We start from the raw sequence: 105784 nt of genomic DNA, 5'->3' as shown, positions 1-105784 counted from the left end.
AATGGAGCAAAAATGTAAATGTTTTGATTTAACTATAATTTATCTGTGACTAATCTAATTATCTGTCTCAGTAAATCTCGCCAGCCGAGGCTGATGAGAGCACTCTGTCCTTGGCACTGTCGGTTTAGGCATTATTGCACCGCCAGCTCACTTCCAGAACAATTAACCATGTGACACAACAATTAATGTCGGAAAGAGACTTCTTTGCGGTCATTAGGATGACTTTCCAATTTGATAAACACTAATTTATGGCTATTACTTCAGAAACAAGTATACTTCAATTTATTATTTTAATTTCTTTTTATTTTTTATTTTGTTTTACTCCAAGAAGTCAAATTTCTTCAGGAAATGACTCTCAAAGTGCACTTGGCTTTGTTTGGAATAGTGCATACTACTCATTATTTGTTTTAATTGTCAGAGTTTGTTTTGTTTTGTTGCTTTGCTTTTTGTCACAGGTTTACCAGGCACCTGTTCCCCATCAGCACACAGCAGAAGAGCACACGCCGCTCAGTCTCCACCTGAAATGTGTTACCTGATACTCACCTGAACGGTCTCCCAGTGAATTCCCGTCAATCTCCATACTTCCATATACTCACAATCAGTTTCATCTAATTTCATTTAGTTTCACCTAGTTTCAATTAGTCGTGTCAGTTTTGTTTAGTTTTTCATCTGTTGTTTAGTTTTATTCAGCTTTACTTTTGTTTAGTTTAGTCTGTTTTTTTTTTTTTACTTTTGGTTTAGTGCATTTGTTTAACTTTGGTAGGATTTATGTTGTCTAGTTTTGTTTAATCACATTAGTCTAGTTTTGTTTGCTTTTATGTTCATCTGTGTTTGCTTTTGTCTAGTTTTGTTTGCTTTACTTTGTTTAGCTTCGCTTGCTTGCGTTGTTCATTTAGCTCTGTCTAGTTTCGTTTTTTTTCTTCTGTTCAGTTTTGTTTGCTCTTGATTTGCTTTCAGTTAGTTTTGTGTAGTTTTATTACTTGTCAAGTGTCATTTAGTGTTTAGTTTTGTTTAGCTCTGTTTTTGTTTGCTTTTGTTTAGTTTTATCTGGTTTTATTTAGCTTTGCTTAGGTTAATTTAATTTTGTTTGCATTTTTTACAGCTTTATTTGCTTTTGTTTAGCGCTGTCTCATTTCATTTTGTTTGCTTTTGTTCAGCTTTGTTTGCTTTCGTCTAGTTTTGTCTACTTTCATTTGCTTTTATTCAGCTTTGTTTGCTTTTGTTCGTTTTGTCTAGTTTTTATTAATCATTTAGTGTCATTTATTGTTTTTTTTCAGCTTTGTTTGGTTTAGTTTTGTCTAGTTTTTTTTTACTTGCTATTTAGTTTCTTGCTGTTTAGTTAAAGAATTTTTTTGCTTGTCTTTTACTTGCTGTTTAGTTTGGACTTTTCTTGCTGTTTAGTCTTTTGTTTACTTGCTGTTAAGTTTTATGTATTTTCTTTTTTATGTGTGTGTTTTTCATTCTCACTTTTCTGGGGTTTTGATTAGTTTTTATCAACTTGTGTGTGTGAAAACACCCTGGATATTTCGTGAGAGGTGTCATTTCCACTGTCTACCAACAGATGTCAATGTTAATTCTTTCACTTTATGGTAAGCCAGATGCACATTTTATTTATTTATTTTTATTTTTTATTCAGCTTTACAACCAAACAAGGTGCATGCAGCAAAGTCTCTAGTTTTGTTTTTGTTTTTTTCCTACCAGATGTTACTGAACTTAACTTCATTACTGATAATTTTGCTTTAAACTGCACATACCACACACACATTGTCTAAAGCTTTGTGTTTTGCAGCACATTTGACAGATGAATTTGACAGATGAATTAGCACCACAATACTGTTGTTTTCTCCTCTGTTTTGAACATTGTTGTCTTACCAGTGCATGACAGTATTTATTATTTGGGTGTAGCATTGTTTTCCTCCACTGTCCCTGACCCTATCAGAACAGATCTGCAACCCACCAGTTGAAAACCGTGTGAGTTTAGTCTTCACCTGTTTCATACTTCACTTTCCTGCTTATTTTATATATAAAGCAGTGGTGCTGCTATAAAATCTGGTAAACAGCATTATAAATTGATTAGTGGTGTTGTTCTCAGTGTATGTGGATGATTTGATGTAGTGTCCTGTGGTGTTTGTCTTTCTCTCATGTAATGGTTTCTACGGCAGCAAAGCTTTTGATTAGAGATTCCTCGTGGGTGCATCTTTTCTTGTATGGCTGATTGCATTCTGCTTGCCTACAGCTTTTGAGCGTGTGTGTGTGTGTGTGTGTGTGTGTGCGAAAGTGAGAGAATGTGTGAGAGAGCCAGTGTGCCATTTAATGTTAACAGAAACACTAGCAAATTCACACAATGGATTGACATGTCATCTTTTCAGATTAGAACGACATAGCGTGCGTGTGTGTGCGTGTGTCCTACTTCCTGTGTCCTCATAAAACAAAAGTTTAAAAAAAGACTAAATGGTGTTTTTTAAAATTCAAAGATTTTCAGTAGGTTTCTGTGAGGGGTAGGATTAAGGTAAGGAAATAGTTTGTACAGTATAAAAACCATTACACCTAGACAGTACCCAACCACATATGCGAGAGAGTGTGTGTGTGACTTTATGTATTATTGCAGTATTCATTTCTTATTTTGTCTATGCAAATGTGTACTCATTAGGCAATAAATATAAAATTCTAATTGTCACTTAATCACATTCACTCAAGCACTCATATATAACTACACACACTCAGAATAAAACCTATTTAATATTTAATCACCATTAAGATGTGTTTATTTGCATTGTAATTGTTTTCTTGACAAATTAACATTTATTTCCTCATATTCTCATTACTGTGACATAATTGGGCAGTTTAGATTTGATGTATTTTATTTTTATATTTTGTCTTTTTTCTAATTTGGACTAGAAAAATAGTTTCTAGTTTCCATTTTTTATACATAGGATGCAAACTAGAAAAAAATACAATATCTCTGTTATACCATATGCATTATACAAGTAAGAATTTTGTGTGTGTTTTTTGGAGGGGGGGCGTAATTATTAATATCACAATGAAACGCGTTTAATTTGACTTAATATATATCAAAGTGTATAGTATGCATATAATCAATATGAAAATTTGTAATTATTTTAAATGATATTTACATATGATATTTAATATACATGTTAAATATAAATATTTATATATTTAAAATAGGCATTGTTTTCTTTAAGTATAATCTAGAAAATAGTGTGGTTGTTTAAATGTTGCACTATAATGTCATAATGGACTTTACTCAGAGAATAACATCTGTTTTTGCTCATTTCTGTGTCTGAGATGTTTCTAGGATATGGCACGTTCTATCATTTAGTTTGACTCTGTTGTCATTGTCAGGTGGACAATCCCCCTCAACACTGTTCAAAGGACCACATTGTCTCTCAGTGAAATAGGTAACAGATTTCATCTAAACTAAACAAGGAACCCACGCCTTGGGGGAAGTCTAATATTTCCAGTCACACACAACCACATGGACACACACAGTCTGTCATTCAGATGGGCCTCATGCTCTTAACAAAGGCTTTGAATGTATCCATCCCTCTTTTTTTCTAGTTTGCATTATTCTGTACTTTTTTTAATTCAATTTATTTGTAGTACATAAACTAAATTAAAAGGAGAAATGATTTTATTTTGTTTATTAAATATGAATATTTTAAGTAAATGCATTACACAAAAAGCATTGTAATAGCAATAAAAATATGTATTACAATAATATAAACATAATAAAAATACACACACACTATATATATATATATATATTACAATTATACAAATAATTATAATAAAATATATTTTATTTATTAAATGACAAAATATATGAAGATAATTTAAAAGCTTTATAATAAAAATTGTGTGTGTATATATATATATATATATATATATATTACAATAAATATGATAAAATACACTATCTGAAGATATTTTAAATACATTACACAAAAAGCATTACAATAAAGAAAAAACTATTTTTATTAGGTATATTACAATATATAACAAATATAATTATCAACATTAAAAATATATTTATTAAATGTGACCGAGGCACAATGAACGTATTTTAAATAAATACATTACTAAAAAAAAAAAATAATAATAATATTCTTTTATTTTTTTTACTAGGCTATAACTAATGAAAAAATAAATGCTTGCATATTAAACATATTTTATGCCGTTTTAGACGTGTTCTCAATTCGTTTTAGTTTAAAAACTGTCCCAGAATCCCCAGCTCTGGCTCTGCACTGGTTAGTGAGATTCACTATGTAGGCGCCACCTACACAGGTTTACTCCAGCTCAGAGCTCAAAGGGTTAACGTGCTTCTCCCTCGGAGTGAGAAGATACATTACACACACACACGCGCGTGTATTCTCCAGGCTAGTACACAGTGTGTGTGTGGATCCCTCAGCAGCAGAGGCGGTAGTAGCTAGTGCAGATTTGACGCGCACTCATCAGTGCAGCACAGGAAGGGATGGTTACTGTACTTCATTCAGAAAGAAGCTCACGGCGCTAATCAGAGCAGGATGCATTTCACATAAATGATGCCATTACTGCTCCAGCTGCCAGCGAATATGATATGATGGCGATGTCCTCTGGGGGACAGACTGTGGTCCATTAGTCTCGTTAGTGCTCCAGATGTCCAAAAGGACCGCTCTCCGAAAGCTCGTTATCAAGTTCACTCAAGATGAATCTTTTACTCGTTCCTGACCGTAAAAACCGGGCACGTTGACCCTGCTCGCTGAAATCGGAGCGTTTTAATCATTATAAAACGATATTCCGGTTTATTTTTTAACAGTTATCTGCTGTACTTTCCATTAGCCGGGTGTTTGTTTATGTGTCTCGCGCATCGCTTTGTAACGCCCATGATCTTCTCTAACGTTACCTGAGGAGGGAAATGCAAAGGTGGAGAAACTTTTGAACGTCGGCTGTAGGCGTCTGTCACCACGTGGACTCGGATGTGATCGGTGAAGGTTTTTTTTAGACTGACAAGACGAGATGAGCGATGCCATGGATGACTCCGGTATCATCCGCCGGCGGAGGATGCAGGTGAGACGACGTTTTGTATAATTTTAGTTTACAAACTTGATCACGTTAAAGATTTGCATGCGATTACATTTTAACATCCCATGTAAAACGTCTCTCATCAAACCAGATGTTGACTGAAATCGATATTCTGAGAAATCACAGCTGTCTAATCGAGGAGCCAATCAGAAACGCCGTCGGTCTGTCAATCATTTGGCGCGGTCAGGTTTGCTGACATCGGATTGGTTGGCGCGTCTACGGAGGGCGGGGTTCTGGAGAGGGGCGTGTTATTTAAATTGGCAGAAGTTAGCAAAACGGATTAAAATTTATTTTCAGCGCCTTTCCAATGAATAGGGAATAGAGCTTTTTCAGTTTAAAAACGAAGAAGTATCATATATTTGGTCCATATGAGTTATTCCTATATATACAAGGAGTAAAATGGCGGTGTGAATGTAAAGTGCACTAAAAAGACCTGAATCTACTTTCAAGGCTAGGCACAGTGTGAATGCAAATTGAACTAGGTTCTTTTTTTACTTAGTTCACTTTTTAGTGCACTTAAGTAAAACTCCTGTATGAAAACTCACTGAACTTTGATTAAAAATAAATAAATAAACTGGCTGCCGGTATAGTTTAATTTACTAACACTTAAAAACTTTTCTTTGCCCAACAGAATGTAAATGTGAAGTGTTATCTAAACCATAATAGTTAGATTAGATTTGTTTTCATTGTCAGTTACTCACTAGTCCCAGGATACACAGGAGTTCATATTTGCTTTGTGGTTTGGGAGTTATTGTTTTCATCTCCGGTTCTTGCCCAGAGCAACATAAACATAAAAAACAAAACAAAAGAGGTTTTGAGTTGTCGTATTATTGTTGGTACAGTGCGGAAACCATCTGCTCTTGTATGAAGTCAAAACAAAATGTGTGCGTATTACTTTCACTTCCCCTCTTTCATTGCTGAAAATAAACAAGCCATTTTCAAGCTCCAGCTGATCTGGGTTTCCGAGCGCCGCTGCACTCCACCCTAAACAGCTAGACATTTTGCAAAAAGGTCAGCATCTTTCAGCTCCTTTACTGGAAAATTAGAGAGTTTAGTGTTTATACTTTAGCCTGAAGTGCTGGTGAACAGTATTAGCTGCTCATACTGACAGTGACTTTTTATAATCTGTAACTAGCATAACATTACGTATTTCATTATACGCTAAGCGTTATAATGCATTTCAGCGAAAATGGCTCAGTATTGTTATTACTTTTAAAATGAAATGAGTCATTTCAATGAGGAATAAAGCATTCCTTGATCCCTTTTGTGATAATAGAGTTCATTGTATTGTTAAAACATACAGTACCTTTCAAAACTCAAAACTTCCTCCACTGAGAAAAAAAGAGCATTATTGAAACTAAGCTGTAAAACTGGCTTGTTTCATTATATTCTCCTGCAGCTTTTGACATTTTAACACAATGAAGACGTATTTGGTGTTCAGAAACCTGGCCTGTTCAGTCACAGTGTTATTAGCTGTGTGTAGCACCTGACACTCTGCAGATCTTTAAATATAAGTGGCTTGATTTTTTTTTTTTTATTATTTATTTATTTTTTTAATTCTCTAATTATTTTCAATTATTTAATTTTAGTGCATTTTTTTAATTCAAGCTTCACAAAGAGGCTGTTATTGAAAAACTACATTAAACTCGACAGAAAACCTGCAGCAAAAGAGGACATTTACATAGAAGTCTTAAATGCACAGCAGTGTTTAATTCTAAATGTAGGTTGGAAATGGAATGGAAATTGGTCATAGAAAAACTAAATTACTGTTTAGCAATGGTTTGTCATGCAAAAAACACAAAAACTATAATTGGAACACAGGGTAAAATATTATATGATAAAAACATTTAAAAAGTTCTCTTCAGGCCTAATGAAAACATTAACATAATTTCACTCTCATATTTAGGATTGAGGCGCTTATCCAGGTTTGTAGCTCTGCTTTCTGCCAAAAAGCCATCTGGATCTATGAGATGCGAAGTTGCAATGGCTTTCAGCCTGCGAAGCATTATTGGAGATTAAATGTAGACCACAAATTAGTGGTTGCTTTCAGGGATGCCAGGGAGTTTTGAGCAACTTAAAGCTTGGTTTTAGGGAGCACTTCTGAGAAACCTGTCTACTTGGGAATTGACCCCTCAGGAATTCTGGGAAGACAGCTTAATGATTGGATGCAGCTTTATTGTGTAAAGGTGCATCAAAGCTACATAAAAACCACAGTCAGGTAGTAAACGCTCGGCTCGGCGCGTGTGTGTGTGTGCAAACAGGACTCATAGATTTCACTAGCAACCGCTTTGATTCTTATAAATGTTTACCGAGGCATAGGCTTACAGGAAATGCTTACAGAAATAGATACACACACCTCTTCCACACACATTCAAGTCCATACCATCAAGCTATGTGCTGGATATTGAGATGGGCTTTAGGGAGGGTCTGATTTTCCTGGGACAAACACAGATTGCTCTTTAAGCCCCATTAGGAAGTTAATGTGAGCCTTGCAGCTTGCAGCCTTGGGGAATAAATATGTGTATATAAAGTGGGGCTGGGCAATAAAAAATTTGCATTATATTTTTCAGCCTTTTGATGATTTTCAATATATCTCTCAATTTTGATGTTTATATACAGGTGCTGGTCATATAATTAGAATATCATCAAAAAGTTTATTTATTTCACTAATTCCATTCAAAAAGTGAAACTTGTATATTATATTCATTCATTACACACAGACTGATATATTTCAAATGTTTATTTCTTTTAATTTTGATGATTAGAGCTTACAGCTCATGAAAGTCAAAAATCAGTATCTCAAAATATTAGAATATTTACATTTGAGTTTGAATAAATGACCGTCCCTACAGTATAAAGTCTGGGTATCTCTTGTTCTTTGAAACCACAATAATGGGGAAGACTGCTGACTTGGCAATGATCCAGAAGATGAACATTGACACCCTCCACAAAGAGGGTAAGGTCATTACTGAAAGGTGTGGCTGTTTACAGAGTGCTGTATCAAAGCATATTAAATGCAAAGTTGACTGGAAGGAAGAATTTGGGTAGGAAAAGGTGAACAAGCAACAGGGATGACCGCAAGCTTGAGGATACAGTCAAGTAAAGCCGATTCAAACACTTGTGAGAGCTTATTTATTTACGGTAAGAAATTTACAAAATATCTTCATGGAACATGATCTTTACTTAATATCCTAATGATTTTTGGCATAAAATAAAAATGGATAATTTTGACCCATACAATGTATTTTTGGCTATTGCTACAAATATACCCTGTAGCTCAACCTGGCAAAGACTGAGCTTCTTGTCTTTCCCGCTGCTCCAACTCTACAGCATGACATCACGATCCAGTTAGGTTCATCAACAATTACCCCATCAACTTCGGTCAGAAATCTTGGTGTAATCTTTGATGACCAGCTGACCTTCAAAGACCACATTGCAAAGACTGCTCGATCTTGCAGGTTTGCACTACACAACATCAGAAAGATCAGGCCCTTTCTGACGGAGCATGCTGCACAACTTCTTGTCCAGGCCCTTGTCATTTCTAGGCTGGACTACTGCAATGCTCTTCTGGCTGGACTTCCATCAAACACAGTCAAACCTCTACAAATGATTCAGAATGCGGCGGCACGACTGGTCTTCAACGAACCCAAAAGAGCCCATGTTACACCTCTCTTTATCTCATTGCATTGGCTACCAATCGCAGCTCGCATCAAGTTCAAGACACTGATGCTTGCTTATAGAACAACCACAGGCTCAGCACCCGCCTACATGCACTCACTATTAAGAATCTACATCCCCTCCAGAAATCTGAGATCTGCTAGTGAGCGACGCCTCGTGGTACCATCACAAAGAGGCTCAAAATCACTCTCCAGAACATTCTCGTTCACCATTCCTTGCTGGTGGAATGATCTTCCCACCCATATTCGGAGTACTGGATCCCTGTCAATCTTCAAGCAACAGCTGAAAACTCATCTCTTTCGACACTACTTGACTTCACCCTACACATAAAAAAAAAAAAAAAACTCTTTCTCCTTATTTATTCCTTCCCTTGCTAGCTTGTACTTATTTAAACAATGCCTGAGACTTGGTGTTACAAGCACTTTGTTTGTCGGATTGCCTCTTCAAGATGAATCGCTTTATGTATTCCCCAAATTGTAAGTCGCTTTGGATAAAAGCGTCTGCAAAATGACTAAGTGTAAATGTAAATGTAAATATACCCCAGCGACTTAAGACTGGTCCAGGGTCACATATGTGAAATATTATTACAATGTAAAATGACAATTTTCAGTTTTAATTCATTTGAACATTTCAGCATCATTACTCCAGTCTTCAGTGTCACATGACCCTTCAGAAATCATTCTAATAGGCTGATTTGCTGCTCAAGAAACATTTCTTTTTATTATCAATGTTGAAAACAGTTGTGCTGCTGCTTAATATTTTTGTGCAAACAAACAATGATTGTAACGGATGTTAATAAACAGTAGATTATGACCAGTAGTGTAGTTTTACTAAAACACAAAAGTCTCACAAGCAGACTGGGCTCTTTTTAAAAAAAAATGAATCGTTTGGTTAGAGTTTTGAATCAATTAATTGACATTGTGAACTGATTCACTCAAATGAATCATGAGTCATCTAATTATGTAATTATGTATTTTTTAAAAATATTGTCATAAAAGAATAATCAGAAAGTGTCTCATCTTTATATGTAGGTATGTGATATATCTTTTTGTATTATATTCTGGCTACTAGATATTTTGAAAAAGTGATTTTAGTAAATACTCACTGGTGTATATTTATGGAGTAATTTCAGGTGAATCTCTCAAGCTGCCTTTTGATTGACAGCCTAGTCTGGCAGCGTGGCAACTCTGTTATTACCCTCATTCCTCTTTTCTGTCCCTCATTTTATCTCCAGTTGGAAGGATAGGGCTTTCTCTTCTCTGGGCGCGGAGCCCAGTCTGTTTCATTAGTCTCAGCTGAAGGCTGGATGTTATTCATCACCAGTCTGGAAGTTCACAGACTTAATGAGCCCGGTGTTTGTCAATATCGTCTTTTGCCATTATGTCAAGTGCATGCAATGGATATGTTACTTTCTGTGTCTTATATTGATTCAGTTTGTAGCCACTCCATTGGGCATGAGAGCAACACAGCCTTGGGAAGGTGGTTGAATCCCAATATGCATACTTAATTGACTCAAGTATGCACATACAGCAGTACTGGGATGTTATCGCATCATAAAATTGACTGGTTTTTGATATCAGATTTTGCGTTAGTGTTAGCATCTGTTGCAGTTATGCTAGGTCATTTCAAATCGCTGATCAATAGCTATTCAGTACTGCAGCAGATAACTGGAAGATTACTGGTTGAAAGCCACTAGGGATTGGTGTAATTTAAATGTGGGTAGTAATGCCACTTCAGCCTTTGATAAAGACACTGAAACAGTGGGAGAAGGCGGCCTTAGCGAAGATCCCTTTTCAACCCTGACCTTTGACCTAAACATTCAAGCAAGGTGCAGAAAACAGTGTTCTAATGAATGAATAATTAAGACATTGCAGGATCAGCACAGCAGAGAAACTCTTGGCTTTTTTCTCTCACTGTTCCTAGAATAGAGTTCAAAGAGGAGAACGTAACTACATGAAAATGTAAATGAAGTGCGGCTGCAGAGAAAATAACAGCTTCTTTTTCCTGTTCTCTCACTCCCTGCAGAGTGGAGCAGAAAGATGCGAAGAGAATGGCACAACTTTAAGATTTTGTCTAAGAGACAGTGTTGAAATGGAAATCAGAGCCCAGTTTGGAGTGGTTTTCATTATTTTTAGGTCATGTGCACGGTCAGGGGTTTCAGAGAAACTCTAACCCTAATTGTTAACCCTCTGCCATTCCTCACTTGTGATCCTCAGCTGTAGTAGTTTGAAGGGTTTTCATGGTTTTCTAGACAATATCTCTAAATGCCTCTCATGGTAATAGACAACCTCTAAATTATCCACTTTTTTCCTATATAAAATAATACAAATTGTAGAAGAGAAAATCATAATTTTTTTTTTAATAAATACAGTGCAAAGGTATTTAAAAATTCAATGGAAGGCAGATGGGTACCATCTGGTGGGAAAAATAAAGAAAATCACACAGTATGTAATATGTAAGGGACAATCAACGGCTAGCTGTGCATTAAACGATTTGAATGCACGACGTGGAGGCGAAGAACAGCGGAGGGTGGTTGCCTCTGCAAAGTGCATTCAAATCGTTTAATGCACAGCTAGCCTTTGATTATCCCGTTTATGCCATGGTCATTTGCCAGCATTCACATATTAAAGATGTTAATAATATTTGCGCTGCAATATTTGACCAGAACGATAAAAATGACGGTTATTTTCGTCTGTATTACTATTTAACTGTAACTGTATGTTACTATGGTTACCAATGTTTATAGGAAGCGCATTAATATAGAACGTGATTAAACTGACCTGGAACTACCTGTGCGGTTCAACGAATTTAATCAACACCTGCCAGCCAATCAGAATCGAGTATTCAGACAGACCATGGCATAAAATGGTGTGATCAATAGATGCCTGTATAGAGGAGAGATGAGCTATTATTTTTATAAGCAAGAGAATTGAGTTTTCACCTGTGCAGCAGGCGAAAGGTCATGTAGTCTAGGATGGACCTAAGGCAATGTCAAAGGGCAAAAATATCAGACTTGGAGGTGAGCTCTTTGGACTTGGGACAGTAAGCAACCTAGCAACCACCTAGAACACTATAGCAACTGCATAGCAATGCTGTGGCAGCCACCCTCAACTCCCTAGCAAATTTTGCACCGCCATCTCTCACATTTCCTTCAGAAGATTTTAAATCTTGTTAAAATGAAAATAGAGGCTGGTTTAAATAAGCGAGACATCCATCCACAGATGCCTTTGAAGGGTTCAGTCTTTTTTCTTATGTAATGAATTGACCTGCTCTCTAATGCCTTTGCTTCCCCCTCATTGCCTCATTGGCCTCATTTGTCAGCTGCTGCATCCTTTCTATTCATCTTTCTATTTCCTCTTAGTTGTTCTTCCACTATTTACTCTTCTTATCTAGCTATCTATCTATCCATCTATCTAGTTTTTCATCTAATGTTTATATTTTAATTTAATTTCAACCTTATTTCAATTAATGAGGACAGTTTTAGTTTTAGTTAACAATAACAACACTGGTATAAATCTATACTAAACACATTCTGTCAGCTATTGTTTTTTTTATATCATGCTTGTTTGGTACTGCTTTTATATGTTTACACTGGCAGCTAGCTATAATACTTACTGTATAAGTATTATTAGAGTCTTATAGGACTCAAATCTTATTGGTCTTTTTTTTACCATTATGGTTATAAATTAAAAAATTAAAGTGTCTATGAAGTGTAGAACACAGCACACACGCACGCACACACACACACACACACACACACACACACACAGCGGCCACAGACTATTTGTCCACTTAATCCTCCATTAGTTGCTCAGTGGCGCCAGTCATGCTGGCAGGGAAGTCCTTGTCACACACGATGTCATCAAAGTGAGTCACAGTGGGTGAAGTCATTTCCCTCCGACTGAAGCCCTTAGTGTACCATCACATGCACCAGCATGGCCTCTTTCCTGCTATCTAACATGCACGCTCTCACTCGCTCTCGCTCTCGCTCTCTCTCTCTCCAGTGACCTTGTTTGTGTAATTGGCCAGTTTAATGTTTTGGGGATTGTTCTCCCCTAAGTGCTGTCCTCTCTCTCAGAGATCTGAAGAGCATTATTGGTCATAATGAATGTCAGCTGGCATAAGATTATTCCAGTTTGGTTTCATCAAGATATTTATGTCCTGAAGCAAACTGGTATTGAGCAGTTTTTGATGGTATCATTTTACACTCTGTAATATAATCACTCAGTCTATCATTTCTATCTCTCTTTTCCAGAAGGATCTTCCCTTGCCCAGAAAGAGCAGTGGGTGAGTGTACTGTAGCAAATCCACTTTACCTGATTTAATTCTGCATTTGTTTGTCCAAATGTTGTCTGTGGAGTTTTTGTTTTTTTGCTGGGACCTATAATGTGGTACTGAATAAAAGCACTTTTCCCAAACCCAATCTGAATCATTTTTCACTATGCCTGTCAATATTGAAATTACGTGATATGATGAATGAAAGTGACGGGCTAAAGTTGGAAATTTGAGACTGATCTTACATCACTGAAGGTGATATGTAAATGGAGAAAAAAAGTGTTTTTTTGGGGGGTGTTTTGGCAGCATCACATATGCAGGGTCACAGTAATATGTTGCTGCTATGGTGAAGTAGGGCAATATTGTAGATGTAAAGTAATTCAGTAATTCAAGAGTGCAGGAAGTTATACTGTAATGCAGGAATGCAGTAATACTTAAGTGCAGTGATGCTACAGTGCAACAGTGTGGGGTGCAGTAATTGAATTGAATTGAAAATATTTATTGTCCACACATGTGGAAATTTATCTTCAGCCCCACAATAACATATACCACAAATATACTTCACAGTCCAATACAACAAGCATACAAAACATACAGGGACTTCCTGCCCCATGGACTACAGACACATACAGTAGGATATAAATGTATAAATATAGACTAATAACACTAAAACCATAAATAAATAAATAACTAGGTAATATGAATACATTTCTAACAGCAATTAGTTGCATAATATATACGTAGACCAGATTATTGTTCATTTATTTAATAAGATAATGGCAGATGGTATAAAACATTTTTTTTTTTTAATATATTTCTTGTTGCTGTGGGTACCCTGAAGTGAGATTTTCAAATTCATGTTGAAGAGGGTGAGTGGCATCCTGAGCTATTTGTGAGGCTTTCCTCTTGGTCTGATTTGTATATAATTCCACCAGCTGCCTCTGGGGGTCCAATATGATCTTACTGGCTATATTAATGATCTTTGTAAGCTTGCCTTTGCTTTTAGCCCCCAGATTCCCATACCAACAGGTGATATTATAGGAAATAATACTTTCCAGCAGAATACTTCAAGGAATACTTTAGTTCAGCAGGAATACTTTAGTTCAGCAATGCAGGAACACAATGATACATCAGTGCAGCAATGCAGGAATGCAGTGATAAAACAATACGCCTGTGCAGTGATGCAGAGATACAGCAATACACTAGTGCAGCAATGCAGGGATACAGAGATACACAAGTGCAATGATGCAGCGATTCACTAGTGCAGTTATGCAGGGACGCAGTGATACACTAATGCAATGATGCAGGGATGCAGTGATACACTAATGCAATGATACACTAATGCAATGATGCAGGGACGCAGTGATACACTAATGCAATGATACACTAATGCAATGATGCAGGGACGCAGTGATACACTAATGCAATGATGCAGGGACGCAGTGATACAGTAGTACAGTGATACACTAATGCAATGATGCAGGGACGCAGTGATACAGTAGTACAGTGATACACTAATGCAATGATGCAGGGACGCAGTGATACAGTAGTACAGTGATGCAGGGACGCAGTGATACAGTAGTACAGTGATACACTAATGCAATGATGCAGGGACGCAGTGATACACTAATGCAATGATGCAGGGACGCAGTGATAGAGTAGTACAGTGATGCAGGGACGCAGTGATACAGTAGTACAGTGATGCAGGGACGCAGTGATACAGTAGTACAGTGATGCAGGGACGCAGTGATACACTAATGCAATGATACACTAATGCAATGATGCAGGGACGCAGTGATACACTGATGCAGGGACGCAGTGATGCACTACTGCAGTGATGCAGGGACGCAGTGATAAAGTAGTACAGTGATGCAGGGACCCAGTGATACAGTAGTGCAGTGATGCAGGGACGCAGTGATACAGTAGTACAGTGATGCAGGGACGCAGTGATACAGTAGTGCAGTGATGCAGGGACGCAGTGATACAGTAGTCCAGTGATGCAGGGACGCAGTGATACAGTAGTGCAGTGATGCAGGGACGCAGTGATAAAGTAGTACAGTGATGCAGGGACGCAGTGATACAGTAGTGCAGTGATGCAGGGACGCAGTGATAAAGTAGTACAGTGATGCAGGGACGCAGTGATACAGTAGTGCAGTGATGCAGGGACGCAGTGATACAGTAGTGCAGTGATGCAGGGACGCAGTGATACAGTAGTGCAGTGATGCAGGGACGCAGTGATACAGTAGTGCAGTGATGCAGGGACGCAGTGATAAAGTAGTACAGTGATGCAGGGATGCAGTGATACAGTAGTGCAGTGATGCAGGGACGCAGTGATACAGTAGTGCAGTGATGCAAGAAAGCAGTGATACACTAATGCAGTGATGCAAGAAAGCAGTGATACAGTAGTGCAGTAATGCAAGAATGCAGGGATGCAGGGACACAGTGATACACTAATGCAATGATGCAGGGATGTAGTGATACAGTAGTGCAGTGATGCAGCGATACATTAGTGTATCGTAGTGCAGTGATGTGCAGCGATGCAGGAATGCAGAAATTTATCTGAAGGACATTTTTGTTAACTTTTGAACAATATGCCATTTTAGCACTGTGCTGCTGTCCAATGTGAAATCCTGTTCTGAAGCAAAATCAGTTGAGAGCCAGTACTGTAGAGTTTGAGCTGAACAGATAATGAATGAAGCGCTGGCCTTGGTGCTGAACCCTTCTCTGGCGTGAGAGACTCCCTGGATGTGTTTCCTCTGCATCTCTATGCCTGTCCATACTGAACACTTGTTGGTGTGATCTTCTGCCTGTTTATTGCCTATATATAGCACCACAACACCTCCATTTCACACGTTTAGTGTCAAAGAGTGTGTGAGTGTGTGGGTTTTGTTAGCTCCTGTGAGAGTTTTGGCTTTTTGTATGCTGATCAGATCCAAATGGCTGTTGTTTGTAATGGCCTCTATTGTGGACAGTGCCACCACCATTAGTATTCACATACCTGCTATAAAGAGCCTCTCCACCGACTGTCAAATGTGTTTGTATGAATAGAGCTCTCTTGGGAGGTTTGTGAAGAGACAAGGAAATGTGGAAGGGTTTTTGTAGGCAGCTTATGGCAGCTAATAACGGATGGGTCTTTTGTGCTCAGTACGGGTCACGCTGTTTAATTGGGCTGATACAGTAGATTAATCAGCAGACGATCAATATGACATTTCCAGGACTGCTGAACCGCGCCAGCTATAATCAGGATACGGTCTCACCGCTGTCTGGACTGCCATGACTTTCAGAACGTCTTACATCCACAAACCTACACAACCACTCTACCAATGGGTTTAGTTGTCTTTGCTGTCTTTGGATGTTTTTAATAAAATTGCCATTTTTTATTGATTTTTAATTTAATTATTCAATATATAAATATACAAACAAAGAGCTGGATTGATTGCTATCTATCATATTTTAATATGATTTATTACATTTCATCTTTATATATCCCATGTAAGGCAGGAAAAAATATTTGTAATTTTTTTTAAGCTATATTGTCCAGCCCTAGTGTGACGTTTCCATAGTGAGACTGGACAGGTCACACACGTCCTCCCTCCATCTATTATTCCAGGTCATATTTTCCCCTTTGACCCGGTAACTCCTAAAAGCTCATCTGCATCTCTCTCTCTCATCTATATTTCATCTCTCTTTCCACCATCCAGATCATTTATTATTGAAATGAGCAGCTTTTAATGTGTGTCTGGGCCTGTGTGCAGCTGAGTGCGTGTGCTTTGGGAGACGGCGGCCCTCCCAGTCCCAACAGACCCTCCCGACTGTGACATGACGCGATTCAAAGGTTCAGACAAGGTTTATTGTGGTGAGCTATCTAGGGCACAGAGATGATGTCAGTTCTTATATAGCCTGGCATACGGAGAGAGATGGGTGGGGCTTTGTAGCCACATCACAATGAAATCGACCAATCGGATGCAAGCATCCAAGTATAAGCGCCCCAAAACCCTGTGGTGTGATCTCTGCATATGAAGCCAATAATAAAATGTGCTTCTCTCTTCTTTTGAAGAACTCTTCTTTCTTTTTCAAAACTGGAAAGTTCATTTCATCTCAATTCAATTTCACACTGATTAATTTAGCATGTCCTTTCAAAAATGCCCACACATCTTTATCTCTTTGTGGAATTTTTCTTATATTAAAACATTTAATGAAAAATATACATACAGATTCCTGTTAATTATTATATACTACAATACTAATTTTTAAATAATGTCTTAATATATCTTAAAATGAATATGTTTACATATATTCACATTTTTATTATTAAAATAAAATAAGGAATCGACACAATATTATGCAGATTCCTTATTGTAATTTGATCACATGAACTGGATCAACGCAGATGTGAAACATTTGTTACTATATAAATTGGTGCAGGACTTTATATATCTTTATTATAATAAATAAATGTGTAAATAAATGTATTAATATATATTATTCTTTGTATTCCAAATTGTGTAGAAGATGCCTTGATTGTTTAAATGGATTTTTACTGTATTCTTGTAAGAATGTCACATTTGTTCAAAATGAAAAAAAAAATCATTATTAATTATTAATATTAGTACTTTTTTACGAAAAACAATCATCATCATCATTATTAATATTAGTTCTTTATTATGAAAAAAATCATCATCATCATTATTAATATTAGTTCTTTATTATCAAGACAATTTAGACTTTAATTAAAACTCCTTTTAGTGATTCATTTTGCATTATTTTTCAAATATTTTCACAAATCTTTATCTTTTTGTTCAATTTTTCGAATATTAAAATGATTAAAGAAAAATCTAAATAAAGATTTCCTTTATACATTATTATTTCTTATTATACCTATTTTAAATATATTATTTATTAAAATATATATATTTTTATATATATATATATATATATATATATATATATATATTTTTTTTTTACTCTCTCTCTGTTCTAAACGGTGTGCAAAACAAAACGTCCTTATGTTTAATCTGACTTTTACTATATTCACTTGATTTCACTATATTTGGTCAAAATGACGGTGCAGATACATACATTTTAAGATAATAATAACAGGAGAGCAGCAAATCAGCATATTAGAACACTGAAGACTGGAGTAATGATGCTGAAAATTCAGCTTTGCATCACAGGAATAAATTACATTTTAAAATATATTCAAATAGAAAACACTTATTTTAATTGTAATAATATCATTATTATCTATGTATTATTATTTAAGACATTTCAGTTTCAGATATATACATATTAAGATATGTTTAATATCATTAAAAGGCTAAAAATATCTTGTGCAACAATAAAATGGACCAATCCGATCCGAGCGTCCATTTTAAGGGTCCAAATAACCTGTGCTATATTTTATTAACAAGATCAACAATATCCTTTCCTCTCTTTCTTTTTATCCCTCCCATGTGTCATTCAGATTTCCATTACCAGAGGCGCAGTCCTGAGCCCTGAGCCCTGAGCTCTGATAGGCTTTTAGTGGCCACACACACATGCTGACAGCCCTCCTATGAGTCCTCAGTCCTCCCTCCCTCGCTCGCTCTCTCTCTCTCTCTCTCTCGCTCTCGCTGTCTGTACTTCCTGGCTTGGCACATTACCCTTGAGAGCCACCTTCTCTCTCTCTCTCTGTCTCTCTCTCTCTCTGTGTCTCCGTCAGTCAGCCTCACGCACTCAGACGAACCCAGAGCATGTGTGAGGGAGGACGTGATGTGTCATGGCGTAGTCGGCTGCTCTCTGTGAATGCTGTTTAAGTGTGTTGACACACTCGGCTGCCGCTGTCACTCTCATCGCCGCATGTGCGCCTGCCAACCGGCCGTCCTGGATAGCAACATGTTCCGCCGAACCAAGAGGTAAACGAGAGAGAGGGAATTATTTGGCTCTCGCTTGCAATTATGACTCATCAGAATGTGCTGCTTGGGTTTGATTGTTCTGATGATTTTGTTGTTTTTGGTGATGATGATGAAGAGGATGCGCTGTGATTGTTTACACTGATGTCATCGTCTCTCGGCTGGTTCATGGAGGGATGACAGCTTGTGTTTTGGAAGTGTGTTTGCATGTGTGAACTCATGAGGTCTTGTCTTTCTGTTGAAGGAGTGATAGACCGATATATCGGTCAGGCTGATTAACTGGACATTCGTTATATGGCCATTTTGAGATTATCGGTGTTGGCCAATAACCAGGTCCAAAATTGACTTTTTGCCCCACCTGCTAATGGTGGATAAACATTTACGTCACATACATTTTTTTGCATTATTTATTTAATAATAATATTTAAAATATATTTCAAATTAAATAATATCTTATTATATTAAAAAAAAAAATCTGCCACATAATAGAATTGGTTTATTATTAACAGTTTTTTTTTTATTATTGAATATGAGCAGCATAACAGCATCATGTATAGTTTCTTAGACACAAAAATGAAAAATTGAAAATGTATGAAAATACTGTCTTTAATCTACAGTGATTTTTCAAAGAAATAATTTAATTCAGCAAAGATGCATTAAATTGATAAAAAAGTGTCAGTAAAGACATTTATAAAGATTGGATTTCTATTAATTTAAAGAATCCACAAACATATTAAGCAGCAAAACACTGATTATAATAAGAACCGTTATTAATAATTAAACATTAATAATAGAGCAGCAAATCGGCATATTAGAATGATTTCTGAAGGATCATGTGACACTGGAGACTGGAGTAATGATGCTAATGAATTCAGCTTTGCATCACAGAAATAAATTACATTTTTAAATCTATTCAAATAGAAAACAGTTATTTTAAATGGCAAAGATATTTCACAATATTGCTGTTTTTACTGAATTTTTCATCAAACAGATGCAGCTTTGGTGAGAGACTTGCATCATAAAAAATCATATCGGCCCCAAATCTTAGAATAAAGTATATTAGAAGAAAATATATAAAAACTAACACTTCTGTAAATATTCGGATTAGACACAGATATTGCCCAGAACCAAAGATTTTCAAAATTGTGCATTATTGACATCTCAGCCTCGCTTACTGTGTAAAACACAATGTATTGGCCTAACACTAATTATATCGGCCATTGATCACCTTGATCTCTGCATTTTTGGTATTGGAAAACTCATATTGGTTGGTCACTTGTGTAAAACTGCGATTGATTGAATGTATGTAGCTAAACTGCATATACACACACATTTGTATGGCTTGGCATGAAAAGATATAGTAACAGCGACTACATGTGTTTATGTTTTGTGCATATGCTGTGTGTGCTTCTGTTTGTGTGTTTATATGTGTGATGTTGTGTGACAGAAGAGATTAAAGTGGCTTTGAACGTGTGTGTGTGTGTGTGTGTGTGTGTGTTGTTCAACGTCTCTCTTTCTCTCTCTCTCTCTCTCTCTCTTCATCTCTGTCTGTCCCCCACGGTGCACCATTCTGTCTGCACTGACGCTGTCGAGCTCACATTAGTCATATTCTTCTGTGTGTGTGTGTGTGTGTGTGAGCAAGGGCTTATGAATAGTTAAAGTTCAATTATTTTGTTCAGCACTGCAAAAAGATGATTCATTCATTCATTCATCTTTTATTCTACTTTTCAAAAAAAAATATTTTTTAATTTCTCATTTTTTTTAGACCATGAAATGGACTTTTTCTCTGTTTGTCGCGTTTGACATCATAGCTCTGGACAGTTGCTAGTAAAGGGCTTGGGATTGTGCAAAGAATTAAATTTATGTAGCTAGAAGCATTTGTGTTCACATATTTGTGTTCAAATGATGTTTTGGGAAAGTGTGTTTTGATATTTTGTTGTTGTCTCTGTGAGTTTAGTGCTTTGTGTTCCTCTGTGGTTTGGGATGGGCTGCTCTGAGCCTCCAATGCTTTTATGGAAGAAAACAGACGGAGAGGGAATATGAATGAGAGGGAGAGAACAGAAAGTGTGAGCCTGAGGAGATGTCTTGGCCTATATTTGAAAACAGTGAGCGGGTTAACTGAGTTCCTTTCTCTAAAACACCTGCTCTTGAGTATCTCTCTCTTCATCCTGCACTTCACTTTCCAACTGACTCATTACTGTGTTTCATCTGATCATGAAATCTCAGCCGACGCTTATCAAAGAAGAACAAGAAAAAGAGATTGGAACGGCGACTCTTCAAGAACTGAAACATGTTCTGGTCTGAAATGCTCTCCTTGTGTTAACTTTGTTTTCAAAGCTTTCAAACTGTGTTTGTGATGCCTTCGCAAAGTTGCTTCACTTATTTACTTTTTGAATTTACTTGGAAGCAGTATATGATTTTAATTATTAATGTTAAACATTATTTATTTATGTATATGTACACTGTAAAAATGATTGCAAAAATGGTGAAAGACTGTAAAAATGCTACAGTACAAACTTGTTAATTGGTTAACTGAAATAGATCTAACCATATTTAATGTAATTGTACAGTAAAATACTGTTAAATATACAGCTTTTGGAAATGAAAAAGATCATCTTATAATTTACAGTAAAAAAAAAGAAGTAAATTCACATTCTCAGAATTCTGTGTAATACAACCCGAATTTCCGGAAATGTTGGGATGTTTTTTAAATTTGAATAAAATGAAAACTAAAAGAACAACATAGAAACATAGATAACAACAAATGTTTAAACTGAGAAATTTTACAATTTTATGCACAAAATGAGCTCATTTCAAATTTGATGCCTGCTACAGGTCTCAAAATAGTTGGGATGGGGGCATGTTTCCATGGTGTAGCATCTCCTCTTCTTTTCAATTCGGCGGATTGTGTTTACCGACAGTGGTTTCTGGAAGTATTCCTGGGCCCATTTAGTAATGTCAATGACAGAATCATGCCGATGAGTGATGCAGTGGCATCTGAGGGCCTGAAGACCACAGGCATCCAACAAAGGTCTTCGGCCTTGTCCCTTACGCACAGAGATTTCTCCAGTTTCTCTGAATCTTTTGATGATGTTATGCACTGTAGATGATGAGATTTGCAAAGCCTTTGCAATTTGACGTTGAAGAACGTTGTTTTTAAAGTATTCCACAATCTTTTTACGCACTCTTTCACAGATTGGAGAGGCTCTGTCCATCTTTACTTCTGAGAGACTCTGCCTCTCTAAGACATCCCTTTTATAGCTAATCATGTTACAGACCTGATGTCAATTAACTTAATTAGTTGCTAGATGTTCTCCCAGCTGAATCTTTTCAAAATTTCATGCTTTTTCAGCCCTTTGTTGCCCCCGTGCCAACTTTTTTGAGATCTGTACCGGGCATCAAATTTGAAATTAGCTCATTTAGTGGATAAAAGTGTCAAATTTCTCCGTTTAATCATTTGTTATGTTCTCTATGTTCTGTTGTGAAAATAATATTGGCTCATGTGATTTGAAAGTCTTTTAGTTTTAATTTTATTCAAATTTAAAAAACGTCCTAACATTTCCGGAATTCATATTTGATTTATTTTTTTATTTAAATAACTGTTTCTTATTCATTTTTTTTCTTAACAATTATGTTCATTGGGGTTTTATTTTACATCTAATCTGTAAAACCTAAAAATGTTGCTGCCATATTTAATATGGGAAAGTTCTGAAAACCACAGCTGCCATTTTTAAATGTAAATTTAAGTCTTATGTTAAAATGTCTTATTTTTTTTTAATGAATTAGATTTTTTTTTCAGTTTATCTGATCTATCTATCTGTCTGTCTGTCTATCTATTTTAGATTCTTTGTTTTTTTGCATGTTGGAGTATTAATATATAATATATATTTACTATATAGTATGTCATTGAAATACTTGGCAGTAATATGTCATTTTAATAATTATTGACACTAAATTATTTTATTTATTGCCATTTTGGTAGACTTTTTATTTCACTCGGTAGACTTTTCAATGAAATTTAATTTAATTTCAAAATTTTTCATTTTAAAGACTCGACTTTCACAGATCTTGATATTTCCTTACTCGTTTATAAATAAATAAATAAATAAATTATAAATATAATATATATATAACGTGTGTATGTGTGTATATATATATATATATATATATATATATATATATATATATATATATATATATATATATATTTAAGTATGTAACATTAAAAATTGAAAAATTGAAAACCCTCGTATAGCAAAAGCAGTGTCTGAGATGATTGACAGTCGTCTTGAGATCACATAACACTGATAGATGATTCTACACATGATTCCTCGCGGCCTGAAATGACAAACGTCCATGACTCCACAGCCTTATGTAGCAATCAGAGCTCAGGAAATGAAAGCGCAGCAGGAAACATGAAAGCGTGACGTACGAGTGGATGAATGGAGGAATACGGGCTGCTTGCGGTGTAATCTTGTTTGCCTGTGACTCTCAGATAATCTATGAGATTACAGTTGGAGTGGATGCTGATGGTGTGATGCTGGGAGCAGGAGAGCTCAGGAATCACAGAGACGACTTTCATTCATAACCACTGCATTCATTCATAAAGAGTTTGCCAGCATGACAATGGCTGATCTAGTTTGTCCCGTCCACACTGATAAAAAACACAAAAATAGATCCCAGATCTTCTGTGAGCAATATGAATACAATCTTATTTTGTGGTATGAGTCATTTTAATATATTTCACTATATAGTTTTTTTTTTTGCAGGAAATTTCATGAAAAGATGGTTTATATTTGTGGTACTGCCTATTTTTGATAAGGTATTTAGAAAAAAATGTGAAAAAATCATAATTTTACATTTAAGATAAGAGAAAGATGGAACAGTGTCATCACTTTCTTTTGTTTCTAATATATTTTATTCTTTAATGGATTTTATTGTTATTTATTTATTTACTTATTCATTCTGACTATTTATACAGGACTGCCTAAACATTGCACATCGCTGTTTTGTATACACGGACGTCTTTTCTTCTTTGTTGATTATGAGAACCAAAAAACAATACCAAATACTGCTAGGACATTGTGGCTGTTTTTTATTTTACTTTATTTTACTTAATTTTATTTCAAGAATTCAAATTGCCATTATAATGTATACAATCAAATGATCACAATCAAGAGTTTATCAGCATTAGTTTTTATTTCAGATGATTTCAGATCATCAGCTCTGCTGTTGGTAGTGTTTTTGTGGTCGTATACTATATTTTTGAGCTCAATCTGTACAGAGAAATATCTGAAATTGAGTTGACTATTAAAGTCTGTCCATAAACTTAATGTAGCCGATAGATGTTAGGTAATAAATGCGGCTTGCATGCTGAATTAACTGTAGATAATATCACACACTTCAGTGATGCTCAATATGCCAATGCTGTTTTAGAATGAAAGTTTGATGTGAAGCCAGCGTTACTGCTAGGTTGGCTGAGGTTTAAGGATTGCCTGCTTTAGCCTGTAGAAGATCAAAGCATTTTATATTAAAGCAAAGCCCCTCCTGGAGATTTCCTGCAAAATTTAGGGTCACTGATCAAAACACACTTGACCAGCTCAAAGTTCGCCTTCTCTTGCACATTACTTCAAACTATTTCATATGACTGGCTGCAACACTGGCCAAAGCATTGGTAACCTGCATGAGAGAGGCATCAGGTACAGTTGAGAGATGGTGCTCAGAATTTAAACGTTGACCCTATTCCACTAATCTTTAGAATTACAAACAATGGTTAGCAGTTATTTATTTTGTTTTATTATTTTATTTTATTATTTTTAAAATATTGAAATTTCTTTTCTATATAATTCTAGATTTTAGATATTGTATTTATATATTTATATTTATTTTACCTTTTTCTAATGTGTTTTATTCTGTTCAATTTTACTTTATTTTATTGTATTTTATAATGCTTTGTTTTATTGCATTTTATTACAAATATTGCATTTCCCTTTCTATTTATATTCTATTTATATATTTTATTCTATTTATATATTTTATTTGTAAATATTTTCATGTATTTTATTCTATTCTATTTATATTTTATATTTCATTATTTTATTTTATTATTTTTAAAATATTGCAATTTCTTTTCTATTCAAATTCTAGATTTTAGATGTTTATATATTGTATTTATTTATTTATTTTTAATTTATTTTCATTTTATTTTCTTTGAATGTTTTATTCTATTCAGTTTTACTTTATTTCATTCTATTTTGAAATAATGTATTTTGAAATTTATGATGCTTTGCTTTTATATATTTTATTTGTATGTATTTTCTTTTAAAGTATTATATTCTATTTAAAATGTTTAATGTATTTATTTTTTTTTATTTTTATTTTTATTTTTGGTAAAAAATGCACTCCTAATTTGAATGCAGGGACATCTTTTCTGTTTTGCAAGGACACCAGATATTGTCACTAGAGGACATTGGGGACATGATATTTTATTTAAATCAGTAAGAATGAAACTGCCTAACAGCTGAAACTGGGCGATATTTAGACTTTAGTGAAATGTATCGGGACACTAAGAAACACACCTTGTGAAAGCAGGACATCCAGTCACCCTGTTTATCAGTCCTTTTTGTCCTCCTTTCCCTCCACCTATCATGAGCAGAGACAGAAGTGAAGGTCCTCTGTGAGCTTTGCTCTCTCACACTGCCGGCAGAGTCTATATTTATCCCATTCACCTCCATGAGCCTCTCTTTCACCCATTCATCTGCACACTCGTCTATTCTCTTCACCTTTTGCCTTTTCTTCTCTTTCTTGAAACAGTGTGCAAACCAGTATCTGCTGTAGTACCCACATCCTATTGCCTAGCAACCAGAAGTCAGGTGACCTTACATCACCACACCCTTTGCATTATGAATTGAATTTCTACATTTTGTTTAATTTAAAGTTGGTGAGTGTAACAGGTTTCATTTCATTTCATTACTTATCTCATGCAGACAGGGTTATTTGAAGGTTAGATCTTATTTTAGTGACTCCGAAACCTGTTTGTAAGCCTGTGGTTGTTTTAGTGACTCTGTTTGGTGACACTCGGGGCCTAGTGGGACGCCGCACATCTGTATCCAAACACAACATATGCTAGTGACCAGTCATGTTGCTCTCTACAGCAGGAGCAACAGATTAAGCATCAGAGATGGAGCTCTAGAGGCGTATGAAGATGAGAGATGTAACAGGTGTGCAGTAAGGATGATGAAGCATCCCGCCGCGGAGCAGCTCTCTCAGCATAAGTAAATTGACTGCTCTTCTGTAGAGCAAGCAAACGCTGTGCGTGTTGCGTTCAATAAGTCAATCTCCCTGCTGTGTGTCGTTAAACAGGTTTAGTGTATTAGTTGGGTTGTAATATAATGTTAGATTATTAGTCTTTATATGAGTGTGTCCTTTGAGAGTCTGAGCAGCTGTTAATTGGGAGGCTGTCTGGGTCAATCTCCATGGCAACCATTGATTTAACCTCTGACCTTGTGATGAAAGATTTCATCTGACAGATTTTCATCTGGAAAATGAGCTTTCTTTTGTTAGTTTGTGCCTTTTAAAGGTGTCTCTTGTTCAAATCGCACATATTTTTGTGTTCATTCTTCCATCCTCCGTTCTTTTTCTTTTAGTAGATGAAGGTTTTTGGGTGACGTTTTTCTCTCTTAATCCCTGAATATATAAGTAGTGGAACAGACGTCACGGTGTCTTGGTCAGATCTCTTGGTCAGATCTCTTCTTCAGTGCACTCACAATCCTTTAAATCCGACACAAAAGAATCACCAGCATTTACATTTACATCAAAACCAAAGGAAATTCTTATATTTTTAAACATATAAATTGAGATTATTTTTATATATGTTTGTACTATGGACAGGGCTATGATTCGGCCGTAGGTAATCACAGCGTGTCAATATACAGCCATATCTCAAGTCTACGAGTGTGATATTGCATTTATACAACAGTTCGACGACACGAGTGTGTAAAAACATAAGAAACAACAACGGAGTGTCTTTAAAAGCCCTCTTTTATGCAGATCTACTTCCTTCTGCCACGGATTGAAATCTAAAGTTGACGGTTTAACAGCTGAGCCCAAGCCTCAGTTACTAATTCCAAAATGTCACTTTAGAACTAGTAACGAAGGAACGTTGAGTTGCTTCATTAAAAGCTTAATATATTACTGTAGTAAAAGCGGTGCATTATTTATAGTAGACTTTTAGGACTGAGCGAGTGTGATTAAATTACCTGCATCTGATACAGCATTCACTCTTCAGATCAATCTCATATTCACAATAAAACATTAGTTTGAATATCTGATAGGCTCGTACTATCCTTTCATTTGTTAAGGGTGATTTCCGATGACAGCGCTACTTGTTGTTTTTTGTTTTTTGTTGTTGGCTGCGTCTTACAAGCTGTTGTTGAAAGTAAAAATAATTTCCTTGTTTACAACAGCATTTCATTCTCTTTCAGTATAAAAGTCTTTACTGCTGACTCACTCATAAAAACAGTCTCTTGTCGCCATCTGATGGCAGAACAGTGTAACTACACCATCACGAACACACACACACACACACACACACACACACACACACACACACCGTTTCTCAATACTAAACACTATTATTAAATACTACTATTATTTATATAAAATATTATTTATTGAATAATAATATTTAATAAACAACAACAGCCATTATTAAAGTTGCTAGGCAATTCAGTCAAAAGTACAAAGGCAGCGCTCTGATATACAGCATTGAAGTTACAAAATATAACATGATCAGATTTTGCTCTCTGCCAAAATTATTTGCTCTGGAACAAATAATGGATAATGAGACCAAAGACCCGCGAGATTTACCCAAAATGAATTATATCTCATGTTTAACCATTATAGAGACTTCAGAGGCAGAGGATCTGGCCGAGGTGAGGCTGTTCTCGGTGGGTTTATGAGCGCTGAATGACCGCTGACGTCCTGGTGCTCACATCTCCGAAAACGTTGAAGCAAATTTTCAAATAGACATTATCTTAACAAACTGCATATTTGAAGTCTAAAAAACTCTTAAAACTACATTTTGTGACACAAAACAGTATTATTTTTTAAATTATAGTGGATTTGGGTGTCTGCCATAACACTTGCTGTGAAAAATATTACAAGCAAGTGATACAAACAGTGAAACGGTTGGAGTTCTATTATCACTAGAATATGTATACGCATACTTATAGAATACATGTATATATGTGTGTGTATGTGTATATATATATATATATATATATATATATATATATATATGTATATGTGTATGTATGTATGTATGTGTGTAAACTGAAAATGGTAACATCTGAATTAATTGTTTTCAAATGAAAAATATTTTCTGATATAGTTGTATAGCCAAATACATTTATTTATACCAACTATACATATTTACAATTTGATTTTGACAAGCACATTTTCAACATACATGTTCTATTTTTAAGTTTTGTATAAAAAATATATATATATATATATATATATATATATATTATTTATTTTATTATTTTTTTTTTTTTTTAATTTGTTACTGTTTTGCATTTACAATTAGGCCACGTTCACACACCAGCAGAATACGGTTGTCAGTCCTGTATTTGAGTCCTTAATACGGTTACATTCACACACAGTACGGTTATTTACGGGCGTGACAACCACATTCTGTAACCGAACTCACACCTGTACATTTTCAGGACTCACAACCGCATTCTCGGAACACACGCGCTGTGTGAACGGAACAGGACTGGACAACTAGTTGTCTGTCAGGTCATACAGCGCAAGAGAGAGCCGCTCTGCCGCACAAATGCGTGTGTTACATGTTTTCATGTGTGGTTTCAGTCACTTACAGTGACAGAGAAATGAGCGGCGTGTCATCTGAAAGTTTTAGATCCAGTCAGTTTTCCACCGGAGCCGCTCCCTTGTGTTCTGCGCGCGACTCAAATATACTCCGCTCTCTACCCAAATTTAAAAGCTGCTGTCAGTTATTGAAGATTTGATGGATGAACTCGTGACTCGATTGGACATGTCTGAAGTGATGAAACTTTCAGTTTTATGGACGTCGCCATCTTTGATTTTTACTTTGGTCACTGTCGCTATGTGTTGGGGGAAGTTACTTTTAAAAGTAATGCATTACAATATTGTGTTACTCTATTGCGTTACTGCGTTACTTAGTTACTTTTTATGGAAAGTAATGCATTTCGTTACTTTTGCATTACTTTTTGTCACCTGGGCTGGGCTCGCTTATTTTTAATAACAGAGAACCCAAAAGTTATATTTTTGGCAACTGTAAAGGCCCTTTCACACAAAGAGTGAAATTAATAAGCCTCAGGCTGAAGAAAATGCCTCTGTCTCTACACTTACTCCCAGTTTCTCTTAACATGGGGACAGGAAAGGTGTCGGTCAATAAATAGGAAAACAAAGTAACTTGCGTTACTTATTTGAAAAAGTAACTCAGATATTTTCTTGTTAATTTAAAAGTAATGTGTTGTTTACTAGTTACTTGAAAAAAGTAATCTGATTACGTAACTTGCGCTACTTGTTGACCCAACACTGCTGGTAAGGATTACGAGCTTGACTCCCGTTGCACGTTCATACAGACAGAGTTCTAAACACAACTGTAAGCTGCTGTGTGAACGGGACATTTCGAGACTCACACCTGTAAGTAAATGCGGTTGTCAATCCCAAAAACCGACAGTGTGAACGCAGCCTTAGTAATGCAAAAAAATAAAATAAAATCTTCATTCTAAAAATATCAATATTTGCTTGCTTTTTTTTTTCTTCTTCTTCTTTTTTTCTTGCTTTTATTTTGTTTTTGGTGCATTAGGTCCTGGACATGTTGTTGCCGGGTGTGGTGAGATTGTCTTTGGGGTTCACAGGTCATTTTATGCAGACGTTTTGCACATAAACAGTCGCTTTCTCCAGCGGTTGCTATGGTAACGGATGACATTAGCCCAGCACACAGGAGCACTTGTGAATGTTGATTCTCAAGCCTTGTCCACTCATTAAGTGTTAAAGCTTCTGAATATACAGCCTCTTATGCAAAGCATAACATGTGGGTGAAATCGGTGGGATTTTACAGCTTTAAGGATTATTGGTGTTTATAAACAGATGCTTGAGTCTGCATTTGCTAATCCTAGACCTTTATCCCGAGTCACGTGTCTGTCTCCTGATAGCTGGGCATACCAACTTAAGCCTGCGTTCCTCTTAATGGACCATCTCTAGTTCTGATCAGTTACACCTTCATTGAGCTAAACGATAAACTTTAGATTTTGACATTATTTCTGGAGCTTGATATCTTGTGTGTGTGTGTAAAAACATGCAAGTTTGCTAGCATCCCCAAAAATGTGCTAGCTAATCTGCTAGCATAGTCAATGGAGCATTGCATCTCTCAGAAGTACAAAAATAGCTTGACTTGTGATTTGTTGCAGGTTTTATGTAATGAATATGTAATGTGTAACATCTGGAATGCTGAACGGTGATCTCATGAATATTAATTAGAATGTTGACAAATATTTGAAAAGTCTTTACTGTTTTGGAGTAACAAATCAAATCAACTCCAGTGAGTATCACTGATAGATATTATTATAGATAATTATAATTATTAATATTTTGAATTGTTTTTGTTTTTATTTTTTATTTTCATTTAAATTGTAAAGTTTTTGTACTTTTGTTGTATGTTTTGTTGTCATTTTTACTAGCTTTTTAATACTGTGTAGTTTTTATTATTTAAATATTTGAACAGTTTTTTTTTTTTACTGTTTTGGAGTACAAAATTAAATCAGCTCAGTATCACTGATACATATAATTATAGATTTATTAATATTTTTAATTCCTTTTTATTTTTATGTTTTGTTTTCATTTAAATTGCAAAGTTTTTGTACTTTTGCTGTATGATTTTTTTGTCAATTGTATTACTCTTTTTCATTACTGTGTAGTTTTTATTTATTATTTCAAAAAACAAAGTATTTTAGTTTAAGCTATTTTAGTACATAAAGTTAAACTAAATAAAAATGAGAAATTTCCTTGGCAAGCTGAAATCATATAAGTGTGAGGGTTTTTATTTATTTTTACTTTACTTTATTTCAATTTATGAAAATGCGTTTATATGGTTTTAGTTTTAGTTAATTATAATAACTCTGCTCATGGCATATTTTAACAAAAATCCTATATCTAAAATAGTCATTCATGGGTTTATATAAGCATATAATGATTAGTCATTGTTGGTTCTAATACAACTTAAGTCAAATTATGTTTTAATTAACTGCTGTCAAAAATAGCTAAATTGACTTTTAATGCTATACTGTCGCGTTTTCATTTACACATTTGCAGCTTGTTCATCTCTTTTGTATTCAAACTGCATACAGTTGCAGACTTACATTTCCATCTTTATTAATTTTTAATTTTCAGAGCGTATTGTAGTCATATTCTTTGATATGCAGCTTTATACGGCTGTAGTTCCCCTTCAAACCATAAACTGCATGCTTTCATCCAGTCAAACAGCATGAAAATATTTTTGAGCATTTGGATGACCTTCTCCTGATGGCCTGGCAGAGGCCGTAACGGATAAATCAGATGTTTTTCTGCTATTGAAGCGCTTCACAAACATTGAAAAAAGCTCTGTTTGTTTACAGAGAAACACTGAGAGGAGTTAATGAAAGAGAGTTTGCTAAATGGGTCAGTGCCGCTGAATGTCAGTGTTATTGTGGCAGTTGTCTGTGTGTGTGTTTTATTTTTGGCGCTGTATAATGCAGTTGTGATTGGCAGCATCAGAAGAGCATCAGGCGCTGGTGTTTTCTCCACGGGTGGCTGTGTGTGTGTGTGTGTGTGTGCTGCCTCCTGTCAGAGGTGTTTGTGATTTATTGCCCTCTTCGGCTGGAAGTAAGATCCAGCACAGATCAAGCATATGCACCCAGACACACACTTTTCCTCTCCCGACTATTCTGTTACACGCATTAAAGCTCAGAAACTGGGAATATAAGATCCGCCTGTCAGTCATGCTTTGTGTTTCAGAGATATGAACGCATCCTGTCTATAAGATGCTTCCTGTCTCCAGATATATGAAAGAGATACTGCACCATATCCATCCAGACATCCAGCCCTCTCTTCTTTACAGTCCAATGTTTACTTTGTGTTATTCATCCTCCAGTGAGTTCAGATCAGTGCTGTTATCTCAAAAATTTAAACTATTAAAGTGTTTTGAGTAATTGAAATAAAACTGATATCAATTAAGAAAAAAAAATAATATATATATATATATATATATATATATATATATATATATATATATATATATATATATATATATATACGTACTAAAATATCTAAAAAAAAAACATTAAAGAAATATTTAAAAACATGAAAACTAATACAAAATTACATAAGCAAACAACAAAATTACAAAAATGTAAACTAAAATTAAAACAAAAAATTTATATTAATAAAAAAATATTTATAATAAATAATAATAATAATAATAATAAATTCTAGATGATCCCACTCTTACTGGCAAACCTTTCTTGATGTAAAACTACTAAAAAGCTAAAACATAAATATTTAAAATCAAAACTTTTAATACAGATTACATAAGAACATAACAAAATTACAGAAATGTAAAATAAAATCTAAAACAAAATAAAAATATTATTAAAAATATAACTAATTTGCTTGTTGAATTTTCTCTCACTCCTACTGGTCAGCATATGACAAACGTTTCTTAAAGTACTAAAATGACTGAAATAAAAATAAATGAAAGCCAAACAGAAATATAAAAAAATAACATAAGCATATAACAAAAACATAAATTAAAACAAAAACACACAAATCATTACAATATTAATAAAGATATAACTAATTTGCTTGTTGAATTTTCTAGATGATCTCACTCCCACTGATCAGTGTATAAACAGACGTTTCCTGAATGTTTTTTTTGGCATTAATGTGCAGAGAACAGCAGGAAGGCCTTTCTCATGTTTCAGTAAATGATATGTAGAGAAATTCACTGCACAAGATCCAGTATTTGACAAAAGACATTGAACCAAATGATCCAGGAGGTTCATTTCTCAGACATAATTAACAACCTCATCAAGAATCACAGAAAGAGAGGCAAAGAAAGAGTGAAATTGAGAACAAGAGAGAATTTGGGAATTTTATGCACTCTTTATTTATGTACATTTGGGAGGGGGAGGGGGGGGGTATAATAATATGTATTATTATACATCAAATAATACAAATTTAATTTAGGAAATTAATAAGTCAACTATTTAACTATTCATTTAAGACATTTAAAAATGAAGAACTTATTCCAATTACAAAGAGGCAAAGAGATGGAAAGAATTTTGTTTTTCAGTTTTCACATGCTTGCTTTTATTCATAACTGGGGCAAAACAGTAATAAAGAAAACTCAATAAAATAATTACTGAACGCAATCACAAAGACATTTTTAAATAACTAATTCTAATTACAAGAGGCAAAGAGATGGAAGTATTTTGTTTTTTAATTTTCACATGCTTTCATTTAATCACAATTGGGGCAAAACAGTAATAAAACGAAGAAAACTCAATAAAATAATAACTGTGAAAGCATAGTCTAACCCTCCATTTGAGAGAGAGATGGGGAAGAGTGAGAAACAGAGAGAGGTGAGAGGTTTATAAATAAAACTTGTGGCCGCTGGCGGAAGATCATGAAAAGATTTTTATGAATCTTCTCACACTGTCATGTTTTTGTGATCTCTGATAGTCTTAGTGAAGTGAAACCGAGATGCAGAGCGATGACAAGAAGGAAGGTGGAGGACAATTAGCTGTTTTATCTCCGCTGGGCTCCTGTCTCTCACACACACAGGGGGTTTGAACATTACTTACTGCTTCCTGCAGTCTGATGCTAATGCACTTCTGTTAAATATTTCACAATGCACACGCTCTATCTGTCCCGCTACAATGTGATTTCTTGTCACCGCGCGTTAGGCGTTAGTCATGATAAGAGAGAAGCCGAGGAGAGAATCGCATTCTGTCTGACAACTACTGCGATTTTCAGATGTGTATTTTTACTTCCACCGCTTCCTCTCATGTTTTGTCCTATTTTCTTAAGATATTCTCCATTTGAAGTGGATACTGAACATTTAATTGTGGGATTATGTTAAAATTAGACTCAAGACCATCAGTTTTCATTTGAATGCCGAAGCTGTGCATACAGTACTTTAATGTTGCAGAAACAGTGCGATTACTGAATTATGAGAGGAAAACACCAAAATCTAGAGCACTTCTATATACAAAGACTTCCTTACTGAGAGAAATGTAAATGCAAGATGTTATGTAAGCTTCATGGAACTAACTGTTCATGAAAAGCTTCAAACACTGTGTGTGTGTGTGTGTTTGTATGTGTGTTTTAGAGTTTAAAGCATAAAGTGACTACTTTGAAACTAGTAGCAAATGGAGCAGAAAGCAGAGCTCATAAATACTGATCAGATCCCGTCAAACCGAGACTCAAGCGTGGGAGAATCCCACCCAACCTGTCAACAACATGTCCTGGTCATATTTCACCATCACAAGAAAGAAATGGGAAATTTGATGAAAAACATATTCATATTACTTTAGTGCATCAGCATGTTTTACTCATTTTACTCAGTTTCTCATTTTTCTAAACATAAATCTAACTACATCTGATCAGTTTACCTGATATTTTTTGTCACAGCCATGATATAACACAATTTTCAGATAATTAATTTTTTTTAAATGGTAATTAAAGGCGTAACAGAAAATGGAATATTTCCATATGTTAACACTTAATGTACATTATGAAGTATCTATCTATCTATCTATCTATCTATCTATCTATATGATATAGATAGATAGATAGATAACATATATACATACAGTGTGTATGTGTGTGTGTGTGTATGTATGTATATTTATTTATTCACCCAAATTATTCTTCCTTTTTGTCACTTAAAATTAATACATATCAACTGTTACTGTTCAAGTGTTTTATTTTGATTGTTTTTATTTCAAAATGATTTAATTCGTTTAATTTGACATTTTTACGATTTTATCAACTCACAAACCCCCCGCAGTTTATTCATGAACCCTAGTTTGGGAAACCCTGGATTAATGTAATGTTTAATGCACTTCATGATGTTGATAAAGAAAGGAATAGATTTTCTAAGGTCAAAAGTAATCAAAAAGTAATCAGAATACATTACCTATTAATGCGTGTAATCTGATAGATTACAAACATGTAATTACTATTAGTAATCAGTAATGGACTATCGATTTGTAATTTTGACATTGAGAGTATTGGCATGTTTGTCATTGAAAAATACTGTCAGAATGAGAAAAAAAACATTCAAACAAAAAAGCAGTATTTTATTTAAGAAAAATTATATTTCTTATTTCTTTCCTTTGAATCCGGGGATGAAAGCGACCTGGATTCACCATGTATTTTGTGTTGTTTTTTTTTTTTAAGTGTTTTTTCTGTCACACACACACACACACACTTGTAGATGGGAATCTATAGGGCAACATGCAGCCTGAGGAACTACAAGAAACAGATGAAAGCAAAGCAAGAGAACAAGAGAAAGAAAGCATGATCAGATGGGAGGAAAGCAGTGGGGAAAAATGTGAATATTACTCAAGATTTTAATCAGTATGAACACACACACACACATACACGCTTAGATCAGGTGTGATGAGCAAGTTGTTCACTCTATGCAAATAAACTTTCCGATTATTGCATCATGTCATTAAGCGAGCTGTCATCCACAGCTGTGTCTCACGGAGTTTTATTGGACGTGATGAAGTCTTAACCAGCCAATCCCTATGCTGATTTGTCCTGCAGAGGCTGTCGGCGTTGTTGCCGTGGCAGCATGCCATTTCACTTTCTTCTTCATCCCTTGTGTCCTGCCTCACCCGCTGTATTCAGTCACTGAATAACTTTATTCCAGCGGTTATCTGAGCTTAAAAAGTCTGTCTAGGGTTTTATATATATAGAAAGAAAGGATGAAAGAAAGAAAGAAAGAAATGTATGGCAAATGTTTTCAGATAATTCATTTCGTAATAATAGCGGAATAATTTTATATAAATACTATCCATCCATCCATCCATCCATCATTTCACTAATAAAAGAAATGTACAGTATATATTTCTTATATGAAAAATTGTAAAATGAAAGACTGTACAACAAATACTTATGTAACATGATTTAATTACATATACTCTGTGTACACACACACACACACACACACATACATATATATATATATATATATGTGTGTGTGTGTGTGTATGTGTGTGTGTGTGTGTGTGTTACATTAAAACATAATATAATATATAATGTGTATAAATATATACATTATATATTCACATTTATTTACGTTTATGCATTTAGCATGTATGCACAAATAATTGTCATTTTAACTGTAAAATTTAGTAAAAACGCTACGGAAAAAGCTGTTAATAGGTTAACAGTAAGTTCCTGTACTATATACAGGGAAAAACTGTAAAAGATCTAACCAGACATTTCATGTAATTTTACAGTAAAATGCTGTTAATTGTACAGTTTTTAGAAATAAAAAAGAACGAATCAGTATAATTTACAGTCAAAACCTGTAAACATATATTCCCAGAATTCCCTGCGTGACACTCCACATTTGAAAGTATTTTGTTTAAATAATCATGTTTTTTAATAGTTTTTGTTATCAGTTATGTACATTTGGGCTTTGTTACATCTTCTGTTGTTTAATGAAAGTTTATTGCATTATTTAAGTATCATGTGTGTTACCATGATGGTGTTTTGTGTTTGTGTGAATGACTCTGTGCACCTTCTATACATTAGTATATACTTCTGCTTGTAGTGAAGCTACTTGTGATGATCTTTGATTCTTCATGTGGCTTTCTCTTTTACCACCTGCATTATTATGGTGGTTGTCAGTATGTTAAAGGTACAAAACAGATTTTAATAGCAGTGTGCGTTGTTGAATTTACTGGTTTACATTCAAATTTTCTTCTTTGTAAATTACAGTTTTATACTGTAAAATGTACAGGTTTTGGCCGTAAATGTGTTTACAGTTTTTCTGTATTTTTTTTACAAAATTATACTGGCAACCACAGCTGCCAAAATTACTTTTTTGGTATTTAGATACAAGCAAATCATTGGCCATTTTCTTTACGATCTCATCTTGAATGTGTGATTGTTTGTTTGTTTTTCAGTTGCCGCACCAGTAACCGCAAGAGCCTGATCTTGACCAGCACGTCTCCCACTCTTCCCCGGCCTCACTCTCCTCTGCCGGGACACATCGGTGAGCAGAGCACTCCTCACTGATCACATGATCTGCTCCTCTGAGATACAGACACATACTGTATTTAATACTCTCTGTCCGTCCCACAGGAAGCAGTCCGCTGGACAGTCCTAGGACCTTCTCCCCCAGCGCACCGGCCCATTTCTCTTTTGCATCATCCAGAAGGTAAATAAACAAATAACTAAACAACCAAGAAGCTGTTCTCCATTTGTTCAATCAGGCCTTGTTTAAAAATATGATGTTTTTGGCATGTCCGTCTCTCATCTTTTTAGTAATAGTAGTACAATCGTCTCTTTCTTTGTGAGGCTTCATAAGTTTAGTACCACAGTGAAATGGCATGATGGACATCCCAGTTTTCCGTCCTCTCTTTCCACACTGGATGCCACTGTCTCTTGCTGACATGCTTTTGCCAACAACTCACACTGACGACTCTGTCTTAAGAAACAGATCACGAAATCAGATTTCATCACCCTGCGGACAACCAGTCCTAAAGATCAGATTTGAAGAACAAATTGAATTTGTGTGAACAAAGCCTGACTGAAACTGCACATTTTCCCCAGTCAATCTTGGTTTCACTGAAACAGAGCGATTCTGTTCAGCAACAAAAGCGATCTCAAGACTCAAACATGTTTAACATCCAGAGAAAAGCTAAAAATCAATACAGTGCTTTTAGCTAAAAGTTGCTATTTTTCCTTTGCATTTTTGACTAAGCAATGCAAAACTCGTTGCTCTTGTCTCTTATGTTCACTAAGGCTGCATTTATTTGAGCAAAAAAAAAGTAAAATTGTGAAATATTATTACAATTTAAAATAACTGTTTTCTATTTAAATATATTTTAAAATGTAATTGATTGCTGTGATACAAAGCTGAATTTTCAGCATCATTACTCCAGTCTTCAGTGTCACATGATCCTTCAGAAATCACTCTAATGTTATGATTTGCTGCTCAAGAAACAACGTAACTTATTATTGATGTTGAAAACAATTATGCTGCTAATAATATTTTTGTAGAAACCATTATATTTTCCATTGATGAAAAGAAAGTTCACATACACAGCATTTATTTGAAATATAAATCTTTTGTATTATTATGAAAGCCCTTACTGTCAGTTTTGATTAAGTTGATTGTCCTTGCTGAATAAAAGAATCAATTTTAAAAATACTGATGTTTGAGTGGTAGTATACATTTTGAAAACTCTTAAAATATATTTAAATTTTATTTAAATTTTATAAATAAATATCAATGGTGACCCTGGCTGTGAAAACCCAGCTAAAGTCATTTTTTTGTGATTTACTGTTTTCTACATCAAATCATCCTTCATAAGGTAAAGAGCATTCTGTGAAAATTTAACCTTCATATCTTTAATATTGACTGAGTAAGACCATGTCAAAATTGAAATCATAGTGAAATGAATGGTTGAAATCGAACTTTGATGCTTATCTCATAAATTGATTTTGACACTTTAGCCTGGATTTCACAGAGAGGGTCACAATTTCTTGTTTGTTTATCCTGTTTTTTATTTTTTTATTTGTATTTATTTATTCATTCATACCATAAAAATAATTAAAATATTATTATTATTATAAAAGTCTTTACTGTCAATTTTGATTAATTTGATTTGTTCTTGATGAATAATAGTATCATTTAAAAAAAGAAAGAAGAAATCTTACTGATCCCAAATATTTGAATGGTAAAAGTATGAAAATGTTAAAATATATTTTCATTTTCTAAATAAAGATGAATTTTTTGCTTATCTGTTCATTCTTATCATAAACATAATTGGCATAATATTATAATATTTTATTATAATATTTCTTTAATAAAGCTGTTCATTTAGGTCAGAGAGGTTCTTAATTGTGAAGATCAAGTCTGCTTTTGCTCTGGTTCAGAGGTTCGGGGAAGTCAAATGTGTCTGTTTGCAAGCGGCGGCAGCAGCAGCAGCAGGCAGGAGATTCTCCAGACGGCAGACACACACACACACACACACATCTCAGCATCACCATTCCCCAGCGCACAACAGCCCGTCACACAGCCGTTTGTCTGAAAGACGAGATTGAGGGACGAGAGACAGACGATCGATCCGCACGCTCTTTCCCGTCTGACGCGGCCCTGTCCTGCGAGGGCTAATATTGGATTTAGCCAGTATAAATCTGGTGCAGCGAAATGGTTGCACAGCATGTGTCATCAATCCTGTCCAAAGCACAGAGCAGCTGCTCGCAGCAAACACAGGAGCATGAAATATAGTGCTTGACAAAGAAGACACAATCCAGCGCGGAGCAGCAATATATCACAACAAAGTTTGTGTATGCACACCATCAACAAATGGCCCAGGCTCATTGGGTCGTCCCTGCTGAGATGCTCTTTTCATTATGAGGAACCTTTGGTTCTGAGCGCACTGGTTCTGCTTTGACCGTGCTCTCTTCTAATGTGGTGGAATGACAGTTTTAATGACCCCACTGGGAACGCTGCCCGCACAGAAATACACACTAAACAGTGCAGAAATGCAACGGTTGCCTAGTAACCGCACAAGAATGCCGCCACATGAAACGGACTTATAAACTTTGCCCACAAAGAACTGAGATAACTGCACTTACTCGCTCACATTTAATGTTTTACACAAGAAACATCAAACATAGGAGTGTCAAACAGCTAGACGGGAAGCCCCGCCCCCAATGCACACCACTGGTTGAGCTGATGTTTCTGTTTGCTGCTGCTAGTGGCACTGAAATGACACACTTTACCTTTAATTTATAAACAGAAAGAAAGATTTTTTTTTTTTAATGTATATATTTTTGAAGTCTGTTATGCTCATCAAAGCTGCATTAATTTAATTAAAATTTAATTTAAAATATAATTAAAATCTGAATTTTCAGCATCATTACTCCAGTCTTCAGAGTCACATGATCCTTCAGAAATCATTCTAATGTGCTGATTTACTGCTCAAGAAACATTTCTGATTATTATCAATGTTATATATGTTATATCCTTAATATATTTGTGTAAAATGTGACTTTTTCAAGATTTTTTGATGAATAGAAAGTGAAAAAACAGAATTAATTTAAAATAGTAATCTTTCATACCATTATAAATGTCTTTACTTTCATTTTTAATAAATTTAATGGATCTTTGCATTAAAGTATTTAGTATTAATTTCTTTCATCTACAGACTCATTCTGAGCACGCCTACGTTTTCATTTTGCTTTATACTTTTAATTTTAATGTGGGAGGGACAATGAAACATTTAGCTGAACTTTAGTTTTAAAACATGTACTTTGGTTGAAATGAACATTAATGATTTCAGTTTTATTTTTCACTTTGATAAACTATGGTAATTCTGTTCAAAATCTGGTACATTTATGGATTACGAAACTTGTTGTCTCTCTCCGTATAGGGCTGATGGCAGACGCTGGTCTCTGGCCTCTCTTCCCTCCTCTGGATATGGGACCAACACACCCAGCTCAACGGTACAGGACAAACTAACCCATAGAGTGCTGCTGCATTTATATTTTTGACTAAATAGCCACTTAAAGGTGCTGTTAGCCATTTTGCTAAAGTATTGCAGACACTGTTATACTCCTCCACCATAAAACACACATGGATATATTAAACAGGGATGAATCAAATTGGGTGAGAATGATGAATTTACAAAGAATCATAATGGGTGGAATAACAATGGAGAAATTGTCCATTCTGCCCTTTTATTCGTCATTATTTAAAAAAATAATAGTGCATTGTCTAGATCCAGTGCAAGCATGCTGAATTGTTATAATTTATAACAATAAAAGGTCGTATTTTTCATAGATATATTCTGTAATTTAAATTAATGTCTGTTAATTATATAATATTAATTATATTTAGAATATGGGTTTCATTAAAGCAACTTGACATCTTTGAGATCAAATGTGTTTTAAAAATTTGTACATTCTCCCAAACTCCTCAACTGCACATTTCACTTATGAATATGGATAACTGAATGAAGTTACATTAGCATATACTGTATAGTGTGCTTAGAAGTGTGAAGCTACTGGTGAAAATGCTCGTGTTCTGCATTATATATAATACATATATTTATTAGTGCTGTCAAAATTAGCGCATTAATGCAGGCGATTAATTTTTTCAGTATCGAGATGGGGCGGGGTGGGGCCTAGGGTTGGCCACCCCACTCATAACTGCTAATTCTGTCTCTTTTTTTCATGACAAGAAGTGCATTTATTCAGTCGCAGAACAAGCACATCAAACAGGAGACGTCTCAGACGCCAGGCGCGAGTCAAACGAGTGCGGAAACTGTACTGTGCTCGCAGCGCGTGCTCTTCAATACACGCACAAAGGTGCCGGCACGCACATAGCCTGAATCATTTCATATCAACTCGCGAAAGAAACTACGAGCATGCAATGTCGTGGTCAGTTAAGTCATGAAGTTACCAAAAAGGCGTTTAAAGCTGCCATAAAACTGTGCATGCATGTAATATGTTATATATGAGTTACATTAAGAACATGTCTCTGAAATGGTTTTCAGAACTGTCCTGGAGCAGCCCAGCACTGTCTCCCTCATCTAACACACCCGATTCAACTCGTCAGTTCATTAGTAGAGACTGTCTGAAGTGGGTCAGAAAAGGTGATGAGAGTTAGAGAGAAAATACGATGCGTGTCAGATCCGTGTCACGTTCAGCAGCGACAAACAGAAGAAGAAAAAAAAGAAATAGCAGCCAAAACAACCTAATAACCAGCTGCTGTGATGTCTGTTTATCAAGAACAAAAGAAAAAAGAGGTAGTCAGTAACTTCTATAGTTTTAAGGATTTATCTGTATTTAGTTTAGAATTTAGTGTTTGATGACTTTATTCAATTTCTGTATATTTCTGCTGAGGGGCATAGGTAGATAAATATGACATTTATTATAATGGGTTTATGTGAAGATTGTTTTAAGTTCACTTAAATTAGAAGTTATTTTTAAAGTCTAATAAATGTTAAAATTGATAGCTCTTAATTATAATGTAAAGTTGAATGGCTATAGTCAATGGTTAAATATTAGGGGGAAACATTTTTATAGGAAAATCAGTATTAATTGATGTGGCCAGTGATGCTGGCCTTCAGTCATAAAAATAAAGAAGCCATAAAACAAATATTAAAAATATACTATCTTTATGTTGTTTGTACATTAATTTGAAGATTGAATGTGAAATTATTGCAATATAAAAGTATATTTAAAAACTTTAATGTTTAATGAAAAATGTGCGATTAATTAGTTATCGATTGACAGCACTAATATTTATATTTTGCATATATATATATATATAAGTGCTGTCAAACGATTAATCGCGATTAATCGGATTCAAAATTAAAGTTTTTGTTTACATAAAATATGTACTTGTACTGTGTTTATTTATTATGTATATATAAATACACACATGCAGTATATATTTTGAAAATATTTACATGTGTGTATATACATTTATATATTTTATATTTTATATTGTATTATTATTATTATTTTATATTATATTATAATTTCATATATAAACAACATATTTTTCTTAAATATATACATGCATATGTTTGCATTTTTATATACATAATAAATAAAAACTGTACACACTCATATTATGTAAACAATTTTTTTTTCTTTGATTAATTGTTTGACAGCACTATATATATATATATATATTATTTTATTTTATTTTATTTTATTTTATTTTATTTTTTTCCACACGCTCATAAGCAGCTGATTGCCCATAGCAGCACCTGTCAGACAAACACAATGTCAAGTTGAACAGGCCACATTTTGAAGAAAAAACAGCAGCAGTAGCCTTACACATATTATCTTTCATTTCTTGTTTTATTCCATTCGTGCCAATGCAGAAAACAAGTTTGTGTTCATCCAGCCATGTGATGACTGTTTGAGCTGCTCAGTTGTTGGTTGTGACAGTGTCAATGGCTGTCATCTCTAACCCAGTCTGTGTTTGTTGATCAAATGCTTCTCATGGTTGAAATAATGGTTTAAGCGGTCGTTCTTGGAAAGTGTTCTTGGGTTCATCTGTTTTTTTCTCATAAACTCAAGTTGCTTTTGGCCTTTTATTGACTCTAGAGTGACATATATTTGTGATTAAAGCCAAACTCATTCACTCATTAACACGGGGTAACATCGAGTAGGAGTGAAAATCATTGCCGCAGGCCTGTGAGTTTCATTTACAATTCACTCCACTCATTTGGGTTGGTAATCTTCTTTTATAAGTCTATCTTGGATTTGCTGCACAAGACATGTGGAGCATACACAAATAAATGAAGTTAGACAGCTCAAGCACATTATAAACCTCGTAAAATGGCTTTGGCTCTGTATATTGAAGCATGCTGTATATTCAATGAAATGACAAAAGCTATGATTGGAGACATGCGAAAAAGTCGAAAATTTAACATGACTTTATAAAAACATGTAAAATATATAAGCATTTTCTTACAAAATGTGTTTTTCCTCATCATTTTATGTCAACACCAGGATTATTATCATTAGCTAAAACTAAAAATATTTCGAAATAAAAACGCACATAAAATAAAATACAAATACTTAAATAAAAAGCAAAACATTAAATTATGTAATAAATGCGTTATATATATATATATTATGTTGATAATAATTTTTGCATAATTAATAATATATGTATATATAATTAATGTTAATTATCATTTATATATTAGAAATACACAAATCATAAATATAAATAATTACACTTCTTTTATTTCAGCTATTCACCAAGGCAACATTTCTCAATTTCATTTCATTTAAGTTCTAAAATCCTAAAGTACTACAAGAAGTAAAAATAAATTAACTATATAGACATATTTATAATAATCTAATAAAAAAAGAAAAAATACAACAAAATTACTAAAACTAAAATGAAAATAAAGTCTCATTCAAAGTATTAATAAAAACTAGAATACACTGTAAAAAAAAATAATAATAATTTGAGCCAACTTAAAATTTTAAGGCAACCAGCTTCTGCTGATTTTTGAGTTTTCTCAACTTGTCGTTTTAAGTTTATACAACAAAAATAAGTGAGAAAATCTCCCACAAAAATAAGTTGAGCAAACTCAAAAATCTGCTGAAGCTGGTTGCCTTAAAATTTTAAGTTGGCTCAACTTTTTTTTTTTTTACAGTGTAGTTTTTACTAATTATACTAAAATAGCACTAATCAACATGGTCAGATTGATTGATTGACATCCTTCAGGATAAAAAAATGATTGTTATTATCAGATTTTCTAAATGTTTTCATAAATATAAAAACACAGCTGTGAATCCTTAATAAAAGTATATATTTTAGTAGACATAGTAGCAATATTTATTTAAAAGATACCTATTTACAGTATATTTCTGTTTAAGTTAAAAATTTGAATGAGTATGATGTACCAAGATAGGCAGGTGTCATAATTTTGATCAAATAAACAGTAAATCAATCTGTCAGTAGCATTCCCTGATTTGGGCAAATATTGTTATTTTCAAACCTAATGGTAACATTGTGAGACATTTTTTGTCCCATGTAAAGTATAGACATGTGTGTCCTGTATGATGTTATTTCTCACCCGGTTGTGTTGTTTCTTTAGTCTTCCAGCTCGTCCCAGGAGCGGCTGCATCAGTTGCCGTTCCAGCCCACACTGGACGAGCTGCACTTCCTGTCCAAACACTTTGGCAGCACTGAGAGCATCACTGACGACGACGGCCGGAGATCACCGCATGTGCGGCCGCGCTCGCGGAGTCTGAGGTGCACAATCACACACAAAGCACATTTCAACCAATTTATGCAAAATGTCACTTTTATGTTCCCCTCTCTGTTTCTCTGCAGTCCAGGGCGATCACCTTCCTGTTACGACAATGAGATTGTTATGATGAACCATGTTTATAAGGAGCGGTTCCCTAAGGTTAACGAAACACTTCAGACTAATATTACATTGAACTCTAGTTGTTGAAGACGTTATTCAAACACTGGCTATCCCTTACCTTCAGGCCACGGCTCAGATGGAGGAGCGCTTGGCTGAGTTCATCGAGTCGTTTTCGCCTGAGAACGTGCTGCCGCTGGCCGACGGGGTCCTCAGCTTCATCCACCACCAGATTGCAGAGCTGTGCCGAAACTGCCTGACCAAATCTCGTGAAGGAGTCATCACCACCGTCTACTTCTACGAGCTGCAGGAAAACCTGGAGAAGCTGCTGCATGAAGTGAGCATATGTGTGGGCTGGATATGAGGATGTGTGTTTCAGCTAATATTAATTCATATTTCCCTTTACTTGACTGGATTATTAAATTGTTTTATTAGTTACATAATATTTCATTAGCTCAATGTTTGTTTGTTTGTTTAAAGAAATTACCTATTTGATTTCTAGTTAAAGGATAATTTATAATAGACTTTTTATTGCATCTCTGATTCTTTTTTTTTTTAAATACCAGAAATGTCCAGAATTTCTCTATATTGTTAAAATATTTTTCAGTTAAAATACTTTTCACTTTTTCCTCAAAACATTTCAAAAGTATATTGAAAATATATACATTTTTTTAATTCCACATCATCACACATAGCAAAATTCAAATATCAATCCAAAGGTGATGATAGAAAAAATAATGCTTATTAATGCTAAATACAATAGACATTTATTAAAATGTTTAGTATTTGAATAATGATTTTAAATATTTAAGTTATTATTAAGTATTTAAATATGTATTTCAAGATTTATTTAAATATTTAAAACATTTATTTCATTATTTAATTTGGAGTTATTTGGCCCTCCATACTCTACAGCCATGATCACATCTTTTCTTTGAGCTTCAGATTTTGTAAACAGATTTATATTTGTCATTTCAAGCATTCTTAGAAATATAAATTCTAATTCTTGACTGGCTGTTTTATTTTTCCCCTATAAGTTCTTTCAGAGATTTCAGTGGTCAAAAGAATGAAGAATGAAGAATTACTCAAATATTAATCCTTTGTTTTTTTTGTTTTTATTTAATGATCTTGTGTTATCTGTCAGGCCTATGAGCGATCAGAGAGCTCGGAGCTGAACTTCATCACAGAGCTGGTGAAGAAACTCTTCATCATCATCTCCCGCCCTGCCAGACTGCTCGAATGTCTGGTGAGAGTCTCCACACACACACACACACACACACACACACATACACACACACCCTTGACTTGATCTAGCGGTCGCTGGGCTTGGTCGCTGCTTCAGCCTGTGTTGTGTAGTTGCCATGGCAACTGGCTGATGGGGTCACCAGGGGTCAGGAGAAGAAAGTACAATGTGCTGAAAGGCTTGAGTGTAACAAAGCCCCCGACTGGTATTATCAAACAAAAAGGACCCCTGAAAATGTGTCCAGCAGTGCAATCACTGGAAATACGGATCAGTGGATAAATAAATTATATGGATCACCAAATAAAAACATATGTGGACATGCAATACTGAGTTGAGCCGAGAATTATTTTGGTAACACTTTACAATACGGTCCCATCAGTGAGCATTAGGGATGTGCATCTCCATAACTGAGGCTGATGTGATACGCATCTCGATGCAGAGCCAATAATACGATACATTAAAGATGCACATGAAGCAGCTACCGATGTAATACGATTTGATTCACCCCTATTACAATGCAGTGCGATCCAATTTCGATTCAACACAATGCAATTCAATGAAATATGATGCAATGGAAAAAAATATGATGCTGTGCAATTCATTATGGTACAGATGGTTTGCTTTTATTTCTTTGTTTCAGACAGACAGCAAATCATAAATAAATTGACTTCTAACTTCTCGGTCTTCATAGTGTTGTGATATGTCTTATTCACGTAGCAGCAGTGGTGATAAGACCGATATGTTAGAAACGATGCATTGCGATACAAATGCCAACTTGTATCCAATGCAAACTTTTTTTTAATCGATGCATCGTATCGTTAACTTTTATGTTTCATGCATCGATGTCGGAGTATCTTACATTAACTAGCATTAACTAACATTGAGCAATAGTATATTATTAATTGTATATTAACGGTTCATTGCAGTTTATGTTAACTCAGGTCCATTAAATATTGAGATATAATTTTGATTTGAATAATGTATTAGTAAATGGTGAAATCTAAGATTCATGAATTATTTATTAATTAAGTATTTTTCATTGTTTGTTCAAAGTGTTACCATTATTTTATCCGAATACCTAAATAGAGCATTACAGTTTCCACAAAAATATGAAGCAGCAGCTGTTTTCAACATTTATAATAATCAGAAACATTTCTCAAGCAGCAAATCAGAATATTTTCATGATTTCTGAAGGATAATGTGACACTGAAGACTGGAGTAATGATGCTGAAAATTCAGCTTTGATCACAGGAATAAATTACATTTGAAAATATATTCAAATAAAAAGCTTTAAATTCTAATAATGTTTCACAATATTACTGTTTTACTCAAATAAATGCAGCCTTGGTGAGCATAAGAGACTTCTTTCAAAAATATTAAGAATTCTACAAACCCCAAACTTGAAAACAGGCATGTATTTGACTGCAGAATGCAGCAACTGTCCAAACAACAACATTATTTGCGTGTTTTTTCAGGAGTTTAACCCTGAAGAGTTCTACCACCTACTGGAGGCAGCAGAAGACCACGCCAAAGAGGGCCAGCTAATGAAAGCAGACATCCCACGGTACATCATCAGCCAGCTCGGCCTGACCAGAGACCCTCTGGAAGGTGAGAAAGAGACGAACACCACTGAACATCCTCACACAGCGAGCACGTTTGTCTCTGGAGGGAAAGAGCGTAGAAGAAGCCAGAGAGAGGGAGGGAAATGTAGGTCATGCTGAGAGACATTGTTGAGATTATGGAGCAGGTTAAGGTGGCGCACAGGCGGTAGGAAGTTTGTATTCCTGCCAAGAATGCAGGGAAATGTGTAAGCTCCGCTGTGAACCTGGCAAACAGCAGCCCGCTCTGAGTAATGGGGCATTTTATAAAAACATACACTAACTCTCTCTGACTGCACAACTAAACACAACAAAACTCTTTTCAGGCAGAAAATGCACTCTGAATATCTTTGAATGCCGCTCGATCTATTTAGTTAAAGCTGAAGAATGTGTTTTCTCTTCTATCCCAGCTTAATTTACAGATACAGTGCTGCTTGAAAGTTTGTGAACCCTTTAGAATTTTCTATATTTCTGCATAAATATGACATCATCAGATTTTTAATATTTTTTTTGTCATTTATTTATTGAGAAAAATGATCCAGTGTAACATATCTGTGCGTTGCAAAAGTATGTGAATCTTTGCTTTCAGTATCTGGTGTGACCCCCTTTTGCTGCAGTATTGAAGGTAAAGTTTCTTGTAAATGCTGATCAGTCCTGCACAATAACATGTAGGAGTTTTAGACCATTCCTCAGTGCAGAAGCACTTAAACTCTGTGATGTTGGTGGGTTTCCTCCTATGAACTGCTTGCTGAGGTCCTTCCACAACATTTTAATTGGATTAATGTCTGGACTTTGTTTCAGCCGCTCCAAAACATTGACTTTGTTCTTCTTTAACCATTCTTTGGTAGAATGATTTGTGTGCTTGGGGTTGTTGTCTTGCCCACGTTCTCTTGAGACTCTGTTCTTAAACAGATGTCCTGAGGTTTTCCTTTAGAATTTGCTGCTATAATTCAGAATTCATTGTTCCATCAATGATGGCAGGCTGTGCTGGCCAAGACGCAGCAAAACAGGCCCAAGCCATGATACTACCACCACCATGTTTCACAGATGGGATTAGATTCTTAAACTGGAATGCAGTTTGTTCTTTTCTCCGAACATAATAGCTTCTCATTTAAACCAATAAGTTGTATTTTGGTTTCATCCATCCATTAATCCATCCATATATTAAACCTTCCTCCAATAGTCCTCTGGCTTGTCCACATGATCTTTAGCAAGCAATTTTCTTTTTGGAGAACAGTGGCTTTCTTCTTGCAACTCTGCCATGCACACCATGGTTGCTCAATGTTCTTCTGATGGTGGGCTCATGAACATTAACATTAGCCAATGTGAGAAAGGCCTTTAGTTTCTTAAAAGTTACCCTGGAAACTTTTGCAACCTCGCAGACTATTACACGTTCTGCTTTGGAGTGATCTTTGTTGGTCGACCACTTCTCGGGAAGGTAACAGTGGTCTTGAATTTCCTCCATTTGTACACAATCTGTCTGACTGTGAATTTGTGGAGTGCAAACTCTTTAGAGATGGTTTTGTAACCTTTTCTAGACTGATGAGCAACATCAACCCTTTTTCCGAGGTCCTGAGTAATCTCCTTTGTTTGTGACATGATTCACTTCCACAATCATGATCAGACTTTGATAGATCCCTGATCTTTGAATAAAACAGGTCACATGTTGACATTTGATAGTCATTGCACTGACTGAAAACACCTCTGCGCAGATGGACTCTAATTTCACCTTTAAATTAACTGCTAATCCAAGAGATTCACATACTTTTGCCACTCACAGATATGCAATATTGGATCATTTTCCTGAATAAATAAATGACAAAGAAAATATTTTTGTCTCATTTGTTCGATTCGGTTCTCTTTGTCTACTTTCAGGACTTGTGCGAAAATCTGATGATATTTTGGGTCATATTTATGCAGAAATATAGAAAATTCTAAAGGGTTCACAAACTTTCCATCAGCACTGTATATGTAAGACGTTTTTATGTTAATTTCCACCATATAAACAACGTGACTCAATGCTCTGTTTGTTTCAGCATCTCACCAGCCCTAATTAGTAGCATTGGCTCAACCAATAGCGTTGAGTTTAGGCCATTGACTGACCAATGGCAGACTGAGGTAGCATTTGAAAAGCAATCATTATTTTTGCTATTTAGTTTAGTGCATCAAATCAGCATATTAGAATGATTTCTGAAGGATCACGTGACACTGAAGACTGAAGTACTGATGCTGAAAATTCAGCTTTGATCACAGCAATAAATTTCATTTTATAATATATTCAAATAGAAAATAATTATTTTAAATTGTAATAATATTTCATAGTTTTACTGTTTTTACTGTATTTCTGATCAAATTAATGGAGCCTTGGTGAGCAAAAGAGGCTATTTTCAAACACATTAAAAAATCTTAATGACCCCCAAACGTTTGAACAGTAGTGTATATTATTATTAGTATTATTATTATTATATATTTAATTTGATTTGTGGCTATTAATTGTACTAAAAACTTAAAAAAAGAAAATGTCAAATAGTTTCTCAAACTATATAAATATACTTATTTATGTCTCATTTATGTCATTTTATTCCTCGAAGGCCGTTAATTGTATTGCAATTCAGTTTAGTGACACTAATAGCACAGATATTACACTATTTAATTTAAAATATAAACAATGAATTTTAATTGAACATTGAACCTTATTTATTTAACTTAATTTCATTGCATTCAATTAGTATAAAATGTATATCTAATCCTTTTCATTTGGGACTGTATGAATCATTTTCATTGTTGTTTTTATTGAGTATGATTATGTCCTAATGAGATTTCACAGATTTGTCAGATTCAGATGTCATTTATCTGGATGCAGTTGCACTGCTCTGCATGTCATCCAGATTTAGAAACTGAAACCCTGGGAAAACAGATCCCACTCAGGTCACTCAAATCTGGTGTGAAATTGCAAAGACTCGTTTCAGTCCCCTCACTTCATTTTCTGGCTGCACAAGATGAAATGAAGTTTAAAATCCCAGACGTGTTGAAGATGTTATTTTCTATATGGAGGTTTATTGAACTCAGCTAGAGTCTGACAAAGAAAGTGCTGTTTTAATTGCTGCTTTAGAGCTTGTTTGTATTTATTTCAGTGTTCATTATTTATATCACAGTCTTTATTTAGATCAGTGATGCTTCATTTTTCTCTCTAGAAAGGATGGTTGCTGTGGCGACTGGAGGTGTTGTTTTTAGACTCGATTAGGCAATATGCTGATGAATTGCTCATAGACAGGCAGATGGCTAATTATTTATGAATGTTAGATAACTCTTGATTTGTTGAGAGTGATTAATTGTTAAAGTTTTGGGCACATATATATTCCAATGTTTGGGGTCACTAAGATTTTTTTGAAAGAAATTAATACACTGAAAAAAATAAGTTAAATTTACTTCATTTTTATTTTGCAAGTTTTTGCACGCATATTCTTTAAGTAAAACTTAACTACAGAATTAAGTAAAATCTACTTAACTAAGTTATCTAAAATTAGTAAAGGAAATAAGTAAATGTAACGCCAGGTAGAGTTTGATGAGTAATTCCTACTTAATTATTTTAAGTTTACCCTACAATACTCAAGTACATTTCACTTAGTCACAGTTTGTAAACTTTACTCAAACAACATAGCACTGAAAAAAAATGCCTATAAAGCACGTGGTTAAGTTACAAGCATGTATGTTAGCAAATAGACTGCTCGTTGATGCTGAAAATTCAGCTTTGCATCACAAGAATAAATTACATTTTTAAATATATTCAAATAGAAAATAGTTATTTTAAATTGTAATAATATTTCATAATTTTACTGTTTTTTTTGTATTTTTGATCAAATAAATGCAGCCTATAAGAGACTTCTCTGATAAAAAATTTAAATCTTACTGACCACAAACTTTTGAACAGTAGTATATTTTATTATTATTAATATATGCATTACATGTACTGTACATAATTGATTTTGTTTTATTTGACTAGAAACTTCAGGCTATTAATTGGAATAGAAACTTGTCAAACATCTCAAACAACACATTTATGTAATTTTTTTCCTCAATGGCAGTGCAAGTTTATTGCATAGTAAAATTTATTAACCAAACATGATCCTTGCATGCAGAAATGGTGAATTTGGAGAGTTATGACAGCGAGGGACCCCACACACCAGAGACGGACGACTCTGCTGAAGTGAGTGTATTAATATAATCAAGTGTAAATTGTTTCATAATGACCAAAAAAAAAAATTGCAAAGATTGAAACTTTTACCTACTAGTTATTTAAGAGGAAAAATAGGGGCGAAAAGAAAAAAAACAAAAAACAGAAAAAGATGTGTTATATAAGCCTGCAATTTTCTCACTCTTTAACATGGAAACTTATTTTTAATGAAGGACCAAACAAACTCTCGCAGCACAACTGCAGCGGCAGGGATTCAGGATAAAAGTGGCATTGAATTGAAACGGCATAGGGAGTGAAATTATACACCAGTCGATATATTTCCCCTGTACTGAATCTTTTATCTGGCTTTCTCTCAGGGGAAGCTCAAAGCCATCAAACCGCCCTGTGAATCAGACTTCCAAACTATCAAACTCATCAGCAACGGAGCGTATGGGTGAGAATATCGCTATTCACTCTCAAATTACTCTGAAATTATTCAAAACCAATGTGTAAATATCTCTCTCTTGTTTTGAATCGCAGAGCTGTGTATTTAGTCAGACACAGAGAGACGCGGCAGCGCTTTGCTATGAAGAAGATCAACAAACAAAACCTGATCCTGCGGAACCAGATCCAGCAGGCGTTCGTGGAGCGGGACATCCTGACCTTCGCCGAGAACCCCTTTGTGGTCAGCATGTTCTGCTCTTTTGAGACACGCCGTCACCTGTGTATGGTTATGGAGTATGTGGAGGGTAAGGCATGAGACACTCAACTCAACCCAGATTTTAGTCATTTTACAGCCAATTCTTTTTATAATTCAACCACTTTATTTTTTGTTTAGGTGGTGACTGTGCAACCCTGCTGAAAAATATCGGAGCCCTTCCTGTGGAAATGACCCGGATGTACTTTGCTGAAACCGTTTTAGCGCTGGAGTACATTCATAATTATGGCATCGTACACCGAGACCTGAAACCAGACAAGTAAGTCAGAGCCCCCTGCTGGACTGGAGGTCATCTGTCTAGTAGAATAATGAAAGAAGAGGCAGTATAACAACAAAATTTATAAAGCATTTATAAAGTACATTTGAAAACAACATATATTGATCCAAAGTCCTGTACAATATATATATATATAAAAATCTATACTGCAAAAGCAACTTTTAGACATTTCCAAAAGTATAAAGATGTTTCACTCATTATAATTCCACCAGACATGTAACCCACAAATATCTTACGTAGAGTTTACTATATAGAGTGCGATAGTGCTCGTCTAGTCCTTCAGCAACATTGGTATTTTTCTCGTTTATTTTTCTCATGAGGATCTATAGTCTTTGTTTAAGAGTGTTTAAGCATCGAGATATCATTACAAACTTTGATTTTAGACAAAAACGTATTTGAAAATCGGACAAACAGACAAAAATGTAAGACCTGGGTACGTATGTGAAAGAACCACTGCATTTTGAATTACATACTTGAATTAACAACAGATAATTATAAAACTTCTGATTTCAAGATATTGATTGTGTATGTAGAAACTAAATATTTGTTTAGTTTTTTGTAAAATATGCATATGCATATATATATATATATATATATATATATATATATATATATATATATATATATATAATTGGTTTGAGAGCATAAGAAAGCTGACTCAGGTCATTTATAGTGCCTCATAGGATTGGATGGTTCTTTTGGCTGATTTGTTTGTCTCAGTCTTCTGATTGGTGGAGATTTCTCTGCAGAATCATGGGTAATGTAGTTCTTCACTAGAAATTCTGTTGTTAAACATGATTATTTAAAGAAAAAAGTTGAAACGATTTGGACTAATGGGTTCAACTATAGCATGTACCATCGACTAACACATTTGTAGCTTATGGTAGGTCTATTATTTCATATTAAGTATAGTTCAAATCTATTAACATATTTACTGAGATATCGCTCAAGACTTACTGATATAAAAATTATAATTCAACTTTATTTGGAGTACTACTTGTGCACAATGCACATTTCTTAATATTTATCCTAAAATGTATTTTAATGTCACTATTGAAGAGGATTGTATGATCTTTGAATAATATCAGTCTATAGATGCCAGATAAAGTGTAGCTGAAGTATACTTGCAATAGTTCCACTTTAGCACAATCAGAAATACTTCAGCATATCTTTAGTTGGACTTCTGCACAATTAAAGTGCATTAAGTTTAGCAGACTTTAAGTGTAACAGTTTAGTATACTAAAAGTACAATCGCAGGGTATTTTTATCAAGCACATAAATATGTAAATGGATTTGTAGCATACTTGGCATGAAAAAAATGTATTTCAAATACATTTTATTATATTCACTTTTCACTAGAGAATGTAGGTTTTCACCAGGAATTCTGCTGTTGATTATGACTATTTAACAAATAGGTTAAAATAATGCAGGCTGATGGCTTCAACAAAAGCATTTTTCATCTATTAACTAACTCATAATTCACAATAGGTCTGTCTTTAATGGTTTATAAGTTATTGTTAAAAATAAATTTCTCCCCTGTGGAGAAAATAATGGGATTTTTACTTCGGGAAACCGACTGTTGCTCTCTTTTACTAGGTGTAAAACAGATGATCTTGTCTTGTCATCTATTTTCGAAAAACAAAAGCTCATGACTCTTGGTTCTTCTTCACAGTCTGTTGATCACGTCGATGGGCCACATTAAGCTGACAGATTTTGGCTTGTCAAAGATGGGGCTCATGAGTCTCACCACTAACCTGTACGAGGGACACATTGAGAAGGACACCAGGGAGTTCCTGGACAAACAGGTAAGGAAACAGGCCTGTCGTCTTGTGATCGGTTCACATAGCAGGTGTAAACAGGACGGGATTGTCTCTCTGTCTCAGGTGTGTGGCACACCGGAGTATATCGCCCCGGAGGTCATTCTCAGGCAGGGCTATGGGAAACCAGTGGACTGGTGGGCCATGGGCATCATCCTCTACGAATTCCTAGTGGGCTGCGTGCCGTTCTTCGGAGACACGCCTGAAGAGCTCTTTGGTCAGGTGATCACAGGTGAGTCTGAATCTTGAGGTGAATCCTGATCGCACTTCATCTTGTCCCAGAACATTGGAGCTTCAAAGCAACACCTGTGCTAATATTAGCAGCAGCAGTGTTGATGAGTGCAAAAGCAAACACATTCTTCTCCTCCAGAAACCTTTTCCAATGCGCTCCATTTTTCTCACTAAGCTTTGTAATTCCATACACTGAAATGTGATGAAGAGCTTCAGTGCTGCCAACAGATTTCTGTGTGTGTGTGTGTGTGTGTGTTTGTGTAGATGATATTGAGTGGCCTGTGGGAGACGAGGCGCTGCCTAGTGAAGCTCAGAGCCTGATTTCCGCCCTGCTGCAAACCAACCCACTAGAGCGACTGGGCACAGGTACACATCCACCAGTTTAACACACCTTCACACACTTATGCGATACGTCAAGACAACATAAATTCAGATCGGACATTTTGACTTGAATACATATTCTTGATTAGTAATTTTTGATTAGTAATATGCATTGCTAAGAACTTCATTTAGACAACTTTACATATTGAATATGTATGTATACATATTGAATACATATTCTTGGTCTTATTGTGAACAATTCATGTGTGCATTTTATTTCTTTTCATTTCTTTTCTTTTTTTTATAGAATTTCATGCGTTTCTTTCTTGTTTTTAGGATTACTGTTCAGAAGTGTTGGGTCAGTTAGATTTTTAATGTCAAGGCTGCATTTATTTGATCAAAAATGCAGTAAGAACAGTAATATTATGAAATACGATTACAATTTCAAGTAACTGTTTTCTGTTTGAATATGTTTTAAAATGTCATTTATTTCTGTGACGCAGCGCTGAATTTTCAGCATCATTACTCTGTCTTCAGAGTCACATGATCCTTCAGAAATCACTCTAATATGTGACCCTGGACCCGTCTTAAGTCGCTGGGGTATATTTGTAGCAATAGCCAAAAATACATTGTATGGGTCAAAATGATCGATTTTTCTTTCATGCCAAAAATCATTAGGACATTAAATAAAGATCATGTTCCATGAAGATATTTTGGAAATTTCTTACCGTAAATGTATCAAAACTTAATTTTTGATTATTAATATGCATTGCTAAGAACTTCATTTGGACAACTTTAAAGGCGATTACTCAATATTTCTGATTTATATTTTGATGTATAAATTTTGAAAAACTGGTTTTGTCGTCCAGGGTCACATATGCCGATTTGCTGCTCAAGAAACATTTATTATTACTAATGTTGCAAAGAGTTGTGCTTCTTAATATTTTTGTGGAAACCGTGGCATTTTTTCAGAATACTTTAATGAATACAAAGAACCACATTTATTTGAAATAGAAGGGTTTTGTAACATTATAAATGATTTTAGTGTAACTTTTGATCAGTTTGATGTATCCTAAATAAAAGTATTTTTTTTATTTTATTTTACATTTTCTTAAAAATACTTAGTAGTGTATATTGTTGTTTAATTAAAAAGGACTCATGTTCTTCCATATGATGGTTTCTGTCACAAAATTTGCTGTTTTCTGTACAATTAAAATAAATGGAAATGGAAGTTGTCAAGCTCCAAAAACCTTTTTTTTTTTTTTTAATGTAATGTAACTGCTGAAAATGTTTCCCTTCACAATAGTTCTTAAGTCTAATTTGTGTTTGTATATATTCAGCCAAGACTAAAGTCACTTGGACTATTTACAACCCCAGTCCCTGTGTTTATTTTTTTAACTGTATGGAAAACCGTTGCTTGAACATTCTGTCATGTTGGGATAGTTCTGGAAAAAAGAAAACAGACAGGAGGGTAAACTAGTTTTTTTTTTTTTTTTTAACTAGTTTTTAATCGCACAGGATTGCGTGTTCATCTGTTTGTCTATAACTGTACTTCTGTTTACTCTTGTAAACAGGTGGAGCGTTTGAAGTGAAGCAGCACTCGTTTTTCACGGGATTGGACTGGAATGGTTTACTCCGACAGAAGGCCGAGTTTATCCCTCATCTAGAGTCTGAGGAGGACACCAGCTATTTCGACAGTGAGGACACTCACATTTGCTTCTTAGTCTGCCCATGATCGCCATCTCTCTATCTCTCATCATCATCTCACGCTCCCTCTGTTTCAGCGCGGTCTGAGCGTTATCGGCACATCAACTCCTATGACGAGGACGACACCAACGACGATGAGCCAGTAGAGATAAGACAGTTCTCCTCCTGCTCGCCGCGCTTCAGCAAGGTCAGTCTGACACATGGCTGCATCCATATTTCATGCTTTCTTTCTCAGAAACACTCTCGAATGTGTAAACTGACACATTAATACTCATCCTTTTTATCTCTTTCTTTTATTTAATTGTTCATGGTCCATCAAGGTCACATTGCATCCTGTCATTCCTTTTAGGGGAGACCAGGCCTAGTTTTCACAGTTTTTACTCCAGTGATTGTGTTTATTTTTGAAAACTGTTTTTGTATAGAGACAAACTTTAGTGCATTTGTGACCCTGGACCACACAACCAGTCTTAAGTCTCTGGGGTATATTTGTAGCAATAGCCAAAAATACATTGTATGGGTCAAAATTATCGATTTTTTTTTTTTTTTTATGCCAAAAATCATTAGGATATTAAATAAAGATCATGTTCCATGAAGATATTTTGTAAATTTCCCACCGTAAGTAATCAAAAAATTAAGTTTTGATATAGTATTGTATATATAGTATTGATTTTTTTGCACCCTCAGATTCCAGATTCGAGATATAGTCATATCTCGGCCAAATATTGTCCTATCATAACAAACCATACATCAATGGAAAACTTATTTATTCAAAAAAAAAATTTAATTGACCCTTATGACTGGTTTTGTGGTCCAGGTTCACATTTGTGCTATTAAATGCTTAATTTAAAAGCTTATAGTTGCTGACATATATGTGACAACTAGCCCCAGTCTGTTCTACTACACATATCCATTGAAAAGACTGTACCGGTTAAACAAACACTTTTGTTTCTTTCTTATCTCTTCTTCCAGTTCATAATCTCCGTATAAACATTCTTTCCCTGGAAATGGCAGGAATCTTAATGTGTTTTTTTTTAACGTAGGTGATTCATTAAAAAAACACTTGCGTAAAGCAGTGGCCTTCAGATAAGCGCACACACTTGCACGCTTACATAATAAACATTCTCTGATCTTCTTCGGTGTGAATGTGCTGAGGGTTCTTCTCAACACATGCGACCCTCTTCAGGACCACTTGCTGAACAAAGACCTTGGATTATATAAACAAGAAGACAAACGCAATTATGCAAACAGCAAAATGACTGGATGGAAAAACAACATTTCAACTGATTTCAAGCACTAAAATAACAAAAGAAACACCATAAAGCATCATATACATTATTGTTCAAACATTTGTGCCAATTTTTTAAAATGTTTTTGACAAATACTGTAAAAACAGTGATTTTATGAAATATTATTACAAGTAAAAATAAATGTTTTTTTGTTTTTCTTAATTCAAATATATAATTTCAAATGTAATTTATTCCTGTGATGCAAAACTGAATTTTAGCATCATTCCTCCAGGAATACATGTTCCTTCAGAAATCATTCTAATATGCTGATTTGCTGCTCAAGAAGCAATTCTTATGATTATCAACGTTGAAAACAGTTGTGCTGCTTAATATTTTAGTGAAAACCTTGATACAATTTTTCCGTTTTTTTTTTTTTTTATTAATACGAAGTTTTTAAAAAAACAGCATTTATTTGAAATAGGCATCTTTTGTAACATTATGAATGTCTTTACTGCCACTGTCAACTTGAACCATAGTGTAAGTAGTTCACATGACTTGTGTGCAAAATTCAAAGACAAGGCTATTCTATGGCTTCAGAATGCTTATTTTGAAGATTATTGTTCAAAATAATCAGACTTACAAACCTTTACACCATATGCAAGGTGTAAACAAAGCATCCTTTGGCATTGCTCTTTGTCTTTCAGGTGTATAGCAGCATGGAGCACCTGTCCCAGCTGGAGCAGAAGACCCCTGTAGTGACCCGTCGAGAGCACAAAGGTCGCCGCGATGACAAGATGGCCAAGCGGGAGAGTCTGGGAAGCTTCACTATGAGGGACAAGAGCTGGAGGACGGGCTCACCTGAGATGTACGTTTGAATATATTCATATGTCACTGCATATGAAGATACTTTATCCAAATTACCATATTTTAACATTCCCTATCATTTTCTTTTTTATTTACACAGGAAGCGTCTATCATGCTCTGAGTCTCTGTATATGGAGGGAGATTGCAGTCCTCCGATGGGCGCCCGGCGCCGTTTTTCAGCCCTAATGGACACGCACCGCTTTGCCGCTCCTCAAGAGGGCAATGGAGAGCTCTCCGAAAAACAGGGTGCCGTTAAAGCCCCGGGATCATCATTAGAGGGAGCCATTGCTCCACCATCGCCCAGTGCTAATGAACTGAGGAACGGTGCGAAGGAAGTGATGTCAGCCAGTAAAGGCCCAGGTGTGTTGAAAACAAAAATTGATAAAAATGTATAGACTGTATATGTATAGACTAATTAGACTGAGTTTCTAATTAGACATTTTTTCTGTGTATGTAAATTTGGCAGACAAGCCATCAAGACCAGGTGAGATATCAGCACCACAGGCCATACCATCTACAGGAGCCGTTGCAGTGGTCGGTAGGGACGTGGTCATGGGTGACACTGTCGGACAGCGAGCGACCAAGGATCTGGTGCTTCGGCAAGCACGTCATCAGCAGCTGTCAAGCGATGGGGAGAAACGCAGCTCACGTCCCAGCAACAAGGTCATTAAATCTGCATCTGCCACCGCGTTGTCTGTCATCATACCTGGAGGTACAGTTCAGCCTTCATGAAAAGAAACATTTTCCCTCTAATTCTCATTACTGAAATGCAAAAAAAAAAAAACTCATTAAAGGATTAGTTCACTTCTAGAATAAAAATTTCCTGATAATTTACTCACCCCCATGTCATCCAAGATGTTCATGTCTTTCTTTCTTCAGCAGAAAAGAAATTAAGGTTTTTGAGGAAAACATTCCAGGATTTTTCTCCATATAGAGGACTTCAATGGGGATCAATGGGTTGAAGGTCCAAATTGCAGTTTCAATGCAGCTTCAAAAGGCTCTACAAGATCCCAGCCGAGGTATTAGGGTCTTATCTAGCCAAATGATTGGTCATTTTCTAAAAAACAAAAACAATTATATACTTTTCAACCACAAATGCTCATCTTGCATTAGCTCTGCAATGCGTGTCCACGACTTCACGCATTGCGTAATCACGTTGGAAAAGTCACACGCAGTTAGTTCTGCGTCTGTGTACTTTGGTTAAAAAAGGTAGGGTAGGGTGAAAAACTCCATCTCATTTTCTCCTCCAACTTCAAAACCACCCAACATCATTGTTTTTACCTTTTTTTTTTTTTTTGCATGTTTGCTTTGTAAACACTGGGTCGGTACTTCCGCCTACATCATGCATGCATGATTACGTATTGCATGAGGTCGAGCTAGTGTAAGACGAGCATTTGCGGTTATAAGGTATATACTTTTTTTTTTGAAAATGACAGATCGTTTCACTAGATAAGACGCTTATTCCTCGGTTGGGATCGCATACAGCCCTTTGAAGCTGCATTGAAACTGCAATTTGGACCTTCAACCTGTTGGCTTCCCTTGAAGTCCACTATATGGAGAAAAATCCTGAAATGTTTTCCTCAAAAACCTTAATTTCTTTTCGACTGAATAAAGAAAGACATGAACATGGGAGTAACTGGATGAAATGGGGGTAAGTAAATTATCAGGAAATTTTTATTCTGGAAGTGAACAAATTCTTTAATTTGCTTAATTGCTTAATTGCTATACAAATAATGCCAAGGGCAGAAAAAATGATAATATATTGATTATTGACTTATCAATATCTAGTTGAGCAGCACGGTAGCTCTCCACTGGCCAGTCCGATGTCCCCACGCTCTCTCTCGTCCAACCCCTCATCGCGAGACTCCTCTCCCAGCCGTGATTACTGCCCTGCAGTAACAGTTCTTCGTTCACCAATTACCATCCACCGCTCTGGCAAAAAGTATGGGTTCACTCTCCGTGCCATTCGGGTCTACATGGGAGACACTGACGTCTACAGTGTGCACCACATAGTCTGGGTAAGACAGCAACACAGCATGAGAAAAAGTTGACTGAGTATGGAACAGTTATGCAGCAATAGTTTTATTGAAGCTTTGTTGGGTTAATTAGTATTTCTGTCCTTAACCAATCACAGCATGTGGAGGACGGAGGCCCTGCTCAGGAGGCGGGACTATGTGCTGGTGACCTCATCACTCATGTTAATGGTGAATCTGTGCATGGATTGGTCCATACCGAGGTGGTAGAGCTTATCCTTAAGGTGAGACGTAAGATGTTCTCATCAGCAAGGCAAAAATTGTACTGTAAGATTTACCGCATAGAGAAGAAATAACACCTCTCCTCAGGAATCCATATGATCTGAGATGATAAATGTTCAAACAGTCCTATGTGTTTCTTTGCTTTTTCTTTGTTCAGAGTGGAAACAAGGTGACTGTGACCACAACGCCTTTTGAGAACACATCCATTAAAGTGGGACCAGCACGCAAGTCCAGTTACAAGTCCAAGATGGCTAGACGCAGTAAGAGGACGGTCAAAGAGGGACAGGAAAGGTATATTGTGCCTCCAGTTGTGAAGACTGTCCGTATAAAGAATATCTTTTTTCTTACCCCATCTGTTTCTCTCTTTTTCTTCCATGATCATTTACAGTAAGAGGCGTGGGTCTTTGTTCCGCAAAATAACTAAGCAATCCAACCTGCTGCACACAAGCCGTAGCCTGTCATCTCTGAACCGGTCCCTGTCGTCCAGCGATAGTCTTCCTGGCTCTCCGACACACAGCCTGTCCGGTCACTCCCCTACCCAGAGCTACCGCTCAGCCCCTGAGTCATCCCACCTTGGTGAGTAGATCAAAGTAGAGGTCTGCACGGAACTATTTTTTTAGTCCCGCTCCCGTGAGGTTATATTATGCACCCACCCGTTCCCGCGATATATTCACTCTTTGTTCACCCGCTGTCCGCTTAGAATAATTTTCTTCCCAACCCGACTGTTCCCGTTAAACTTAGATCTCATTTCCAGAATCTCACATTTAAATTTCCGCTACTAAAAGAACAAGAGATTGGCTAACAAATAAAAGTGTAGTCTGCACAAAATTTTTATTTTATTCATCTTGTCAAGAGTCTTGAATTTATTGACAGCAAAATGTTAAACGAATTTTGTGTCTTAAGACAAAAAAATTAATTTAACATTTTGCTGCCAACACAGTAGGGAAAATTGTTTTCCTTATTTTTATTTGTCTTGTCAGGATACAATTAATTTACAACACAATAGGAAAAAGTGTTGCAGAGAAAAAAAAATGTAGGTTGTACAAAAATAGCCTATTAGGTATTTTATTCGTCTTGTCAAAATACTAAATTCGTTTAACATCTTGCTGTTAACACAGTAGCCCAGGAAAAGTGTCGCAGAGAAAAATAAATAAATAAATACAAAATCTGTCATTTAAAATGATAGACTAAGCAAAATATAAACAAAACCGAGTTGAACGTTCTTTAAGGACAGCGCATCCACACTTTGCGCCATCCTTATTCTGCTCTGTCACTCATCAACAGCCTGCTCTGAGCATCGTTATGTACATGCTGCGCACAGACCCCTCAAATAAAACGAAGCACTGGTATAGATAATACAATAAGAATAAAGCGCAGATATGCTGTTCTGAAAGGACATCAGGAACGGGATATTGTTAGACCACCCGCTCCCACTCAAATAACACCAGAGTTACAGACCGCTACCGCATTTTATTCAGGAATTTGATCCCGTGTCGCAAGAAATCTGGTCGTGTCGAGAACCAAGGGAATGCAGACCTCTAGATCAAAGCATATTTTGTGATATAAAAGGTAAAACCAACAACTAAAAAGTTTAATGGACAGATTCATTGATATTCTTGCCCCAGGTGCCTCCTCCCAGAGCAGTTCTCCTGCTTCCAGTACCCCAAATTCCCCCGCAACAACCCAGCATATGAGACCCAGCTCCCTGCATGGACTTTCCCCCAAACTACACCGCCAATACCGTTCAGCCCGCTGCAAATCAGCGGGCAACATTCCTTTGTCTCCATTGGCTCATACACCATCCCCAACTCAGTCCTCACCACCTCCTTTGCCTGGGCACACAGTCGGAAGCTCCAACACCACCCAAACCTTTCCGGCCAAACTACACTCGTCCCCACCAAACATAAGGCCTAGACCCAAGAGTGCCGAGCCACCCAGATCACCGCTACTCAAAAGAGTGCAATCAGCAGAGAAACTTGGGTCACCACTTTCATCTTCATCCGAGAAGAAAGGTGGGATTGGGGTGATGAGAAAGCACAGTTTGGAGATCGGACATTCGGATTATCGTAAGGATGGTTTCCACTGTGAGCTTGGCCTCCAGAGCTTGGTGGAAATTGAAGGTGAGAATCTGGCATCTGCCCCAACAACCTCTCCTTCACCCACCCAACCGACCTCATCACCGCCTGAAATGGGCGTTTTTAAGCCGGTAAGAAAGCTTGGCAGGCAGGAGTCACCTTTGAGTAGAGATGCTTTGCTTGCCGGAAGAGAAAGGGATCGAGACAAGGAGAGGATTGGGGAACCAAGTCATGCAAGTGAGCCTAAACCAGGGGCGGTCAAAGAAACACTCCCTCCTGGTGGCATTACTCCACCTGGAAGTAAGAAATCTCCAAGTGTTGAAGCATCTCAGCGGCCTCCTTCCACTCTACAGGAAATTTACCTAGCCAAGCCTCAGACTTGGCAGCCTCCATTGACCAAGTCTTCTCCGGTAGCATCAGAGTCCAAGCCTAGTGTAGTTGCCTGCATTCCATCGCCCCTGACCACAGCGTCTTCCCCGTCTGCCAAAACAACAGATCCAAGTTTCATCAAGGAAGTGGGAAAGGATGACCAAGGAAGTCTTACAAAAGTTGCCCAGGCAATAGGAATCACTAAGCCTTCATGCTCTGCAAGTGCATCAGGTGTTATCAGCAAAGACTTGTCGGAGAAAGAAGGGGGAAAGGATACTGGGAAAAAAGAGGTGAAACCAGAATTTGGGAAAACTTCAGTTTCAGTCAAGCCAAGTATGCCATGCAGTGCTCCTGGGAAGACAACAAGCACAGAGGTAACCAAAGCAAGTAAGGGACCAGGTGATGGCGAGGGTCTCAAAAAGAGCGTCTTAGATTCCCATACCAGAACTTTAGATGTCAGGGCGAGGACTGCTCCATCCAAAGGGGTTGTCCCGTCTCACCCACCCCAAACGCAGTGCTCTGCTTTGGGAAAACTTAGGCAGGACAAGGGCTTATCTCCGGTCAGCTGCTACCGGGGAACATTGGATTGGGAAGACAAATGTCTCTTGGAGGTTGTTGAGGAACACTCTCCATCTCCCACTCCTTCTCCAACTGGAGTGCCTCCTGGTCTGCCCAAAACTGAACTTCAGTCTCCTGGTGAGAAATCTGGTTCGGCTACACAGTTGACAAGCACAGGGAAATCTATAGGGCCTGTTAAAGGTGGAACTCAGGAGGGGCCCAAGGCCAAAGATACCACCAAATCGTTGGAGGTCACCCAGGCATGTGCACCAGGAAGACCTGATCCTGCTTCTGGCAGTAGACCAACTTCCAAAGGAGTCAGTCAGAGTCCTACTAGCACCTCCCCGCAGGTGAAGACTGTCATTACTCCTAAGAATGGCTCTTGATCGTGTGCTAGTTGGAAAAATGATTGCCTTTATTGAGGGTTTAGCGTAATTCAATGTTTTCAAGCACTTAGAAATTTAGGGACATTCCAGCCAGTGAAAAAAAGGACTAAATCATATTATGCGGAACAAAGGACAACAACTCCAAGGTTATTTTAAAGGCTGTTATTTATTGTACATGCAGAGCTGCATCAGAAAAAGAGTATAGATGTATTATATTAGAATGTGTGTTGGCTGTTTGTGTGTGCGAGGAGGTGCATGTTTCGTGGTGCTTGTGCTACAAGGTGAAATATCAACAAGTGCAAAGTGCTTTAACAGATCAAACAATGCTGAATACTGTGAACACCAAAACAATGTTCCTACTTTTTCTAAGGTGACCAACTACATAATTTCCTTAACCACAAAAACTGAAAAGAATTTGCTCAAGATAAAAGCTTATCAAGTTTTTGAATTAAGAACATAATCAAGGACACATTGCTTCCGTTGCTGTAATTTTTTGGCTTGTTACATGATTCAGGAGTTTCTAATCAGGTTTAGCATATCCATTAATAGTTAGTGCATACTGCTTTAGCCATGAGGAGAATGTCGGCACAAATAGCCTTGTGGGCAGCACACCGACATGTATCGCCATTGTGCTTCGGGTGTCCCGAGTTTGAATCCCAGCTCGTGGACCTTTCCCGAACCCCCCCCCCCCACTTCCTGTCCTATCGAAATAAAAGGCATGGGAATGCCAAAAATAAAGCCATGAGGAGGATGCTGGCTAAACCATAGATTCATTAAAATTGTATCTTAACCAAGTCTCTCATCATACTGAATGTCTAAACTGTTGACATTTTGTCGATTTTGTTGATCGCTGCCTTCTGAGGTAAATATCATTGGCCCTTTATGGCAAGCTGGTATCCACTTTTGAATGGGGAATGTCTAAAACTTCTTAAATCACCAATAATTTTGCTATTAATTCTCAAATCAAACTAACTAGACAATATTGTTCAACCATTGACAACCACTGATCTTACCATAGAAGAAGACAGTTCCTTAGTATGCATTGGCAAGCAGGCACCTCTATGTTTGCATACTTGCCAAGAGTATGTTTCTAGCCTTACAGTGTCTCTGTAAATAAGTTTACAGGCAGATTTGATTCATACTCACAAATAGGTCAGTGTTATCCACAGCTCTTGACACGGATTGGTGCATCTTTACGCTCTTCTTTGCTACTCAATTCTCTTTAAAAGTGATCGTTGACCTCACTGTGACTCTAGCGCTCAAGTCTCATATTCGCTACCTGAATAATAGTTCTTAAACCATGAGGGTTTGCAATAGCAAGGGGGCAAGGTTTGGCTAGTTAGCATGCCCCGGTTAGCCCCTGCTGGTAGATGTCATAACTACACCATCTGGCTGTAAAGAGAGCACTGACAGCTATTTAAAAGTAGCTGTGCATTGAAATGAATTCTAATGCATTTTGAAAATCAGTAATATTAGAGGAGTGGTTAAGGTTTTGAACATCTTTGCATCTTTGTCTGCATTTTATAGTGACTATAAAAATGTGAGATCATAAACTAAAAACCTTATGGATTTAAGTGCTAAATGCATATCAACAATTTTAGATGGCATCCTTCATGAGCATCGTCGTAACACAGGTCTTGATTACAGAGATTGTTGGATCAGCACATTTATGATGATTGTTGGAATCTGCAGGGTGAAGGAGGATTGTATGGTAAATATATTCTATAGTTACTCAAGCATCAGTAAATGTCACTGTTGTCATGGCAACTCAGAGCCGGTGTAGCCTGCCATCTGTTGGCGTTTTTTTGTGTGATCTGAATGTTGTTCACTAACATGCAATGAAAATATCACTAACATTTGTTTCTAAAGTAACTCTGTTTTCACTTAAGCATATGCAAAACAAATGTTTGTAGGGATGCGACTGATGCTTTTTTGCAGCATTTGTTCTTTTGCCATTTCCAATGAAACATCACTAGGAAACGGTTGTAAAGATGAACAGTGGTTTTACTACAGTAACCATAGTTTATCTATGGTATTAGTAGTAAAACACAGTAAAGAAATGGTATAAAACAGTAATAAACTAAATAGTATAAATTGTACTTGTCTCAGTATTATCAAGTTAATAATTATGTAAGCAAATTCAAAAAACAGACTGAAAAGGTTTGTGCTTTCAAAAGACTCACAAAACTACACAGACATTTGCAGTCATTTGTCAGATTTCGACATTTTATTTTGTGAACATATTGAACTTATTTGTGTCATCATGTAAATTTGTTTATTTAGTAATGCTGTGTATAAGCATATTGCATAAATCTGCATATGAGCATATTGCTAAAAATAATACAAATATATATCATATGATAACTGATTTGAGGCGTCGCAGGAATAGATGGAGTTATGCTGCCATCTGATGGCTAACAGGAACACTGTCACTATTTTACACCCTATATTTACATGGTAATAGTAATAGGAGTTGCAAGCGGTGACAAGACCAAGAGTGCTTTATTTATTTGTTTTTCATAGTACCGTACAGAGGTATTGATTTACTGTAGCATGATGATGCCTTTGGATAGACATTTAGATATCTATTAATCCTTCCGTAAATGTAGTCTGACGCTGATTATCTCTCAAGCAGCTCTGTCATCTGAAATATCTTTTGCTGTTTCATATCTGGTTTCAGTGTTAGTGAGATTTCTTTATATCTATTAAAAACATTTATTTATTGTAGTATACAGAAACTCAACACAGAGTATATCAGAGAGTTATTTGGATGTATCAGTGAAATGGAGAAGTGACGACAACATATGCACAAAATAATGTAAAGATTTTGGGTGAATGTGTTAATGTATCTGATGTTATGTTTGTAACACACCATTTTCTTTTTTTGCTGTTTCATAATTGCCATTCTCGTCATATTCGGCCCTTTCCCGTGCATGAACTCTCAGTTGTGGTTAAAGGCAACTAACACTTCACTGGCCTGAATGTTTCCACTTTAGATCATGTGACTGTTATAGCTGATCGAATATGAGACTAATGTTTTATAATGTTCACTTAATCTGTACTGTAAAGCCCTGTGTCTTATTCGATTCTGAATTGTCTGATTTACACTGCAGTGTGAACTGAAAAACAAGAATCCACACATATTAAAAGTATGTTGTCCACTCGTATGTATAAGAATATATTCTTATGTGTTTGTGTTTATGTGACCATATTTGCGAATATTTCTGTTTTTTAATGTAATATCCTATAAAATGTGATTATTTTGAGAATGCACTTTATTTCATGTCGGTTTTTTTATACGTTCATTGTTATTTTAACAAACTGTCCAAAATTCTGTACAATACTGTACATAGAGGTAAATAAAGACCGTTCTAATGTGAATGTCCTACATAGGAGAAATGAAGAGTACAGTCTTGTATCACCTGTTATGTGGCATTTTGGACATGTATTTGTTAATTTATTCTATTTATTTGGCTCTGTACATCACTTTTACTTACAGCAAATGTCAATCGATCCATTAACTGAGGTGCAGTGTGTGTAGTCAATCAATAAAGAGATATTGTATAAAATTACATGTGTCTTTTATTTGCTTAAGAACCTACTAAACTCGAACCGGAAAGTTAAACTTTGAATGTTGAACCTCCTTGTCTGTTAGTTTGAGTTGCTAGGGTTTTAAGTTTTTGTCTGTTTGATAAAGTATTGCTAGATTCTTGGTCAAGTCAACATAGTTATAGACTTTTGGTCACAGAGCTTTTGACCTCTCTTATCACATTTGTGACCCTGGAGCACAAAAAGTAGCACAGGTATATTTGTAGCAATAGCCATCAATACATTGTATGGGTCAAAATTATTGATTTTTCTTTTATGCCAAAAATCGCTAGGATATTAAGTAAAGATCATGCTCCATTAAGATATTTTGTCAATTTCCTAGCATAAATATATTCAAACTTAATTTTTGATTAGTAATATGCATTGCTAAGGACTTCATTAGGACAACTTTAAAGGAAATTTTCTCAATATTTAGATTTTTTTTTTTTGCACCCTCAGATTCCAGATTTATCTCAGCCAAATATTGTCTTAACATAACAAACCATACATCAATGGTAAGCTCATTTATTAAACTTTCAGGTGATGTATACATCTCACTTTCGAAAAATTGACCCTTATGACTGGGTTCATGGTCCAGGGTCACATTTATGGATTATTAGTTAACAGTACTCAAACTGATCTTTTGTAAATACAAAAACTATCTAAATACTGTTATCACGATCACAATAATGATGCTTTTAGTGCTCTGCAAGCAGAATTTACTCAATTGCAAACAAAGCATAGCGCTACTATGACCTTTTACTGGTTTATACTAGTAGCCTAATTGTGAAAGTCTTACACAACTTTTAAAAACTACAAAGTGTGGACATTTTCTTTCCTCATCAATGTAAAATCTGACTAACCAAATAAATACCATAATCCTTTCCTTTTGATACCCCAGACTATTGTTTTAATTTATATTCATCTTGCATGTACATATTTGATAAATTAAATAAATAATATAAAATAATCTATAATTAATTGACTACAGTTTCTCGTACGTGTAGAATAGATCGTCCAATCATCAAACGGCAACGGTCACACCTGACCAATCACGTCGCTCGGTGGGCGGGTCGAGGGTGTGTATCCGCAATGACAACAGGAAGTGGCTGCGTACTGGTTTAATCTGTCGCTGTTTTATACACTATTCGTCTCAGCTGACAGTTTGAGAGCCGCGCAAGATTGTAAAGACGCAGAAACTCATGACTACAGCTTTAATCGATACTCGCCGCGATGATGGTGCCTGAGGAGGCCTGAGCTCGGTCTCACGCAGCGGTCGTCCTTGCCAGACATCCAGAGCAGCTCGACACTGGACATCGCTATTTATAGGAGAAGTAGGAAAATAACCGGAACATCAAACATGCCGGGTCTAACATGAAGGTAACGCCTCTAGCTGGCTAAAATGACTTTTCAAGTGCACTAGTGTCTGGAAACATGATATGTCTTCGTACTACATACTAAAATATTTCACACAACCCACAGAATCAGGCTGCCTTATAACGATTCAGTGAATTAGGTATTTTTTAGGGCATTAAAAGCTGTATCGTGACTAAAAGTAGGCGATTGCTCCGTTCAGACATGAATGACTTATTGACAACGACATTATTTCACATTTAGCAACAAAAAAATGGGGTTTCCTCTTAGGCTGTGTTCAAAATGACATACTAGCGTACTTCGTACTGCATTATTGGCAATATGTACATTAAATAGCCTACTTAATAGCCTTTTCTACAATGGTATGTCACGTGATCTCAAGAGCGAGTGCAGCCTAGTTATAATTTTGTAAATAAACGATGCTTAATTACTGTTTTTTTCCCCTAAAGTGTCTTAAATTTTGGCAGTCAGAATCTATTGTTGTTCATAGTAGGACATGACAGGAGCGCACTGCATTGTGGGAACCACATTTTGACAAATGAAATGAGTATTCTGTGCGAACAGAAAATACACACACTATTATCATGCTATTAATCTAGTGTAAATGTAGTATTGTAGTATGCTATTCTGAAAGAAGCCATTGTGATGAACTGGGTGTTCACTTTTTCTGCTGAGCACTCAGTGGTCACATGGTCTAAAATTCACATGTATCCACTTTCCCCGAGCAGTCTAGTGAACTAGAATGAAGTGGAAATTTTTCAGCTTTTTCATTATTGGGAAATTATGTCGTCTCTCATCGTAAACTGGTCTCATTTCCCTTCTTTACACTGTAAGCTCAAACTTCCTTGAGATAATAAGGAAACGAGTAGTCAGAATATTCTCACTGTAATGTGTGCTTGAACTCTTGTGGACGTCAGCCGCCACACCTGTCCTCAGTCAGGGCTCATGTGACAGGCTGGTTTCTCACACACAGCTTGTTTGTTTATGTAACACACAGGTGGAAAGTTTTCTAGATTGAAAGGTGTGTATTGTAATGTCATATTACAGTGAGTAATTCAAGTTGTGTGACTTCTTTAATGCTTCTACCGAAAGTACCGTAACTCTATTATAGTATTAAGCTTGATTTGAATATTCATGTTGGTAATTTTTTTTTCATGTAAATTAATGTATGTGTGTGTGTGTGTGTGTGTGTGTTATTATTATTTTAAAGAAATTAATACTTTTATTCAGCAACAACACAGTAAATTGATCAGAAGTGACAGTAAAGACATTTACAATGTTACTAAATATTTCGATTTCAAATAAAAGCTGTTCTTTGAATCTTCTCTTCATCAAAGAATCCTGAAAAAAAAAAAAAGTATTAGTTTCTACAAAAACATTAAACTGATTTCAGTTTTGATCAAAATTAGAAATGTTTCTTGAGTGCCAAATTCAGCTTTGCCATTACAGAAATAAATTGCATTTTTAAAAATATTCAAATAGACAAGAGTTGTTTGAAATTGTGATAATATTTCACAATATTACTGTTTTTACAGTATTTTTGTATAGCCTTAGTGAGGAAAAGGAGATTTCTTTCAGAAACATTTTTTCAAAACCTACCCCAAACCTTTATCTATTCGATTGTGATAAGTTCTAAAATAATTTATAAATTGCTTTGTTTGAGTCAATCTCTACAATGATTATAAAAATCCTTATCTAGTAATCTGAATGACTAGAAATTACTGGTGTGGGGATCCTGTACATTGCGCTCAGTTATACATCAGAGAATACCATGGTATTCCCATGTTACAAGAAAAATAAGTTAATTTAGGCTTCAATACTTGAAAATGTCCAAATAAATAAAATTAATATTAATTACATTTTTATTTGTATTTTTTATTTTTGCTGTGTTATTAAATTAATGCTTTTAAATATTACCTTTTAAGTGAGTGTGAGATGATCACAAAGGTCATCTAAATGAAGAAATGAGCATGCACAATTAAATATCCATTGTCGACTGATATCAATAAATGAAAAAATCTCAAATAATAACTAATATGGTAGCAGCATTTTAAGCATCTCTAGTATCTAACCTGTTTTCTCAATATAACTTCACCGTGACGCTGAACAGGCATCATTAATTATGTAAATGTGGGTGTCACATGTTAATGCTTCAGTACTCCTGATGCCAGAAGTCTGATTTCATATTCATAATGAGACATTTTTGCAGCTTTGTATGCTTTTTTTGGACTGAGGAAGGGTTTGAGTTCTGAGAATCACAGTGTGTTGTTATAGCACAGCTGTTTTACCAAGAAATGAAGGAAGTTCTCATACCATATCTTCTCTTTCTGTCTCTCTGTTTCAGGCTGAAGTTCTTCTGTAATGCTGCTGTATTCAGCCTGAACCATGAACTCGGTGTCTCCCAGTGCTGTTCAGTACATAGTGGGCGGCGGCGCTCATGAGGACAAGCCCTCAGCGCAGTCCAGACGCCACAACGGCCACGGCGCAGTGCCTGACGGCCTCAGAGAAGGCTCTGGAGAACCCGATGAAGTGGATCGCCTGAAAGCCAAGTTCATGTCCGCATGGAACAACGTCAAATATGGTTAGTTTTCATGCATTTGTTACGGTTTGCGAACTGTTTGTATGACTGACACAAACAGTTAGTTCCTTTTTTCCCGGGCTATTTTTGAAGTCAGATGTAGAAGCACATGTTCAAAAATGACCATAACAAATATCACTGACTGTATCTTAGTAAGTTCCTCTCTTCATTTTCCCAGGCTGGACCGTTAAATCTAAAACTACCTTCAACAAGACCTCTCCTTTGATCTTCCTGGGTCAGTCCTATCTGTTCAATAGTGAAGGTGAGTCATGTGATCTGCCTGAGAGCCACCATTGGTTGAGTCAACTTAAAGGGATAGTTCACCCCAAAATGAAAATTCTGTCATTAATGACAGAATTTTCATTGCGGGTGAACTATCCCTTTAACCTTTAAATGCCTCACTTTTAGTCTCTGCATTTTAAACTAGAGAATAAATCATATGCAAATGTTGAAGGTTGTATTCTTTCGCGCCAGATGAGGTGGATCGTTTCCGGCAGGCGTTCGTGTCGTGCGTGTGGCTCACCTACAGGAGGGAGTTTCCTCAGCTGGAGGGATCCAGCCTGACCACAGACTGCGGCTGGGGCTGCATGCTGCGCAGTGGACAGATGCTGCTGGCGCAGGGGTTACTGCAGCACCTCATGCCTCCAGGTAAGATCTACTGTCCCATTTGTTTATTTGTACCTAAATCCTTACTGAAAACCAATTACTTTTATTAAATATATATAGTCACAATAAACAATGGTAGTTAAAAGGGTTTCTGTGGGTCTTAAAAAGTCTTAATTCACCCTTCCACAAATTAGGGCCTTAAAAATGTCTTAAATCAGAGCAAAAAGTAAATGTAAATGTTTCATGCACTGCAAAAATGATTTTCTTATCAGTATTTTCGCTGACCCCAAAGTTTTACACAGTAGTGTGCTTCACTTCTATAGACTCATGCTGTCTTCTGCTCTCTGTATCTCAGACTGGAGGTGGGCGGATGGTCATCTGCTGACAGACGTTGATTTTGAGGTGCTAAAGCCCCGCTCGCCCTCCCGTCCGGCTGGCATGTCTCTTCCATCCTTCAGTTCTTCCTGGACCAGCCCCATTTCCCAGAGAGACCCGAGCTCTGGCAGCAGTGAGGGTCAGAGTCGGACCCCGGCCCGATGTCCTGCAGCCAGCCATGAGCCTCATCTGGAGGCTTTGCACCGAAAGGTGGTGTCTTGGTTTGGTGACCATCCCTCAGCTCCCTTTGGCGTCCACCAGCTGGTAGAGCTGGGAAAGGAGTCGGGGAAGAGAGCGGGGGACTGGTACGGCCCGTCCATAGTGGCTCATATGCTGAGGTTAGAGGAGAGCAAGTGAATCTGATCATATTTAGATTTAAAAGCTTCTTTTTAATATCTGAACTTTTGACCTTTTATGATTTAATGTCTTTTCTTCTATCAGAAAAGCAGTGGCTAGAACCGCTGAGTTTCACAACCTGGCTGTATACGTGGCACAGGACTGCACGGGTGAGGCTTCATGTTCAGTCTTGTGGGCTGTGCATCATGCGATCATTTAAAAAAAAAATCAGTTAGTGAAACTGAAACGGTTTCCTGTACGTGTTTGTAAGTGATGTTTAGCTCATGCTTCTGCTTCTGTGTGTGCTGCAGTGTATAAAGGAGATGTCATGAGGTTGTGTGAGTCGCCGCTAACACAAGAGCTGTCCGAGAGCTGGAAATCAGTCATCATTCTAGTGCCAGTACGGCTGGGAGGAGAGTCGCTAAACCCCTCCTACATTGAGTGTGTTAAGGTACAAATACACTAACACCTGTGTGGGGAAAAAAACGGAATTTAAATATATAAATCACTTTGTAAACTTGCCAAAACAGATATTATATTATGTTATATTTTTTTTATTAATAATGCAATAATAACATTGTTATATATTGGACACCCATTTTGGTGTCTGCATCAAAATAAATTTACAAATTGATTTTATATAAATAAAAAGCATATTATATACAAGTAGAGGTCTACTGTAATGGTTCAAAAACTTTTGTGAACATAAAATATCAAAATATGGGTGAAAATGTCTCATCATCATTCAGCATGACACATATATTTATGTAAAAATGAAACAACATTTGTACTATATTATATTATAAAAATTATATAAAATATAAATTTTCACAGCATTAAAGTAAATCATATGTCCCTATTTTACTATATGATTACAAGTAAAATAAATATAAAAGTAATGTATTAGACTTTTTAGCATGATCAAAACGTAAAAAAAAAAAATTGTGAATTATTTTTGTGACAATTAATCATCACAAAATTCATGATGAGACCCACACACACACACACACACACACACACACACGTAAAGTACATATAATATTTTACATTTATTTTTTATTTATACTAACCTCTCTTTTCCTAGAACATTCTCAAGTTAAAATGCTGTATAGGAATTATTGGAGGAAAACCCAAGCATTCCCTGTTTTTTATTGGCTTTCAAGGTACGTGTCTATTAAGAACTATGTTTTGATTGGTTACTGCGTTCCTGTCTGCTTTCTGATTGGCAGCTCTCTGTCTTCCAGACGAGCAGCTATTGTATCTAGACCCACACTACTGTCAGCCAGTGGTGGATGTCACCCAAGGCAACTACTCTCTGGAGGTGAGATGGAAAGCAACATTACATTTGCATCAGAAGACATTTTCATTTTGAAGTTTTGACCATGTGTGAGGAACTGAATCTGCATCGGTCTTTTCTCTCGTAGTCTTTTCACTGTAACTCGCCCAGGAAGATGAACTTTAGTCGTATGGATCCCAGCTGCACCATCGGGTTCTACGCACAGACTAAGAGAGACTTTGAGTCTTTGTGCTCCGCGGTCAGTGAAGTGAGTGTCTTGTTTGAATCAATAATATTTCTTGTAGTGCTGTCAAATGATTAATCGCGATAGTTTTTCTTTACATAATATATGTGTGCTTACTGTGTCTATTTATTATGTACTGTATATATAAATACACACACATACAGTATATATTTAGAAAATATTTACATGCATATATGTATATTCATATAATTCATAAATATATTTAATTTATAAACATAACATATTCTTCTTAAATATACATGCATGTGTGTTTATTTATATATACATAATAAATATACACCGTACACACACACACATATATATTATATAAACAAAACATTTATTTTGAATGCGATTAATCGTTTGACAGCACTAGTTTCTTGGAATAAAAATGTTGAAATTTGTCTTTTTTTCACTGAATATACAATTAACAAATTAATGGCGCAATTTTAATTTATGATACATAAATATCCTCTAACATTAAATTTTTTTAGCCATTTTGGAATGAATGCATAAAAATGAAATAAATACTATTATATTTTTTTTTTAAATATGGATATTATTTTTGTTCTTTTTCAGGCTTTGTCATCCTCTAAAGAGAAGTATCCCATCTTTACATTTGTAGAGGGCAGGGGACAGAGCTATGGACTGGAGGGGCAGAGCGGGGGGTCCATGGACGGTCCTGCAAACATTTTCTCATGCAACAGAATGAGCAGGAACAATAAGAGAGGAAGCACAGATGAGTTTGTGCTCCTGTGAGGAGCGTATCGCATGTAACACAGACCCCACACCAGTGATGCTGCACCCAAATTCATAAAACTGCTGTTCCTCACATCTGTGCACTGCAGAATATAAAGCAAACCTGGCACCGAGACTCTCAAGAAAACCTGTCCGAGTCATATTTCACCCCAAAACCAAAGAAAAACTAAGAAATTATGTTTTGCATAAAGAAAACATTGCATATTTTTAGAATTATGTCGTGATGTTATTTTAATGACAGTTCAACAAATTTTCCTTCAATTATCATTAGCATAATGCCAAAAACCTTTTATTCTCCATACTGTAATGTAGAACAGCTATATTATTTGAATTGTAATGTGTTTTTGCACAGCCTTTTAATTGATCTAATTTGTAATTAAAAAGTTGTTTTAGATTTGATTACTGCATTACAGTATGAGCATGTTTTTGCATTACACCAATGAGAATTTTGAGAGGAAATATGCTTAATTATCAATGTGAAAATGTAATAATTCTAAAAATAAGGTTAGCTTTCTTAATGCATAATATAATTTTGGGGTGGCACCTGCATTTCTTTGGTAAACTTCTCCATCAATGTGACATTTGTTCATGAATGGATAAGAAGCATTTTCTATCGTTACATTTTTTTCAGATGATTCAGCCACATTAAAGGAATAGCTTGCCCAAAAATAAAAATTTGCCCCAGGCCATCCGTGATGTAGATGAGTTTGTCTCTTCATTTGAACAGATTTGGAGAAATTTAGCATCGCTTTGTTCACCAGTGGATCCTCTGCAGTGAATGGGTGCCGTCAGAATGAGAGTCCAAACAGCTGATAAAAACATCACAATAATCCACACCAGTCCAGTTCATCAATTAACATCTTGTGAAGCGAAAAGCTGTGTGTTTATAAGAAACAAATCCATTATTAAGGTATTTTAACTATAGGCTGTTGCTTCTGGCCAAAATATGAGCCCATAATCCGTCCTTTTTTGCTTCCTCCAGTGAAAAATTTGCCTCGTCATGCAGTTTTTCGCTTCATAAGATGTTAATTGATGAACTGGACTGGTGTGGATTATTGTTTTTATCAACTGTTTGGACTCTCATTCTGATGGCACCCATTCACTGCAGAGGATACACTGGTGAGCAAGCAATATAAAGTTACATTTCTCCAAATCTGCTCTGATGAAGAAACAAACTCATCTAAATCTTGGATGACCTGAGTCAGTTTTCAGCAAATTTTCATTTTAAGTATTTATTTAAGGTGTATATAAACACATACACACTAACATTTTGTCTCATACACTGAACACATGATCCTGCTGTTGTGTTGCTGTCTTTAAGAAGATACAGAGGTGCTCTAAAAAAAAAAAAAAAGGCTGCTCTATAACAGAGCTGGAGGGATTGTGGGTAATTATGACAATGAGTAAACCTCCTTGTTGCTGTTTGATATGGCTGGTTTTCTCATTTGTGTAAATTGTAAATCTCTCAGCTTGTGTGCTTGATCTGGGTGTGTTTTTGTTTTAAATCATTGTGCTTCATTTGTCGCCAGTTTACAGCTTTCTCTTATTTAATTGTATATTTTTATGAGGAATCACAGCCGTAGTACCTCCTCGAGCTCCAGAAGTTGTGCAGCATCGAGTCTGATGCCGGAAGCTGTCTGAATATTTGATGTCTGATTTGCTTTTGCTTGTTCAGGTCAACAAAATTAGCTGTTACTGTTCAATTTTATTTAAGCTGTTAATTTTATTTTTACAACTTGTATTTTTGATCATCGTTCTGAAGATGCACTGGATGAAGCTGAACTGCTGTCACTGTTTGAACAATCGTTTTTTGAATAATTGTAGAGTTTTTATTGTGTATCTTTTGTCTTTTACGTTTTGGACTCTTTCCTGGACATGGGACCAGTGGACTAGAGATTATGTGGACTTTTGCTTATTGTGGACATTTTATTTTTTTTTCGGATTGGAAGATGGAAATGATCAGTTAAATGTAAGAGACAAGTAAATTGGTTATAATGCCCCAATTGTCCTCACTGAATATATGACATTAAAATAACTAAGTATTTTTAAAGCAACAGTTTTTGACCTGACGTATTTGAGTGCATCTTGGTACCATTGAACATGAACACTACTATCTGTTTGCTTTTAAGTTTTTTGTGTCAAAAATAGAACAAATATGATGAAATTAGTGAGATATATTCTCTTAAGATATAGATCTTAAGTCGCTGGGGTATATTTGTAGCCAACAATACATTGTATGGGTCAAAATTATCAATTTTTCTTTTATGCCAAAAATCATTAGGATATTATGTAAAGATCATGTTCCATGAAGATATTTTGTAAATTTCCTACTGTAAATATATCAAAACTTAATTTTTGATTAGTAACATGCATTGCTAAGAACTTCATTTGGACAACTTTAAAGGTGATTTTCTCAATATTTTGATTTTTTTTTTTGCACTCTCAGATTCCAGATTTTCAAATAGTTGTATCTCAGCCAACTATTGTCAGATCCTAACAAACCATACATCGATGGAAAGCTTGTTTATTCAATTTTAAAAAATTGACCCTCATGACTGATTTTGTGGTCCAGGGTCACATATACAGGTGCTGGTCATATAATTAGAATATCATCAAAAAGTTGATTTATTTAACTAATTCCATTAAAAAAGTGAAACTTATATATTATATTCATTCATTACACACAGACTGATATATTTCAAATGTTTATTTCTTTTAATTTTGATGATTAGAGCTTACAGCTCATGAAAGTCAAAAATCAGTATCTCAAAATATTAGAATATTTACATTTGAGTTTGAATAAATGACCATCCCTACAGTATAAATTCTGGGTATCTCTTGTTCTTTGAAACCACAATAATGGAGAAGACTGCTGACTTGGCAATGATCCAGAAGATGAACATTGACACCCTCCACAAAGAGGGTAAGTCACAGAAGGTCATTACTGTAAGGGGTGGCTGTTTACAGAGTGCTGTATCAAAGCATATTAAATGCAAAGTTGACTGGAAGGAAGAATTTGGGTAGGAAAAGGTGCACAAGCAACAGGGATGACCGCAAGCTTGAGAATACAGTCAAGCAAAGCCGATTCAAACACTTGGGAGAGCTTCACAAGGAGAGAACTGAAGCTGGAGTCAGTGCATCAAGAGTCACCACGCTCAGACGTCTTCAGGAAAAGGGCTACCAAGCCACTTCTGAACCAGAGACAACATCAGAAGCATCTTAACTGGGCTGTGGAGAAAAAGAACTGGACTGTTGCTCAGTGGTCCAAAGTCCTCTTTTCAGATGAAAGTAAATTTTACATTTCATTTGGAAATCAAGGTCCCAGAGTCTGGAGGAAGAGTGGAGAGGCACAGAATCCATGTTGCTTGAAGTCCAGTGTGAAGTTTCCACAGTCAGTGATGATTTGGGCTGCCATGTCATCTGCTGGTGTTGGTCCACTGTGTTTTCTGAAGTCCACAGTCAACGCAGCCATCTACCAGGAAATTTTAGAGCACTTCATGCTTCCTGCTGCTGACCAACTTTATGGAGATGCTGATTTCATTTTCCAACAGGACTTGGCACCTGCACACAGTGCCAAAGCAACCAGTATCTGGTTTAAGGACCATGGTATCCCTGTTCTTAATTGGCCAGCAAACTCGCCTGACCTTAACCCCATAGAAAATCTATGGGGTATTGTGAAGAGGAAGATGCGATATGCCAGACCCAACAATGCAGATGAGCTGAAGGCCACTGTCAGAGCAACCTGGGCTCTCATAACACCTGAGCAGTGCCACAGACTGATCGACTCCATGCCACGCCGCATTGAGGCAGTAATTCAGGCAAAAGGAGCCCCAACTAAGTATTGAGTGATGTACATGCTCATACTTTTCATTTTCATACTTTTCAGTTGGCCAAGATTTCTAAAAATCCTTTCTTTGTATTGGTCTTAAGTAATATTCTAATTTTTTGAGATACTGAATTTGGGATTTTCCTTAGTTGTCAGTTATAATCATCAAAATTAAAAGAAATAAACATTTGAAATATATCAGTCTGTGTGTAATGAATGAATATAATATACAAGTTTCACTTTTTGAATGGAATTAGTGAAATAAATCAACTTTTTGATGATATTCTAATTATATGACCAGCACCTGTATGTTATTTATTTATTCTAAAGAAATTTTTTGCAAGTATTCTGTTCTCACAATCGTAAACAGCCCATATCATTTTTTGACTTTGATTGTTAAGAACATTTTGTTCACTTTTGTATAATATTCTGCATCCTGAAATAATACCAGTTGAAAACCACTATCCATTGAAGGTAGGAATTTTAGGGGTTTTTGTTTGTTTGTTTGTTTTTTAATAAATGTGACCCTTATTCAATTTAAAAAAATTGACCTTTATGACTGGTTTTGTGGTCCAGGGTCACAAATGGTGTAAAAAGCTTTTATTTTGTACCTGTCTGTAGGCTTTAGTTTTGAAGCGTCGTGGCGGGCTTTTATTTTGAAGAGTTGTGAAGGGCAGGGCGCTGACTTCCGCCTGGCCGAAGACAGCAGGAGCTGAGATCAGGGCGGATTCACCGAGTCTGTAGAAACATGGACAGTCAAGGCAGGAAAGTGGTGGTGTGTGACAACGGGACCGGGGTAAGTGTGACTGCGGAGCTCATACGGCTCTCTCCGGTCTGGCTGATGCTTTATTTGGCGGCTGTGTGGGATTTAATGACGGCTTGCAGGAGAAAGATGCAGCGGAACAGGAAGTGATCTGATAGCACCTAATTTTACACTGATTATCTTTGATTTACACACGACCCGTGATGTGGAAAAAACTCTGGTGGGATGCACGGAAATCATAGATCGGGACTGATTATAAATGGGTTTGCATGGGGGTGTTTTGTGGAAGATTTGTATATGTATTGACACGATGGACATTTACACACATTTTCATTGATATTTTAACGAGGTCGCAGAATGAGCACGCATTATTTATGAAATTACATGTTTACGCACATTTATATCAATGATGCATGTGTTTTTATGTCAGTAAAAGGAAAGGTTAAGATGATCTCAAACTCACTTCCGAGTTTGTAGTCTCACATCTGGCCGAGAGAGGAAGTGACATACGAGACAAACCATAGAAACGCATTCCTTCATCGTTCTCTCTCTGTCCGCTGATAAATGCTAATGAAATGGTGCAGCAAGGAACTTTAAAGGATGCTGTGGTACATATCCCACAATGCCATGGTATTAGCATAATACATGTTCAGAAAACACTATGGGAACTGATCAAAAATGCATGGCATTGTCATAATAATACGTGTTTATATTCCGTATTAAGTGTACACACAATTGCCTACTTATTAAAATTACCCTAGTACCTTCGAAAATACACAAAAATAATAATGTTTATTTTAAACTGAACATTAGAGTAGATATATTGAGATATAGCAGTGCATTTATTCTGCCGTCTGTCATTTTATATTTATGCATGACAACAGGTGAAACATGTTTGTCATGAAGTGCACACTAATCGTGGGCCCTTCCTGTTCAGTTTCCAAAAGCATCTTGATCTATTTTTTTTTTTCATTTAATAGCTAGTGATCTACCTTTCTGTCTTTATTTCTTTTATTTCTTTTTCTGTTTTAATTTGAGTGATTTTAGTACTTTTAAAATCATATTTATTTCTGTTAGTTGCAAGGCAACATTTCTTTTCTCACTCTGGTTGGACATGTTTTTAATAACTAATGTTCTAACTTAATATTTTGTGCTTTTATTTTTTTTTTTTTTATTTTTGCCAAGTTTGTGCTTTTGCCTTTTTATTTTTTTATTTATATTTCAGTTTCAGTCACTTTAGTACTTCAACATATTTATTTCTGTTAGTTGTCAAAGTAACATTTAATTTATTTTCATAACTCTCTGTCTGTCTGTCATTCAGTTTGTGAAGTGTGGATATGCTGGCTCTAATTTCCCAGAGCACATTTTCCCGGCTCTGGTGGGGAGACCGATCATCCGCTCCACAGCCAAAGTGGGAAACATTGAAATCAAGGTAAAGTTTCCTCTCTAAACTGCACCCTAAATCTTTCCCTGCACTGACACCATGACTCGCTGTAAACACCCTGCAGCAGTCTCCAAAAGCTGCGTCTGGGTTGAAATGCAACCCTCACAAGAAACTAAACCGTTCATTTTTAATCAGATGAAATTGTTTTATTTACACTTTTTGGTATTAAATGAATTACACGTATGTTCATAATCATAATTGTATTGTCCATTGTTGTTTGTCGCAATACATTTTGGGGATAGCCATGAAGGATTTGTCTAAGATGACATATTGTAAAACAGTTTGGAGCCTACTTTTATAATGATGCTTTGAAATGCTACCCATGTAGGTCGCTCAGCAGATTTTGTATCAGAGGTTGTAAATTGTCATTCTAAGGATTTCAAAGAAACACTATGAACGGTCATATTTGGTAACGGGACATAAACAGCAACTTGAGTAACTTCCTGCTTGACTTGAACTTCCTGCAGAGTCGTTTTCACTGGGGGTGGAGCAGCTGTGAGAGGGTTTACAGGTTCCTCTGATTGAAATATTCATCTTTGGTGTCATTTCAGAAGAAAAACAGAAATATTGAGATGTATTTATTATTGTCAAAAGACTGGAAAAAAAATATTAAGAGATTGTTTTAGCCATGTCACCTGAGTGTAGACTATTTATTTATTTTTTTTACCATAAACACATTTTTTTAATACTACATTAATTAGAAATAGATATATTTTTAGTTCTTTCAGGTAATGAACCATGCAGGTGAACAGGTTTTTATAAAAAAAAAAAAAATGGACAAATTACTAAATGTTTTCTGAAAGATGTTTTGTTATAAATAAGACATCATATCATGTAGTACAGCTGATATTTTTTAATATATAAACACAATAAATTGAGCACAGAATAAAATACTTTCTTAAAAATGAACAAAAACCTTCATCTGATGTGTTGATAAATATTGACAGTGTTGACATGAACCAGCAGTGGTTACAACAGATGAAGTACTAAGAAACACACAACAAATGAAGAGAACTAATTTAACTGATGCATTTTAAAATCATTTTAATACAATTATTTAAAAAAACGTATACCGCTTTCCTTTAGTTTTACATTAAGTTTTTATGTTTATAAATGATTTATTTGTTTATTTATTTTTTACATAAATAGCACTTTTGTGTGTAGGACAAGTGTGGTCCTTTACGTCAAGGATCAGTGCGCTAACATTGCTGATCATGCATCAGTTTTCACTCTTCAGGAGTTTTGCTCTCATTGCTCATCGCCTGTTCTCTCCGTATTTGTCTTTCTCTCCTCTGTTACTGTATTGAGGTGCTGTAGGATTATAGGAAGATGGTAAGTGTGTGTGTGTGTGTGTGTGTGTGTGTGTGTGTGTGGTTGTGAGTCTAACCTGCAGCGATACCCTCTCAGGAGATGCAGAGCTGGTAGCAGTTTGACATGATTATTGTATTAATGTTCAAACTAATCATGAATCTTACTCTCTCACTAACCCTGATGAAATGATCTTGCTGGTATATGTCAGTGTTTGACATTACCCAGAATGCACTGGTCTCTACTGAATGTGCTGTCCAAATAGGATATGCTTTTTTTTTTTTTTTTTTTTAAAGAATGTATAGTATTAATATTTTGAATTAGATTTTATTTTTATACTTTCAGTTTTAGTAACTTTATGTGCTTTTGTAATTTGTTAGTTTTTTTCTATTAATTTTCTTTTGTAATATCTTTTATTTTATTTCAGTTTAAGTAATTTTAGTACGGAAATTTCAGTTGCCAATGCAAGATTTGTGATTTTCATGTAAGTTTCTTACATTTTTCTTCTAACATCTAAACCATTTTAGTTTACATTTACAACACTGATGGGAACCCTGGTTGTGTTTTCATTCAACAACTTTCTCTCTAGTTACAGACGGTGTGACCTGTTTACTCGCTTTTAATGACAGTTTTTGCTGTCAGATTCATTTGTAAACTCATCAGTGTGCAAAGTGCATTTCATAAAAAAACATTGACTTTTATTTTGAAAATCTGAATTTTTTTTCCCAGTTGTCTCCAGCTTCATTCAACACTTTTAATTTCTCCTTCAACCTGGACAGCTTCCGTTCAGCTCGAACTGAAAGTTAACATTGAGTGCCCTGACCTTTGACCTCTCCTGTGCGACCTGTAGGACCTGATGGTGGGCGACGAGGCGAGCGAGCTGCGCTCCATGCTGGAGGTGAACTACCCGATGGAGAACGGGATCGTGAGGAACTGGGATGATATGAAGCACCTGTGGGACTACACTTTCGGCCCCGAGAAGCTCAATATCGACTCACGAAACTGCAAGATCCTGCTCACGGAGCCGCCCATGAACCCCACCAAGAACCGAGAGAAGATCATCGAGGTTTGAGCGCCCATTTGTTGAATAACATCTGTGAGGAACCTCAGTGAGGTTTGTGTTTGTGATTTTTGACCCTCTTGTCTCCCTGTAGGTGATGTTTGAGACCTATCAGTTCTCAGGCGTTTATATCGCCATCCAGGCCGTGCTCACTCTGTACGCTCAAGGTAATGAAACTTTTTAATTATGTTAAAAAATAAATAAATCGTATAATAGAAGCATAAAATAAAATGACAAAATATCATAAAATAAATATATGTTTAAATAAGTTGATGTTTGTGTGCAGGTCTGCTGACGGGTGTGGTGGTGGACTCTGGTGACGGTGTCACTCATATCTGTCCGGTGTACGAAGGTTTTTCTCTTCCTCATCTCACGCGTCGTCTGGACATCGCCGGACGAGACATTACACGCTACCTCATCAAGGTACAGTCCTGTAGATACTCTGTCTCAGCTGCTGACTGTTTAAATGCACATATTTTCATCAGTCTCCAACTGTGGATTTCTAATGCAATGTTAATGCATTTAGTGTACATTTACATTTAGTCATTTAGCAGACACTTTTATCCAAAGTGACTTACAAATGAGGACAATAGAAGCAATCAAAATCAACAAAAGAGCAACAATGCAAGCGCTATGACAAGTCTCGGTATACATGTAGCAAGGTTTTTTTTTATATATACAGTATATAGGTAGATAGAATAGAAAAAGAATAGAGAAGGCTAGCGTTAGAGGCCCTTTTTTATTTATTTAAGAAAACAAGCAGTTAGAAAACGAATAGAGAGTGCAAGTGATAAGGTCCTTGCACACTGAGTCCGAAATTTTCATATGCATTTTTTCGTATTCGGCATCCGAGTCCGATGCGTATTAATTAGTCCGTTGCGAAAAAAGTCTTCAAGCAGTGAGGATGATTTTGTTTTTCTTGCTTCTTAAAAAGTTTTTTTTGCACATTTGTAATTATACTTAATGGTGAAGTTTTTTTTGTTTTGTTTTGTTTTTTTCAGTGTTACAGTGCAACACTTTCTTCTATCAGAAAAAGTAATTATGCAGAGTCAACCATTGTTATTTAAGTACAATTTATTTACCATTATAGTTATTTTTATCATATGTTTGTGTAATCTTTTTCATTTTCAGCTTTCGTTTTAATTAAAGTAATTTTTTTTAATTTGAACTTTTATGTGCTTTTATTATTTCTGTATAGTTTGTTTATTTTAAATTCAGTATTAGTTTATTTCAGCTTGTTTTCTAAGCTTATTTCAGTTAGTTATCAATGCAACATTTATAATTTTCATCTAATATTTGAATTCTATTACAGCTTTATTTCAAAGAAAATAATTGTTTTAGATTTGTAGTTTCCACGGACAAATGTCCAGACTGAATCTTAACTCTCTCCGTCTCTCTCCAGCTGTTGTTGTTGAGAGGTTATGCCTTCAACCACTCGGCGGACTTCGAAACGGTGAGGATGATGAAGGAGAAGCTGTGTTACGTGGGCTATAACATCGAGCAGGAGCAGAAGCTCGCGCTGGAGACCACCGTGCTGGTGGAGTCCTACACGGTGAGTTCAGCCCGATGGAGACTTATTAACCCATAAGCTCTGCTCCCAAACCTAGTGAGCATTTAAAGCTATCATAAACCTTTTAAAAGCTAGACAGGAACCCCAGTAAGCCTCCAGACACAGACTTGTTCTTGCCACCAGAGGGCAGCAGATTGTTGTGTAAATGTAACTCTTTGAGAGCGTCAGCAGTGTTTACAATGGGAGCATTTGCACTCTTTCTCACTGGGTTTGTAGCTGCCGGACGGTAGGGTGATTAAAGTGGGCGGCGAGCGGTTCGAGGCTCCGGAGGCTCTGTTCCAGCCTCACCTCATTAACGTGGAGGGAGTGGGTGTGGCTGAACTGCTCTTCAACACCATCCATGCAGCCGACATCGATACCAGGTCAGTTTAAATATTCCTATTGCACATTCAATACTAATATAGAAGAGTGTGTTGTAGTATGTAATGCATATTATTATACATTTATATTTCTTTATCTATTCCTATATATAATGTTTATATATCGTCAAATAATTTAATACTATTTTTAATGTTTGTCGTCTTTTTACATACAAATTGTGCAATATCTTAAAGAAATAGATTTAATAAGCATTTTAAATGTTTTAAAATGCTAAACAATATATATAATTATTGTAAATTATAATTGTTTAATATATGTTATAATATTTTAATAATGCTAAAACGTTTTTAATAATAATATTATTATTGTTGTTTATTTTATAACTTTATCCCTTACAATGTTATATATTTATATAATATTAAATGAGTAAATATTACTTATCTTTTATATATTGCTATTATAATTTTCTATCTTTATATTTGTATCTTTATCTGTTATATATATATATATATATATATATATATATATATATATATATATATATATATATATATATATATATATATATATATATATATATATATATATATATATATATATATATATATATATATTTATTATAAAATATGTGTGTATATAATTTTAATTTAAAGTACATATTTCTTTATCTGTTATATATATTGTGCCAAATATTATCTTATTTTTATTTGGTTGTCTCACTGCATTTTACAAAGCATCATGTAATTTTATTTGTAAAAATTTTTATAGAAAATAACTTGTTTAAATCTTTGAAATACTAGACATGTTGATAATATTTTATTACTAATATTATCATTATATCATATATATTTTTATGTGATATTCACACACGTGTTTGTCTCTGTCAGGGCTGAGTTTTACAAACACATTGTTTTGTCGGGTGGATCTACGATGTATCCTGGTCTGCCTTCGCGTCTGGAGCGGGAGCTCAAGCAGCTCTACCTGGAGAGAGTGCTGAAGGGAGACGTCGACAAGCTCTCGGTACCAGTAACACTTCTTTAACCGCAACTAACCTGTCTCTAGGATGTAGGTTCTGACCACTAGGTGGTGATATTCACCTCTAACTGACTAGTTAGCAATGTTGCAATTTCTTCAGCGGTATTTGAGATTATCTATGGACTGTTAGGTCAAAAATTTACTTCCTTTATTAAGGGGAATTTAGGGGAACATTTTTCTTCTTTCTTGGGGCATTTTTTTTTTCTTCTAACCATGTAAAAGGTCACTCTGATGTTTGCAGATGGACTAAACTGATAACTAGACAGGCCTACAATAAAATATAATCAAATGTTAGCTATATTGAAATGGATGAATCCCTACTGGAGCACTTTTGCCTCCAAATTATAAAAATCTAGAGCAGTTTGTTGGATTTCCAATTTTCAGGGTTATTATAGTTGCTAAAAACTAAATTAAGCTTTGTTACATAAAATAAAGTAAGCATTAACTGAAATCAAATAAAATGTGTAAAAAAAAAAAAAAAAAAATTTATTTCTCAGTTTCATTTACTAACTTGTAGTAAAATAACTAAAACCGAAATAAACTATATAGGCATATTTAAGAAAACATTAACTAATAAAAAATAACACAGCTAAAACTTTAAATTTAAACTGAAAATGGAAAATATACAAATAAAAACTAATTCCAAATACACATAAAACTAAAATAGTATTTTGATACTAAAAAAACAACACTGGCGATTTCTAATCCTGCTGTAGTTTAGTGTTGAGTTTTATTAGTAATAATTTCATGCATTATACAGCATTGCTGTTTTACTGAATGTGTCTTCGCTTTTGCTTTTGTAGAAGTTTAAGATCCGCATCGAGGATCCTCCACGCCGTAAACACATGGTGTTTTTGGGCGGAGCGGTGCTAGCCGACATCATGAAGGACAAAGACAACTTCTGGATGACCAGAGAGGAGTACCAGGAGAAGGGCACACGCGTTCTGGAGAAGCTGGGCGTCACCGTTAGATAAATCACACACACATACACATATACACACACACACACACACACACACAAACCGTCACACACAACATTGCACTCACACTCCCAGTCACAGGGTGGCATTTTGGCAGCGTAAACACACAGAGGTTTTCTTCAGTTTATGAGGATATACTTGAGAACAACGGTATTCAAATACTTGAACTTCTTTGCAATCCAAAAAAAAAAGTGCTTAATGTTTGTACGACATTCCAAATGTAAAGATTCATATCACCGCTGCACAGCATGAGACAAAAATTGAATGAAATGGAGTGATTTACTCACGAAACGACTCGTTTATGCTGCCAAAATTAATCCTCAAACGATCCCTCATGTATCATCATATCATGACCTGTTTGTTTTGAGTCCTGTCCGTCTTATGACTTCACATTGACCCTAAAAAAGAGAGTAAGACACAGGAGGATGTTGTGTAAGTAGAGGGACAAAACAATAAAAAGATGTATTTTTAAGAAGAAAAAAAAAAACTTGTTTTTGTAGTAAGGATAAAAATCGCTGCAGCCAATTTGCTAATAAAAAAAATGAAGAATATAATCGTGGCCAATAGTATCAAACACAAAGACGTACTTCTAAAGGCAGATTGCTTTTGCTGAAACGTCTACTTTCTTTCTTTAACGTCCTGTGATGTCTTTCTCTGTCTTTAATCTCAGCATCTGTGCTCTTCATTATTGGATGCCCTGAAAATAGAGAGAGAGAGAAAAATGCAGTAGCGACCGGGACCAACTTCCCCAAATAGCATTTAACAGAACATCTGAAGAGCGTGTTTTTGTCAAATAATGTCACTGAGGATGCTTCGAATGCACTCGTGATCAGTCTCATTTTAGTCGTGAAAATTGGTATTTTGAAGTCTTTACATATAGACTCTGTTCATGTCATTCCGCCTGCAGTTCCAGGATCAGTTTAAGGGACTTTCGTAAAAAAATAGAATGAATATCAAACTGCATTTGAAAGGGAATTGATTATGTTCTGCTGCATGTTTAGCGTACAATCGAGAGCCTCGTTTCCGCATCTGGCTGAAATGTGTGTGGGTCACATTTCACTGCAAAATCAAAAGAAAGTAACAAGGCGTTTTCTTTTAAAGAAACGTTAACTTTTATTTTGTATTGTAACATTATTTTCATGACATTCTAGCACTATTGTTTCTAAATTCTCATTACCGTCATGCTAAAAAATCATTCACATTACCATAATGCAGAAAAAGAAACCTTTTCATTACTGAAATGCGTAAATGTTTTATATTGTCATTAACACAATGCTTTTTTAAATTGTGTAGTACATGTTAGGTTTCGTTGTACTGTCTTATGCAGAGTATAATACTCTGAAAACAACAGTAATGAGAACATGATTAGATTTACCATAGGATAATAGGAAGTAAAAAAAAGTCCAGGTGTGTTGTGGTAATGAGAATATTGAAGATGATTGTTTGTTTAATTTGTTCTGAAAGTAATGTCGCAATGCAAAAAGCTTTATGATACTCAAAGAGGATGATCAAATGTAATTCTGATTGCTTTTCTTTTTGATTTTGGTGTGAGTTTTTGTGAGATTCACATGGAGAATTGGCCATAAAACACAACAGCAGTGTGTTTAGGTGTTGCTCATGCATGTCACACATGTGCATCATCCATCCATGTGGCTTCACTTAGCGCGTCGCTCATTCCATTGCAATAACCCTGCATCCTTTTCATCAGCTCATTTATTTAGTGTTCTAACGAGTCGCAATGGTGTTTGAGTCTCACGATTGTTCACTTTGCTACTTTTTTTTTATGGTTTTGCATTCATGTTTTTTCTTTGCTGTTGGTTGTTGGGTCATTTTCATGACCTAGTCGAGTTGCATCTAACAGTCTGGGAACGAAGGGCTTCGCTGACGCCCGACGGGTGTTTCTGGGTCAGGCGCTTCATTCCCAGACTGTAGGCACCCGTGATGTAACGGTTTACTGCCTGTTTGTAATATGAATGACATAATAATGATGGTATTGTTAATGATGCTAATAATTTTAGTGTTTGTACTCGTGGCAGCCGTTTGGAAGCTGGATAAGTGATGTTTCTGTGTTTGTACACACACTCGCTTATGGAACAAACTATGTATCGACTCCATTGATTTCACTCACGCATTCTTCCAGTGCCAAGTTTGGGTATTTGTTTGTTTGTTTATTTGTTTGTTTTTTGCTTTTTGTTTTTTGTTTTGTTTGTAGCGTACTGCCAGACCACTGATTTAAATAAAGAAAATTGATTTATAACTCAATGGTTAAAGTGAGTCTTTTAAGCAGATTGAAGCCAGTGCTGTTTTGTGTGTGTGTGTGTGTGTGTGTGTGTGTGTACGCGTGCATGTTACAGAGAGAAACGGTCGTTTTTCTTCATATGTGGCATGTAACTATGGAAGCACACAAGGAATTGCTGCCCATCTCTGTTACCATGGAGATGTGCTGTACACAAGCAGTGTCCTTTCTTTCAGTTCATCTCTTGTAATTTACAGTACCAGTGTCAGACACACATACTCATTTATTCATGCTAATATCCATATTTGTATAAGTTAACAAACATGCATTATCTATCTGTCTATCTATCTGTCTGTGTGTTTATGTATGCATGCATGTATTTGTATACACACACACACATATATGTATTTATTTATATATATATATATATATATATAAGTACACATAAACACACTAATTATGCCACAAAATGGTTCAATAATTCATGCAAACACCCTCAAATAATTGATTCCCTTTGGGGTGTTTTTTTTTTTTTTTGTCTAAGTAGTCATGTAATAGGCTTGACAATATATGTTCAATCAGTTGCATCAAAATAATTCTGATCACTTTTTGCCATAATGATTGGTTGACTACATTATCCCTGAATATTAACATTTTATGCATATGTGCTTCTCCTTTTCATGACATTTTAGCTCTTTTTTTTCCTAAATCCTCATTACCATAATGCTAAAAATATAAATTTCTCATTACCATAATGCAGAAAAATCCCTCTTTTTATTACCATTATGCAAAAAATAAAACCTTTCCTTTATGAAATGCAAAAAATAAATAAAATGTTATTGTCATTACCTTAATACTGTTTTTTTTTTTTTTAAATACTACATGGTGGGGTTTTTTGTACTATTTTAAGCTGGTTTAAATCTAATAAAATTAATAATAAATTAATTACAGTATTTATACTATAATGCACAAAAAATGACAGTAATGAGAATCTAATAAGAATCGGCATCTTGTAGAATAATAGGAATGACAAAATGTCCAAGTGTGTTACGGTAATGAGAGTTTAGGAGATGATGAATGTGTGTAATTGTCAAGACAGTAACAATGCAAAAAAACTTGATTATATGATTCTAAAACAAGATCCTAAAATAATTTCTTGACACTTTTCATTTTGGCGCTGGGATTTTTGCGAGATTCTCAGAAGGAGAATTGGCCATAAAACAGTGAGTCTCTCTCTGTCTCTTGGGTCTGGGCTGGGGTAGATGAATAGACAATATATAGCTTTAGTAGGGAATATTTTTAGTGTTTGCAACATTAGTTTGTGGGCAATACAAATTTTTTTCTCTTTACGTTCCCGTCTTTTCACAAGAAGACCATCAGGTTCTTGGAGATACAGTCATCCTGCACAGTGATACAGAGCTGTGTGTGTGTGTGTGTGTGTGGAGGAGGGGGGTGATTGTGTTCACATTTGTTTCCGATTTTATTCATGTAAACAGGGGGGCTGTCAGACTCAGTGGGGCCTGTTTAAATTAAGGCCAGGCTGCTCTGCACACAGCGACTCTCTCGCTGTATGTTACATTACACATACTAGTTTATCATACTGAGAACAGTAATATATTTGCATAAATGACGCAGAAATGCAGATTTTGTCCCAATTTCTGGTGGCTATGAAAAAGTTCACCCAAATATGAACATTTTGTCATTATTTAATCGCATGTGGAAAGACAAAACAACACCAAAAACGTGTAGTTCATATGGTTTCTGCACTATATCCCATGTCTTCTCAAGTCATACGATATCTCTGTGTGAGGAACAGATCAAAATATTAGTAATTACTTGCTAAAAATTATCCCCTTCATCACATTTGAAGATGGATTGAACAAGATTTGTTGTCAATGGGATCTGCTTAATGACAAGTACACATGGTACTACAGAATTCAGAAAACAGTGTTATTCATATAATATATATCCCATAATTCCACTCTGCTCTGTACACATGACTGAACTGCCCTCTGGGGAAGAGAATAGTTATTCTGTTCAGTTGAACACCGCATGCCATATCCAGTGCACAACAAGCCGATTCATTGGTGTATGAAATGAACCACAGACATGTTTACTATCAATATCATTATGCAACCGGACTGTGAGAGCAGAAATCTGGTGTAAATGCTCTTTTCTAGCAGTTTTCATAGTTATTTGCTAGGCCAGTCAGCACAAGGGCCTGCTGGGATTGAATTTGGAGGACTATGTAGCAGCATTAAAATAAGTTCATCTTTCTCTCTTACATCCACACAAAAAGAAAGCTGTCAACGCCAGCATGAAAGCCTCTGTAAACTCACTTTGCTTTCACAATGTGACATGTTTTATGTGAAATGAAACGTGTAGGGTGGGACTTGATTTTATCCATTAATCCATTGATTTTATCCAATAATCTATTAACTTTAAGACGCACAAAAGTCAAAATTCTGACATAAAAAGTAGTACTTATGACAAACGTTAATAATCATATTTTGTAATTTCAACTTTTTTCTCAGAATGTCGACAGAAATATGATTTAGAATGTTTTAATATTGACTTTTTATCTCATAATGACAAATGTATCATAATTTAGACTTTGTCGTAATTATTACTTTTTATTAATCATTATTATTATGATTTACCAAAGCATAATGTTCCATACTATAATCGAGTAGCTATTGAGTAACTGACGTCAAACGGTTTTTTTATTTTTTTGTTTCCCGCGCTAGTAATATCAGCTGTAACCATAGTGACAGTGACTATGAAGTAAATGTCAACATGGTGACTTTCACAACACTGGAAAGTCGTTTACAGTTGACTCGAGGCGCGAGTTCATCAGTGATATTTGAATTAAATCGACAGCGGTTTTTATGCTTCAGTGGAGGGCGGAGCATTTGATTCGCACGCAGACCACAAAATTGGCGGGAGCAGCGACCTTCAGAAGATGAGACAGCTCATATCTCCATCTCTGACTGTGAGTAACCGAAATTACATATGAAAACATGAAACGCACACGATACTCGTGCGTGACAGACTAGTAGAGTGTTTGCCGATGTAATAATGCGTAGTTATGTTCGCGCCATATCTTAAATTAACGTGATCGAGATACCAACTTGAAAAAGCGTTCACATCCTCGTAGAACTTGTAGTTTTTCCTGTGTATCTTGTATATGGTCCGCTGCTCAATATACAGCATTAAATTAAGATAAAGTTTGGTTCTACACCAGAAACACAAACTATCTATTGGGGGGGGAGGCAACCAGCTTAGGAGATTTTTGAGTTTTCTCAGCTTGTTGTTGTATAAATTGAAAACAACAAGTGACTCAAAAATCTCCTGAAGCTGGTTGCCTTAAACGTTTTAGGTTTTCTCAACTTCTGATTTTTTAAAGTGTACAAGAATACATATTAAAATATAAATAGAGGTACAATAGTATCAAGCTACATTTGAAAATGTATGCGATTTATCTTATGTTTTGCTTAAAACCCACTTTAAACCATCATCGAGTGCTTGTAATAACTTCCAATTGACATCTAAAGTGAATTTTTATTCTATAATAGGTAGACACCTGCTACTCATTTGTCATAAACATCCTTTATTGTGATAAAAATATCACGAGCTCCATAAAACACATGCAGAAAATATATTGTCGTAATCATGTGACATGTCTGTTTGCTTTCATATCCCTGCAAACATGTCCTTGCGGGGCCCATGCTGGCTTTTTGCGGGCACAGCGGGTTAGGGCCAGCCCACACCAAACCAAAACAGGCCCGGTGCGGGCTTGCCCAGGCAAGGCCCACAGCTTTGGGCTCACCGCAGGCTCTCTGTGAGCAGCCCACACTATGGGACACCCCACATTAATCCAATGATGGCCTGGTGTGGGCCAGACATGAGCCTGTTAATAAGAATTTTGTCTTGCCTAGTGGCAAGTTTCCTTACCACTAGGGATGTTAGGGTGTTTTATGTTTCCTTAAGTAAAGCTTGTGGTAGAGAGAGTTAGCAAGCTCTGATATTATTTGAAAATGATGTCAAAAAAGCTCTAATAATGAAAGAATTTCTTGTTGCTGTTTTCTTTGACATTGAAAAAGCATATGACACTTTATGGAGGGAGGGACTGTTAATTAAGTTAAATAAGATTGGAATAGGGGAGAATGTATAATTGGATATTAGATTTTTTGTTTGAGCGTTCATTCCAGGTAAGAATAGGTGAAGAAATGTCAATATCACGATATCCTGAATGGGACCCCACAAGGAAGTGTAATTAGTCCAATTTTATTTAATTTAATGATTAATGATATATTTGAAAGAGTTAAGCCAAGCATTGGGAAGGCATTATATGCAGATGATGGTGCAGTATGGAAAAGAGGTAGGAATTTAGGAAATGTAGTTAAAGGAATTCAAGAATCAGTAAATGAAGTTGAAAGGTGGTCAGTAGAATGGGGACTGAAGTTTTCGGTATCAAAGACTCGTATGGTTTTTACAAAGAAAAAGAAAATGGAACAAATGACTTTGGAATTATATGATCAACTGTTAGAAAGAATGACAGAGTTCAAATATCTTGGTTTAATCTTTGATGAGAAATTAACTTGGAAGAGACATATTAAGAAAATTGAAAGGTGTAATAAATTGCATGACTTCAATAGCTAAGTATGAATGGGGAGCAAGGAAAAGTGCACTGTTACATGTATACCAAGCCTTAATACGTTCTAGCATAGATTATGGGTGTGCAGTGTATGGTGCTGTAGCAAAATCAGAATTAAAGAAACTGGACAACATACAGTCCAGAGTCCAGAGCACCCCTCTAGATGCCATCAGGGTTGAAATGGGGGAGATGCCATTAGATTTAAGAAAAGAAAAGCTTGCGATGATGTATTGGGTAAACTTACAGGGTAGAAATAAGAATCACTGTACACGCACAATTTTAAATGATTGTTGGGAAAATAAAAAGAATAGAGGGAATAGTTTTGGATGGAAATATGAACAGTGGGTCAGGGATTGTGGACTGGAGAATGAAGTAATCTGTCCTCACATGCCATTAAATGGTGTATCAGTATGGAATATTCCTGAACCTATTGTTGAAATTAGATTATTGGAGGCCTGGGAAAAAGCAGAAGGAAGATATAGTAATAGTTATGAAATCAATGTTTTTATGAGAGAACATTTTTATTATTTTATACAGATTTATACTGATGGGTCTAAAGATTCAATCGAACAAAAAGTGGGCATAGGAGTGTACATTCCAAGATTTAAGACGAAAATAAGTTTAAGATTAAGTGACAAATTGTCTGTATACTCTACAGAATTAACTGCAATGGGTAGATCAGATTAAGCCTTAGACTCTTCATCAGCTCTTAAAAGTATGAAGTCGACAAAAACTGATAGAGAAGACCTGCTAGTAGAAATTTATACATAAGGCAAGGTTCAAAAAGAAATGATTGATTTAGTCAGTGTGGAAGAACTTGACTGGTCTGCAGAAAGCCAAGTCCTGAACACCTCTGATGTGACTTTAAATGCAGATCTTGAGCCAAAAACTCTTTACCAAACACCAATGACTTGTACACACACTATATGGACATACGTATTGGGACACCCCCTTCTTCAGAACAGAAAAAGGCACTTCCAAAACTGTGGCAACAAAGATGGAAATTGAGTCATTGGTGTTTGGTAAAGAGTTTTTGGCTCAAGATCTGCATTTAAAGTCACACCAGAGGTGTTCAGCTTGGATTAGGACTTGGCTTTCTGCAGACCAGTCATGTTCTTCCACACTGAACTAAATCAATCATTTCTTTTTGAACCTTGCCTTATACACAGAGGCATTGTCATGTTAGAATAGAACAGGGTCCTGTCCAAACTGTTGCTTTAAAATTAGAAGCACACAATTCCCTAGAATAACATTATATGCTTAAACATTAAGATTTGTACTCATGGAAATTACTAAAGTAGTCAAACCTGTTCATTAGAAGGGGGTGACCCAATACTTTTGGCAATACAGTGTATATGTATAGCAATACAGATTCATCACCCATGTGCGCAAGCTATACAGTAGGTGGCGGTAATACTCCTAAAGAGTGAACCGCCATTGAACCAAAAGAAGAAGAAGAAGAGAGTTAGCAATAGCAGCAGTAGCCAGCATGGCACACCTGCTGAACACATTGTGCTGTCCTGGATGGTAAATGTATCATTTCAAGCCCAGTCTAAAGGAGTTGGTTTTTTTTCTGTTTAAAAGTGTGCATTGCTGATGTTTTTTGCAGAGATGGTACATGTATGTATGGCCTATGTTTGGATTGAAGCTAAGAGTTTATGATAGTGTATTTGTATGCATTTTAGAAGGACTCTTTATTGGTGAGGTTACCACATCATGGTCCAGTTTGAATATGGATTTAAAGTTCTTTTCGACGTGAGACCATGGACTATTTTTGATTGTTCCTGGTTAGGAAGAGTCTGGTGTTTGAGAGCTGTGGATTGTTTTCATTACAGAGGTTGGATTATTAATTTGCTATCAGCCAACATCAGCTATGGACAGTGTTTGACATTGATGTACTACAGATAAGACTTTCGCACAAATCAACTTTCACATGACGAAATCCTACAATCTTACATTGCTTTGTTTTTGTTTTTTGTACTTTTGTGTATTAACATTTTTAGCTATATGTAGCTGTATTAACCTGAATTGAATGTTTAATATTTTGTATAAATCCATTGATTTGAAATCCCTTTGACTACTGTACATTTTTGACAATATAGACATTAGTTATGTTTTGACTGCATCCATTTCAGATGTATAATAACTGTTTTTCCCAAAGACTTAATTTATAGTAGCTGAAAAGTAATTAAAATGAAACAGATGTATTGTTATAGATCAGGGGTTTATCCTGTTCCAGGAGATCTACCTTCCTCCAGAGTTCAGTTCCAAACCTGATTAAACAAACCTGTCTGTAATTATCAAGTGCTCCTTCAGATCCTAATTAGTTGGTTCAGATGTGTTTGATCAGGACCAGGTTGTAGATTAATAGTGTGGGCTAAGTGAGGGCTGCCCGTGCAGGGCCAGCACTAAGTGGCCAACGTTTTGCCAATGAGCAAAATCTCAGAGGTCCTGTGCTGGCAGTCTGCTGGGGGCCCTTAGGCTAGCCCTATGTGGGCCCGTGAAGGGCCAGTGCAGGCTTGTTTGCAGGGATTTCATGTATAGAAAAACGTTTTGGTCCCATGATTGACAGATCTTGAGTGAACGCACTCATAACTCATAACACTCGCGCTCGTGGAATAAAACGGACGGTGCTTTTCAGATCACATAATTCAGTGAAGAATTAATTTAAATGATATTCTGTATAAAGAACGTGAGAAGAAATCTGTTCTCAGATACCAAAGATAACAAGAACTCAGCATCTTCTTGTTTTGGAAACAGCGCCACCACTCTCACCCTTTTGTGCAACGGCATCTGCTCCGGGCACGTGATCTTAGGAAAAATCGACACACAGGGCGGAAAAAAAATCCTCGCTTTTTGCTCAGCGAGTTTTTTGCGCCTGGTGTGAATAGCCCCAAAGGGATCTATTGTTTCAATTCAAAAGAATCATTGCTCCAAACATTCGCGCTCAATTTTCACATTCAGTGTGAAAAGGCCTTTAGGAGCTGTTTGGGCACTGATAGTGTGATAGTTCTAAGTCGGAGTCCAAGGGTGTGAACAGCTCCAAGTAGAATGTCACAAGTAATTATGACAAGTGAGTAGCGTCAAAGGTTTCTGTTTACAACGTGTTCATGCAGCGCTGAGAAGTGTAGCCAATCACAGCCATATCCGTTGGTTTCTTGAACGCAATGGCTATTCAGAAGCATTTACATTAGAATCCACTCACCCAGGGACGATTCTAGGATTTTCATTTTAGGGGGGCTCAGCCCCCAATGAGGGTATAATAATAAAAAATAAATATTCACATTTGTACAAAAATTGTAGAACCGTTCTACATAAATTCAATTCAAACAATAAAAAATATATTTTTAAAAATTAATACAAAACACACACACAATGTTTCAATCTCTGTCAATCACTCTGATATGCGATTAAAATTAGTGCACTGACTGAGTGCTGTCGGTCACTCTTTAATCATTTCTATGCTTAACTGTATGGTAGTTACTGCCACATGCACTGTTATATTATGTTCTATATTGAAAGCTAAATTTTCAAATGAAAATAGCAATAACGTGATCGTTTTATAAAGTATGCGTTCATATGTGTTAAGGGCTTTGCTGAAGGAAACCGCTGTGGTGTGATGAGTGGTGAATGCAGCGAAAACTTTACAGTAGATTGGAAACCGATTGCTCTCCCATGACTGTTTGTAAACTGTATTTATGACAAAGAACTGCATAGACGTAGATATTATAACAATCTATCGATAAACACACACCTTGTCCTCTCCTCTGCGCCACCGCAGTCTGTGGATTGAACAACGCGCAGAAAGATGGGGAGGAGCTGAAGTCTGCTGCCGTTTTCATTTGAAATTTAAAGGGGAAGAATCGCAAGATTTTTAGGGGGGCTGAGCAGAAATTTAGGGGTGCTAAAGCCCCCCTAAAAATGGCCTAGCGACGCCCATGCACTCACCCTCAAAAGGCTATTTTTTTGTCCAGTAATTCTACATGCTCTCGAATCATTTAATTAGAACAAACAAAGCACTGATTGTGTGACAGAAATATGTGACCCTGGACCACAAAACCAGTCATAAGGGTCAGCTTTCAAATGATGAGATTTATACATCAAGCTTAAATAAGCTTTCCATTGATGTATGGTTTGTTAGGATAGGACAATATTTGGTCGGGAATAATCTATAATTTTGACCCATACAATGAATTGTTGGCTATTGCTACAAATATACCTGTGCGACTTATGACTGGTTTTGTGTTCCAGGGTCACATATATCAAAATGCCCGCCTTGGTGAGTAGTCGCACAAATGCAGACTGTACTTTGTTCTTCACTTACTCGCGCGCGCGCGCACACACACACACACAGAGACTTCTGAAGAGGATTTATGCTCCTCAGATGGTAAGCTCAAACTCACAGTGAAAGCCATGCACAATTAATTAATTGATTCTTTGCATATTTGTTATTAAAAAAACAAACATGTTTTTTTCAGTAATATTAAATAATTTTTTTACTGTGGCTCTTTAGTAAAAATTAATTAACCAAAAAATGGAAAGAAAATGGCTCTTTGGTCAAAAAATACTCCCACCCATATTGTAGAGTTTCACGGCTGTGTTTTTTTTTTATCATCACTGATTTGTATCCCCAAAAAATGTCTATGTATTTTTGTATTTCCCATTTATTTCCTATGTCATTTATATATGTATGTATGTGTGTGTGTGTGTGTATATATATATATATATATATATATATATATATATATATATATACAGGTGCATCTCAAAAATTAGAACATTGTGAAAAAGTTCATTTTTTTTATTGTAACTTATTTCAAAAAGTGAAACTTTCATATATTCCAGATTCGTTACACGTAAAGTAAAACATTTCAAAAGTTTTTTTTGTTTTAATTTTGATGATCAGAGCTTACTTGGAAGTGGTTTTGGCACTGTGGGCAGGTGCTAAAGTCCTGCTGGAAAAGGAAATCAGCATCTCCATAAAGCATGTCAACAGATGGAAGCATAAAGTGCTCCAAAATCTCCTGGTAGACGGCTGCATTGACTTTGGACTTGATTAAACACAATGGACCAACACCAGCAGACTTCACAACACCCCAAATCATCACTGACTGTGGAAACTTCACACTGGACTTCAAGCAGCTTGGATTCTGTGCCTCTCCAGTTTTCCTCCAGACTCCAGTCCTTGATTTCCAAATGAAATGCAAAATTTACTTTTATCTGAAAAGAGGACTTTGGACCACTGAGCAACAGTCCAGTTCTTTTTCTCCACAGCCCAGGTAAGATGCTTCTGACGTTGTTTCTGTTTCAGAAGTGGCATGGTAGCCCTTTTCCTGAAGACGTCTGAGCGTGGTGACTCTTGATGCACTGATTCCAGCTTTAGTCCACTCCTTGTGAAGCTCTCCCAAGTGTTTAAATCAGCTTTGCTTGACAGTATTCTCAAGCTTGCAGTCATCCCTGTTGCTTGTGCACCTTTTCCTACCCAATTTCTTCCTTCCAGTCAACTTTGCATTTAATATGCTTTGATACAGCACTCTGTAAACAGCCACCCCTTACAGTAATGACCTTCTGTCACTTACCCTCTTTGTGGAGGGTGTCAATGATTGTCTTCTGGACCATTGCCAAGTCAGCAGTCTTCCCCATTATTGTGGTTTCAAAGAACAAGAGATACCCCGAATTTATACTGTAGGGATGGTCATTTAATGAAGCTCAAATGTAAATATTCTAATATTTTGAGATACTGGATCTTTGACTTTCATGAGCTGTAAGCTCAAATCATCAAAATTAAAACAAAAAAACTTTAGAAATTCTTTTGAAATAATTACAATAAAAAAATGAACTTTTTCACAATATTCTAATTTTTTGATATATATATATTTCAATAAATGTAAAATATATTATTTCTATATATACAATCAGCAACTTTAAATGGATTGTTTTATATAGTTTTTAATTCAATTATATCATTTGCAGTGCTTCATGGGATTGTAGTTCTTTCCCTTATTAAAGCCCAGTCTTGTATTTTTGCTTTTGGTTGGATTTTCAAAAATGTCTTTGCTTCAAATCAAAGTTTGTACAGTTGTGAATCACCTCGTATCTGGTTGGCTTGGTTCATGGCTTATAGCACTTTAACAAAGACTTTTTATAAATCCCTTTGGGAAGAATGAGTGGAAGAAATACTTCCGTAATCAGCGCCGCTGAAAAAAGGGGGTGGGCACTAATGCACTCTATTCTAATGAAATTAAAAAAATTGTAAAAATTCAAAATGCATTTTTTTCCCCCTAAAATGACAGAACAACACCCAGAGGGTTAGGAGTGTAAAGGTAACATGCAATGTGTTCATCCGCTTCCTTCCCGCTCCAGATCCGGGTCTGTTTCCCATCACGCTGTCTGCTCATACGAAACTGCTCCCATGGCTCTATTGAGACCATTTTTACTGTGTCTCTCTCAATACTTTAGTCTCAAGGATCCAGACTCTACCAAAAACTCCAGACTTGGACTCTTAAAATGCACTTTAACCGGATTTGAAGTGCTGTATCGCTCCACAGAGACGTGCGCGGCCCAAAAAGCTTCTAGCTGACCTCGGACTAGTGCTGTAAATTCATTACCGTGACCTCTCCGGCCCTGCAGACAGGTTGCCAGATAACTACTGCTGTAAGTAAACAAACAAGGGTGTACACGGGGAAAGAGACAATGCTGGCCCGGCTCTCTCTTTTCCTGCAAACACACACACACGCACGCACGGCTCCTTCCGAGGTCCCTGCTCAGTGTGGGAAGACTCCTCTGGAGACGCAGGCAGCTCCTTCACTCCTCTCGCTCTCTGAACATCTCTATTTCCTCCCTCTTCCTTGTTCTTTTGTGTAAAGCTACAGTGTTGATATCGATGTCCATTTAATCTTTGTTGACCTTCATCTTTCTCACACACACGCTTCAAACTCTTAGTTGTGTGTCACACACAATAACATCCTGGTGTGTGTATCTGTGTGTTCCCAACTGGGAGGAAGCCGTGTTGCACAAACACTCATTCGCAAATCCGTGCGACTGCACGACAGGGTCCTGAATGAGATGGGGGAGCGTCATCACGGCGCCTCCTGCAGTCTGGGAGTAAGGTTGGGGTGACGGGGTTCAGCTGCACACAATCAGGAAGATGGACCAATCTGACACTAATTCAAACAAATGAGCGTATTATAAGGTTAAATATGCCTGCTGAGCGGCAAACGATTAACACCCTATTCTTCATTCCGACATTATCTACAGTGTATAATCAATGAAGTTGTCAGTGATTGAAATTACCAAACTAAAATAGCAAAACTAGTTCACTACCATTTGAAATCAACAAAGACAACAAAACTAAACATGAAACAGTACACTGCCATTAACATCAACAAAGTAGATGAAACGACAAAACTAAAAAGTCAACAAAGATGTCAGTGGTAAAATGACAAAATGATTATATTCGAATGGAGCATTATAATCGACAAAGATGTCAGCAGATGAAGCAGCAAAACTAGTACGCTTGAGTAAGAACCAGTGTTAACTAAAACTAATAAAAAAGTAATATTCAAATTAAAAATTTCAGCAGACAAAATGATTACAATAGAATGAACTGTTATAATCGTCAAACTACTATGCTAATATACAGACGAATACATTTGAGTTGAGCACAAGTAGAAATATTGTTAATTGAAAAAGCTGAAAAAATATAAATTAAAAACTTTAAAAACAAATGTAAATTAGAAATGTTGCCTTAACAAACTGAAATAAAATAGGTTTAGTTTAATGTAAAATTATTAAAACTAAAATGGAAAAAATATAACTAAAGCTAAAATGTTGCCTTAACCAACTAAAATAAAACAAGTGTAGGTTACAGTAAAATTGCCTAAATTAAACTGAAATAAAAATGAATTAAAACTAAATAGAATTTTTTTTTTTTTAAATAAAAAAAAAGATAGCACATAACAAAATTCCTTAACCAAACTAAAATTAAAACAGAAATTATTAATAAACAAAACTGTCAGTAGACAAAACTACTCAACTAGACAAAACAACAAAGCTGCTGAAATGGAAAATAGATAAAATAAAATAGATGAAAGTACGATATAATTCGTATGCTGACATTATAAACAAAGCTGACAAAATGAAAAACTAGAATGCTTGAGTTTTAATTAACAAAAACCAAACGGATACAGATCAGAATGGCCCATTAACAAAGATGTCACTGGATGAAACAAAACAACAGAAACAGAACAAATCTTATACACTCTCATCCAAAATTATCAGCAGATGTAATGACAAAACTAGTACACTCCTATAATACTCAGCTGCAGAATGACGAGACAAAAGCCGAATGGCAAAACTAGCATGCTCCCATTATAACCAACAAATCTGTGAGCAGACGAAATGACAAAACCAGATTATAACAGGATGACTGGTTTCGTCATGTTGTGAGGCGTTTTGGTCATCCTTGCTGTGGTATATGCATTAGTGTGCTGTTACCTGATTCCTCAGCGTTAACAGTAGGAAGAGGACAAAGAAGGACTCCTGTTGAGTCCAGCGTGGTCTAAATGTCTGCACATGTTGGAATTTGATGCTATTTGTAGTTACAGTTCCAAAGCTGGACAAGGCCTTTGGGACCCCCTCCCTCTCCCCATCTGTCCCACTCAAGCTGTTATTCACTCATTTGGGAGCTCACGATTAAGATGTTTTTGACTTGGCATTACAATGGTTGCACATTCTGTTGGATAATGCAGAGGAAGATGCAGTCGAGAGTAATAGAGCTTGGCTATGGGACATGCCGTCATGCCAGCACGTGCCTGGTTTTCTGCACAAACACAAACACTGTCACGTGTAATTCATGCACAGTTTCTCATTGGACAGTGGCCACACACACGCTTTCCCATAATATTGAACAGTCCAACATCTGCGTGACTTACTACCATTTGTCTATCATTGTTTTCTAGGCTCTTGGCTTTTATTTCCACCTAAACCAGACAAGTTGTCCTCATTGAAAGTGTGCAACACAAAAAATATACCCAATCTGAATGGTTTTAAAGAAACCATTCGGATATAAAATATATGGTATGTGGTAGTGGAGAGCATGATGTGACAGAAATAGCACGCAAAAGTGGCCAATCACTTTTTAAAAAATGCCTTGGTTGTGGAAGTATTTTTCACATTAATTTTCTCCATAGGCATTTAAAAGAAAAGACTTCCGTATAGAGTTTTAAAGTAGCAAACGAACAAGACATTACAAATTTTGACTTGATGCAGAATTGTTGGAAAAAAGACAAATGTATTGAACATTATGAGGAAACAAACTGCTCTTTCCATAGTGCATTGTAAATTGTAGAAATCATTCCCAACAATAAAATGTTAAATTTAAGTCAAATTCATATAATACATATAAGTATGTGTATGTGCATCAGGGTCATTTTAGTTAACTAAAACTGAAACTAAAATTAAAAGTATTAAAAAAATTATAAATAAAAATGAATATTTTTATATATATTATTTTATAATGAAAATATTACTTAAAATATAATAAAACTTATTTCAGCTAGTTTCAGAGGCAACTTTTCTCATTTTAATTTCGTTTAACCTAATGTACTAAAATAACTAAAACAAAAATGGATAAAAACTATATAGACATATATAAAAAGACAAAAGTACTAAAACTTTAAAATTAAAATGATAAAAATAAAAACTGATTCAAAATAATAATAATAACTATAATAGTGTTCTCATGATGCTCAAAAAACACTGATGTGCATATGTGTGTATATAGAGATATGGAAAATAAATATGTGAAAAATGTAGTTTTATATACAGTATATATATATATGTATATATACGAAAAAATATTTATATTCAATATATTTTATTGATATATTTGTTACAAAATATTCAAATATATACAAATATATAAATAGTTTTGAGTGTTGGGAACAGTTTTTAAATACATTTGAAATTTCTGACATTGTACCAACATTTAACAGTTTCTGAGCATTTATGTTGTTACTAAATATGAATATCTCTATGGAGAAAATTAATATGATTTTTACTTCTGAAACCCTACTTTTGCGCTCAACAACAAATGATCTTGACTTGCGTAGCATTTTGCAGTTAGAAGAAAATACCAGACTAACATGGAAGAGATTCAACAGTAACTGACGTGTTATCGTGTCACACCTCGCTGTGATCAAGTTTCATCTTTTGTAATAGAAACATCCTTTGCCCAAATGTGAGTAAAAGATGTCACGAGAGCGCGAGTGTAACGTTTGGAAATGGACAGAAGGCGTGAGACGAACTGGCTGATTCAGGCACTTTCTTTTAATCTCAGAATGTTCAGGAGCATCAGACAGACAGAGAACTCACTCTCCTGGACACCAATAAAAAAATAAAACTGCTCCTCTTTAGTCACGCGTCAGATAGTACTACTGCAAAAGCTTTTCACAGGGAGAGGGGGAGAAGATCGAGGATAGACACCAGAAAGAGAGACAAACAGGACATAAAAC

At 35.8% G+C, this 105784-nt stretch overlaps 4 protein-coding genes across 10 annotated transcripts in view; 3 read left to right on the top strand and 1 right to left on the bottom strand.

Annotated features, from left to right (window-relative positions):
• The first annotated feature begins 4909 nt into the window (after nucleotides 1-4909).
• mast1a (microtubule associated serine/threonine kinase 1a) lies at nucleotides 4910-68506 on the top strand. 7 transcript variants are annotated; one of them, XM_058772382.1, is made up of 27 exons: nucleotides 4910-5067; nucleotides 13016-13047; nucleotides 37160-37248; nucleotides 37338-37413; nucleotides 40640-40712; nucleotides 44843-45000; nucleotides 45082-45157; nucleotides 45243-45452; nucleotides 46260-46361; nucleotides 47834-47966; nucleotides 52096-52163; nucleotides 52508-52584; nucleotides 52671-52879; nucleotides 52969-53107; nucleotides 54798-54930; nucleotides 55009-55174; nucleotides 55438-55539; nucleotides 57069-57191; nucleotides 57279-57388; nucleotides 59132-59292; nucleotides 59392-59651; nucleotides 59728-60003; nucleotides 61080-61309; nucleotides 61426-61548; nucleotides 61704-61837; nucleotides 61935-62122; nucleotides 63172-68506. In XM_058772382.1, the coding sequence occupies exons 1-27, from the start codon at nucleotides 5017-5019 to the stop codon at nucleotides 64932-64934; spliced, it is 5262 nt and encodes a 1753-aa protein (XP_058628365.1). In that variant the 5' UTR covers nucleotides 4910-5016; the 3' UTR covers nucleotides 64935-68506. The 7 variants fall into 7 exon arrangements, with proteins under 7 accessions (XP_058628365.1, XP_058628374.1, XP_058628384.1 ...); XM_058772401.1 differs by lacking the exons at nucleotides 4910-5067; nucleotides 13016-13047 and adding exons at nucleotides 18702-18929; nucleotides 41453-41576; XM_058772396.1 differs by lacking the exons at nucleotides 4910-5067; nucleotides 13016-13047 and adding exons at nucleotides 18702-18929; nucleotides 41450-41576.
• Nucleotides 68507-69583: 1077 nt separating this feature from the next.
• atg4da (autophagy related 4D, cysteine peptidase a) lies at nucleotides 69584-78124 on the top strand. Its single transcript, XM_058791597.1, has 11 exons — nucleotides 69584-69902; nucleotides 72241-72477; nucleotides 72653-72736; nucleotides 72949-73122; nucleotides 73436-73793; nucleotides 73897-73961; nucleotides 74103-74242; nucleotides 74876-74954; nucleotides 75036-75112; nucleotides 75216-75335; nucleotides 75891-78124. Exons 2-11 carry the CDS (start codon nucleotides 72282-72284, stop codon nucleotides 76068-76070), a joined length of 1473 nt encoding a protein of 490 aa, XP_058647580.1. The 5' UTR covers nucleotides 69584-69902; nucleotides 72241-72281; the 3' UTR covers nucleotides 76071-78124.
• A 2416-nt stretch (nucleotides 78125-80540) lies between these two features.
• Nucleotides 80541-90634, top strand: actr2a (actin related protein 2a). The gene is made up of 9 exons (XM_058791831.1): nucleotides 80541-80692; nucleotides 81981-82091; nucleotides 84262-84477; nucleotides 84566-84638; nucleotides 84758-84894; nucleotides 85874-86023; nucleotides 86258-86403; nucleotides 87250-87382; nucleotides 88201-90634. Exons 1-9 carry the CDS (start codon nucleotides 80645-80647, stop codon nucleotides 88369-88371), a joined length of 1185 nt encoding a protein of 394 aa, XP_058647814.1. The 5' UTR covers nucleotides 80541-80644; the 3' UTR covers nucleotides 88372-90634.
• A 14496-nt stretch (nucleotides 90635-105130) lies between these two features.
• spred2a (sprouty related EVH1 domain containing 2a) overlaps nucleotides 105131-105784 on the bottom strand; it is a 14477-nt gene continuing 13823 nt past the window's right edge. The window contains exon 6 of the mRNA XM_058779255.1: nucleotides 105131-105784. This exon is cut by the window's right edge and continues 2512 nt beyond it. The gene's annotated coding sequence lies outside the window, so the exon portion shown is untranslated.

The sequence above is a fragment of the Onychostoma macrolepis genome, chromosome 01, assembly GCF_012432095.1.
Source record: "Onychostoma macrolepis isolate SWU-2019 chromosome 01, ASM1243209v1, whole genome shotgun sequence".
NCBI lineage: Eukaryota > Metazoa > Chordata > Actinopteri > Cypriniformes > Cyprinidae > Onychostoma > Onychostoma macrolepis.
This window is presented reverse-complemented; position numbering and strand designations above follow the sequence as displayed.

Excerpts from the sequence above, each read along its gene's own strand:
- atg4da (XM_058791597.1), top strand. The coding sequence starts at position 72,282 with ATGAACTCGGTGTCTCCCAGTGCTGTTCAGTACATAGTGGGCGGCGGC. Across the intron at positions 72,478-72,652 it reads ATGGAACAACGTCAAATATG|GCTGGACCGTTAAATCTAAA; the intron begins GTTAGTTTTCAT and ends TCATTTTCCCAG. Across the intron at positions 75,113-75,215 it reads AAGGCAACTACTCTCTGGAG|TCTTTTCACTGTAACTCGCC; the intron begins GTGAGATGGAAA and ends TTTCTCTCGTAG.
- mast1a (XM_058772380.1), top strand. The coding sequence starts at position 18,820 with ATGCTGTTTAAGTGTGTTGACACACTCGGCTGCCGCTGTCACTCTCAT. Across the intron at positions 40,713-44,842 it reads CCAACACACCCAGCTCAACG|TCTTCCAGCTCGTCCCAGGA; the intron begins GTACAGGACAAA and ends TTGTTTCTTTAG. Across the intron at positions 55,175-55,437 it reads CTTTGGTCAGGTGATCACAG|ATGATATTGAGTGGCCTGTG; the intron begins GTGAGTCTGAAT and ends GTGTTTGTGTAG.
- actr2a (XM_058791831.1), top strand. The coding sequence starts at position 80,645 with ATGGACAGTCAAGGCAGGAAAGTGGTGGTGTGTGACAACGGGACCGGG. Across the intron at positions 80,693-81,980 it reads TGTGTGACAACGGGACCGGG|TTTGTGAAGTGTGGATATGC; the intron begins GTAAGTGTGACT and ends TCTGTCATTCAG. Across the intron at positions 82,092-84,261 it reads TGGGAAACATTGAAATCAAG|GACCTGATGGTGGGCGACGA; the intron begins GTAAAGTTTCCT and ends TGCGACCTGTAG.